The sequence below is a fragment of the Onychomys torridus genome, chromosome 23 (genome assembly GCF_903995425.1).
Source record: "Onychomys torridus chromosome 23, mOncTor1.1, whole genome shotgun sequence".
In the NCBI taxonomy this organism is placed as follows: Eukaryota; Metazoa; Chordata; class Mammalia; order Rodentia; family Cricetidae; genus Onychomys; species Onychomys torridus.
In genome coordinates this window covers 49,209,844-49,354,022 of record NC_050465.1, presented here as the reverse complement: position 1 = coordinate 49,354,022, position 144,179 = coordinate 49,209,844, and the positions used below count along the sequence as shown (strand labels likewise).

Here is a 144,179-nt window from a genome sequence, read left to right as displayed (position 1 = left end):
AGACGTGCTTGTTAATGCTGTGTGTGTGTGTGTGTGTGTGTGTGTGTGTGTGTAGGCATGTGACTCTGCACCTGTGCACATGCATGTGGTGGCCAGAGATGGACATCTGTTTTCTTCTCTGTTGCTTTCCACCTTATTGCCTTGAAGCATTTTTCTCACGGGACCAGAAGCTTACCAAGTAAGCATCAAGTAGCATGGATTACAGCTCAGAAACACAAGCAACTCAAAGATGTCTCCTCACTTTTCTGTGTGCTGGAGATTCATAGCCTAACCAATTTACCTGGGCTTGCACTAATGAAATTTTACCACAGACTAAATTTTCTGGTAACAAAACTAATTTTGACTGTATACTCTGTAAACAGTTTTTAAGCTTCCAATGATGATATATTTTGCTACCCTCAATATGACAAGCTTAGGGGTTAGGAGATGGGGATAGCTTGGTTAGTAAAGCACTAACTTGCCTTACAAGTGTGGGGACCTAAGTTTGATCCCAAGCATCCACGTGAAAACCATTGAAAGCAAGGCATGGTAGTGTACACATGAAATCCCAGTGATGGTGGGGTGGAGGCTGAGAGTATGATCCCTGGAACTCCATGTCCATGGCCTATGAGGAGATGTTCCAAGCCACGAGAGACTCTGTCTCAAACAAAAGGTAGAAAGTGCCTGAGGATTGACACCAGATCTCCACAAGCACACACACGTGGACCTGTGCATACACCTGAGCACACACAGACATACAGACACACATGGTTTAAGTAAAATTACTTTCTTATGGCCCACTACAAAAACTTATCACAGGAATGAGTTTATAATACTTAGCATAGAAAGTAAGCTATGGGCTACGGGTGCAAAGGATACAGTTTACAAAATGACAGCTAAGATTTGCCCAGGTACACCATAGTGCTTGACTTAGGGTTTGATAACAAGGGATTTATTTAAAGTATTCTAAAGTATTTTTAAAGTTCAGATTCTAGAAAACTAAAAACAAACAAAACAAAGTCGTAAGTCAGCATTACCCACTACTGCTGTGAGTTAATAACAGCCAAGTCCAGTGGAGTAAGGAATTGCTGTGGGTAGGTGCTGTGTGGCAACTGACATGTTTTATCCGGTTTGCCCTTACTTTCCAATTCTCCGATGATGTAGATGCTACTGTCATGTTTTACAAATGTGAAAAAGTTGATCTTGAAGATTTAAACCCAGGCACTGGCCCATGCCTGTTTACAGTATAAAATTGCGGAGTTCAAACATATTGTATGAATCTTTTCATCAAATTGTTGTCCTTATTCGTCTGTCTTTGCAGTTTGGGTTGCTGGCTATTTCGTCTCCTGGCCTCCTGGAGAAGAGCTGAAGTCCTAAGCACCCTGTATCAGTTACTTTTCTGCAGCTGTGACAAAGCATCTTATGGGAGAAAGAGATGATTTGGCTTATGGTTCCGGAGGGAGAGTCCACAGTGGGGGAGGGGGCGGGAGTGGGGACAGGACAGCATAGCTGCAGGCAGCCAGAGGAGGACGCTGACAGAGAACATCTCAGTCACAGACAGGAAGCAGAGAAACCAGACTGGAAGCAGGGCGAGTCTGTAGGCTCACAAAGCCAGCCGCCCGTGGCTCAGGTGGCATATTTCCTCCAGCAGGGCTGGACCTCCTAGAGGTTCCAGAAGCTCCCCACACAGCACCGACTGGAGACCAAGTGTTTAAATACCTGAGCCTGCTGGGAACATTTCTTACTCAAACCCCACACACCCTGACCTGTGGATGTGGCAGTCTCTGCAAATACAGATGTTCTGTAATGTATGGGGTTTGCTCCCGATGAATCAATCATAAGTTGGAAATGTTTTCAGTCCAGCATACACTGAAGAGATGACATGGTGTTACAGGCCTAGAATTCTAGCTACATGAGAGGCTGGGGCAGGAGGCTAGCCTGGGCTTAAGGAATCAGTCTAAGGCTAACCCTAGGTAACTTAGGGAAGCCCTGTTTCCAAGTCTCCAGAGTGTAAAAAGAGGGCTGGGATACAGCTCGGCAGAGTGCTTGCCTTGCATGCTTGAAGCCACAGGGTTAATCCCCAGCACCAGGAAACAGGGAGGCGCTGAACAGTACTTAGCCTAAGGAACATCGTAGCTGAGCAGTACAGTACACTGTGGTGCATATACTGCTCCTCCTTAAGATCAAGAGGTTGACTGTGAGACGCTGGCCAGCATCTCAAGTCACTTACCTAACACTGCTAGCCAGGAAAAGGGGGGCAAACAAACTTTGAAGTGCAGTTTCTACTGACCACACACTGCTTTTCCTACTGCTGCACCACACCATTGTAAGCCAGGGACCATCTAGACTCATTTGCAGATATAATAAAATAAAGATGAGGTAGCATGGGGTTAGGGTGGGTAACTGATCTCATAAAAAGAGGGAGCTCACACACAGGGAGAAGATGCCACATGAAGGTGGCAATAGCTTGGACAATAGCTAAAGAACATATCCACGGCCACCAGAGGCAAAGGAGGATCCTTTCCTGGCATCTATGGAGGGTACATGGCCTTGCTGATTTGTGACTTCCAAAATTCTTTGTGTGTACATGTGCATATTTTAAGTTAACTAGCTTGTTGTCATGGCAGCCCTGGGAATTAATATAGTGGCTTGCTGTCCTGGAGCCAGTTGAATGTAAAATCTGGAGAACAGGGTCATGACCGTGTCCTGCTGTGGCAGGCGCAAGTGGCTTCTTCTGGAGAGATGGTCATGGAAAGAGCAGTAACTAGAATGAACTGAACTCACAATGTGACGCTGATGTAAACACTCAGGATAGCGTACTAGCAACAGACTCAAGCATGACTACTGTACCCCTCTAATGTAGTGAAACAGTGAGTTATTGGGGTCACTTACAGGAGCATGGGTGACTCAGAGGCAGCTGCAGCCCTCAAAAGCCCACCCCAGCCTGAGTAGTGACTCATGAAAGCCACATTCTCAGAGCCTGCTGCCCAGCTTAAAGGCAGCTCTGTGATGTGAGGGGAGAGACTCCTCTCCTGAGGAATTCTGACCGCTTTTGTAACCTTGAGAAGGGGCCGTTCCAAACACTGTTTTGTTTACTTTTTGAGTCTTTCCCAGTCCCGAGGGAATGTTCTAATTTGGAGGAAATAGCAGCTCAGCATCCGGTCCTGACTCTGAGCAGATGTTAATGGTCTAGTTATGGAGTGAGGTCATTGAGTGGAGCAATGAGACACTGCCTCAGGTATTTGCTGGTGTAAGGTAAAGAGTGGTATATTAAATTTGACACAATACACTTAAAGGCAACGAGGATTGCTTGAAAACAACATAGCGGTAGGGATGATGTGCAGGCAACAGAGAGGGGTAGGGTTGGGGAATGTGGCGGGGCAGTGGTTGTTCCAAGGAGAGGACCACAGAGGAGGTGACCTGGAGGGAAGACCTAGAGAGGTAGAGCACTGACCAATGGCTGCAACTCCCTGAGATGCCCCAACAGCTGAGGATATGCCCCCTCAGGTCACCACAGGGCAGTGCTAGCCTGGCTACCCCTAGCTGCTGCTGGCACATAGACAGGAAGGTGGCCAGTCTAGAAATAATAGTGTTTGCCTCAGAGGGGAAAGATGGCTTCAGGGAGAAGGAGGAAGATTCCTGCCATGCATGAAGGACCAAGTTCAGATGAAGAGAAGCCAAAGTTGGCAAGGGATTTAAGCCCTTCACAGGACTTCCAGGACGCTGTAGCCAGGGCTGCAGGAGGCGCCAAGGTAAAGGGAGATGGAAACGTGGGCTTCTTGGGGGGCCGGGGGGGCAGCTCTGGCGAGAGTCCCATTGAGGACAGAGGCTGCCTGGGATTACACAAGCTCTCACTAAGCAGCTGTAAAATGTTGACACTGAGAGGCAAGAATGGGTGAAGTGTGGCTCTCTCAGGTTACAAATCCTGTTTTCTGGGGGAAAGCTGGCCCAGCAGCCAAGGGTGGGGGCAGAAGGGACATGGATGCTTATCACATGCTGGGCACTGTCCCAGTCTCCAAGCATGCGTGGATCACCTTCCTCCTCATGTACCATCAGTACCTGTCCCGACTTTGCAGATGAGGACAATGACATACAGAAATGCTAAGTCCCAAAGGTGCACAATGAGAAAGACAGACAGTTGTTTAAACGTGGTTCCTTAATTCTTGTTGCTGGTCTGGATTAAGATTAGTACACGCTGCATTGTCCAGTGGGCTTTTCCATACAGTGCAGGATGGACCTCATCACTAGCCCCCCTCTACAGAACAGGAAACAAGCTCACCGAGTTTTAGTGAACTCCACTAAGGTCACACTGTTAGAGAACAGTACAAGTTCAAGCCCCATCTTAGCAAATTCCCCGTTCTTTCCATGGCATCACTCTGGCTGCTGCAGAGGACTTGGCTTGTTTCTAAGAGGTACCTTTGAACAAATTAGATTTGAGTGAAGTGGCCAAGTCTGCAGGGTTGTAGGGAAAAAATGAAAAGCGAGCTTCCTTGGAAGCAGCAGCCTAGGGAAAGCCTGGAGGCGGTGTTGAGGAAGTAGGACAAAGGCAAGACCAGAGATAGTGGCTCCACACGTCCCAGAAGAAAGCTGTGAGGTCAGAAGGGCCCCTTTAAGTGCCGTAGAAAAGTCTGAGAGTGACGGAGGATGAGGCAGGGCCAGGATCTGGGGGATAGCTGGGTTTGGTCCAGTGGCTCAAGGAAAATATCTTCGCAGTGTTCAGAGAACAGAGGACAGACTGCAGGGCATCAGGCCACAAGAGCTCTGAGGCAAGTCAGGGCCACTTACAATCCTGACCATGTTGGAGAGGAAAGGAGAAGAGCAGAGAGAAGGTTGAGAGGATAGAGAGCCTTAAGGGAACAGGAAACAGTTGGTGTGTGCTTCCTCAGGACCAGGCTGGACCAGGCTGGACCAGCCTCGAGGGCATTTGTGCTAGTGTGATTTTGTCCTAGAATGGATGTGCTTCACAACACAGGCTTTTGTTTGTTTGTTTGAGACAGGGTCTCACTGTATATGTGAGAACTGACAGGTCTGAACTTACTATGTAGACAGAGATCCACCTGCCTCTGCCTCCTGAGTGCTGGGATTAAAGGTGTGAACTATCACACCTGGCCTGCCATGCCATAAATATTTATGGAGCCTGTTCTAACCTGAGCCATTTGCTGACTGTGTGGTAGGAACCGGATGTCTGTTAACACACCTTCATCTATTAGGACAAGGTTGCCTTGACAGATGTGATGACCAGTTAGCATCACTAAGTCATGTATGAGGAACTTACAGAATGTTTGTGTTGTGTCTACATGACTTACTAAAACACAAGAACAAAAACCAAACTACAATTCACCTATTCATTAGGATCCTGGGCTGTATTTTTCAGATATTCAAGCAACATTAAGCATAAAGGACACTTTATCCCATTACTCTGGTACCCATGGGGTCCCAGGAGTCCACATGTATCCAGGAAGGGCTTAGTACTAGAAATACTTGGCAGCCTAGCAGCTCTGCCCCTGCGTTTCTGTAGGCATCTGCTTCTCTATTTCCACAGCACTCTGACAATCATGAGCTTGATTTTTTTTTAGCATGATTTTTTATCTTCTTTGTTCAAAGGATCAGCCAGACTGAATACATTACGATAGTCTTCCTTCTACAGAAAAGTAACACCAAAAAAACATCTCAAAGGGCGTAATCTAATTAAAGAATTTAATGGCTCACATAATGGAAAATTCTAGGCTGACTGGATCCAGGTGGTCAGAGGGCAGTAACAGAAACCACCTCTCCCTCTATCGGGACCATTCCCTACTGGTTCAGTTCTCTTGGGAGCAGAGACTGGACCACTTCAAGTTCCCCTCCTTCACCTGATTATCTGAACGTGCCAATAAGCCTTAGGATGGGCTCTGATCAAGCCTCTTTATCCACACATTCACTTATAATGCATGTGTGTTTCAGACAGAAGAAATGTGCCCAACAGCCAGGCCTGGGACCTGTGCCTAGTCATAGAATTGGGTCCCAGGATAGTACACCCCAAATATAGAGCAGGAACAGCAACTATTATATGTGGTGTCCTGTTTAGGGGAACATTTCTCAGTAGGAACTCAGTACTTTCCTCATTTTTTTAATTCAGTCACCTCATTATTCTTATTTTATATATGGAAAACTGAGACATAAGCCCTCACAGCTGATACAATTCTCAACTTGTAATAATTTGACCTTACATTGCTGTAAAAATGATGTGCATTTAATAGAAACCATACTTGGAGCTTGGCGCTTTTCCCAGGCTGGTGATATATGCAGCACGAACCTCCCTAGGGATGCTGAACAGGGCAGCAAGCTGCAGCTTCCAGTCAGCTGCATGGACACAAGGAGAAACAACGGACTGTCTGCAGCATTCTGCGTTCCTAAGCCGTATGATGTTAGGTCCAGGGTAGTCTGTGCATTTTCAATACCCCATATTTTTGATTGACAATGGGCTAAGCTGAGTGGAACCATTTTGTAAGTAGAGGGGCATTTGTAAAGTGCAGACCGGGAGCTGACTCAGAACTTGGATCCCAGAAGCTGGGGTTCTGACCATTAGCAGGAGAACTGCTCCAGGAAAACAGGAAATAGACGCGGGGCGGGCAACAACAGCAGGTACCCACAGCAACTCTGAAGTCTACATAACCTGGGGTTGGGCTTCCACCTGGTGGGAGGTGAGAAGAGTAACTAACCAAGTTGTTGCAAGGTGGCTGCTGCTCCTGTGACCTCAAACATGGAAGAACTCCGGAAAACAGTTAGACAAAAGAAGTGTCCTCCTCGATTCTTCTTGGAGATGCTGCATGATGGGAGAAGGCAGTTTTTGTTTGGCTGATAAAAATAAAAGGGTGTTGCAGAGCTGGGGGGATGGTTCCGTGGGTAGGGCTTGAATTTGGATCCCCAGGACCACTATGGCTACGTGTCTATAATCTCAGTGTTCCTACAGTGGCTCAGAAAAGCCAGGAGGGCTCCCAGAAGCTTGCAGGCCAGCTAACATGGCATCTGCTGCTGCGGACAATGCCATCCTGTCCCAGATGAGGAAAGGGGAGACTATACACACAAGGCTTTCCTTCTACAAAAGTGCCATGGCACACATGCCATGTGTACACACGTGTAAACACACACACACACACACACACACACACACACACACACACACGTACGCACACAGAGCTACTGCAGCAAGGAGGGATCTTTCCACTTACCTATCTCTGAAGGTTTAATAATCGTGTCTTTGAGTGCACTGACCATAGACGGACTGAGAAGAAAAGGCAATTCTATTATATGCAGGGTGAACCAGAGGAAAGGAAAGTGAATATCTTTAAGCCTCTGAGACCTGGAAACTTAGGAGCCTGGACTACAGAAAGCAACAGGAACGTTGATACAAGCTGTGAGCAGAAGGGGAAAAGCAGAGGGGCATAAATATCTTGTTAGGAACAAAAGCTCTCAAGTAGTGAAAGCTGTCTCAGGGAGGCCCTGTCAGAAGAGGATGTTGTGATGGAGATCATCTGAGCAAGACAATGACCTCCTGGGGTTCTGTCCTCCCTAGCTGAAGCACTTGCCAGGAGAGGGGATCCATGACCAGTGTTTTCTTTTTTGGAAGAGTTATCCAAGGAGAAGATGGAAACTCCCCGCCCCCAGCTTAAGTTCCTCCTCCTCCTCACTCTCCCTGTCTATACTTCCTCCCTCACTATTGGCCGTTCAGCTTTATATTAGACCAATCAAGTGCCTTGGGCAGGCAAGGTAAAACAGCAACATATCTTTACATAATTAAACAAATAATGCGCAACATAACCAAAACCCAATCAAATGAGGCTATCAGTGAAGTGCTTTCTCAGTTCTTAGAAGTGCAGTTTAATTAATGAGGACTCCTCTGATGCTGACACTGAGCGTCAAGTGGACAACCAGGAAGTTTTTATATGCCTGGAGAGTCTCCAAAAGAATTCCTACCTTGCCAAACAGCTCAACACCCACACTCAACATTTACCTCATTTAAACTTTTTTTCTAAGCCATTTTTTTTTTTCTATTGTGTGACTCTTTTGACTGCATATATATATGTGCACCATTTGCGTGCTTGGTGCCTGCAGAGGTCAGAAGAGGGCACTGGGACCCTGGAACTGGAGTCTTGGGTGTTTGTGAGCCATTATGTGGGTGCTGGGTACTGAACCTGCGTCCTCTGCAAGAGCAACAGGTGCCCTCAAAGCTCTAAGTCGTCACTCCAGGTCCCCGTACCTCACTTTTGAAGTCTCCTAGCTTGCCCACACCCCTGTTCTGCTGCCCCTAAGTAACACCGCAACATCCCCAGATGGCCACAATTACAGCAAAGGTTTCTATCTCATTCTGGCTTCAGTTCTGCTCCAACTGGGGACCTTGTGCTAAAGAGCTCCTGAGTGTAAGACCCAAGTCCTTTAAGTATTCACTGAATAAATCGAGTAATTAACATTTCTCCTAGCGAAAAAAACGGAGATTTAAAAATAAGGTAAGGAGCCAGGCGGTGGTGGTGCACGCCTTTAATCCCAGCACTCGGGAGGGAGAGGCAGGCAGATCTCTGTGAGTTCGAGGCCAGCCTGGGCTACCAAGTGAGTTCCAGGAAAGGCTCAAAGCTACACAGAGAAACCTGTCTCGAAAAAAACAAAACAACCACAATAATAATAATAATAATAATAATAGGAAAAGGAGAAGCTGAGAGGCTGAGACAGCACAGACCCATGGAGCAAGTAAGGAGAAGACGTACTAAGAGAAAAATGGAGAGGAAAAAATGACCCAAACAGAAAACTCAGTAACTTGAGGAAAGGGATCTTTCTGGCTTACAGGTTTCCACAGTTCACTCCAAGTCACGTGCCCCTAGTCCTGCGCGGGCTGGTGCTGGAAATGCAGAGGTCAGGCACGCCGCCTGCCGGCTAGGCGAGGCTAGGCACCAGGAGACCCTCGGGTGGCGGGGTCGGGGTCGGGGTCGGGGGTTTGCAGCCGAGGGCAGAATCTAGAAAGGTGGCCGCGTCGGCCGGCCGGGTGTTGGCGGAACGAGGCGAGCGCCCGAGCCGGCTGCACGTGGTCCGGCTCCACACCCGGCCGGGGCGCCGCACGACCACGCCCCACCCGACCCGCGCCGTAGTAGAGACGCTCGGAATGACTTTCCCACTTCACGGCCACAAAACGGACAGTGACTTCGCTTCGTACCCTACTTGGCCACGCGTCCCTGGGAACCAACTTCACCACTACCTGTCCACTTTGAAAAATAAGATCGGCACAAGAGCGCAGCCGGTGCAGGCTACCCCACGCCCGGCGCACTCGCCCTCCCTTCCTGGCGCCCCCAAACCCGTGGGGGCCCTACGAGAAGAGGAACGAAAGAACCGAGGTCAACCCAGTGCAGCGCCATTAAAGCGACGGACCGGAAGCCCGAGCCTACCTTCCCGGAAGCAGCTCCCGCCCGCCTCCCGTCCATCTGCCCTTTTAAGGCGGAGCTTTGCACAGCGAGGGAAAGCCAGTGCGCTTGCGCGGCTCCGGGAAACCTCCCGGAAGAGTGAGTATCAGCCTTGAGTTGCCGCAGGGTGGCTTGCGAGCTCCGTCTCCTCCCTCCCGCCAAGGTCCCAAAGGCCCCAGAGGGCGGGGTGGATCGCCCTGCCGAGGCCTCTTTCCACCCGCGGCGGGTTCTCGGGACCCTGTCGTGGGCGTGAGGACGGCGCCTCTGTGGCCCAGAGGTGGCCGGCGGGACCGGGTGGTGGTGGTGGTGGTGGTGGGGTGCAGATGTGCATCTTTGCTCAGAGCGATTTCCGCCAGTGTGCTCGACTCCAGCCTTCTGGGTGACTCTCCACCGCCTTAGCGAGCCAGCGAGGATCAAAAGTCAGGGCGGACCCTTAAGCTTCAGCCTAAGTATCCATTCGGCTCCCTTGTCCCAGCTAGACGTGGGGATGTAGGCGGGAAGTGTTGTTCTGTCGTGTCGGGACAGGTCAGATGCCCAGGGCTGTCACTGTCATTTCTTGCACCTTTATGCAGCTCCAAACGCAGGCAGAGTAGCAGGAGCCTGTAGGGCGCCGCCCCTCACGGGAGTTGGCCAGAGGTATCAGTTGACACAAACTCAGAGCCGTAAGACTCTGGAAAAGTTGTCCAAGAAATTAGATGTACGGCAACCTGTTCCTTACTTTGAATTTGTAGAATAGCTTCAATAGCTTTTTAAAGTTACTTAAGATACGGCGTCACTCAGGATTCTTTTTGCATGACAGGTCTCAGCAAGTTGCGGAGTTAGACTCAGGAGAAATGGCCCTGGTGCCCTATGAGGAGGGCGCGGGCATAGGACTCCAGAAGTTCCACAAGCCTCTTGCCACATTCTCGTTTGCAAACCACACCATCCAGATCCGTCAGGACTGGAGGCAACTGGGAGTCGCAGCAGTGGTTTGGGATGCGGTAAGTCAGCTCTGGAGGGCCTCTGGAAACGTCCACCACCATAATACTAGACTAGGCCGGGCGGTGGTGGTGCACGCCTGTAATCCCAGCACTCAGGAGGCAGAGGCAGGTGGATCTCTGAGTTGGAGGCCAGCCTGGTCTATAGAGCGAGATCCAGGACAGGCGCAAAGCTACAGAGAAACCCTGTCTTGAAAAAACAAAAACAAACAAACAAACAAACAAAAAGACTAGACTATATTTTAAAAAGAAAATTGATTGCTTGATTGAGATCTAATTCACATATGTTCTCCGCCAATGTAAAGTATGCAGAAATCACTGGGCTCTTCAGTGTGTTCATGGCAGTGCACCCATTACTACCCCAGTTTACAAGCTTTCCATCATCCCTGCGCCCTCTTATACACATCGCATTTTGAAAGCTGAGGGAAGTGAAATGACTGACCAGTGATTGCCCAGCGAATATCAGAAGACTGACAGGAAAGCAGAAGCCTGTTTGCCCTGGTCACTCATTAAGTTAGTTTCTGAAATACCACACACAGAGCCCGACAACATCATGCTTTAAGTTTTCTATAGTTCGAAGAGATTCTTGCTTTTCTGCTTCGGATAGCTCTGTCTTTGGCTGTAAATGATTGGCGGGTTGGGGATTTCGCTCAGTGGTAGAGCACTTGCCTGGCAAGCACAAGGCCCTGGGTTCGATCCTCAGCTCAAAAAATAAACAAACAAACAAACAAACAAACAATTGGCATGAAGACACTTCCATTATACTCCTAGTATATAGCTGTGGGGAAAAAAGAGAAAAAAGTATGAGATTGTAATGCTCACTGAACATGTGGAGTTCTAAAACTTTTGGTGAAAACCTACCTTCTGATGTCCAGCACATGACCCGGGTCTCTGTTGGGCAGTGACCCAGCAGCCGGGCTCAGAGAGTCGTGGGTGTTGTAATGCTTCTTCTTTGTTTGGCTCGGGAACCGGACGTTGCCTTCAGGAGAATCAAAGATCATTCAAGTCATTTCTTCCAGAACAGTTTTTAAACCTCACTAAATGTGCCGTGACACACAAAACATTAAGCTTTTTAGGTGTAGCTGTTCACTGGTTAACATGTACTGTACATACGGAATGCTGGGCACACGGTGCCTGTGTCTGCTCTAATAGCAGCAGGTAAGGTCCTGTTCGTGAGGAATTATACTTTGCAGGCGGGGAGGGAGGGAGAAAGGAGAGAGAAGAGAGGAGGGAGAGAGAGAGAGAGAGAGAGAGAGAGAGAGAGAGAGAGAGAGAGAGAGAATGAATGAATGGATATGGATATGGAAATGTTGGGTCACTGTTCTTCCTGACAGCATTTGGCATTTTGAAGCCATACAGCTCTTTGTGACGGACAGGCTGACCTTAATCATAATCTCCTTGTGTTTTTGACCCAGGCCATTGTTCTTTCCACGTATCTGGAGATGGGTGCTGTGGAGCTCAGAGGCTGCTCTGCTGTGGAGCTAGGTGCTGGCACCGGACTGGTGGGCATAGTGGCTGCCCTGCTGGGTGAGTGCAATGGGCTAGCTCACTCCTTAGTGAGCAGAGCTCATTGAGAGGCACTGATCTTTCCTTACTGTGTTACCCTTTCTCTCCCATGCTTACGAGTTGGGGGCCACCTGCCGGCGCCCTCAGCTCTGGGGGCTGACAGTAATTTCTTCTCCTTCTGTCTTCTTCTTCTTCTTCATACTTCTACTGGGAGATCACCTTGCTCTCTGATTGTATGATGCAAACAGTAGAACTGGACAACAACCCTGTGTACAGATTCTTTGGCTTAAAGTGCTGAGTCCATAGACTATTAGACCTTATCCTGGGAGGTAAGGGAACAATTGTCCTTCATTGGTGAGAAAGTAGCTGGTTTTTCCCTCCTAGGGAAGATGGGTCCATCAAGTGTACCCTGACATCTTATTTTAAGAAATTATGGGGCTGGAGAGATGGCTCAGATGTTAAGAGCACCGACTGCTCTTCCAGAGGTCCTGAGTTCAATTCCCAGCACCCACATGGTGCTCACAACCATCTGTAATGAGATCTGGCGCCCTCTTCTGTATACATAACAAATAAATAAATTAAAAGGAGGTTATAACTAAGAATAAAAAAAAGAAATTATGTTCATAGTCTGTAATTCTTAGTTGATACCAACTTATCTATCACTCATCATCTGATATGGGGATTAGTTTTTTTTTTTGTTTTTTTTTTTGACTTGTTGTGTCTTACAGTGTTGACCAGGCTGGCCTTGAATTTGTAAGCCTCCAAAGTAGCTGGGATTACAGGCATGTTGCACCACTGTGCTTGGCTGCTCAGAACAACATTTTATTCATTCATTCATTCATTTATTGCCTAGAACATTTTAAAGTTTCATTTTTTTTTTTTTTAAACTCGCTGTTGACGTCTTTCTACAACTTCTGACTCATTGTTCAAGTTATTCAGTGATAAAGACACACTAACCTCTAGGGTTTCATCTGTTGTATCCGTCACCTAAGTTTTGTCACTGGGGGCTCTTCTTACAGTGTGGTTTCTGGTTCATGGCTTGGGAGGGGGATTCAAGAGTTTGCATTTGTAAAAGAGCTCCCAGGCTAATAATCCCAACGCTACTGGTTCTCGGCGGAAACTGATGGGAATGGGGGGCTTCTGGAGTTGCAGAGCATTGAATTATTCGTACTCTATGGGTATTTTAGGCCCCTCTTGTCCCACCTTTTCTCTGATGACTCACTATTTTTCAGTATTATTCTCTTTTCTGTTTCCAGTCTGTAACTCTGTATCGTTTTCTTCAGTCTTGATTGGAGAGCAGTGGTGGGGTGAGGCTAGAGCTGGTTCAGAGGTTAAGAACACTGGCTGCTCTTCCAGAGGACCTGGGTTTCATTCCCAGTGCCCACGTGGCTGTCCACAAAAGCCTATGCCCTCAGTGCCAGGGGGTCCAGCACCCTCTTCTGGTTCTGTAGAAACTGTATGCAAGTGGTACACAGATGTCCATGCAGGCAAACCTCCCATACAAAAAATTTTAAGGTACACATTAATTGATTGTTCTGTCTGTCTAGAAGCAAAACCATAATGATGTTTTTCTTTTGGCTTAGCGGCTGCACATGAATCTACTGATATTTTAGGGCACCCCCACCCACAACACCATTAAGTCATTGATGAGACCCTTGTTGGCTCCATGTCTTTTATTATCCTTAGATGATCCTTATTCATTGCCATGTATGTTATATATTTCTTTTAATTTTTGTTCTCAACTGAAACTGGTATTTTGAGACATTCAGCCACATTCAGTGTCCTTATCAGCAGAGATCTGAGACTCCAAGGCCATCTTGTCAGACACAGGAGCTCACATTAAGGTTCTTTGTATGTTACCCCACACGCCATCCCACCCTCCTTTTTCTGCTGTAAACACAGGCAAATTTTGTTGGCTGGTGTAGAGACATGTTAGTGTATACATGTGTAGTTGTAGTTGGAATCAATTTTGATTCCTTGATTATTCCAGCTGTTTGATCTTAGGCACAGTGTTTAACCTCTAACAATGACTTCTCTGTCTGTGAAATGGGGATAGTGACAGTATTGGCTCCACAGTGAGCCTCAAGCTGGGCTAGTCACCATCCACCCATAGTTAGCTAGATTAGCTCATTGGCCGACAAAAGATGTACTGTGGAACGTGCATGTGCGCGTTTCGATTGTTGCTGTTCTTGGTGCTTCTTTTTCTAATGAGAAATCTAGACTGATGGGGTTGAAGAAGTGAGGATAAAGTTCTTCAAACACTATTTCGGAATGAAGTGAAACCATAACTCGTTCTGTGTCCTTGACCCTTGAACAGTACCAGCCACTCAGATACAGGGATAGTTGTGTAGTTTGGGAATAAGTCATGAAGGAACTGGGGGCCAGAGAGATGGCTAGGCAGAGAAGAGCATGTTGTGATGACCTACTTCTTGCCTGGGACCTGAGTTTGGTTCCCAACACCCAGTTCAGATTCACAATTGACTGTAACTCCGGCTCCAAGGGATCCAGCCCCCTCTTCTGGATTCTGTGGGCATTTGCACTCACACATACATACACATAGCTTAAAACTTAAAAACAAGCCGGGTGGTGGTGACGCACGCCTTTAATCCCAGCATGTGAGAGGCAGAGCCAGGAGGATCTTTTATTATTATTATTATTATTATTAAATATGTTTATTTATTAAAATTTTTTCCGTTTTACATACCAACCCCAGTTTCCTCTCCCTCCTCTTCTTCTGCCTCCTCACCTCCCTCCCACTCTGCCCCCATCCACTCCTCAGAGTGGGTAAAGCCTCCCATAGTAGTCAACGAAGTCTGGCATACCAAGTTGAAGGAGAGCCTAGCCCCTTCCCATTGTATCAAGGCTGAGTGAGGTATCCTACCACAGGGAATGGGCTCTAAAAAGTCAGTTCATGCACCTGGGATAAGTCAACAGGAGGATCTTAATGAACTCAAGGCCAGCCTGGTCTACAGAGTGAGGTCCAGGGCAGCTAGGACTATTACACAGAGAAACCTGCCTCAAAAAACCAAGCAAATAAACAAACATACACGAACCAACTAGATTGATGACTTTTTAGAAATCATGAAAAATAATAAGACTGATGTAACTCTATTACAAAAATAATTATCATTGCAGCAGAATTCCCATTTGCATTTTGATGTATTTCCTTTTTTGTTTGTTTGTTTGTTTTTTGCTTTGGTTTTTCGAGACAGGGTTTCTCTGTGTAGCTTTGCCTCTTTCCTGGATCTCGCTTGGTAGACCAGGCTGGCCTCGAACTCACAAAGATCCGCCTGCCTCTGCCTCCCAAGTGCTGGGATTAAAGGCATGTGCTACCACCGCCCGGCTGATGTATTTCCTTTTATTTTCTTTTCTCTGTCTGTATTTTACATAATCATAGTTGTTGTCATTATAGTTTTATATGTCTCTGTGTGTGTGTATGTATGTGTGTGTGTGTTTCTTTCTTCATATGTCTGTCATAAGCATTTGTGTGGCTGCGTGATTTTCATACTTACTATAAAGTATTAGATTAGAGAAATTTTGATGTTAAAACCAGAAAAAAAATTTTTAAACAGTAACAGAAGTAAAACATGTGATTTTGAAACATTTTGGAAAGGGATTGGTTATTCCCTCTTTAAAGGTCATGGTTTGGTACCCAGTCATTTATCCCTGGATCCAGGAATTTTACCAAGCGCCTGCTGGGTCAGTGTGGGGAGCATAGGGTGACCAGGCAGCTAGATCGGCATCTTAGGAAGCAACTTACATTCTAAGTCCAGAGGGAAGGACTAGGTGAAGACAGATTGCATAAAGAGTAGATGACGCTGTGCAGGATGTTAGTGCTGGGCGTGAGGCCTCCTCAGGAAGAAGAGCATTCTTGTGTGCGGTTGGGCTGTCTTCCCAATGTGAGTCTCAGAGTGTACTTGCTCATGGGTTTTCCTCAAGTGTTGACAAAGAGTCAATAGAGAGAAAATAACTTGCCCGAGGTTGCAAAGCTATGGATTATGGCAAGACTTTGAATCTAGTTCTGACTTTCAGACTAGGGTTTTAGTTTGAAAATCTCCTGAATCTTTATGGTACTTGGGAACTATTTATAGATGGGGGTAAAAATCCCATTTTGAAGCTAGGATTCTGTTAGTTGGGTTAGGTTAGAGAATCTGCATTAAAAAAACAAAAAAAAACCCTCCCATGTAATTTGGTGCCCAGTTAGGCCTGGAGACCCCTGTCCTAAACTCCCGTGCTCAGGAAGGTGGCTGATGGCTTGTTGTTGTTCCATACAACTGCTGAGCCATGGACCCGGAAAAGTAGCACTGCTCCCTGGCTATTTCCTAGTACCTCAGGCAGCACGGGATAAACCCAGCATTCCCTCCCTCGTTCTGAGTTAGTATCCTTGTCCAGGTAGTCACCAGAGTTGAGGGATAGACTGTAGAGTCAGCCTCATCCTTTAACAGCCTGTATGACACGTAGAGCTGATCTTTTCTCTTCATGTGCTATAGTGGCTGGACCACAGAGTTCATGGGTTGTGCTCCGAATTCAACAGGCCTGAACTCCACGGAGTCTGTGGTAACTATTTCTCTAATGCTGACTCCAGCCCTCACCATCTGTCCCCTGCATGACTGCGGCCCCTCCCACCTGGTCTCTCTGCTCTCTCACTTCCTGGAGCAGCTGCCAGATACTTATCCAAAAGGTGCAATTAATTGATGGTGTGGTCTGTGTTTAAACATCCTGTGCCTTTTTGTTGTTGCCGACCACATCCCAGGCTTGTTGGCAAGGCTTTGTCTCCTGTTCAGCTCCTCAGCTTCTTTCATGTTTTGAGACGTCCCCAGGACCCGCACTGCTCATGCCCGGTGCCTTTTGCCTTGAAGGACCTTTCTCCTTCCCCAGCTCATGACCTTATCTTAGTGTAAGTTCAGGTTTCCCTTCCTTTGGCCTCTTCCTCTCTTGAGGCATTTCTGACCGTGTGATTCCTGGTGCACAGCACATTCCTGCTCTGCCTCCCACTGCATCACGCTTGTTCTTAGCTCTCTCTCACTCATGAGACTTTGCTCCAGGTCAGCATTTTCTTGCTCAGCTTTTGTGTTTCTAACACATGGTTATGTTTGAATGTTTAATCAAAAGTAAAGCAGTGCTTATAAAACAAAAACTATACTAGGCAGTGGTGGTGCACACCTTTGATCCCCGGCCTGGGAGAGGCAGAGGCAGGCAGATCTCTGAATTTGAGGCCAGCTTGGTCTACAGGGTGAGTTCCAGGGCAGTCAGGGCTACACAGAGAAACCCGGCCTCAAAAAACCAAAAACCAAACAAACCAACAAAAGGACAAAACAAAAACTAAAAGTGATGACAGAGGTGTACAGATTGTTTTTCCCTTCCTGAGGACAGCCCACTGCGTTCCCACTGGGTCCATTTCCATTTCCATTGTCATTTATGAACAATATTAGCTTGCTTTTCTCCTTGCAGTATATCTCTTACAGGAAACCATTTTATATCTTCTTGTTTGGTCCAACATCATGCCCTTCCTTACCTTATCTTATTGACCAGGTTGTTACCAACCTGGGTAAAATGTAGGGTTTCCTACCAGGCCTGTGCTGGCTCAGCTGAGTGTGGCAGGGGTGAGCACTCTGTTGGGGCTCCCTGGCTGGTAGTAGTCACTTAGATATTTGGAGACTTGGTAGATGTTCAGGGTAATGCTCGGTTGGCATTAAGATCCTATGCCAGCTCTGGAATACTTAGTAAGTTGTTAGTTAGTACCTAGTAGGTAGAGATCCCCAGGATAGGTGTTAGGATTCTCAGAGAAAGTACCGAGCTGAAGCCTAGATGATTACATCACTCTGGTTATTGCCAGGAGAGTGCTCTGTATCCTGCCAAGAAATACACATTAAAAGTACTAATTCAAGCCAGGAAGGCTGCGTGTGGTTTTCCTTCTCAGAGAGCAGTCACTGAATTCTGCTTTTTGGGCAACACAGCCTATCAGTGAATCATGGAGTGGTAGGTCCAGGCTTGAAGGCTCAGCTTGAGCGTTTTTATCGGTGTCTCCATCCAGGCCTGTAACCTCAGATTTAATTCCACACTACCTCAGTGTTTTATCAAGATAAGAAACACCTGGTGCAAGCTGCCACAGGAAAGGTGCTGGGATCCTTTGGGGGATTAGAAAACATACACAAAGCAAAGATACTATTATGAAGGAATAAAACACTCAAATTTCAAACTTTCTGATGTCAAAGCTAGACATGATTACACTTTAGAGATGAGCTATAATAAGACTAACCTAGGGCTGGAGAGATGGCTCAGAGGTTAAGAGCACTGACTGCTCTTCCAGAGGTCCTGAGTTCAATCCCCAGCACTCACATGATGGCTCACAACCGTCTGTAATGAGATCTGGCGCCCTCTTCTGGCCTGCAGGCATACATGCAGACAGAACACTGTATACATAATAAATAAATATTTAACATGATACCCAGTACATACCAAGTCTGTACCAATCACATACAGTGATTCGGAGGACAGTTTTTCAGTAGACATGCGTGGATCACACAAGCAGCTTAGCTGCTTCAGAACAGCATGACGGTGCCCTGGAGGTTCTCAGCAGCTGAGCTGTCTCTTATGAAAACCGTTTTGACTTCGGTCTCTCTGAAGCAGACTGTTGGTTTGTATCTTCTCATCTTGATAGCCATATTCTGCTTCTCCATTTTTCGTTCTTGGATTTTATTTTACCCTGAGCCCTACGGATTTGAAGGTTATAACCCACAGATCAAGTTGAATGATGGATACTCCCAAAGGCTGGGTCAGCTCCACTTGGAGAATTCAGGAGCACCAGCTTGTGTCCTTCTTTTTTTTTGTTTTTTTGGTTTTTCGAGACAGGGTTTCTCTGTGTAGCTTTGCGCCTTTCCTGGAACTCGCTTTGTAGCCCAGGCTGGCCTGGAACTCACAGAGATCCTCCTGGCTCTGCCTCCCGAGTGCTGGGATTACAGGCGTGGGCCACCCCCGCCCGGCTATGTGTCCTTCTTACCGCTAGTCTACTAGAACCACCTCGGCAGACAGTAAGTGTGCCACAGAAGCAAGCGGAAGGCTTACTTTCATTTACACAGCATAAAAGGAGTTTTTTCTGGACTGGTGACCTGCCTGTGGAAGGTCGTGGTATTCTGCATAACATCTGGGATGTTTAGATAATGCCTGTTTTAACTGGAGCAGACCCTCTCTGTCCACTATGGTCGGTTAACGTTCACCTTACTTTCTGTTTGTCCCACATTGTAGGTGCTCATGTGACTATCACGGATCGGCAAGTAGCATTAGAATTTCTTAAGTCAAATGTTGAAGCCAACTTACCTCCCCACATCCAACCCAAAGTTGTTGTGAAGGAGTTGACTTGGGGACAAAATTTGGAAAGTTTTTCGCCTGGAGAATTTGACCTCATCCTTGGAGCTGATGTCATATACTTAGAAGATACCTTCACAGATCTTCTTCAAACACTGGTACATCTCTGTGGCAACCGCTCTGTGATTCTTTTAGCTTGCCGAATTCGCTATGAACGAGATAATAACTTCTTAACCATGTTGGAGAGGCAATTTACTGTGAGTAAGGTTCACTACGATCCCGAGAAAGATGTACATATTTACAAAGCACAAAAGAGAAGCCGGCGGAAGGACTTGTAGTGGCATTATTTTCTAAGAATTGAATGTGTCAGTTAAGGTTTTACAGCTAGAACGCCCATGCTAATGTGATGGCAGACGTCAAGTCCGTCCAACCAGAGCTGCTCAAGGAACAAAGCACGTGTGTTCTGTGCAGACAAGTTGTCCCAGTGCCGTAACTGTTACGATCGGCTCACTGCTGAGCAGTAAATGTGCACGAGAGGTTTGGCTGTCGTTCTTTCCTTACCCAGTGTGCCCTCTTGGTAAGCAGTTTCCACTGACAACATGAGAAGAACGGTGTCCAGGTGTCTTTAAACTGGTGAGATTCAGTCATCCGTGGGCTGTATCACGTGTGTCTCAGTTTCTCGTCTACTGAGTGTGAACAGGGTTTCCTGCACATACCCCTGAAAGGGTTGTGCTGTTGAAGCCTCTTACTTTTTTGTGAGTTAAGGCCTTAGTCTGTAGCCCTGGCTGGGTCTGAAACTGTGTAGACCAGGCCGACCTCAGACTTGGAGTGATTCTCTTGCTGCTACCTCTGAGTGCTGGGATTACTTACAGGTGTGCCATGACACCCTGCTTACCATATAGTTTTCAGGCACCATGAGATGAGGAAGAATTTTCTGTTTCTCATATCATAACTTTTGCCAGATTTCAGGGGTAAGTATGTAAGCAAAGGAATAAATAAAAATAAATTTTTACATTTCAAATTACATAAAACTGTGGGCTGAAAGTCTTCCACAGGGATGCTGTTTCAGCTTTGCTGTCTCTCAATGTTGTATCTGGTTCTAGGTGGGTTTTTTCCCTTTTAATATGTCAGTTTGTAAAAGTTAACTCTCATTTCTTCACAAAGATTAGCTTCCAAGGTACAAACCCTGTATTATAACCTATAATCGCTCCTCGGATAGCAGCAGGGTTGTGGGCTGCTGGAGGCCTCTTTCCTTTTCCTTCCCGAGTATCAGTAAAAAGCATATAACCAAGTGAGCAGGGTAGATTCTATTTAGAGGCCACTGATGTTTTGTGCTGCTAGGGACCAAATCTAAGGTTGTACGCATACTAGGCAAAAACTAACCCCAAGTTATGACATTCCTAGCTAGAGGTTACTGGGTTTTCTCTGAGTAGACTTTATGAATAAAGTTATCTGTACAAGCTTTTCTTTTACATTAAAGTCTAACTAAAAACTTAAGCACTTTAGACCATAGCACATTATGATCTCACAATGGCATTTGAATGGTAATAGAAATTTGTTGAATTTGTTGTATAGACTATTGAAGGCCTCATTTTCTTTTAATAAATATTTTGGACATTGTTGTCTTCTACATCTATTTAAAATTGTAGTTGTATTAGTCAGGGTCCCCTCTGGAGGAACAGAATGGGGGGGAGGGGAGGGGGGGGGAAGGATTATTAGAGTGACTTATAGACTATGGTCCACCTAGTCCAACAATGGCTGTTTACCAATGGAAAGTCCAGGAATCCACTAGTTGTTCTGTCCACAGGGCTGGCTGGCTCAGCTTGTCTTCAGGAGATGCCAGAATCCCAAAGTAGGAGGCTCTAATGCCAGTGAAGGAATGAGCTTGCCAGTGAGGGAGGGAGGCAAAGAGGGAGGGCTTCCTTCTTCCATGTCCTTTATATAGGCCCAGATTAGGTGGGTCTTTCCACCTCAAAAAAATCTGTATTTAGAGGGAGTCTTCCCACATCAAACAATTTAAGAAAAATCCTTCACAGGTATACCCAGCCCCTTAGATTTTTAGTTAATTTTAGATGTAGTCAAGTTAAAGTTTTACTTTAATAAAGGTGAGCTAAAAGCTGTCAGCATTTGGTGATGTCCTGTCTCAACAGTTCTGATAAATGACATGAAATGGGGATGAACATAGCTAACTGAAATACTACTGTACCATGACATCGAAGCTCTCTGAAACAAAATGAAAGCCTGACAGTGTCACCCACACTGCAAAGACAACCCAATGCTATTGAGATACTAACTCGACGTGTGACCTGGGGTTCAGTCCCTGTAAGGTTGACTTTGGGAAAAGGTAATGAAGTGTGGTGGGGTGAGCTGGGGAGCTGAGGCACCTGCGGCTTTACCAGAGCTGATGAGCTGTTAGTAGACTTCTTGTTGTGTTCTCATAAGTACTGACCAAGGATCAGGAAAGGTTGAATGTACTGCCACCACACTACATGTGTGCTACAAAGAGAGAAAGAGAGAGAGAGAGAGAGAGAGAGAGAGAGAGAGAGAGAGAGAGAGAGAGAGGTAGGTTCGTTAAGTTCTTTTATTGGTTTGGGGTTTGGAATCTTTTTCCAAGTCAGATTCCCTCAGGGAGCACACACACACACACACACACACACACACACACACACACACACACTTTACATCTCTGTGGTTTGGCCGTTGGTTGTAAGGGACACAACCTTGGGCGGCTGAATACCTGTAGAGGGGTACAATCGTCAGAAAATTTCTTTTACATAGAAATCAGAATTGTAATATTTGTCCAAGTAAATTAATGGAATACTACATTTTAAAAATTGGTTTTAGGGGCTGGAGAGATGCCTTAGAGATCAAGAGCATTGACTGCTCTTCCAGAGAGCCTGAGTTCAATTCCCAGCACCCACATCTGTAATGAGATCTGGCGCCCTCTTCTGTGTACATATAAATAATTAAATCTAAAAAAAAAATTGGTTTTAATTATGTGTGCCTGTGTGCAGTATATGCACGTTAGTGTGTACAGAAGCTGGAGCTGTTGGATCCCCTGGAGCTAGAATTACAGGGAATTGTGAGCTGTCTGGGTGCTGGGAATTGTACTTGGTCCTCTGAAAGAGCAGCAGGTGCTCCTTACCACTGAACTACCTCTTCAGCCTTGATTCTTTTGGGGAATAGAAGCGTAACTGTTACTACATTTTAGAAAGCCTAGCTGTGCTGTCCAGGCTGACCAGAAACAATTATCTTCACCTCCAACAATAGGATTACAGATGTATGCCATCACTCCCACCTTGCCTGCAACAGTCTCCTAACAGATACGATTTGTACTGGGAATACTAAATTTTAGGTGGTCATAAAGGCAGCTCAATAACCCTGATGTAAAAAAAAAAAGGGGGGGGGAGAGCCCATTATGGATGATTTACCTAAATGGATCACTTCATTTCTGTTTTTCTTTCTCTTTCCCCAAGGTCTGTCTCCAAGAAATAGACTCTCAGGCTATTAAAATAACATTCACTCAGTAATGAAGCTGCATGAACATATTTAAGATTTACCAATAACCAATGCCATCTGATTGTTCTACTGTGCCGCCTGAGACCTGGTCTCACTATATAGTCCAGGATGATCTTAAACCAATCGTCCTGTCTCAGTCTCTTACACACTTTTCTATAACCCCAAATAACTGCTATAGTTTATTGGAAGCATCATCTACCAGTTCTTTAGCAGAACAAAACTTTAGGGTACTTTAAGATCCTCAGTATTGGTAACTGTGAGTTGGTAGAAGGCAAACGTTTGTGTTGTAACCTTTCTGCTGCCCATAACCACCCCACAGAAAATAGCACCCGAGTCCTTTAAAGAACACGGGCAGTCACTGTAGTGAGAGTCTGCACTAGCAAGCTAGAGGTGTGTCCTCACACTCGCCCAAGCTGAGCAATCTAGGCAGTCCTGAGTTGTGCTTCTCAATGCTGCCAAACTATAAACGTTTCTCAGTATACCAGGAAAGTCTTACATTTGAAAATTCCGAGGCGGTCTTAGCAAAGGAATACTGTCAACATGGGATGCTAATTATGAGGGTAGAAGGCAAGAACTAAGACTAGAAACGTCTACCCATGTCATAACCTTATGTGGAAGTGGCTCTGCTATTTCAGTTTTTCTTCCCAAACCAACAAAGATGGTGGAGTCAGATATGAAAGAAGGGATGCAGCTCAGTGGTAGATTACTTGCCTAACATGCAGGAACCTAGGGTTCATTGCCCACATACTTGAAGGTACAGGATGTGACGGAGCACTTGACTAGTATTGGGTCGAATTCCAGTGTCACAGAAACGTGTTTAATGAAAAAAGCTAGACACAAGTCACACACATTATGTGAATGATACTTGAAATTACTCAGAATTGGTGAATTCCCCGGATGCAGATTGTGGGTTGCCAGAGCTCTGCAGGAAGGAAAAAGGGAAGCTAAGCATTTAGTGGAGTAGTTTATCCAAGTGCTGGGAATGTTTGTGAACTGTACAGAAATGGCTATTGCACAAGGGTGTGCATGCACCACTACTGCCAAGCGGCTCAGAAACGTAACCTTGCTACTTGTACCAATTAAAAAGCAAAAATAATATTCACTCCTGGAAAGGAGCCTGCCTTCTACTTGATCTTAGTCCCCATCTGATGACGCATCTAACAGGCAAGGTGACATGGGTGGAGACAGGACTTCCCTGGGCTTGACAGTCAATCTAATGGAAAGTGGCAGCATTCAAGACATGGGAAATGCCTGAAGGGGCAGATCTGGAGAAATCGAAGTCCTGTGTTTGCAGTGAGTGTGACACACGAAGTCTAGAATTCATTGCAGAGGAATGGAGTGCCAACTATACAAAGTTATCACAATTATATTCGAGGAATGTTTTAGAATCTGAGAAAAAGGACTCCAGCTTCTAGAGGTGTACCCTCAAACGACTGAAGACAGGTGTTTTAATTATGCCAGAGCTCCATAGCTTACAAGTAGTGTGGTCACAGGATTGAAATGCTTGGCACCTTCGTCCTCATAAAATTGATAGCATCCTTTCATTTTCTTTTTCCTGGTGTTTTAAGGAAGGTTCTCACTATGTAGTTCTGACTGCCCTGGAACTCACTATGTAGATCCGCCTGCCCCTCCCCCCCAAGTGCTGGGATTAAAGGTGTGCACCACCATACCAGGTCCCATCCTTACACTCTGAAGTCTGCAATTCAGTGAAGTGTGGTTGTTATGTAGACGGGAGAAACATAAATCCAAGTGACTCAAGCTACAAGACTGCACTGGATGACCAGGAAACATTACATAGTTTAGGACTACACTGTTAATTTTTTACAAGTTTCAGAACTTACCTCAGAATATTACTGATATCTTTTATTCTTGGTTCTTTGACAATGGTAACCACACCCACCCAGAACCACTCGTTCATACCCTTCCCGCCTTCCCTCACTGGAGATAGCTCAACCTAGCCTCTAGTTCTTCCTCCTGTGGTCCTGAGTCTGGGGTTACAAGAGCATGCTACTGTACCCACCTTCTGTTGCAATTTGCACAATTACTAATTCAGAATAAAGGCGATCTGAGAGGTTATGTTACTGGTCTTTAATACACTAGTACTGTAAGCCGCTATACATGCCTCCATTAGTTACTCACTCAACAGCAGCACTTACGAATCTTTAGGTAACTGCTCAGCTTTACTAAAAAAAAAAAAAAAAAAAAAAAAGCCAGAAATAAGGAGGTTCAGCAAAATTGACTCTAGATGTGTTATGTGAATTAATTTTTCTGTTGCATTAGAAGCTTGTGATATAGTCAATGCAAACTTTGCTCATTTGACCAAATTAATATACTCAAATTCAAGAAAATGGGTAAAAATGTACTAGCTGGGGGGGGGGGGGGAGAAAAAAAAAAAAGGATCCCCGCCCAAGAAAGAGACATTACAGCGTTTTAAAAGCATGTTTATGTGTCTGCACATAAATGTCTGTGTAAAAAGGGTATTGTGACAGTTGATACCACAAAGATTACAGTAAGAAAAGCACTTTATGACAATATTTCACAAGTTCACAAGGATCACTTTAATATACAAAGCTACCATTCTGAACACAAAGCAGCCAGTATGTACACAGTGTTAATAAAATGCATGGTATCTTAGTACCTTTATTCTTTACACATAGAGCACAAAAAGATTTAGGTAAAAAAATTTAAACAGGGATGTTTCTAGATTGTAGGGAATTTTATTAGAAATGTATTTCCCTCCTCATAGTTATTAGTACTCAACTCCAATAGAAACATCAGAGTTAGAAGCTGATACCCTGTTTTGTGCTGACAGTTCTAGGGGAGGTATTCTCTACTCCAGTACTCAAGGAAAAACCAAAAGCCAAACACCATCCTAGGACTTCCCTGGTTATTTATCTTTTCAAAAGTTTCAAGTGACACGTCTAGGTTGGAAATGATTCCTTCTGCTGGGGGCATTATAACCAATGAGCACAGATCAGCTGAAGACAGCTTTACACAGAAAACTGCTAACAACACACTTTGCCATCCTAATAAATCTACACGCACAGAAAAATGGTGACAAATTTCCCACTTTTAATATAAATAATTTTATTACATACATGTTGAAGTGGCACCTGGGTAAAAATACGTCTATAAAGCATTTACCAATTCAATTTTAAAAAACATAAGAAAATAAAACCTCCCAAATATAATAAATCATTTCATGTGGCCAACATAGATCATGATCTGCAGAGACATTTCTTCCCTACTGTTTCTTTCAAAATCTCAGATTTACCCTCATCTCTGAGATGCCCCTCAGACAGAAGCTTAGAAATGCTGTACTTCTATGGGCAAGTAGTGACTCATGCCTGGGAAGGAGGAGTTTCCTACTGTTTGACCCTTCTCCCATACTTCCTATATATTATTCATCTCCCTCTTACTTGCTGGTAATAATTTACACTTACCCACCTGGGACCTGCCCCCACAAGTACCAGAAGGAGGACCAGCCAGCATTTGCTCTGCCTGTTCTTATACCACCAACTTGCTCCCCAAACTTTGCTCTCTTACTTATTTTTTTAATTTTTCTTTTTTTAAAAAATAAATTTCAAGCTAAAACACCTGAAATATAACTCCTCCATTCAACTGTTTCTGGTCCTTGTTAAAGTTTGTCTGCCCCTGAGGACACATACATTCACTCATCAGCAAACATACCAGATGAGTCAGCCGGAACTTCAGCACCCTGTTAATTTGTTTGAAATTCTTCCACACTGACTCAACTTCATGATATGTTCAACCCCTCAAGGACTATATGCCTCTCTTGGCCATTGATTCTAGAAAGTCAAGGAAACCAGTTCCTGGTACATAACAGTGACTGTTAACTTAAAAGTCAACATTATTAACATTGAAAGTAATCAAGACACAGAAGCCACCCACCAGAAACTCTAGTTGTGCTTTGTACAACTCTGTGAACAAGTTTATTCTGTAGTAATTCACCTGTACAGGCCTAACAAAGCATACTTTACCACCCCACCCCCCAATCTGAAATCAGTCAAGTTTAGGCAGCATTTCTTTGAAGTTAACAAAACCGAATTTAAAATGGAAACAATTTAGTAACAATGATTATTACATGGTTTCCCGTGATGACAATAAGTTAACTGTTTAACAAAGTCTGTACTATGCTGGAAAACTTTTTGGCATACTCTACATTGATTAATATTGGGGTGAGGATGAAATTTAAAGTTACAGGTATCTATTTTTCCTTCACTATTTACTCATGATGAAAAAGTCTCAGCTCACTTTTTATTTAACTGGACTAGTCAACTCTAATTCCCAGATATTTCGCTTTTATAACATGCTTTAGACCAGCTATGACACTGTAATCACTGAAGAGCTTCCATTAAGGAGTCATGATTTGAAGAGAGGAGGAAGACAAGGCGTCAGTGGAGAACTAACCCATGAGGGAATTTCCCAAGTTGCTGATTCCCAAACTGGGTCAGTAAAAAAAAGTGCAAGTTACCCCGAACATTTACAAAGAACTAATGTAAATACAACCCCAAGTAAATATACAACCTTTGTATTGGGCCCCGGGAATGACATGCCAATATTTTCAGTGTTACCGAGGCAGAACCAAACCTCTGGAAGGAACCGAACCGAAGCAGCTATTGGTAGAGAAACAAACTCGTGCGTGCTACTAGCTGACTGGAGTCGGCAGAGAATGAACGCTTCTTAACAGGAAGAAGCCTTTGGGTTGAAGTCACTCCAAGTAATTAAAAGCACCCAAGGTAGAGAAAGAACTCCATTTGTTTCCAGGCCCCAATCTTTGTAAGATCCCATGTCACCCTAAATGGTGGTAAACAGCAGGGAGGAGTCCTGAGAGACAGACAAACTTCAGCCAGATGACTTGTGACGGACGGGACAGCCTGTCTGACTGGCTTTGTGCTTTAGACACTTGCTTGCTGACCTGCCTTCAAAACACATTTCCTGACAAAAATCCCTGTTCAAATGAAACACCAGAAGTCTGCCTAATAGGATTCTCAAAAATACAAACAACAACAACAACAAAAATCTTTAAAAAGCTATTTTCAAAACATTCTTGCCAATTCTATAGCTGCCAGAAACAAAGCAGGAAGAGACAGAAACAAAAAAGCTTTGGGTTAGGAGTTTTCAAGTGACTGGTAACATACCAGAAGCCAAGCCAAAGGAAACTAATGAAAAACTAGAAGAAAAATAAAGGATAAAAACCAGTTATGAGTGCCGGAGTAATACAGTCACTGAAACCACCAGAAGAGATGCGGGAGAATGCACAGAAGTGTGGAATTTCATCTGACCTCAATATGCTATAATACTCAGCATTCCTGACATAACAGCTCTCTCAGAGCATTTAGATGATATACTGTATGTATGTATATATGTACACATATATTACAAAATGCCACTTCCCCACCCATTCTATAACATCTAAACAAGCACAGCACCTATGACAATATGACAGTTGCTAATATGGTAGTTGCTTTTGATAAAGAACTTAAATTGTGTCTCATATCAATTTTTTTAAATATGAACATATTGGATCTAGCCCTTTCTAAATTACTTTTCAGTTAAACACTATCAAAGCTTGAAAACTCAGAAGAGTAATATATCAAAAATAAACCCCTTCCCATTTCATTTTTATTAGAGTTAATCTGTCCTATAGATAAAAGTGCCACCTGGCCCTATATATGCAAAGTGAGCAATACCAAACTTGCTAGTTTCTAGGCAAATCAGTAGCATATGTACAGATTCCTATGACAACATTTTCATTCCCTTTTGGCCAATATTGAGAAAATCATCACTGGTAACGTGGCCACATACAATCTTGGATATAAGAGTTTTTAAAAAATTATGTCATTTTCTTAATAAAGATTCTCCAAGTAGCTCAAAAACGAAGTTTTTTTTTCCCTAATTCTTACATTAAAAAAACAGCTTGCATTAAAGATGCTTGATTTCTTTCTGTATAAACTGAAATTTTCAAGTCAAATTTAGCAACACCATGTATTTCTCACCTTTAAATAACCAGCTCCAAACCAGTGCAGCCATGCCAGGCACAATGGCCCAGGCCTCCGGGAATTCAAATCCAACCATCTAGTTAGTAAGTGTGCCTGAGACTGCCTTGGCTTGTAAAGGACTAAGAAGACCATCGATTTCCTTAATTATGTAAAAAGCCTCAACTTTTGCAGACACCTAGAGATTACAACTTCTACATACTGGCAATTTTTTTCACTTGTGACATTTTAAAATGCTCACTCTGACATTTTGACTTAATGTGAAGTAATTCCAGCTCGTCAACAGATTTGTGATTGTTTCATTTCTGTTTAACCAAGTTTAGTAAATGATATATCTACATGCTGGTACACAGACAGTTTTTATGCTATCTCTTTCCAGTAAGCTCAGCAGGTCAAACATCAAACTTTATAGTTGTTTGAAAGCCTTCTTGAGAATCTGGTGAACTGTCCAAACATAAGGATTACATCACTCAAGTCTTAGAATAATGCTCCTTCACAAACTGTTCATCCTTGAAAAAAGACAATGATTTGTTACAAACAAGATAAAACATTTACAGATAGTAATCTAAAGTCTTATTTTAAAAAATAGGCCAAATATCTGGTGCTCATACGTATATATTGCCATTAAAACCAGCATTCTTAATATCCCATGAGCAAAATATAAAACAACCTTCTGAGTTCAAGTTCTTTCTCAAACATGAAGTTATCTAACATGCCAACCTCCACCTTCCTCATATTTGTCTTTTAAAGAGTAACTTTTAGAAGTTTTTATCATCAGAACATCACACGTAAATGCAGACTATTGAGTCAGGATTTAGGTAGGGCGCTTCTTTAGAAACAGCAGACTAGCTACTGGGTAACTAAAGCAGGACCTTTGGGGAGAAAACGAGTGTTCTTCCAAACGCTGTAGCTCAGCAGACACTCCAGTGTCTGAAGGAAACTGCTTTTCTTGTGTGCATTTAATACTACACTTTAGAATCACAACTTGATAAATCTTTCATTTAAAAAATCCCAAGAGATTTTCTGATAAACACCGATTATAGAAAAGGTTATACACTGAGTACTTCTCTAGAGCGACCCCTGCTTGGACATCTTGGAAGCTTTCCTCTTGGTGGCACAATGTAAATGTAACAGTGAACTAATCACAAAGAGCTTTAAATGAGTGACAGTGTAAGGATTCTGAAAGCAAGGACAAAAGCTTTTATTCATTAAAACCTTGTCTGCTCATTAAGATTTAGTACTAACCCAAAGAAGCTTTGCACTTGGATTTTAACTGGCTCACAATTCAAATACCATCTTGTTTTCAATGGCTACTTCTTTTAATGTGTTCCAACTGCTGAACACACAGAACTGAGTTCAGAAGTAACAACTGCCCTATAGAACAGCTGTGCCTAATACAGAAGGCTGCCCAGAACCAAGGATAACTTTTAGTTAGGACTGAAGAAAAGAACATCCGTGGACAGTTTACTCCTCAACACCGAACTAGAGGGTATGTCTTTCAACAGTTCTACATAATTCACAATGAAACTGTAAAAACATGGATTTGGCAATCAACACTTCTTCACTGCACCTTACCTACTTTCCTCATGTGCCCACACATAACTTCAGCTCAAGAGGTTGGGTAATTCTGTCCCTAAGGCAATCATGGAGCTCAGCACAAACCTTAAATCATTAAAAAGAAATGAAACAAAACAAAACAAAACAAACAAACATAACCAAACCTAAAACAAAACAAAACAAAACAAAACAAAAGCCAAGATCTCATTTTCCCCAACAATTTACAAATAAAGACATTATTACTTCTTGAGGAGGGTGGGCGACGGAGAGCAGAAGTCTCTTCATGATTCCTGGTGCTGCACATGTCTTGAGGGAGAAGTGGAAGCAGGTGCTGGAACATTCACAGTTTAATGCAAAAGCAGAAATGAACGAGATTCTGTAGTTGCTTTCAGGCAGTTTTGCGCATAGAAAAAAGAAATGTCTAGAAAATAAATGTTTATTTTGTCTTTCTGTTTGTGGCCAATCCAGTCCATTTTCCACCGTAACAGGTGGAAATTTAAATCCCAAATTAATCTGATTTGTGGCAGTAAAGGTCCTTAAGTGCTTTTAGCTCCTCAATCAATGTCTTGTTTTGGTTTTCAAGCACTGCCACTCTGTTCTCTAAACATTTCACATATTCTTTCTTCTTTCTACGACATTCTCTTGCTGCTTCCCTAAAAATGAAAACAAAAAATTTTGTATTCATGAATTCCATTCCACTAGTTTTAGAATATAATTTTTTCCAGAGAAACAGCTGAAATGAACAAGCGGTCAGTGTTGTACTCAATAAATACTCAATAAATGATGTTGAGGTTGCCTGGTGAGATGTCACGTATGTAATTGCCTTTATTTCCAACCTGAGTTGAAGCCCTGGATCCCACATGGAAGGTGAGAGCTTACTTCTATTTCTCTCCACATGTGCTTGCATACACACACACACACACACACACACACACACACACACACACACACACACACTGTAAAAACATATTCTTTCAACTACTTAAAAAAGTGTTTTAGGGAGCAGAGGAAACAGCTCAGTAGGCAGAGTGCCAGATGTACTAGCACTAGGACTGGAATCCTATCCTAGCACCCTGGTAAAAGCCAACAATGGGGTGGGACAGAAGACAGAAGGATCTGTGGAGTGAACTGGCCATAAAGTCTAGCTCAATCATCGAACTCCAGCTTTAAGACTCTGTCTCAAAAAAGAAGGTTGGTGGGAAGCAGGTGTGCTAACTGCGCATCTCCCCACACCTTTGCTCCCATCTCCACTGATCACATAGCTCTCCCCTTCTAGCCTCCGTTCCCCGACTCATTACTATATCCATATCCCAACTCCAGCAGGCACTCCCTGGGAATCCACAGGCCACTCTGACCAGGGAAACAGGCAGGCTAACTGAAGATCTTTACCCATCTCTCCTCTCCTCCAAATCTAATCCCCCAGTCTCATCCATGGTTCTGCAGCAGATCACCTGCTGAGGCCTAGACCATCCCTATTCCTAAGTATCAGACCCCAATACCTACACATACACATTTTACCCTTAACCCTCAGTGGCCACATCTATCAGAATCCCAGAACAATTTCCTACTAGGTAACACAGAGCAACCACACTCTCCTAAGAACCAGAGGGCAACAGAAATCAAGGAATGAAACTCTCCCAACAAAGCAAGACCATATTAACAGCACCTAAAGTGACATTCTCCTCCAAGCAGACGCCCAGATGGCAGCACAGGCACAGCAACCTTGTACCCGAGCACTGCACCAGAGCTGAAGCACAAGAACTGGCCTTAGAAACGGCCTTCTGGACCGACAAAGGACAGATCCCTCAAAGACATCCCTGACAACACAGTGGAAGGAAAGATTCAACAGCTCAAAACCTCAGAGTGCAAATACACAATAAAGAAAACCCACACTGAGAGAAATCTAGAAAATGAAAAATTTAGCAACTTGAACAAGACATAGACTAATAGAATGGATGAGAAAAGAGGATCCATCCTGCTGCATTCAAGAAACACACCTTGACATCAACTCAGGGTAATGGACGGAAAAAGGAACTCCTAGAAGGAAGCTGGTGTAGCCATTTTAGTACTCGACAAAATAGACTTCAAACCAAATCTAACCAGAAGAGCTAGGGAAGGACATTACATACTCCAAGGAAAAACCCACCAAGAGGACACTGCAATTCTCAACATCTATATACCAAACACAAGGGCACCCAAAGTCATAAAACAAACACTACTACAACAGCTTAAACCACATACTGAATCTCAAATCTGGATAGTGGGAGACTGCAATAATCCACTTCGCCAAGAGACAGGTCATCCAGACAAAAACCATGAGAACTGCTGGCGCTAATGCACATCATAAACCAAATGGACTTAACAGGGATCTACAGAACATTTCACCCAAACACAAAGAATATATCTTCTCAGTAGAGAACATGTAATGTTCTCCAAAACTGATCACATACTTGGGACACACACAATTCTCAACAGATACAAGAAAACTGAAATAATACCCTGTATTCTATCTGACCACCATAGATTAAAGCTAGGAATCAACAGCAATAGAAATAACAGAAAGCTTACACACTCATGAAAACTGAACAACGCACTACTGAATGAAAAATAGATCAAGAGAGAAATTAAAAAAGAAATTAAAGACTTTGTAGAATTGAATGAAAATGAATAAACAACATACCCAAACATATGGGACGTAAGGAAGGTGGTTCAAAGAGGCAAGTTCATAGCACTAAATGCCTATATTAAAAAAAAGAAAGAAAAAAATTTGCAGACATCTACAAGTAACTTGACAGCACACATGAAAGCTCTAGAATAAAAGAAGAAAGGGCAAGAAATAATCAAACTCAGGGCTTAGACCAATAAAACAGAAATAAACAAAGAATCAGTGAAACAAAGATTTCGTTCTTTGAAAAATATCAGTAAGATTGACAAACCCTTATCCAAATTAATTAAAGTGCAGAGAGAGAATATCAAAATTAACAAAATTAAAAATGAAAAGTAGTACACAACAATAGACCCAGAGGAAACCCAGAGACTCATAAGGACATATTTTATTTTTTGTTTTTCAGCCCTGGCTGTTCTGGAACTTGTGCTGTAGACCAAGCTGACCCTGAACTCAGAGATATATTTGCCTTTGCCTCCAGAGTGCTGGGTTTAAAGGTATTCATCACCATCGCCCAGCTAAAGGTTTTTATTTTATTTTATTTTTGGTTTAGGACCGACTTGAAAAATGGTTATTCTACCAAATTGAAAAAAAAAACCTAAAAGAAATGGTTAATTTTCTTTCTTTTCTTTCCTTTTTTTTTTTTTTTTTTGGTTTTTTGAGACAGGGTTTCTCTGTGTAGCTTTGCGCCTTCCCTGGAACTCACAGAGATCCACTTGGCTCTGCCTCCCGAGTGCTGGGATTAAAGGCGTGTACCACCACCTCCAGCAAAATGGCTATTTTTCTTGATAGATACTACTTACTAAGGTTAAATCAAGATCAGATAAGCAATTTCAATAGACCTATAAACCTTAGTGAAATAGAAGCAGTCATTAACTGCCTCCCAACCAAAATAAAAAGCCAAGGACTAGATGATGGTTTTAGCATAGAATTCTAGCAGACTTTCAAAGAAGAGTTAATGCCAACAGTCCTCAAATTTTTCTATAAAACAGAATAAAGGAACACTGCCCAATTTGTTTTGCAAGGCCATAGTTACTCTGATACCCAAACCACATACAGACCCAACAAAGAGAGAGAACTACAGACATAATGAACATAGATGCAAAAATTCTCAATAAAATATTTGCAAACTGAATCCAAGATACAGAAAGGCCTTTGACAAAATCCAATGCCCCTTCACAATCAAAGTCTTGGAGAGAATAAGGATACAAGGAACATACATCTATATAATAAAGGCAGTTTATAGCAAGGCTATGGCCAAAATCAATTTAAATGGAGAGAAACTCAAAGCAATTCCACTAAAATCAGGAACAAGACAAGGTTGTCCACTCTTTCCACATCTATTCAATACAGTACCCAAAGTCTTAGCTAGAGCAATAAGACAACTGAAGATCAAGGGCATACAAATCGGAAAGGAAGAAGTCAAAGTATATTTACTCAAAGATGATATGATAGTATACATAAATGACTCAAACAGTTCCACCAGGAAACTCCTACAGTCAAGAAACACTTTCAGCAAAGTTGTTGGATATAAAATTAACTCATAAAAACCAGTACCCCTCCTATACAAATGACAAATGGACTGAGAAAGAAATCAGGGAAATAACACCTTTCACAACAGCCTCAAATAATATAAAGTATCTTGAGTAACTACCCAAGCAAGTGAAAGACTTGTGTGATAAAAACTTTAAGACACTGAAGGAAGAAATTGAAGAAGATATCAGAAGATGGGAAGATCTCCCATGCTCATGGGTCAGTAGGATGAATTTAGTAAAAGTGACCATCCTACCAAAAGCAATCCACAGATTCACTGCAATCCCCATCAAAGTTGCGACACAATTCTACACAGATCTTCACACACGCACATGCACACGCACACGCACACGCACACGCGCACGCCCCAAACAAAACAGGATAGCTAAAACAATCCTGAGTAATAAAAAAACTGTGGATGGTATCACTATCCCTGGCCTCATCTTGTACTACAAAGCTATGGTATTAACAACAGCATGGTACACACTGGTCAATGAAATTTAATTAAAGATGCAGACATAAATCCACATGTATCTACAGATTTTAGAAGGAAGCCAGAGATGCACGCTGGGATAAGGTCAGCGTCTCTAACAGATGGCCAAGCTGAGTGGCTGCATGGAGAAGAGTCCAGATAGACCCATGCTCATCACCCTGCACGAAACTCAACTCCAAATAGAGCAAAGATCTCAACACAAAATCAGACACACTGAACCTCGTAGAAAACAAAGTGAGAAATAGCCTTGAAACCACTGGCATAGGACTTTCTGAACAGTACACCATTAGCATAGGCACTAAGAGCAACAATTAATAAGGGAGCCCCCCATGAAACCAAAAAGCTTGTACATGGCAAAGGACACCATAATTCAGATGGAGTAGCAGCCTATAGAATAGGAAAAGATTTTTTTTTTTTTTTTTTTAGCAACTGTACATCTGATAATGGGATAATATCCAAAATATATAGAAGAACCAAAAAAAAAAAAAAAAAAAAAAAAAAGATGTCAATTAAAAAATGGAGCCGGGTGGTAGTGCACACCTTTAATCCCAGCACTTGGGAGGTAGAGGCAAGTGGATCTCTGAAGGCTAGCCTGGTCTATACAGCGAATTCTGGGGCAGACAGGGAAACTCTCTTGAAAAACAAAAAACAAACAAAAAAGGGAAGTAGGTGCAGATATAGATCTAAATAGGGAATTTTTAAAAGTGGAAACTCAAAACTCAAATGGCTGAGAAACATACAAACATCCTTAGTCATCAGAGAAATGCAAATCAAAACTACTATGAGATTCCACCTTACACCTGTCAGAACGGCTAAGCTCAACAAAACAGATGACAGCTCATGCTGCTGAGGATGTGGAGTAAGGGGACTCATCCATTGCCGGCCAGAGTGCAAACTTGTACAGTCACTTGGAACTCTGCGTGGTGGCTCCCCAGGAGGATGGGAATAGATCTACCACAAGGTCCAGCTGTATCATTCCTAGGCATACACTCAAAGGACACTTCATCCTACCACAGGGACCCTTGCTCAACCATGTTCACTGCAGCTCTATTCATAATAGGCAGACATTGGAAACAACCTAGATGTTTGTGAACCGGAAATACAAATATAGTATGTATTAGCTGTTAAGTCAATGATAGCCAGGCTACAATCTGTAAAACCACAGAGGTTAGGAACTGGGCAGTGGACAGATAGATCTCATTTGGAAAGCAAACTAGAATATAATTTTTGATGGGTGGAGGTGTGTGTGGCTGGGATAGGAAGATCAAGAGGGAAGAGGGACAGGAGAGGACAAGGGAGAGACTATGGGGAGAGACAGCTAAAATCAAGGGCCATTTGAGAAGTACAGAAATCTGATACAGTAGAAGGGTCCCAAAATACATACATGTATAAAGGCAATCTACATAAAATCACCAAATAATAAAGTAGACAGAGCCCCAACTGGATATCTCTTGTCACTAAATGAAGCTTCCAGTATTGGAATTGGGTTACATCTAACCGAGTTGTTGGCTAAAGTGCTCCCATGGGACCCCCAAACAACTCAGTGTGTTGCCCTGCTCTCTATAAACTGATGGTATTGATCCACTGCTGGAACCAACATTTACTCATTGACCAAACTGAAGTGAGCTGGTGCCTACATGGAGTCTTCGTGTGTATGTTCCAGCATTTTCTGTTTATTTTATTTTATTTTTTATTTTTGTACAGGAAGGTACTCTGGAAGGTACCAAAGGAGAAACATTAACATCAACACAGTCACACTTTCAAATTACAATGGTATTCTGAATGCAAGACATGCTAGGACCATGGTGGTACAAAGTCTGTGGCAGTAACCAAACAATATCTGAACTGACTTTAGGCTCACTCCACAAAATGGAACCCATACCTACACTGCTTTGGTTAACAAGAATCTGAGATCTTTATATATCTGTTTCTATAACACTCTACACAATATTCAAGATACACAAAAGCAATCCAAGTGTCTCTTGACGGATGAAGAAATGTGGTATATACATAAATGAAATGTTCCTTAGCCTTTAAAATGAAGGAAATCTTGATAAATGCTATAGTGTGGACACTGCTATCTGAAACAAGTTAGTCATAAAAGACAAAACTGTAGAAATCTACTTCTAAGTAGCTGAAATAAAAGTTCACAGGACTGAATAGGGCAGCCAAGGGATAGGGGTGGGGGTAGTGGGCAGTTAAGTACAGAGGGGGTTTTAGGGTTCTTGCTTTGAGATGGAATCTCACTCTACAGCTCAGGCTAGCCTGGAATTCACTATACAGGCTAGGTTGGTCTCAAACTCAGAGCAAACCTTCTTCCTCAGACCCTGAGATTACAGGCATGAGCCATTAGGCTGAGTGTTTTGCAAAATAAAAATGTTCTGGAAATCTATTAAACCATGATGACAAATACATAGCATTACTGAACTGAAATTTAAAAATAGTCAAGATATTAAATTTTGCTTTTTTGTTTTTGTTTTTTCGAGACAGGGTTTCTCTGTATAGTTTTGGCGCCTGTCCTGGACCTCACTCTATAGAACAGGCTGGCCTCAAACTCACAGGGATCCACCTGCCTCTGCTCCCGAGTGCTGGGATTACAGGCGTGCGCCACCACCGCCCGGCTTGTGTCATTTTTTATAGTGATTAAAACAAAGGTTAGAAAAATCTTAACAGATAAAGAGAAAATTTATCTATCTATCTATCTATCAATCAATTTATTTTTCTGAGACAGGGTTTCTCTCTGTAGCTTTGGAGCCTGTCCTGGACTAGCTCTGTAGACCAGGCTGGTCTCGAACTCACAGAGATCCACCTGCCTCTGCCTCCTGAGTGCTGGGATTACAGGCGTGCGCCACCACCACCCGGTTAGAAAATTTATTCGTTAGTAAGCTTCAACACAAATTCACAAACTCAAAAGCTACATCTATTGTTCAATGATCCTAGCAACTGGAAGTACAGACTCTAGTTTTGTAAAAGATGGAAAACTGAGCAATTCTACAGCCAACCATTTGTAATGTAAAGCAAATATACATGTCCCTCACGAATTATGCAAGGAAGAGGTAAAGTACTTAGCCTTATTACTGAGTATAAAAAGAGATGACAATATTATGTATCTCAAAAGTTTTACAAGGAATACATAAACCAATATGTAAAACACAAAAAACGCTGCCTGTTATTATTTCTAGATATTTCAAGTGGTGATATGTCTATGACAGATGTGAACATTACATGAACACTGAAGACATTTCTCCAGAAATGAGACTTAGAAAATCCAACATCCCACTAGACAAAAAGGCCGGCCAGTGGAGTGCTTAAGGGCCCAGAGGAAGATGCTGGTCTGAAAAGTGGGAATGAGTCAGGTCAATTCAGTATTGTTTGATTCCTTCTTTAGCATCTTCAATCCTTCCATACTGCCTACAAATTTCTACAAGCTTTACCTGGGTGTGGTGATACACCTAGGAGGCTAAAGCAGAAGAGCGCACATCAGAGTCGTGTACTGTACACCAGGTCAGCCTGTGCTACACAATAACATCCCATCTAAAACACAGTTTACACAGGTCTTTCTGACCTAATCTGCATTAATTACTCAACTAAAAACTATGTGTCCTGGGTACTGAGGAGACGGTTCAGTTGGTAGGGTTTGTCTTACAAGCATGGAGACACAAGTCTGACCCCAAAGCCAAGTAAAAAAACCAGGCATGGCGGCCATGAGTTTGTAATGCCATCACTGGGAAGGCAGAGACAGGGTACATAGAGCTTGCTGGTCAGCCAGTCAAGCTTGCTTGATGAGCTCTAGACCAATGAGAGAAATCTGGGTGACACCAGCAGAGATGTGTTCTGGACTCCACACACCAACAAAAACTGTGTATTGGTTTTTGCCCCAGGATGGAGTGAAAGGATGACGTTACTCCTGCTCTGTTATAAAGAGGGCTACTAAAATTTAAGGAGACAAATCACACCATCACTTGGGATAGAGGCAACTGGATAACAGTGAAGTATCTTATCACTTCACCTAAAAGAGATGAGATTTCCAGGAGGGTAATTTTCACCTCTGAAGAATATAGAAAACGTTTTCTTCTCTAGGCACCCCATCAGGTAGTAAGGCAAGAACTCTATGTGGTGCAGACAGAGTGGAGGAACAACAAACTGTGGTGAGTTATCTGTATGACAGCACACTTCTCCTCTTCCCCATAGTCTAGCTGAGTAGACCAGGCTCGCCTCAACATCTCAGTCCTCTGACCTGAGTGCTGGGATTACAGGAGCCTGCCACGCCCTGCTTGAAAAGGTTTAGAGAATGAAGGGAAGGCAAGATCCCTGCCTTTAGGGAACTGGCAATGAGCACTCATTGTAGGTGAGAGAAATGTGTGCGGTCCAGCTCTTTGAGAAAGAAGTTACGTAATCTTGAGACAGAGGGAGGGAGGGAGGGAGGAAGGGAGAGAGAGAGAGAGAGAGATACACTCCTGCAAAATTACTCTAAATATAAATACCTTATGTAAGCCACAGTACAAAAATCCAAATCAAATAGTTAATGCTCTTTAGACTATTCCTTACCCTGAAAACAAGCTAGTTCTCCACACACCTGAAGCCTGTGGTATAGTGACAGTGACCTTAACCGAATAGTCCAACCCCTCCCCTAGGGCCAACAGTACCCTCCCCTTCCAGAGAGACAAATGTGCCTACTTCCAGGCTTAAAAATGACCCATCCCAGATATTTAAAGTCCTTTGCCTCATGTCTGACTTTCAAGTACTGAACAGATTTGAATAAGCAAGCAAATTCACAAACTATGACCCAGATGTGGAAACACTTAACAGAAAACACAAGGTAACTAGAACTAATAGGCCAATGTCTCAGAAAAGGTGTGTGGCACACATATCAGAGGGCCATATCAGCAGTGAGGTGGACAGCAACAGAGGTCACAAGTCTTTGATCTCGTCATATGAGAGAGCTCAAGAAACCGTCAGTGTGGTTGAAGATAGGCCACTAGAAACTACTCAAAATGAAAACCGAGGGGAAAATAACCAAGGGCTGTGTCATGGTCTCAAACATGTAACACATGTGAATGAAATCTCAGAGCCCAAAGTGTTAGAAATGCAATGGCGCAAGCTTCAGAATTAACGACAATAATGTGGGAGGGGTAAAGGAGTAGAGTTAAAGGAAGAGTTATAACACAGGCATTTCTAGATCACAGGCAAAACTGAAGACAGGGAAAAAACTATCTTAAATGTGATCAAGTATTTTCTCAGTGCTGGGAAGAATTCACTGCCAATAGATTCACATTTCTGAAAAATAGATTTAAAATTAGTTTTTGAGGTAAAAACAATACATTAGCCTAACCATGGGCTAAAAAAACTTGTAAGGTTGAATATATTAAAATTTTTCAATTTTTAAAAATATTCTAAAACAGATGTGTCCAACCCATGACACACAGGTTGCATGTGTCCCAGGGTACTTATCCATGGTAGACTCTACGTGTTACAATACCATTCTGTTGGGCAAGATAGCCCACAGGTGTGTGAAACAGTGGCATGACTGTTCTATAAAGAGGCAGAAAACTTCTGATTGGATTCAAGGCCTGCTCCATAGGAGGAAATTCATGCCTGTTAGGGTAAACATGGTCCAATGCCCATGACCCAGGAGGATACAGTCCCTAGGCATGGACACATGTCCCTAGTATGTGACAATCTCGTACTGCTGTTTGGCTGAATGGGCATACATTGTTAAACTGACTTCCAACTATTTATTTTTACCCATAGATTAGTGCTGTTCTTAACCTTTTTTTGCAGTGGGCAGCAGTCAATACAGAGGCTCCTAACTGAACAAAGTGTTTTGATTGTTGAATGCTCTGCCCTAAATAAAACCTCTATGCTACTTCCTACAAAGCTTAGGGGGTATCCCAGGAGAGCCGGTAGGAAGAGAGAGTGAGCTTGGAGCATGCAGAGGAGCGCTGGGAAGTGCTAACTTCTTGGATATAATGTAACCACCTCACTCCTGAACTCCCAACAGCTATAGACACTTGCCTAAGAGCTTTCTTAAGGTCGAGCCAATGTGTTTCTTAGTTTTGATAAATGTGCTCTGGTTATATAATAGTTCAAATGACAGAAGAGCATTTGGAACTCAATTTGTTTGTTTTGTTTTGTTTTGTTTTGTTTTTTTGAGACAGGATTTCCCAGTGTATCCTTGGCTGTCCTAGAATTCACAGACATCCTCCTACCTCTGCCTCCTAGTGCTGGGATGAAAGACCTGTGGTACCATGCCTGGCTTAGAACTCATTTTTTCTCATTCTATTGTAAATCTAAAAGTATTTCAAATAAAAGGTTAAAAATTGCACACACACACACACACACACACACACACACACACACACGAGACAAGGCAGGATTTTAATACTATAGATGGAACAGTCAGAGGCAGTTAGACTTTTTGCTTCTGCTTAAATTTATAAGAAGCATGTTTTACTTGGTTTTTTTTTTTTTACTTGTAGTGAATTGCAAAAATGATAATTTTTTGGTAACTTGATTTTCTTCTACAAAGAATATTCTTTTTTTTTTTTTAATTTTTTATTCATTTTACACACCAACCTCAGATTCCCCCTCTCGTCCCTCCTCCCATTTCCCCCTCCCACCATGGTCCCTAAAGCCCCTTGATCTTTCATTGACTATGTTGTAGCATCAGACCCCTAGAAGACCCTAACACTCCCAGTGATATCTACCATTAAGTCCTTAGCAAAGACTTGTTCAGGAATGTTGTATACTACTAACAAAAGTAGAAACTCTTATGACACACAGCCGTTTATGCTACTTTACCTGAATCATTTCCTACCTGCTCTTGAATTGATACTCTTTTCTTTTTTTTCTTTCTTTCTTTTTTTTTTGGTTATGATTTTCTCTAAATTATACGTTACAAACTCTAGCTGCTATCATAATGCAGCTGAGGTTCACATTATTTTTCTTTTAATACATGATGTTTAATGTAGTCATGAGGAATTCCTTAACAACCTTTCTCAAGGTTTGTATTTTTTTTTTTTTTTTTTTAAGCTGAGGATTGAACCCAGGGCCTTGCGCTTGCTAGGCAAGCACTCTACCACTGAGCTAAATCCCCAAGCCTATTTTGATTTATTTATTTATTTAATAATTTAATTTTACATATCAGCCATGGGTTCCCCTGTCCTCCCCCCTCCCACCCCTGCCCCACATGTTCCCCCCAGTCCACCCCCCATTCCCATCTCCTCCAGGGTAAAGACTCCCCTGGGGATTCATTTAAACCTGGTAGATTCAGTCCAGGCAGGTCCTGTCCCCCGCTCCCAGGCTGAGCAAAGTGTCCCTGCATAAGCCCCATGTTCCAAACAGCCAGCTCATGCACTAAGGACAGGTCCGGGTCCCACAGCCTGGGTGCCTCCCAAACAGTTTAAGCTATTCAACTGTCTCACTTATCCAGAGGGCCTGATCCAGTTGGGGGCTCCACAGCTTTTGGTTCATAGTTCATGTGTTTCTATTAGTTTGGCTATTCGTCCCTGTGCTTTTTCCAATCTTGGTCTCAACAATTCTCGCTCATACAATCCCTCCTCTTTTTCGCCAACTGGACTCCAGATGTGGAGCAAGGAGAACTCTCCTCCACTACTGGTGGGAATGCAAGCTTATACAGCCACTTTGGAATTCAATATGGTGCTTCCTTAGAAAATTGGGAATCCATCTCCCCCAAGACCCAGCTATACCACTCTTGGGCATATATCCAAGGAATGTTCAATCATACCACAAGGGTATTTGCTCAGCTATGTTCATATAAGCATTGTTTGTAATAGCCAGAACCTGGAAACAATCTAGATGCCCTTCAACTGAAGACTGGATAAAGAAAATATGGTACATATACACAATGGAATACTACTCAGCAGAGAAAAACAATTACATCATGAGGTTTGCAGGCAAATGGATGGATCTAGAAAAAAATCATCCTGAGTGAGGTAACCCAGACTCAGAAAGACAAACATAGTATATACTCACTCATAGGAGGATACTAGATGTAAAACAAAGATGACTAGACTGCTACTCACAACTCCAGGGAGGCCACCTAGGTAAGAGGACACCAAGAAAGACAGAGATCGTCCAATGACAGAGAAATGGATGAGATCTACACAAACAACCTGGATGTGAGTGGGGTAATGAAGTACAAAGACTATTCTAAGATGTATTTTTAACGGCAAGCTGTTACAGTTAACAGTTGGAAGGAGGCACATTAGTATCAAATTCATATTGCTTAGAATTTTTCATAATTTTTTTACCATATTCATTTTCTATAAATATGCATCCATATCTTCAATTCTAACCTGACATTGTTAAAATGCCTAGTTTAATGTTTACTTTGCTATTTTTTCTTTTGTTCTTCACGGAACAAAGGTTTTTAAATTTAATAAGGACAAATCTATTTAAATGTTTATTACCTCCATCTTTGAAAAAAAATCTATTGAAATCCCTGTATACTATAGGTTATGTAATAGTAAACTGTATTACTCTCAGAATCATCCCCTTCTCTGTGGGAAGAATCACTACCTATACCCTAGGGACTCTGGCCTGTCCTTCCCAGTGCTGGATAGTGGAACACAAACGGACCCCGAGCCATGATTTAAAAAGCAATGGTAGGCCGGGAGGCCTGTCGGGGATAAAAGCACTTGTGGAGCAAGCCTACAGTGCACTCCCAATGCAGTGCAATGGGAGAAATCAAAGACTGTGCCTCCTTACCCCATCCTCTCGGGCATCCCCCTCAAATGCACAAATAAAAGCAGCACCGCCCTTTCCTTGTTACCACAGAAAGGCTATGTCCCGGGGTGCTTCCTCCTCAGTGGGGACCCAGGAAGCAGCTGGCAGTGAGGATGAGCTATGAAGACAAGCCATGGCAACCCACTTGTCAAGTTGGAAGTGAGAGGAAGAAGTCATGTTGTTCTTAAACACGGAGATTTTGTGACTGTTGCTGTATAACAGAATGCTTGCAAACACTTTCACTCTGGAATAAATGACAATTTGGACACTGTAGAATTTGGGGCTCCCCAATTTCTTCTTATTAAGTCTAGTGTAAGGCAGGTTGTGCTCGGCGTACACGAGGGTCCTTACTCTGGTGGACGCTGCCCTAACCTGTCTACTGAAGCACCTACAGTGTGACGACACCAGCGTGGGGTCTGGGGTACAGCCTAAAGCGGCCACTACAGTGTGACGACACCAGCGTGGGGCTCTGGGGTACAGCCTAAAGCGGCCACTACAGTGTGACGACACCAGCGCGGGGTCCGGGGTACAGCCTAAAGCGGCCACTACAGTGTGACGACACCAGCGCGGGGTCCGGGGTACAGCCTAAAGCGGCCACTACAGTGTGACGACACCAGCGTGGGGTCTGGAGTACAGCCTAAAGTGGTCACTACAGTGTCAGTTCTTCCTGAACCTCCTATTTCACCTGAGAATCGGAGTCTGTTTCTCTGACTCTTTAAGCAAAATGGGTATGCCAGGAAAGCATTCCACATTTATTTCCTGGTGCTGTGTATCTCCTGACATAGTGCTTTTACTCTGCTTACAGGCACAGCAGGGAAGTAACATGTTCACTGGGTTTATCACCAGACATAAGTTCAAATCTGCCTTAAAATACAGGACCTTTGACTGCATATTTAGCTTTTCTCTGATATTTACCTTCCTTTTCCTCTACAAAGTGGGAATAAGATTTTATCTTGCCATGAAGAGATTGTGTGTTTGTGTGTAGAGGTTGAGTGCCTAATACACACTATAATTTAACATAAACCAAAGAAGAACAGGATAATACGCATTCAAAAATTGGATACTCCACAGAGGTAAAATTAAACAAGAACATACTAGACTTATGAGGTATATGGGGAGCCCATACTTCTCTAGACACATGTAAGTGATTTGATGGTCACAGAAGTCAGATTCTCGTAAAGCTTAAAAAGTAACCTGGGAAAAGAAAGGGAACCACTTCAGAGTGTGGAAAATGTTCCTTTGATGGATAGTAGAACTAAATCTATGCAAAGGCATTTTATTACAGTCCATGTTTTTAATACCAGGCAGCTTTGTAGACTTCATGTAGGCAACTATTTTTTTTTTTTTTTTTTTTTTTGGTTTTTTTAAGACAGGGTTTCTCTGTGTAGCTTTGTGCCTTTCCTGGAACTCATTCTGTAGCCCAGGCTGGCCTCAAACTCAACAGAGATCCACCTGCCTCTGCCTCCCTAGTGCTGGGATTAAAGGCGTGTGCCACCACCGCCTGGCCATAAGAACTGTGGCCCTGCTGGGTGGTGGTGGCATATTCCTTTAATCCCAGCACTCGGGAGGCAGGGGCAGGCAGATCTCTGTGAGTTCGAGGCCAGCCTGGTCTACAGAGTGAGATCCAGGACAGGTTCCAAAGCTACAGAGAGAAACCCTGTCTTGAAAAACCAAAAACCAAAAACCTCCAACCAAACAACCCACCCCACCCTCCCACCCCCACTGTGGCCCTAGTCCTAGCCTGGCATGTACTGGAGGTGGTGACAGTAACACAGTGTGCTACGGTTTCACCTGGAGTACTTCTCAAAAGGCTTGGCTACTGATACAGCAAAGCTCTGAGGAGTCCCTCAGTTATGAGGCTCCTGACTCCTTCAAGGATTAATCCATGGATAGGTTCACACCTGCTTAGCTGAAGGGAAACGAGTCATTATGATATGCTCTTGGGAAACTAGGTTGTAATCTCCAATCACTTACAACAACTTACACTCACTCATTCATATCAGTGCGTGGTATAAGCATGTGTAATGTTCATATGTGCACATGTGTGTACAGGTACATGTGCATGTATGCTTGTGGAAAGCAGGTCAATATGAGTGTCTTCTTCCATCACTTCCTACACTATCACCTTTCAATTTTCACTCACTCACTCACTCACTCGTTTACTTATTTATTTAGTGTGTGGCGGGAGGTAACTGGGGGCCTATGTATGCTGCAGCACACGGAAGGAGAACAGAGGACAGTTTGGGAGAGCCCATTCTCTCTTTTCACGATGTGAGATCCACTACTAGTCCCCAAACACTTCTTTCCTTCTCTGCCTCTGGCCTGCTATGAAGTGGGCCACTCTGTTCCATTTCGGGATCCTGGCTATGATGTTCTGTCTCACCATGGCCCAAAACAGTGGTGCCAAGTGACCACAGACTGCTGAAACCGAGTCAAATAACCCTTTTCTTCTTTAACTTGATTCCTCGGGTATTTTTGTCACAGTGACTTTCAGAACGCTAACACAGAGAAATTACAAATCTGAAGAGGAAATAAATGGAGAGAAAGTGAAATGTAACAGGTATTTATAAACGGGCAATGCTGAGCAGGTAAGAAGCATGCTAATAGGCTTGCCTGGCACAGGCTTATAATCTCAGCTATCAGGAGTCTGAGATAGGAAGACTGAAAGTCGCCTGCTTAGGTTACAAAGGGACTCAGGTCAGTCTGCATAACAGCAAGACCATTTTAACAATCAGAAAAGGGCTGCGGGTGGGGTCCAGGTCAATTGTAGAGTGCTTGTTTAACATGAAAATGACCCCCAGGTCAATCCCCAATATGCAAGCAAGGGGAGGAGAGGAAAGAAGCTGGAGAGCCGCCTCCTCCTGCTCCTGGTCCCAGACTCTCCACCCTTCTCAGTAAGGGACGGCTCAACAGAGAAAATCGAAAGTCCTTTTTAATTCTGACTACTGTCTACTTACAACTGTTTGCTTTAGTAAGTGCGCCGCCTTCAATTTTATAATTAGGTCTGTACTTTTTTTTACTTTAGAAAAGGCCAACCATTTCCTAACAAATACTTTAAAACTGAACTTGGTAAGTAGCAATTTCATCCGTCTTTTCAAATACATTTATATAAAAGTTAGGCATTTACATTTCTATTATGGCTTAACCACTTATAGTTGTTTGGTGCACAAATAAAGGTCACCAGGTGTCTCAGAAGGGCTCTCCGCTTTCTCAGAGCTAGATATAATTGACTAAGACTGTGACAGGATTATTTGAGGAACAAAGAGGCTGACCCACTGAAACATGGAATTACTCAAAGAGAATAAGCATTCCTGGAGCACCACCACAGTTACTGCATGCTGATGGGACTATAATCTTACCTGACCCGAGAACAGTGCTCTTGGTGCAAGGAGGGACCTTACTTTACTCAAGGGCAGAAACTCAACGCTGCGGTTTCAGAACCACAGCTGTAGAAGAGTGAAGTTAGGACTTGAAGTGAGATCTTCTTCTAAGTTCGGTTTGTTTCATTTACTTTATCAGAGTACACAGACAGACTCTTGGGGTAACTACAAGAATTTCACATACTTTCCATCTTTGTATACTCTTGATTTCACCCCACCCTCACCCACCTCACCTCATTATTTTCACTTTGTTGTTGTTGTTGTTGTTCGTGAAGGCCATCTTCCTTGATGTTACTCCCAGCTTTGTCTTTTTGTGACAGGGTTTGTTAAACACCAGAGCTTACAGAAACAGGCAGTTTAACTTAGCCAGCTTGCCCTAGGAACCCCATCTCTGCCATCCAACTGGAATCACAGGCCCCACACCAAGCATTCCCCATGGGTTCTGGGGGTCTGAACTCCAGTGCTCTTGCTAAGGTGGCAAGTACTTTAACAAATGAGCCACTTCCCCGGAGCATGTGTTTTGGTTTGTTTTTTCTTAACCACTTCCACATTAATAACTTCCTTTTGTTTTTAGATGGCAAAACCACTGAAAGCAAGGAAGTTCCTAAGAAAGCCTTATGTATGTTTTACAGATGCTTCTATCGACACTTTAATTCCTGACAACTAAAACTAACTGTACATTAAGGCTCTGTCAGGAATATATTTTAGAATTAATTTATTTTAAAAGATTGCTTGAATGGTAAATTATTATTGTGAGTAAATAAAATGAATGCTCCCTAAAGCCTGGCACAGTAGCACAGGTCTGTAAACCCAGCACTTAGCAGACTGAGGCAGGAGGATCAAGAGTTCCAGGCTACTCTAGCCCACAGAGCAACACTCTAATTCAAGAAAGAATACCAACCAAGGGGCTGGAGAGAGAGCTTAGCAGTTAAGAGGACCTGGGTTCACTCTAGTTCCAAGAGATCTTATGCCTTCTTTTGGCCTGTGTGGGCACCAAGTATTAATATGGTACTTCATACATACATATAGGCATTCACACATATGCATAAAATATACATAAATAAATCTTTTTTGTTGTTGTTTTTTTTTGTTTGTTTTGTTTTTTGAGCTGAGAGTGGAACCCAGGGCCTTCCGCTTGGTAGGCAAGTGCTCTACCACTGAGGTAAATCCCCAACCCACATAAATAAATCTTAAGTGAATAAAAAATGCAAAAGGAAGCATTCATTAAAAGAAAAACGGATACCATACATTTACTATAATGAAACTTAATGCAAATAAACTATGACACTTTGATGAATATTACTTATGAAACAAAGTTTAATTAACCTGCCCAGTTGGTTAGGATAAAGTACAAATTCATTAAAGCTATGTATTAAATCTCTTGTGGAAATACTATTAAAGAAAAAAACAACTTTATGACTGAAGTTTCATTAGCTACCTTATAAATGTAGTTTAATAAATATGGAAGCTTCAGCAAGATCCATTAGTTCTACCAGGAAAAAGAAAAAAATCAGTGTAGAGAACCTGCTGTCAGTAGATGTAAGGCACCCATGGAGGAACGTATAGACAACACTTGACTCACAGCAGCATGTAAGCATCTGGAATATTTATACCTGTTCTTCATTAGACGAACCTCTCTCTTCCGGGCTGCTTCTTCGGCAGGCTGTGTAGGAAGGGCTGGGGAGGACGCCATAACAACTCCAGGGGCAATAGTGCTCGTGGGGGCTGTGCGAATCTGGTATGTCTGTACATCACCAGAGGCAGCTGCAAGAAAGAACGAACAAGGTGTAAGATACCGAAACACTACAATTTAATTCAAGTGTGTGTCAATCAATCTAAACATACTTGGATTAGAAGGGAAACGGAACAGATGATTCTGGCTAAAAAGTAGATGCCGATTTACTGTCCTATTAGTACAGGTACAGGTAAGGATGTCTTAATGTCTCTGCTGGGTCTTACATTTATGTTTTATTGGAATGGAGATCTAGTCTGTGGTTAACATGCTTACCAACCTTAAGTCTAAAAGGAAAGTGAGGCCCAGCATAGATGATCTTCCTAGATATAGTCCTCAGTGTCTTCCTTTGATTTGGATAAATTCATATTAAAAAATTTCAAGCAGACTCTTGCCACGACATAAAAACGACCATGACTTTTCATAAATAGCAAAATGAAAGAGAAAATAAGCATATGGTCAACTATTATAAATTTCTAATTCAAATAAAACTCAAAGCATGAAAAAGTGGACTATTGGGTGCCAATCATGGTATATGTAAACATTATTTTAATGTAAGTGATAATAAATAAACTCATGGATTTTTTTTTCTTCTTCTTCTTCTTTTTGGTTTTCTGGGACAGGGTCGGTCTCACTATGTTGTCCTGGCACTCACTCTGTAGACCAAGCTGGTCGAGAACTAAAGAGATCCACCTGCCTTTGCCTCCCAAGGGCTGGGATTAAGGTGTCCACCACTTTGCCTGGCTTTGGGTTTTTCTAACCATACAATCTACCATATGTGAAAAGAAACATAATCACAGTTTGTCAATTATTTGCTTCTAAAAACAGCTTAATGACATACTGTCCTAATAAGTAACCTAACACTATGTGAGAGATTTTGAAGGTCTTGATAAAATCATCATATCAGTTAAAAATATCAATTGTATCGTTTGAGTGACAAAGATTTATATACTAAACATGTTACCATCTTCAAACTGACGTTGAGAATTCAAATTCACTGACATCCTGCTTTACAATTTTTTGAGTACCTGCATGTAAAGTGAAAAGGTGTTTTACTCCCATTAATAAGCAAAATATTCTTTCAAATATCATTGGTCTAATAACAGGATATATTGTATAAATATATTAGGGATTTCTACTTGGTGTTTTGCTACCATTCAAAAGTAATTATCCATGGTGAAAGGATGTAACTCTCATTAACACAGGCAACATTTATTATTACTAACAAAAATATTTTTAGAAGCAAATGTTATTACTTCTCAGCCTATATATCTTTAATCTGGTATAAACTATGAACTGTTCAAATAATTAATGGAGAATAGTTAACACTTGCCAGACTCCTGAAATGAAAGGAAAAATCCTCAAATTTTCTAGTCCACTGAGGACATAAGAACAATTTCCAAAGAGCAGATTTACATAATGATCTATATTCTTTGGAATGTTTTTATCTGAAATCCAAATTCACGACTTTAGGGGGAAAAAAACTAAGCTTCTTTTAAATAAAAGATAATAAGAGCAGCAGTCCACTAACTCTCGGCAGTGGCTTAGCACACATGAGGAGGAGGCCACAGCAGTTGGGTGTTACCAGAGTCATACAGCCTGGCTGGGACTGCCTCAGTTCTGTTCTCATTTACCCTATCTCCTAGCCCTTAATACTGAAGGAATTAAAGACAGGTATTTCCCCTCTAAAGCTCCAAGATAGTTGTTTTTATGCCATGACATTTTTGTCCAAGTGAAAAAATAGAAAATTTCACGAGAAATATTTTTGTATTAAATGCATATATAGCTAATCTTTAATATCTAAATCTATACTAAAGAAACTACTTTAATAGTGCTTTGCAGGATACTTACTTTTCGTGAGTGCACACATTAAGTTTTAAAAGAATGGCTCATACTGGGTACTCCATTACCTTGGACAACAACTTGGTTGCTGGGCACTAGGATCTGCTGTCCATCAGTGGTCTGTGCGTATTGTAGAATAGTGGTGCCCGGCTGAGTGGCAGCTGCATTGGTCATGGTTAAGGTCTGAAGGCCCTGTACCCCATCGGTACCATTGTTAGCCAGCTGGATTGCTCCTCCCTGGGTAATGGCAACTAAAACCCAATGAATTTGATCGTTACAAGTTTAATTAATATCACGTAAGACTTTTAAAACACACTAAACTCATGCAATTAGCAAAGCATAATGTAGGAGAAATTCTTACAGGCAGTAACATCACTAAGAAAGACTTGTTATATTCAAGTAAATGTGTACTCAGGAAAGTATATCCAGTTTTTATAAGAGAAATATACTCTATGAACTGTACTATAATAAATAATGTGTGATAATAATATAAAAATTAAGTGAAAAATTCAAATTCTTTTTTAATGTATTTAAACTCTCAAAGAAGTCTTCCTTCACAATGACACTTTACAGCACCGTTAATTGCCTCATCTATTTCTTAATATTTGTTGCCTTAGTCATAAATATATTTCTTGTAGGTAGGAAATTAATTAATTAATATAGGAGGCACCCACTAAATGCTCATTAAAATATAATTAATAGAGCCATCTACCAGTGAATTATATTTTCTAACTTTGAGAGCGATTTATAAAATCTGTCGGTACTGCACTTAAACAGCCATGTGAATGGCATGATACTCCTTAAGGGGCTAAGGCAGAGAATTCACTTGAGTTAGAAGTTTTGAGACCAGCCTGGGAAAAAATAGTAATATGTCATCTCAAATAAATAAACTAAATAAGTAATTTTTTAAAAAAAGAAAAAGAAGAATCCAGTAATACACTGCTTTTGCCATGAATGTTTAAGGTCTTGGGCTCAGTCTCTAGCACATGCTTCCAATCATCTCAATCTTTTTTTTTTTTTTCCAAGACAGGGTTTCTCTGTGTAGCTTTGGAGCCTGTCCTGGAACTCACTCTGTGGACCAGACTGGCCTCAAACTCACAGAGATCCACCTGGCTCCACCCCGCCAAGTGCTGGGATTAATGAAGTGCACCACTGGGTTGGGGATTTAGCTCAGTGGTAAAGCACTTGCCTAGCAAGTGCAAGGCCTTGGGTTTGATCCTCAGCTCAGAAAAAAAAAAGTGTGCCACCACAGCCCGGCTGCTACCAATCATCTTCAGCAAAACTTTTATCAACGAAAGAAATGAACTGGCCTGGACCTTCAGTCATTATGAGTGTCTTATAAAGTTTATGATCATCAAGATCACCACTTGGATAAATTATTGTTTGATGAATAAACACATTTGCCACAATCAAGTTTAAAAAAAAAAAAAGACTACCTGAACAACTTCATTGTGTATATGTGTGCACATGCAGGGAATCAAACCCAGGATCTCACACATGGCAGAAATGCACTCTATCAACTGAGTTATGTTGCCAGCTCTCCAAAAGCAAAGTTAAAAAAAAAATGTGGTATCAATGTATCTGACTTAAATATGTTCCCATTTATGAGAGGGGAGTTAATTTGGGGTCAGGAAGCTCTGGGAAACTATATCATCCTGAGCAATGTGCACATAGAAAACTCATAATTCACTTTGCAATCAAGAGATATAAGTTAAAGGTGATTATCTGGCTACTTTATCAAGATGAAAAACTCATGGAAATTAACACACCAGCATATACAATCCTTCTATGTTAGCTAATCCAAGGCTTTACTATCTTGGATGTGAAAAAGAAGTCTGAAGAATTATTCTACAACTAATTTTGTAAGATTCCTGACAGTGGCTGGAGAGATGGCCCAGCAGTTAAGAGTACTGGCTGCTCTTTCAGAGGACCTGGGTTCTATTCCCAGCACCCACGGGGAGGCTCTCGTCCATCTGCAAGCAGTGCTAAAGGGTTGAACACTCTCTTTTGGCCTCTGCAGGCACACACACATATAGTGCACAGGCAAAATATCCACACACATAAACTAAAATACATAAACAAGGTTCACTTGAGCCAGGCGGCGGTGGTGCATGCCTTTAATCCCAGCACTTAGGAAGAGAGGTAGGCGGATCTCTGTGAGGTCGAGGCCAGCCTGGGCTACAGAGTAAGTTCCAGGAAAAGGGGCAAAACTACACAGAGAAATCCTGTCTCAAAAAACCAGGGGGAAAAAAAGTTTACTTGAAAGAATCATAAAGTTAACAGAATCAAATCTTCATTTCTCATATAAAGTTAACTTGCAAATTCAAATGTATTTAACATTCCACTTTTTTCTTAGTTACAGAGCAATGAGCTCAAAGTGAAAGGAAGGAAGGAACATATGAAAAGGTATGGACTCTTGTCTGTAAGCAACAGTTTGATTGTTACTTTTCTTCGAAATCTAAAGCATCTGATCGTAGAGATGTGTAGTTGTTGTTAACATTAAAATACTTGATTATTTTAAGAGTAAGATAGTTTCAACAAAACCAAATTCATTCAAACAAGAATAGAAGACAATCATAACATATCTCTAGGTGTACTTTAATGACTACCAAGAAATACAAACTAAGGAAATAGTATAATTCAACTTAATCTAAATGCAATTAAGTTGTATTAGCTGAGATTCTGTATATGTATAGGGCAGCTTAAGTAAAAACTAGAATGAAAAAAAGGAAGGATATATACAATCCTTTCTATTGGGAAAGGATGAGAGAGGTTTACAGTTTATAGATATCATAAAGCTCTAAACCTTAGATATTGGTAACCATGTTGATTAGGTTAAAAATACAGGGTTGTAGAGAGGACTGAGAGGTTAAGAGCACTGACTATTCTTCCAAAAGACTCTTGTTCAAGCCAGCACCTACATGATGGCTAAACAACCATCTGTAACTACAGTTCCAGAGGATCCAACGCTCTCTTCTGGCCTCCATAGGCATTGCACACATGTGGTGTGGACATACATGTAGACAAACCACTCATACATATAAAATTAAAAATAAACAAGTTACAAAATATAGAGTTTGCTATATATGTGAGTATTCATTATGATGTTTCTTAGGGGAAAAACAGCAAGAACATAATGCTAAGTCAGTTTCATCAAAGGCACACACGTGTGTGCAAAGATGATAGTGGATAAAATGAATAAATCATAAGAAAAACTCAAAGTACTAGTACATGTAAATTATAAATATTCAGTTGTTGAAGGGGTTTGAAAACTGAAGTATCTAAGGGATGGCAGGTAATCCTATACTTTACTTCTTCCTGTCAGTTTCTGTATGGTTCTTCTGAAAATCATCCTTTCTAGCTCAAGTGAGAATCTGCAGTAGTGAATCTACTGCTGAAAGGAATGTGTTACGTCCTTCGGTATGTTCTTGCTGGGGAAGAATGAAGTCTTGTACAATGTCAGACAAGAACCATCTAGAATACTGAAAATTATCTGGATATGAAATGATCTTAAACTAAACACAGGGAAAGGGGTACCCTTTTACAGCTGCCAATAAAGAATTTAAGAAAAAAAAATTCATGTTATGCACATAAATTCATTCAGGCACACACACACATAAATAAAAATAATAAATCTTTTTTAAAAAGCCCTTCTTTCTGAATAACATCAAAAGTTTCAGTGTTGGAAAAGCTAAAGCTATTGCTGTAGGTATCTATTTTTAATATAGCAGGAATGCAAACTGCAGGCAGGCAACCCAACATTATGCTGAAATTGAAAAGCTAGTAGCTTGTGTGTGAAGCATTAGGAGATACACTGGAAGGCAGGGACAGAGTGGGGGAAAGAAAGTGACATTTACACAAATACCTTTATCAACTCAAAAGTACTTTCTAACGATTCAAATGAGAGGTAAGACAGAATGGAAACTAATGGTTGTCGAGTCTCTCCTTCCAGACCAGCAGAGCAGGGCTGGAGAGGCAGCTCAGCAGCTGGAGCACTTCTTGTCCTTTCAAAGAAGGGCCGACCAGTTCCCAGCACTGCATGGCGACTCACAACCACCTGTAACTCCGATTCCAGGGGCTCTGACTCATCTGACCTCAGCAGGCACCAGGCACAACCATGGTGCACAGACTTACACGCAGGCAAAACATTAATATACACGGTAACTTTTTCTTTTCTTTTCCAGACAGGGTCTCTCTATGCAGTCTTAGCTGTCCTGTGACTAACTATGTAGACCAGGCTGACCTTGAACTCACAGAGATCTACCTGCTCCTGCCTCCTGAGTGTTGGGATTAAAGTCGTACAACACAATGCCTGGCACACACAGGACTTTTTTAAACTAAAAAGGTGTCAGGATCTGTCAGTTTCAGCAGTTCTTATGTTCATAGTGTCATAATTCACTACACTGACCACAATGGCAGACCATCACCAAGTCATAGCTACCCGAAACACTAAACACAAAGATTTATAAATGCTATTTTTAGGAGGTAGGATTAAATAAAACGTTAAAATAATGGAACTACTTTCGGTCTTCATCACCGTGCTTTCCTTCTCTGAAGAAAACGTATCTTAACATTATGAGAACTAAATCTAGCTATTTGGTCCTTCAACAACTTTCAGACTGCGTCAGCCATCTGCACTCAACTGAAGAAAATGTACCTGGCTTACATACACACTGGCGTTCTCCTACCACTAGAAAGGAAAGCCTTTTCATTTCAGATCTCTGAGAACACGGCAAACAGCAATGGCAGCACAAGCCCTGGCATTTGCCATCTCTTTAGAGAATGTAACGTTTTCCTTCTCACTTTCCCTAACAGAGAAAGTCATTACTCACTGTACTGCCCACTGCTGGTCTGGTAAATCGGAGTCGGCACCGTTACAGTGGTGATGGCAGGGGCCGATGTCTCCTCTTCCGACTTTTCTTCTTCAATCCTTGGCACTCCTGGTGCATCAGAAGATAAGTCATTCAAAATTTTCCTAGAAAAATAAGGAGCTATTTTAATTAAGAAAAATTTTACTAAGTATAAATCATAAATATTAGAAAACTGCTAATGTATATGACAAAAGTTTAAAAAACATGAATTATATAGGTAAATTCCAAACCAAACAGGGATTTCAAATACAAGAAGTAGGTGTGTGTATGGGGAAGGGGAGGGCTAAAATAAATGAAACTACTCAGGTTTTTTGTTTGTTTCAAATGTTATGCTTTTGGGTGTTCTGTCTGCATATGCCTGGTGCCTACAGAGACCAGAAGACAGTACTGTGACCCTATGGCTAGAGTTAGACGGCGTGTGTTAGCTGTGTGGCTCTTTTGAAGAGGCCCTGCTACTAAACACTTAATGGAGTTTATGAGCAGCATGTGGCATGCTACTCGGTGGCAGTGTGGACCAAAATCCTTCTCAGAGCTGGAGCGGTAAATAAAAAAAAGTGCCTCTGCCATGAAATTAGTTTCTCAAGGAACCTTGGGGTGCAGCAAGCAACCAAAGCCACAGCTTTATTTCTAATCATGACTGCTTAGCAGTTTAAATGCTCATGTGGTCAGAAAAAGATAGAAATATCCAGTAAAGACAGATTCAAACAAACAAACAAACAAACAACTAAACAAACGAAAACCTCTAAGTGGGTTACAGTGTGTTTAAAAATATACATAGGCTTGGGAGAGTAAAGAGAAAGTATAGACAGTCATAAAAAAAGAAATATAGTTTTAAAATAATAAAGTTAAAGACCTTAAAAGGGAGTAAAGTAATATAAAAAAACCCCATGTAAAGATGGAAAATACACGGAAAGAATGGACATTGTATGTTATTGTGTTGTCTTTGAATTGTTTGACAGCTGAGGAAGGAGCAACAGCTGCTAAGAGACATTTGATTATAAATGCTGCTGGATTAATCCAACCTATGTATTTTGAAAATGTCTTGACCTCAAAATTTAAGCCAAAAGATATGTTACTTTGGAAAAGAGGTTCTGGTTTTATTTCCACAGGAAGTGAGAGGCTGTGGATTCATTCTGTGTTTAAAAAAAAAAAAGTCAGATTTGATTGAGGAAGACCCCCCTGAAAAATCTCTAACGTGAGGAGGTGGTCCAGATGATCCAATGTCTCAGAGCACCTCTGTTGCAGTTTCCTCTGAGTTCTGCATCCAGAAAGGCTTCAAGGCTGCTGGCTGAGATGATCCAGCCTCACAGACTACTCCAGTAAGGTTCTGACCATAATCCTAAATTTTCTCAGGGTCCCCATAAAATTAACAGCATCCCCAGTCAGCAGGAAGTAGTCTAGAAAATTATGCCCACATTCCTAAAAAATGGATAATGGATGTTTGTCTTTGTTTAGGGGATTTGGTTACAAATTGTTATTGGTCAGAGTCAATCTCTTTCTAAAAGAAGAAAGGAGGATATAATATAGAAATGATGAGAAAAAAGGATAGATTATTAAATCTACTTTAATCCAAAAAACAACTGTTAATCTTACATATTTTACATCAGTATGGATTTTAGTTTATTGATACAAATTTAAAGTTAAATTTGTTACACTCTATGTATATTTCAAACCCTTAAGAGTATTATGTTTATTCAGCTCATTTAAAAATGAAATATATAATTAGGACTAGTAGTCATCTATAATAGTAAACTTATAGTCATGTTAGTTATGTTTTCAAGGTCATACAGAGATATATTTCAGACAGACAGGCAATCTTCAAACACTTCAAAGACCAAAGACAGTGAGACACATCTGCTTCTGGCAGCACCAATTACTTCAAAGAAGATGGCGGGCATCGAAGAAACTCCATATGGAGTTTGTTTTCTTTATGGCAAAAGCTAGCCATGTTGGCAAATAAAGTGCCCTTGCCCCGACTGCTGACAGTATGCTGTACAAACTGGAAAAGCAGGACACAAAGAAAGCGAACGGACAACTAGATAATCTAGATATAAAGGCTACCTTTCAGGAACTCATAAACTTCATATAAATACTACCCCAGTGTGAAAGTCTTATTATAAGGCAAGGTAATAACCGTTACAATCCTGTCTTTACATGTTTTGTTTCTAGAGTTTTTGTTTAATTATTAAAAGCATAATTTATTTAAATAACACTGGCTAGGATTTTGGCCAGAAAAAAAATTAAGGCAAATTTTGTCTTCACTATAAAGCTGGTATCTTTGTGGGTTTTTGTTGTTGTTTGTTTGTTTGTTTTTTTGAGTGTGAATATGGTAGGAGGCATGTGTGCAGAGGCCACGGGACAACTCTGGACTTGGTTCTTTCCTTCCACCCTTACATGGATGGAACTCAAGTCACTAGGCTTGAGCAAGCATGTTTATCTGCTGGGGCCATCTGGCTGACTGGCAGCTATGATTTGCATAGGGGTCACAGAACTCATGTGACTTGTACCTTCCTTCCTTCCTTCCTTCCTTCCTTCCTTCCTTCCTTCCTTCCTTCCTTCCTTCCTTTCTCTCTCTCTCCCTCCCTCTCTCTCTCCCTCCCTCCCTCCTTCCTTCCTTCCTTCCTTGTCTTTTGAAAGAGATTTATTTATTTAGAAGAGGGCATCAGATCTCATTACAGATGGTTGTGAACCACCATGTGGTTGCTGGGAATTGAACTCAGGATCTCTGGAAGAGCAGCCAGTGTTCTTAACCTCTGAGCCATCTCTCCAGCCACTTGTTTCTCAATACTTTGTTGGATTTGCTTCAGGATCAATGATATTATATATTAACATGAGATATACTTCAATGTCTCAAAATCTAACACCTGCTATATTTTTTAAAAAAGGCTGAAGAAATGGCTCAGCAGTTACTAGTTTCAACTACTCCCAGCAGCAATGGCAGCTCACACTGTTTATAACTCCAGTCACAGAGCATCTGGCATCTTTTTTTAGTCCCTCCAGGTACTTCATGCCCATGGTGCACAGAAATACATTCAAACACTCATATAAACAAAATAAAAAAAATAGATTATACATATTGCCTATAATATATATCCCACAATATAAAATTTTTTAAGATCTCAAAATCAATTGACTAATAATATCGAGAAGTTATAATTTGTGAGAATAGAAAAAGGGTTAGTAGCAACTAGAAGTAAGTACATGAAGGAAAGTGAAGTATCAACTACGCTTAAAAAAAGGAGCAAGGCTAGAGAGAAAGCTCAGGGGTTAAGAGCACTGGCTGCTCTTCTATCGGACCGGGGCTTGATTCTTAACATCCACAGAGCAGCTCATAACCATGTCTAACTCCAGTTCTAGGGGATCCAATACCCTCTTCTGACCTCTGTCGGCACCATGCATACAACTGGTATATAGACATAGGCGGACAAAACATACACATAAAACAAAATAAATCTAAAATAAATAGCAAATAATAGGAGCTTCCATAAATAGGCATAATTTAAACTAACAGGGAAGGTAACTGTAAAGTTCTGAAATTTACTGAATTCTAAAGTAAGCTTAAGAGATTAGTAGCATGTTGTTTCTAGATATACTTAACACGGAGCCAACTGATATACATACTGTTTTTGACCTTCCTTCAAGGAGGCAAGGCATAGACAAGGTTGAACCCAAACTAGAGGATGTGAGCAAAGCACTACCCTGAAAACTATTAAATACAGGTGTTTGCTAAGTACCATGACATAAAAAATATCTGCAAATGTACAGCTACGTCGATCACTGGTGTATACCCAGCACAATGCTATAATTCACGTGTATCCCAAACTTTAAAGAAGAGCAGCAGCGAACACAGCTGAAAACAGAACGAGGGGAACTGTTCTCCCACAACTATCTAGGGCAGCTGTTCTCAGCCTTCCCGACTAAGGTGTGCCCCTAAACTGCGAGGACCACAACCACAACATCTGTTTCAGGGCTACTTCATCACTGTCATTTTGCGACTGTTACGAACTGTAATGTAAATATCTGCGTATTCCGATGGTCATTTGGGGGCTATGATCCCCAGGTTGAGAACCACTGGTTTAGCGTAAGAAGTAGTCTTATTTTGTGCAGTAAATGTCAACTTATATGAGAAGTAACTTGAGAGAAATAATCTACAAGGTACTTGCTCGAGCAGTTTTATTGGTGTTCTGACACCCAATATCTGCCAAGTGCTAAGCCTTTCTGCATGTCTCTGACTCTAACTATTAAATTACATACCTGTAGGAAGGCCTCCTCGAAAGAATTTCCCTTCGTTTTTGGGAATCGGTTACACTATCCACAGACTCCTGTGAATCTTCACTTTCTGCAATAGTTGAAATCTGAAAACAAAGAATAACTTTATCTTGATTATCAAATTTAGTTCCCATAAAATATTTAAGTCCAATACAAAGGATGTATCTATAACTTTTATATACACTTCAGTTTTTAATGGAGACAACTGTACCAGTAAAACTCATTTCCTACAGACTAAAATAACATGGAAACAAAAACATTTGTCCTGAAGATGACTTTGAATTTCTCCCAAGCAACCAATGAATTTATCACTAACAGCAATTATTTCTTGCAGTTGTTAGAACAGAACTGCCAACCAAAATAAGTTTTCTGACATGAGGAAAAGAACAAATAGTTAGCCCTAAGTCTCTAACAATATATTTTCCTATAATTGTTATGCAAACACATATTTACAGATGTACAATCAAGTCAGTGACTCTTTATCACACTGTGGATTGTTTGTCCTGGCTAGTTTTATATCAACTCGACACAAGCTAGAGTCATCAGAGAGGAAGGAGCCTCAACTGAGGAAATGCCTCCAAGACTGGGCTGTAGGCAAGCCTATGGGGCATTTTCTTAATGAATGGCTGATGTAGGAGGGCTCAGCCCACTGTGGGTGGGGCCACCCCTAGGCTAGTGGTCCTGGGTTCTGTAAGAAAGCAGGCTGAGCAAGCCACAGGGAACAAGTCAGTAAGCAGCACCTCTCCATGGCCTCCAGGTTCTTGCCCTGTTTGAGTTCCTGTCCTGACTTCCTTTGATGATGATCTGAGATATGAAAGTGTAAGCCAAATAAATCCTTTCCTCCCCAAGTTGCTTTGGTCATGGTTTTTATCACAGCAATAGCAATTCTAACAAAGACACTGTTTTCCTGCAAGTCAGTAAACATCCTCTGCTATACATAAACATGCTTCAAAGTTGGCATTCTACAATTATTTTTGAGTAAAACTTCAAGGTAATAAGCTATCCATTTCTGTTAAGGGCCTTAGACTAGAAAATAAGGATTAAAGACTATGTGGGGAAGCAGAAACTAGAATTTACTAATAACTTATTATGTGCCAGATATCGTGCTAAGACATCCATACAGTTCATTATTTCATACAGTAAACCAGGTACCAGATGAGTCCTGGTCTCATGCTCATAGAAGATAAAAGAACTGAGACACAAGCAGAGCAGGCAACTCACTGGGGCCACCAAGCTAAGGAGTGTGGCCCCTGCTCACAGTCAACACTTCCACTTTAGACTTTACCAGCATAAAATCCTGGTGGTCCCAGTGTCAGTGTTGTTAGAAGCAACAATATTGGAGCACTTTAGACCACTTTAGATTCAAAGTCCACTCATCTGTGGATGCTTGTTTGTAAAATTTATATTATCAAGTGTTTCTAGCCTAACCATAAGGGCCTCATGTGCTTACTTCCATGAGTTATACATGATTCTGTCACTCTGAGAAGCAGACTTGAACAAGACAAGAGGGCCTGTATGGGATAGTACCACCTCAAAATAGTCAGCAGCAATAAGGAAAACTATATGCAGACAAAAGAGAAATTCCAAAGAACTCCACATGCAGTCCAGGCTCAAGGACTCTAGGGTAGATGCTCACTCCTTTTGACCATGCTACCTGTGTATGCTCACTTCAGAGGGAAATAAGGAACGAGTTAGCTGCTATACCTAGCCCACTCACTGTCTCCACACAAATGTTCTCAAAGATCAGAAACTGGGGGAAAAACCTTAAAAGAACCTGAGAAATCATGAGCAATAAATTCAATGTGGGCAGTACTATGGCAAGTGTACTTATTTTTGCTAATTTTAGTTCCCCTTTGGCTTTCTTTCTACCTCTGACTCTTATAGATGATGGACCCTATCCTTACAACTATTTTTCCCTGGGGGAAAGGGGAGGCAGATGAGTCTTTCATGGTCACCCAGGCTGGCCCCAAATAGACAATTCTCCCAGCCCTGCTTCTACGTGCTGGGGTTATAGGTACCACCACCATGCCTTGCTCTTAACAGCTATCAAGATCTTAAGGACACACACTGAAACAGAAGACCTCATTCACGTTGAAACTCACTAAAACAAGCTCGATGAGCTAGTTACTTACATACTGGGATTGGGGATGTAGCTCAGTTGGTAGTGTTTGCTTAGTATGAACAAAAATCTTGGATTTGATCCCCAGCACCATATGATAGTAGGTACGGTGGCTTATGACTGTAAACCTAGCACTGGGGAGGTGGAGACAGGAGGATCAGTAGGTAGTTCAAGGTTATCCATGCCACATAGTAGGTACAAAGCCAACCTAGGATGTATGATTCAATAACAAAGTCAAAATATATAAATAAGTAACCTAACCACACATGGTTTTGAAGTGAAATACTGCCTTTTCAGTTGTAGCTTTGTCCCTTACACCAGCTCAGTGGATTTGGTTGCCCTTCTCTAATCTAGAAGATTTTGCCAATTTTGACAGAAAAGAATGAACTCAAATGAGAAAACCCAACCACAACCACATGGCTATAAAATGTACCAACACTGAGAGAAGCCTATGTACCATCTTTACACTTGGGAGTTAGATGAGGATGATGCAGCTGGAACACATGGAGCAATCTGGTGTGTGGGGTGTTAGCATGGGGGCCAGGACTACATGGGAAAACTCTAACTCTCAAATTTACTAGGAAACAAGCTGCTCTTGAAAAATAAAATCATAAAAAAAAACACAGGATCCATGATTTTCACACTAATAAAAATATAAAAATCCAATTTAATAAGTATTCATAAACATATAAAAATTAAAATCTGTTGGGTAGTAGTGGCACACGCCTGTAATCCCAGCACTCAGGAGGCAGAGCAGGTGGAGCTCTGTGAGTTCGAGGCCAGCCTGGGCTACAAAGCGAGTTCCAGGACAGGCTCTAAAACTACAGAGAAACCCTGTCTCAGAAAAAATTAAAATTAAAATTAAACCCACATAGACTCCATGATTGTCACACTCCAGGGCAGAACTCCTCCTGCCTGCCCTCACCTCCTGACGTGACCGTTGATGTCTGTCTCCCCAAGTTCCTTCTTTAGCTTTGGCCGTCTAGACATTTTAAAAACCCACACTATTATTTATTTTTATAACTTGACATTTCAAAACAACTACGTAGTGGTTACAGAAATAAAGAAATATTAAAACTATACAATCCTTTTGCAAACTTAAGTGTTTTAATTGGTCACAGTTAAGACTCCTGGTTTAGATCATTTTTCACTCAAAAAAGCTTAGTAAAGCCTACAATGCTGATCTTAAAACTTGCTCTGCTTATCTCCCTTATCAACAAAGAAACTGGTATTTGGAGAATTGGCTCAGGTAAGAGCACCAGCTGCTCTTAAAGGATCTGGTTCAAATCTCTGCACCCACATGGCAACTCACAACCACCTGCAACTCCAGTCCCAAGGACACCCCCTTATGGCATCCACAGGTATCAGGCATGCACATCTTGTACAGGCCTACATGCAGGCAAATAAGAAAATCTCACATAAGGATATATATTTATTTGTAAACTTTAAATGTTATTTATAAAAAAGCTCTTAGGATAGGCATAAATACTAAATAATTTAATTTATTCACTAAAAGAACAATGTCCTTAAATGTGCTTCATTAAAAGATCATTTAACAAGAAAAAAATTAAAACAAAAAAGATCATTAACATCTTTCAAAGTGATTCTGGTCAGGTATGGATGTGCATGCCTTTAATTTCCAGTGTTGAGGCAGAGCCTGGGAGAACTGCCTATACAGCAGTACTTACTTATTTCCTGCCCACCCAGGCTTAAATTTTTGGAAATGTGACTGGATATCTACTAGTTTAAAAGAGAATTCTAAATGGAGGGATTAAGAAAACTAAGTGCCTTTTAGCTGCGCTTAAATTTTTTTTTTTTTATTTCTATCAATGAGATAAGCTGTCGAGATTTATCCAGTGTATTTGATCTCTGGATCTAAACTGGTTATTTTGCTCTGGCAAAAAGGTATGGCTTTTTTCTTTTTTGTAACAGGATAACATTATATACAGCTCTGGCTGGCCTGGACCTTGCCTTGTAGACCAGGCCTGCCTTCAACTCACAGACACCCATCCCCCTTTCTGCCCCCTCCTCCCCAGCCAGGGTTAAAGGTGTGGTCTCCATGCCCAGCTAGTTTCATATTTAACAGGGAAGTTCAGCAGCTACTGGAATTGAGACTTCTGAAAAATCTGAGAAATGTCTAAGGTTTTAAAGTGTATAGAGTTTTGAATTGTTAACCATGAAAAAAGTTAAGAAAGCATCTTCAAATTTCTCTCCACAGCTTAAACTTCTTCTAAAAAGTAATTATTCTTTCATTTGTAGCTAACCCTCCCCTGACCTCCAGGAAATGATAGTACAAATGGATGTCTTTTTCAAAAAAAAAAAAAAAAAAAAATCTACCAGGTAAAATATCCCTTCAAAGACCTGGCCTGCCACCACCAAGATCAGAAACTTTGGAACACTTGTGTTGGGTTAACAAAACAAAAGCCCCCCATACCCCATTCTTCACTTAGATGACAGCGATGCTGTATCCTGAACACAGAACCACTATGTTGTATAAGGTGTTTACTGCTGTCCCTATCAGATCACAAAGCATTAAAGAAGAGTCTATCAACATTGAGTCTCCAGCCGTTTTCTTCCTCCTTACTCTACTTAGGGAACCAGCAGTTCTAATCATGCTATTTTTTCAAATTCCAAACACACCCATTTCCGCATCTTTGGACTGTTTTTATCAATGGCTTGGCTCAGCTGCCTTTACTGCCTTCTGGCGTCTACTCACTGTGTTCCCCAGCCACCTTAAATGAGTTACAACACCTTCCCCTGGCATCTTTCCCTACCCTTTCCCCTGTTTTATTGACCTCTGAGCACTGATCCTCACCTGACATACTTTATTTTTTCATAGTATGTCTCTCTTCACTCAAATGTGATCTTCATGAGAACAGAGATGTATTGTTTGTTCACTGCTGTCTTTGATAGCACCTAGAACAATGACTGGCACATAGTATGTCATCAATAAACATTTGTTGAAGAAATGGATGTAATAATTTAAAGTAATAAAATACATAAATCCTTTCTGGTACATTTAGACAGCACTATACTGAAATGGGGCCCAAACTGGTAACCCTGTACACACTGTGAAAGTGCCATTATGTTTGCAAGGACTCTCACATTATCTGTGAGGTGGGATTTACACATGTAAGAGTAAATTAGGGCAGCAAAGTGGAGCTGTACACGACATATTAGTACAGCTCAGTTTCTGATATCACTATATTAAAATATATCAACCCAAGTCCCCTGTTCTTATTCTTCCATTAAGAGACACATCCCTTGCGTATTTGGGGAACTTTGTTATATAACACTAACATTCCGCCGGCTAGAAGTTTGAGGGACACTTTCACTCTCTTGATTAATAACTTCTTGTAAACCACTACTTCCTAGTTAACACTAACCATTGCTGAATGGCTCAAATAACCATCCAAGTTTAACATATTCTCCTGGTTTAGAGTATTTAACAAAAAAGAAACACACATATATATATATATATGTATACACACATATATATATATGTATACACATCTCCATATAGTTCAGGCTTCAAGGAGTCCAACTTTCCTCTTTTAAAAATATATATTCTTAAAATTATATATGATATGTTATGATGAAAATGTTCTTGAAAAGACAAATACATATTTCTAATGAAGTTAAGGACATTTACTACCCAGGTTTGAGTTATGTTGCCTCAAAATTAGATTAAGAATACAAGCAACGGGGTTGGGGATTTAGCTCAGTGGTAGAGCACTCGCCTAGCAAGCACAAGGCCCTGGGTTTGATCCCCAGCTCAAAAAAAAAAAGAATACAAGCAACAATCAAAACCATATTCTCTCTCTTTTTTTTTTCTGAGACAGGGGACATTTTCTTAATTAAAAACTGTAATGTACATTTTGTGGCCTAGTTTTCTTTTTAATTAGAATGAAACCTTCTGTAAGTGAAAAAGAAAGGGCCAATGTGTTCCATGTCACTTGACTTCTTACAATCCAAAGTAGGTCTGATCTCTAAAACTCTTCCCTAGCAGACCAAGAAGGATTCGGTAAGGAATTAGTAATGAGATGATATGGAGGATGACAAGATAGCATTCAATGAAACAAAAACTAAGTCAAGACTACTTCTAATCATTGTGGTTTCTAGAAATAGGCCTTTATTTGAATAATACTGTCATGAACTTGTGAATAAAGCCCATTCCCAGTATCTTCGGGAAATTGGTAACTTCAGGATTTCACACGACAACAGTTCTCTACCCCTACAGTGTTAAAGCCAACCACAAGCACAAAGGAAAGAAAAAAGGAGAAGAACTAGCAGCGGCTCATTACCACAGCATAAAGCTGACAAAACTCGACATGGGTTTTGATGACAGTGACAGAATGGTTCCAGGACAGAGGAGGACACACACCCCCCCTGCCAATATCAATCAGTTCTGGCTACCATACAAGGAAAAGCAACAGCCCTCATCACAAACATGGCTGAGCAAAAGAAATCAAAGGTACACCATATAATAAATGCAGAAGAAAAGGAGAAGCTTGTTGACTCTGGAAATTTTCTTTAGAGTGGGAAGGGTGTGGGAAAGAAGGGAGACGAAGTAGTTCCACAGGAAAGAATTAGATTGCTTAGTTCTTAGGATCACCAGGTCTCAGTACCAGAAAGGCATATTCTTAACTGTGCAGCCCCCAGGAGGTATAGCTTCCTTTTTTTCAAAGTGTTCATGCAATTCTGGACTACCAGTTGGAGGAGAAATAGTATAGAGAAATTAAGCAATAACCAAGCAATGAGTAAGTACAATACTCAGGCGGAGAGTTTGACTCAATCTTGAAATTCCATGTTCATCGAGAAGGACAAAGACATAAATAATTTCTCACCTTCCTTTCTAAAAATAGTTTTCTTCAAATCTAGGACCTAGGACTCACCTGAGTTCCGGAGAAAAGTCTTTTTAAGTCCTTACAGGAAGACTGTGAAGTAAAAAATATGAAACGGGAGGCTGGGGTTATGGCCTACTTGCATGAATGTTCAGTCTTTGTTGTTTTTTCTTCAACCAGCTCAACTGCAAAGATTACACTGCTACTGCTCTTGGGTCCTAGACCTATGCAGTCACCTTCACAAGTGCCTTAATTCCCTTCTACCCCAAAGGAACACACTCTCCAAAGAATCAGATGTACATGTGATACAATTAACATCTTACGATGTACCTCCTGAATATATTATCTAAAAGTTATATATTCTACCTAAAAGCTTTAAACGGCCAATATTATGTCTGATGTGATCTCTAAGTACAAATTCTATCTCAGGTAAGGTTATCAATTTTTATCAAGTCTTTCCCCATACAAACTTAGGTTCATGTTCCTTAATTGAGGTACACCAGTACAGCAAGTCTTTCCCAAACATTTCCATTTATCACATGTATCTGCTATCTCTCTGAATAAATGCTTTTTCTTCTGTAGATTAAAAATAAGGTAATTTTCTTTAGGTCTGTCCTTACATATAAAACAGATCTATACAGATACAACATACTCCTTTACAATGAAGTAAAATAAATCTAAACTAGATGTGTCCTTATTTTCACAATTAATCAAAGGAGACAGAAATGGCTATAAACGAGTTATGAAAGCATATGTAGAACTTTTCACACACATACCTGAACCGTCTGGACCTGTGGAGACTGAATAACTGATGGCTGGGCTGCCTGAATAACTCCATGAACTTGGACTGTCTGCCCATTGGGCAGCTGCACTAAGGTTACAGTGGGAGCAGATGATGTCGCATGAGCTGCTGGCATGGATACCTATAGAAACACAGAAAGTAATTACCATCACAGAACCTGTGTGAGACTACTCAGGTTCAATATTAAGTAACTTCTAGTTAGCAAAAATATGATTTTCCTGCTTGATAAGTATTTCAACAACGTGAAAGAAATCAGTGAAGAAAATGAAAATCCTATACAAACCCTCCTCCCTCTACTTTTAAGCCTGTCCCAGGTGACCAAAAAAAAAAAAAAAAAAAAAAAAAAAGCCAGTTATCTCATGTAGCATCAACACATGCAACCCAGTCATTCTATTCTCTGAAGGCTACTTCATTCATATGGTGCTATACATTTTCCTGTCTGCTTTTATACCCAAATTTTCTTTCTTTTTTTAAATTAATGGCTGAATAATAAGAATTATCTTTATTTAAAAACAAAAATGCTAAGAGATTAATTCACCCAAGGTCAACAACAGACATGCTAGCCTTAAGCATAAAAGTTTTCAGAATACCCTGGTGTTAAACAAACCATGTTTTAAAACCTTAACTTTTCAAATTTGGGCAAATAGGACTCACTAAGTTTAGAACGACACATTCTAAAAAATATATCTTAAATAGTCTACTTACTTAATTACAAGCATGTCTTTTCATTAACAAGAAAGAATATGAATTGTAATTAATAATTTCAATTCCTCCCATTCAGAAAAAAAACCCCACTAAACTGGTTAACTATTTTAAGATGCGTGCGTGCGTGTGTGTAGTGAGATGCTGTCTCAAAATAAACAAACAAAAATCTTACATTTTAATCAGTCAGAGTGACACCTGCTCATAATATCAATACTAAAGAGGTTGAAACAGGAGGATTGCTGCAAGTTTAAGCAATGCCAGCCTAAGCTACCAATAGAGCCCTGTCTGAAAAACAAAACAACTTTCATCTATTCTGAGAGTATAGGAGGAATGCTGAGGCGGTTGTTTGTTTGTTTGTTTGTTTAAACCAAATAGCATGTTGAAGTTTCCATTCTAGATCAATCACTTTAGTGGCAGAATAACAGACATGCATCTCAGAGAAAGAAGACTGAAGGGGGACCATGGGAAAGCCTACGCAGTGGTCAGGGTAGGGTGACAAAGGCCAGAGAGAGGGTAGTAGGTAGTAAGGAAGGGCTTTCGGAATGACTAGCTGAAGAGAGGAATTCAAGATGATAGAAGTGGCAAACACCCCAACTGGAAAAGAAAGAAAGTGAGAAGGTTTGGGACAGTTGGGGTTCAAGCAAAAGGTGTAGTGCTGAATGTCAATTTGGAGAGATGCACAGCAGGGAGTAGATGTTCTGGTGATGCTGTGGACAGATCTTTGGAAGACAAGTTATTATTATTATTGTTGTTGTTGTTGTTTGTTTGTTTGTTTTTCGAGACAGGGTTTCTCTGTGTAGCTTTGTGCTTTTCCTGGAACTCACTTCCCAGGTTGGCTTTGAACTCACAGAGATCCGCCTGGCTCTGCCTCCCGACCACCACCCACCGGGCAAGACAAGTTATCTTTGGCACACAGATTAAAACTAGAAGTTTTCTTTTCTGAGACGGCTACAACACCTTTCTTTATTAGTCCTATTCTCTCTGGTCACTTTGTTTTGTTTACTTGGTTTTCTAAATGTGGTTAGTGCCAGACTATCTGCAGAGTCACACAGGTTGTCTTGTTTAGAACATCAGAATCTAAGAGGAAACTAAGGAAGGATATTGTCCTCTTAAGTTTGAAAGGTTCAGCCATAAAGTTACTATGAGCTAAATGTCTCATCTTAATTCCATGGAAAGCTGTTTGAATATCTGAAGCAATTACAGAGTCAGGTCTTCTTCCATGTGTCCTTTAAAGGCAAACATAACAAGCTAACCCAGCGATTTCTACCCTAGTTATTCGTAATTTTCCATAGACATGTAAATCTAACATAAAGTACTGTACTGCATGACCTCGTTCTTGTGTCTTTGGGCAGGAAACAGACAAGTAATCTCGCACGAGATGTATCTCCAGCTCTCTTTTTTTCACTTTTAAGACAGGGTCTCACTTCATTACCCAGGCTGACCTTGAACTTGTGGTCTTTCTGCCTTAGACTCCCAAGCAGCAGTTATTATGGACCTGTCCTAAATGCCTGGCCAAAAATCCCATATACTCTTATCACCCCAACTACCATAGCATTTTTGCTGTTTTTCATTTTATTTTTCTAGCTATTTTTATTCAACGCCAAGGATTAAACTCAGGACCTGTGCCTGCTAGGCAAGCACTCTATCCTGAGGCACATTCCTATCACAGGTGTCCTACTCTCTGACATAGTGATGTTGCCATGTACAAAAGTGTTGGGCCACATTCACAACTATCTTGGGAAACATGTGGCCTGGTCCCAAATGAGACATGCTTTAACAGATGTTTCTCAAGACACAAATGCATTCAATTTTTATAACACACTACCATGGAACCTATTTTTCAGTTTTAAAATCTATTACAAATATCTCTGCGTAGTCTTACTAAAAGTATGGCTACACAATAGTATGTATTATAGAATTTGTTTAATAAAGTCCTATCATTACTCTTTAAAGTTTTACATTTTCATCTAGGTGTGGTGGTGAATGTCTGTAATCCTAGGACTGAGGAGGGTGAGGCCAGCCTAGGGACACAGTGTGCACTCTCTAGTAAACTAAAATTGTACATTCTCATCATTAACACCACAGGTTTCTTTCCACTTTATATTCTAAAAGTAAAATAAGTATATTTTATGTTGATTATCTTGCTTCCTCTACTGCTTGGACTGATTTTGTTTTCTTATCCCTCCTATTCATTGACAAAATCGTAATCATCTTGCCTTAGCTTTACAATGTTTTCCTAGTATTCAAAAGTTGTCTGGAGCCAGAATGAAGAGGAAGTTATGTTCAAATCTATGATACACACTTCCCTGGAAGGCTCGAGGAACACAGAGGAAGAGGAAGTAGAGAGAGTGAGCGAGTCGGAGGGTGGGAAGGAACGCTGTGGGACTCTGCTCTGGACATCACACTACTGTCACACTAACAAACTCAGAACAGCTCTGATAACTGCACAGGGTATGTGTACGATGGAGCCTGGAACATTCTAGCACGGAGAGAATTGGGGTAGTGCTTCCTAAGCTCCCTGAGGAACTATTAGCAATTAACTGTTGCTGGGAGAGGGACAGACATTTTCTTTAGCAGCAGGGCCATTTGCAAACTGTCCATACTTCAGTAAGTAATTCCCCACTCAAGTTCATGTCAGCAACCATAATTAGACTCAGTGGGTCACAACAATAACAACAAAAGACACCAGAATAGAAGAGACCTTGGAAAGAAAGGGTTTGGTGGGAGTGAGAGGGTAAAGAGGTCATGAACGTGACCCAAATACATTATATGAATGTATCAAACTGTCAAAAAAAAAAAAAGAATATTTTTTAAAGTGTGGCATATTTGTTAAGGAACTTGGATGATCAAATAAAAAATACAGTTGTAACTAGATAATAAAAAAGGAGAAAAGATACACTTTCTTAAAGTTTGACTACACATTCTAAGTATTCAATGCTGGAGGGCTGCCTAATGATAAACTGAACATGTTCCCTTTTGAATTCTGAATTACATTTCATGAAATTAATTTCACCTTTACATATATAAATGTGGAAACTAGGAAAGGAGGCAACAGAGTTTTGTAGGCTGGAGAGCAGATGGATCAGTAGTAACAAACTAAGAAGACCACAGATGGCCAATTCATGGAGGAAGGGAAAGCCTGATTTTACCGAAAAAATCCAGATGCTTAGGATCTCCAACACTGTACAGGTGGCATGAAGAAGAGGGCTGAAAGTAAATCAAAGGGCGGGTTGGAAGCTCTTTAGGAGCAGGTGAACCCTTTCTCTCTCCCTGTGGAGGAAAAGTCTGGCCCACTATGAGAGAACAGTGGAGAACTACTACACATAATGGGACTTAACCACGTAATACCAGGGTGACTGAAAGTCGCCATTAAACCCCAGCCCTCTTCGCACCCAGGCCCTCTCCATGTAAATTGGATGAGTGACACCTTTGGGTTAAGGCTACCACTGTCCTACAGTTAAGTTCATGGTCTGGAGCTGTGGGACTCCAAACATATCCATGAAGTTTCCAAAGTAGCTTTTTAGTTATTTATCTTTGGGCATAAGCCCAGGGCATTACATGTGCTAAGTGCATGCTTGACCATTAGGCTACAATCCTACCTCCTAGTCTCCTCCCCAATCCAGAGTGTTAAGAATTTGGTGAAAACTTCTGCTAGGAGAGATGGAGATTAAAACAAATGGAAATGGAGATGAAGAGCTATATGGCCTGGGGAAGAACAGGAACTCAGCACCAAAGCAAGGCAAAACATGAAAACAACCCTCAAATAAACAAAACCCTTCCCCTGAGGATAAAAGATACTACCCTATGCAATAGGATACTATGAAAACACCAAAAGACTACCCAGGGAACAAACAGAACTCTCGGAAACATGATAATAGCAAAATAAAAATTCAGCAGGCAGGATGGAGTATGTAACAACAGAGCAAAAAGGATGAAAAACAGCAAAGAAAATATGAGGAAAATGAAGAAACAAACAAAGACAGTCCCAGAAGCAGAACATTTGGATCACAAGGATCCTACATGAAAAACAAAACCACCAACCACTTGAAAGAAATGTCCCCAAACTGAGGATGTGAGTTTTCACTATAAAAGGACCACTGAATGCAGAGACTAGAAATGAACCAATTCATTCGTATTCATTGTAAGTAGGGACCTAAGGTATTTTACAATACACCAGGTATGAGAAATGAATGTAATCTCAAATTGTGTAAACAACACTAAGTGAACCATAGAAAACAGAAAATTTCCAAAGGAAAAGTCTTCTTACCAAGAATTCTTATCCTAGTTAATCTTTTCTTTGCAAAGATTCTGTTAGCTACATGCTCTACCTTATCAAGACTACAAATTCCCCAAGAAAAAGTCATGAGAGCAGAGAGAATTTCCAAGATGACTCTATACAGCCAACTGAGAGAACAACCAGGCCAGAATAACAGTGACCAGGACAGAACACATGCTGAAGGCTGTTGTCATCAAGGGACCTGCTCAGCTAAATGCTCAGATGAGCCCCAATTTCTCTGTGTGTGTTGTACGAAGCCTGTACTGACTAAGTGCTGCCTCATCTGGTATATTAACTTATCTCTGCGTATATCTGGCTTTGTCTTACTCAGGAGATCTACAAGGAAACCCTGTTTTCTTAGGAGAAAACACAGGCAGCCTGCCTACTCTTTCTTGTTCTATTCCTGCTGGAGCTCCAGCATCTGACTCACTCCCACCCTCATCCCAGCTGTGGTGAGCCCTGTATTTTCCCAGGACTTGTGCTGAGCAGCCATCTCCAATCTTAACTCTTATAGACACTGAGCTAGGCAAAGCCAAGCCTCTCAGGACCATTCCTCTTGGGAGCCTTCCAGTTAAAGAGGAACCAGCCAGGTGTGCTGGTGCACACCTTTAATTTTAGCACTGTGGAGGCGAGGAAGGTGGATCTCTGTGAGTGTGAGACCAGCCTGGCCTATACAGAGAAATTCTGTCTCTAAAAATGAGTAAAGAAAACATCAGTCTTATCCTCCAGGTTTCTAAGCATTTGGCTTTTATACTAAGCACCATTTTCACTAACACTGAGGTAAAGATGTGTTAATACAGGAAAACAGATGAGAACAAAACAGTTAAGTGCAGGGATGACGGCCTTAAGGACGGGATGCTGCAAACAAAACCAGACTAAACACACTTCAAATGCACAGGGGAGAAAAACTGCTATCCTTCTTAGGACTGATTCACACACCAATTTACTTGCTTAATCTGCCTTTTAGTATTAGACTGTAGAAACTTAGGCTTTCAAATATATCAGCACCTCCAGGTCCCAAAGTAAGTGTGTGCAGCATTAAAACAAAAACAAAAACACAAGGCAGCTGTTATCAAGGTTTTATCACCTTGAGAGAGCCCATTAATTTATGTCAGTAAAAAAGTAATTATTTCTGGACCATGTCACTACATACTGTATTAATGTTTAATGGTGCAGTTTACTGTTCATTAATCATTACTATCATTTCTAAACATAAGCTAATACTACCGATGAATCGGAATTCTGATAGTCTTAAGAAAATTTCCACCATCTTATGTATATTTTATTAAAAATGAAGTTCTCTTGGAAGAGACACGGCCTGGAGTCTCCGTGGACTTTATACCTGGGCTAATGTGGCAATCTGTGGCTGGGCTTGAGCTGTCATTTGCTGGTTTTCAGCTTCTGTCACAGCAGCATCTCCACTCTGCTGGTTGTCTGCTCCAGACTCCATGGTCATTAGTTACCTACAATAATATGGAAGAGTGTTACGAGCACCACAGCGCCTTGTACTTGCGTGACTTTAAAGGCAAACTTCAAGCTATCAATAGGTCTGTGATGGTTAGGTTAGTAAATGCACTTAGAAATCTAGTTAAAACAGAAGAGAGCTGACCTTTTACTCAACTTGTTCAAATCTGCTAAGCTATAAACCCTAGTACCTTCAAAAAACAAACAATGAAGAAATGCAAAGTCTTCCTTTGGGTGTGTCTTCCTAACAGGAAATAGGAATGGTCCCTCTCGTGACTCTTCCTTTACTAACGAGGAGGGCAGGTGGTAACAAAGCTGATTTTCTCAAGCTGCACCAGCCAGGTTCAGAAAGAGGGTAGGAAGCAGGAGCGAGCGTCAGGTCTGAGATACTGGCTTCAGATCCCTCCTCTAGGCATTTCCTCCTGTCGGAGCAAGAAGCAGAGCAACTGTAAGAACTCCCTAGCAGATAAATGGTAACAAGGCAAATCAGCCCTAAGTGTCAGAAGCCCACGTGGTGGGACATGGAGCTAACAAGGTAGTAAGATTAAGGCCAGAGCCTAATCAGAGACTCCAAATACTGAGAAAGTCCTGGGGCTCCACTCCCCACCCATGGCAGAGCGCAACATAGAAGCAAAACACCTTTTCATATATTTGATTATAAGCTCTGGATAAATCAATACTGGACTCTTGTAGATTTTAGACCCTGTTTTGCTAAGTGTTTTGTGTATCTGTGTAGTGCCCTGGCACTTCACAGCAGCAAAGTCAGTGGAGAAAGCTCCTAGAAGCAGGAGTTACATGCAGATTAGTACAGTTTCAGGTAACTGGGGAAGCAATCCTTTCTAAAGAATTGTTTTGGTGGGGGAAGGGAATACTTCTGATGTATTCCTCTTCTAACTCAATGCCTACATATTACCAGACAAAAATGAATTTATTATGAGCAATATCTATACTCACCCCTCACGTAACAGAGAAATCTCAATGCTTTACCAAACAACTCTAAAACTAAGAATCAAAATTGGCATCCATCCTCATGATCATTATATAATACTATCAAAATATATCCAATATTTAACACATCATTATTTATAAGTAATAGTTTAAATTGAAGATAAAATGTTTCTTCAGAAATTAATATAAAAAGTTAGAAGTACCAGCATCTACAACACATAGACAACAAAGTAAAAAGGTCACCAGACTTGATAACGTGGTTATTTAAAACAGTTATAAAGCTCCCAAGACACCGGGAAAAATAACTGCCATGAACGCCACAGAATCATTCGAAGTGGAAGTATGAGTCAGTATGAAACTCAATGTTTAGTTTACAAAAATGCAGTTCAAGAGTATCTGATGTCGAATTTGGTTTTTAATACCATAAAACCATCTTTAGGGGGGGGCTATGAAAAGAATTACTCCAGTAAAAAGAAACCCGTCTACAACGTAATGACATTAAATGGAAGGGAACTCATTCATGTTAAAGAAGACAGAAAAGAACAGCTGTGGGGGTGCATGCATGGGAAGAAAGAGTGTGGGGTGCTAGCCCTGGTATTCCTTTTACAGACTTGACTACCAGTACTGGTTGATTTTTTTCCTTCTAGGGATTCAAGAGTGTTTGTACAGCTTAAAGAAAAGAAAAGAAAAAAGAAAAGAAAAGAAAACAAAACAAAACAAAACAGGGTTGGGTAGAGCGCTTGCCTAGCAAGCGCAAGGCCCTGGGTGCGATCCTCAGCTCAAAAAAAAAAGAATAAGAAAAAGACAAAAAAGCTCATCAATATCAAAAGTCATGAATAACATTCTGAGCTATGAACCCAAACTATATTTCAATAATGATTTGGAGATACCCACTGACATTTTCTCAAATCTCACTTGTTTTTATATAAAACTACCCATTTTGGCTGACTGACTGCTCTGTATTTACGAAAGGGGGAAAACCCTGAAATAACCTGGTGATTATCACTCATGAAAATTTAAATTATCATAAGTTTTACTCTAAGATTTTTAAGAAAAACATACTGTGTAAAAATAAGACAAATGATCTATGCTTTTGACCTGGAGGAAATGGCATGTGTACAAAGCAGTCCTTTCGGGAGCAATCAATGGGTACTGGAATACCTCCTTTGCAGGTAAAATCGACACAATCGTTTATAACGACTCCATTCAACCCATACATATTCTCCCAGCTATGCTGCCATCTGCCCAGTCTCACTGTACCATTCCATCAAAGGCAGTCTACAGATGCGTCGCCTTTTCTGTTTCTATTTACAACACACTCAGACTACTTACTTTAAATTAAGGTGTAAGGCTTCTTTATGAGATTTTGGTTCAGAAAATAAGATTCATTACTAAATCACAATAAAAGATGAGAAAATTTAATTATAGCCACAGACACTCAAGACAGGGCTATGATTTTCTTTATTCCCCCGCCCCCTCTAACTCGATAATATTCTTTCTCATTGGAAGCTATAGTTTTTTCCAATGGCTACAAGTCCCCAACTAAACTGCCAGTATTTTATTACCCCTTCATTCAGATGGCTACCAACCCTTATTCAGGGTAGGGATCAGCCTTAAACTGTTAACTTTTAGCTTAAACAGACACCAACCAAATGGGCAACAGCACCACTAGTGTCTTTCATAAGCAAACAGTGCTGGTAAGAATTACTATGGCAGATGAGAAGGTTCCTGGACTCAAGCACAACAGACATCTTCTCTTGGTTTTCACCTTGAAGGCACTACAACAGCAATCTGCCAGTTGTACTGCGCTGACATTTGGAGTGTGATCATTTGTGTGTGTCCTCCTCTAGTAGGGGGAGAACAGACTGTGGAGCAACATGTGTAGAGTCTTCAGTTTTTTCACTAACCCAACTGTCGTGTCCAGGCATAGACTAACCTATCAGAAACAATTTGTGGGATCTTGAACAAGTAAGAACATAAAAATTAGCCTCTGGGGCAGAGGCAAAGCAGGTAAAGGTGCTTGCCATGCAAGCCTGGCAACCTGTGTTTGATCCCTGAAAGCCTCAAGGGAGAACAAAACAACAAAACAAACAAGACCGACTCCAAAGTCATCCTCCAAACGCCATCCCTACCACTCCAGCACAAACACAGACATATTTTTAAAACCATAACTCTCAAAGTTACTGGACTTGGAATGTTTAAACTGCAATGGGCTAATTCACAACAAAATAATTCCCTTTACTAATATACTTTGCTAACAAGAGTCTTAAATTTTATCTATGTACACGATACACATCATGCTTATATGAAAACACTGTATCATGACCAATGTTCAAGCTACTAAGAAAAACAAAGAATAGAATGAAACTTAAGACAACTTTTCCTTATGGTGCTTACATTCTGCTGTGCAGGAGCAGGGCAAGAGAGTGGGCCAATAAGATGCCTACCATGTCAGAGGGTGGGAGTGTCTAAGAAAATCGGACTAGTAAAAACAGTGGCAATACTGTGTGTGGCATATAAGTCAATATTATGAAGGCTGACCACTGGATCTGTCCTAACAAGGTAGCACTAAATTCCCTAAGTAGCACCCCCACAGAAGTGTGCCGAGTCAGAAATAAATCTGGCAGCACTACCTCCCTGTCTGTCTACAGCAAGTTAACACAAACTGTCGAACTGCAAATTAACACTCATCAAAACTAGCCAAGCTGCCACTCTGACAAACACTTAGTGAAAAGGAGGTTGTGAACCTTCACTTCTTCCTGATTTTTATTCTTTTCCTAAGAACCTCAGCCTTTAAGATCCTCAACAGTCTACATGTTTTTGAAAAGCAACTCCATCTTCAGGGGGTGGAGATGGTTCAGCAGTGCCCAGTGCACACTGACTGCTCTTGCAGAGCCCTAAGGTTGGTTCCCAGCACCCACATCAGGCAGCTCACAAAAACCTGCAACTCCAACTTCAGGGGATCCAAGGCTGTCTCCTGGCTTCTGCTAGGACCTGCACAAACATGCCTAGTCTCACACGCAGACATATTTAAAATGAAATAAATCTTAAAAAAAAAAAAAAAAGTGAACAGATCCATCCTTCTCATAACCTGGCTATTCAAGCCCCTAAATTCACAAATTTAATTCTTTTAAAGACATGCATTTACAACTAACGGAACACGCATGCTGTTTGTTAAGATGGAAATGACCTCAACTAGAAATGAGAAAACGGTTCCCTGGCACAAGGACAAGCTCACAACTCATCTTCTACTCTTCAAACTCCAGGGTCTAAGGAAACCACATAAACAGAACTCCGAAGTTTCCAGGGCAGCTCTGGCAACAGGCACATTTGGGCACATAATTTAAAAGCTGACTGGGGTTAGAGATGACTCAGCAGTTAAGAGTGTGTGCTGCTCATTCAGAGGGGCGGTGCTTGTTTCCCAGCAGCTCTAATTCCACTCTAGGATCTGACACCTCTGGCCTCAGCAGGGACCTGCACTTATATGCACATCCCTATACACACCCACACCCACACCTTAGCAGGTACCTGCACTTATATGCACATCCCTACACACACACACACACACACACACACCTCAACAGGTACCTGCACTTATATGCACATCCCTACACACACACACACACACACACACACACACACACACACACACACACCCCTCAGCAGGTACCTGCACTTATATGCACATCCCTACAATACACACACATCTCAGCAGGTACCAGCACTCCTTACACACACACACACACACACACACACACACACACACACACCTTAAAGATAAATCTTTAAATAAACCTTACAACTCTGTTGTCATAAACACATCACAAACGTTCTGCAGAAGTACATCCACTCTTACACAGGATACAATCATTTCTAGTTCTTTTGTTCTTGGTCTCAGTTTTCTGAAGCAGCTGAAAGTCTTGCCAGTGCATCCTTCCCCCTCTGCTCACGCACTTCTCTCTGAACCGTTACTGAAGAGCAGGAAAAGCTCAGCTTCTGTGTGGCCCCAGTTATTGCACCGCCAATAACCACACGGCACTGCCTGCACTCCTCCACCTTCACCCCTGCAACCTTCCTTCGGGTTGCTGCCTTGAATTCACATTGCCATTCATCTGTTTTGATGGGTCTAGTCTATCAGAACCGAGATGTATGTAATCAATACTCAAAACCGAGCACTGTTCCAAGTTTCTGAGACTATTAATAGTCTCTTGGTGGTAAATACAGCATCCCGTCATTGAAACCAGGAAAGACAAAGTCATATTCAGTCATCATATGCATACCATTTTAGACACATACCCAACTCAATACTTATTAACCCCAACTGTCTAAACCCAAGATTTGGTCACACTGTTTATATTCTAAAAAAAAAAAAAAAAAAAAATCAAAGCATATGTATTTTGAAAGAATGAGTCAAGACAGGCAATGAGATCAACTGAAATAAATAGCTATCTACACCAAGTTGATTAAATTCTGTTCTAAAATTCCTGAACCCTTACCAAGAACCCTTTCAGAGAATAAATCTATACTTAAGTCTCTTCTCTAGATAACAGAAGACAAGAAAAGTTGCGTGTAACATGAAGGTGACTGTAATGTAATGACTTAAATTAATTCTAGGGACTGCAGAGAGGCTTCATCAGTTAAAAGTGTTTGCTTACTAATCTTCCTCGATCAGAGTTAGGTCCCAGGACACCAGGTGGTTTACAACTCCTTGTCACTCCTCTTCTAGGAGAGGAGACACACTCTTCTTGCTGCTGCACCCCCACCCCCTCATAAATAAATAAATGAATGAATGACTAAATAAATGCTTGAATAAAGCCTTCTAGAAAGGCTTTAGCTTCATACTTTCATAGACAATCTGTACCAACAGTAAACACCAGTATAACCTAATCACCACTCCAAATGGAGACAGCAAATAGCAACACACTGCAATATTACTTAATACAGTCCGATTTAATTCCAGTATTTTATGGTTTACTGCAGCTTTGTAATTACCATGTTATCGGAAAGCCAGTTTTAAAAAGCTGAGCATGCAGCACAGCTTAAGAAAAGACAGTTCCCAAAGGCAGCACTCAGCAAGAGTGAGTTGGGAAAGTGTCATGTGACTTGTGCAAACCACTGTTCGACTTACGGCAGTCGTTTACGAGTATCAAGAATATAGTTCTTTCCAACAAGAAAGCTGAGAAATCCAAATTTCCTATCTTCTTTCTCAACTACAGTCAACATTTTCTTGCCTTGTTTTCTTTCAAGTGAGACTCCACAGGGCTCTGAAAACAAGCTTTCTGCTATCTGGTCACCAAGAGATAGTGCTGCCTGGCAAGCAACTGCAACTGTGCAGCATTTGAAACAGGAACTTTTTTTAATGATGGTGTCAGTGCCTTTAAAAAACAAAAACAAAAAGACCCCCAAACATTTATTTACCATGTGCATGCACAAGTATGGCAGTCAGAGAGCAGCTCTGTGGGGATTCTCACCTTCCATTAGTAGGTTCCAGCTACTGAACTATCAGGCTTGGCAGCAAGCACCTTTACCCAATGAGCCTCACTGGCCTCACATGGCAACATTTTGAGACCTCCTCTTCCCAGTAACTTTCTGTGCAAACACTCACCTCATACAGCTTTTTACACTGAGCCTTTTCAAAAGCTGACACTCTAGACAGTGTCTACATGTAAAGTGCTACAAAATGGACCTGGAAGCTTGTTTCTTAAAAAGGAAAAAAAAAAAAAAAAAGACTATACACCTTTAAAAAGTAGTTACTTTTACAAAAGTAGTTTTCTCGTTGAAGGAGAGTGAAACTGTCTTTAAATTTTAAGTTCTGCTTTATAAACTAGTTCAATTCCCAAACTGTAAGGACGCCAAAGTTATGACCTGAAGTTAAATATTTAGTATTCTATTCGATGTGGTTGGCAAAACCTAAGTGACTGTGTGAGACCACTACAGTCAATGGACACTGACTGTCCACGTGTTTTTTCAGAGAAGGTCTGTAAGTTTAAACAGCATATTGGTTATTTTGAACTAAGTCTTGAAATGCCACTCTTGGTGAAATGTTTACATGTCAGATGTGGGACAGTGGAAACTGAACTCCCTGAGGTGAGACTCCATGCTAGGGCGGGGTCATAAGACATACATCCTGGCTTTAGCTCTGACCTCACAGACAACTACAGATGCTGAGAGGTCTGTAAGGAATTCACAGGCTTCAGGGCTGTCCTCACAGCCGTCAATATTACAAAGGTGGAAAGCTGTATGTATAGTAAACACCGGAACTCTGCAGACTATATTTAAAACAGACATGGATATTCTATAAAGCTGACAAATGGCATGCAGACAGTGGCACAAATTTTTATTTTATTTTATTTACTTTTTTTTTTTTAACATTAGGGTATATTACTGGTGTAACACACTGTGAATCTGGACAAATATATAATGACATGCATTCACCACTATAGTATTATACAGAATATTTTTCTTTATGTATGGTTTCGAGAGAAGACATCGTTCAGGATTTTTAACTTTAGTCTTGAAGTAATCAACATCAAATCTAACCTTCCAAGTAGACATATTTTTTATTACCATGATATTGATTTCTCAAAAAAGTCATTTTGATCAACACAATTTCAATACCATTCTTAGGTTTCAGAGGACGATAACACTATGTAAACCATCAGAATTAATGAAAACTCAAAATACAAAACACCCTTTTAAACCACAAAAAATAAATTTCGTCTTTAGGTTAAAAAAAAAAAATCTGCAATTAAACTGGGCTTGGTACACACCTTTAATCTCAGAACTTGAGTGTGTGCGCACGCGAGCGTGTGTGTGTGTGTGTGTGTGTGTGTGTGTGTGTGTGTGAGTGAGAGAGAGAGAGAGAGAGAGAGAGAGAGAGAGAGAGAGACACACGCACGCAGAAGCAAGTGGATCTCTGAGTTTGTTCCAGGGCCTTCAGGGCTTCACAGAGAAACCCTCCCAGGGCTGTGTGAGGGTGGGGGTGGGTGGGGGGGGGGGGGGGGTGGGAGAGTGTCTACAATTACAGCAGACATGCTATGTCTGCTTCTTTTAATCCATACAACTCTAAAAGACTACTGTTAACCCTTCCATTCAAATTTACGGCCCTCAAAGAGCAAATCACTAAAGAAGTGTTCTGTGCTTCCTGCATGTGGATGTTCTGCTAAAAACCAGAAAGGCAATGGATTAAAATCCACAAGAACATCCTCTCAAATAGCTTACAATTTAGAGATGAAATACTGTATTAAAGGAGACAAGAATAAAGTAAACTTATGCTCTATCTCCCTATGAATATTCCTCTAAACAAATACTACTATTTAATAAGCCATTTAAAAGCACACACTTCTATCTGGAAATGAAGGCTGGGATATAAGAAACTGAGGGGCGGGGTTACATGACCTGGCACTTACTGTAACCTCTCTACTGATACAGATCTAACTAAAAACATACTGAAATTAATTCATTTTTCCATGACCTATGCTAGAATATTTCCTCCAAGTGATCAATTTATAAACCAAAACTGATACTTCTTAGAGACAAACTTTAGCAGTAATTAATAAAACAAGAGCCTTGAAAACTTTTTCAGAGAGAAAATGCTACAAAAAACAAATGCTTTCCTATGACAGTGAGTACACATTTACATTCCAAAGGGCCAGTTCAGTCTTTCTAAAAGCAACCACACTATCACTCACCTCATGTGTAAATTTAAAATTGAATTTCCCAAATAGAATAATTTCTAAGTAATACACGGCACCCACACTAGCACCCTAAATTCACTCAAAAAGTAGCCAATGACTGTTATGCTCAAAACTGTCACTTCTTGGCTCTCCATTTTCACTTTCTTTTTCAGTCACTCCAAAAAAGGTTAATGGAGAAGAGCAGGGGGTAGGATACAGCTCCACATATATTACAGACTCCACTTGTTTTTCATTACAGTGTATTGTTTGCTGGGCTTTCAGACTTATTTGGAAAATGTGACATTTAAAAAAAAAAAAAAAAAAGGAGGCGGGTGGTGGTGGCGCACGCCTGTAATCCCAGCACTTGGGAGGCAGAGGCAGGCGGATCTCTGTGAGTTTGAGGCCAGCCTGGTCTACAGAGCGAGTTCCAGGACAGCCTCCAAAGCTACAGAGAAACCCTGTCTCAAAAAGCTCCCCCCAAAAATAAATAAGTAAACAAACAAACAAATAAATAAATAAAGGAAAAGAAAATAATTCAGCTAGGCAGTGGTGGCGGAAATCTTTAATCCCAGCACTTTGGAGGCAGAGACAGGCAAATCTCTGTAAGTCTGAGGCCAGCCTGGTCTACAAAGTGAGTTCCAGGAGAGCCAGAGCTGTTACACAGAGAAATCCTGTCTCGAAGAAACAACCCCTTCTCCCCCCCCAAAAAAAGATTCTGAAAGCACAAAGAAGAAAAGAACTGATGAACTAGAAATAAAAATGAAACTATTCATGCCTTAAATAATATCAAGAAAGTGATTGACGGGGCTGGAGAGATGGCCCAGTGGTTAAGAGCATTGGCTGCTCATCCAGAGGTCCTGAGTTCAATTCCCAGCAACCACATGGTGGCTCACTACTATAATAGAATATGATGCCCTCTCTTCTGGGTGTACAGGTCTACATGCATGCAGAGCACTCATGCATAAAATATAAATACATAAATTATAAAAGAAGTGATGAAGCAGGGCATAGTGGCACATATCTCTAATCCCAGCACTTGGGAGGCAGAGGCAGGTGGGTATCTGTAAGTCTGAGGCCAGCCTGGTCTACAGAGTGAGTTCCAGGAGAGCCAGAGCTAGATAGTGAGACACTATGTCAAAAAAATGTAATAAAAAGAAAGAAAGTGAAATGACAATTGATAGGAGAGAGAAAAATGTAAATTATATTTATATTTTATACCCAGAATGATAATTCAATTTGAAAACAGGCAAAGGATCTAAATAGATACTTCTCAAAGATCTATAAAGGACTTTAGAAAATGATCTGACAGTTCCTCACCAGCTACAACAGGGTTAACACACAGTTCAACACTTTCCTGAACACCTATGCAAGGTAAGTGAAAAGTCTACATTAGTATCATTTAGTCAAAAAGTGTCCATGAACTAATGAGTAAATAATGAGTATAATATAGACTATTACTTGGTAATAAAAATTAATACTGATATATACTATATGAGTGAATTTTGAAAATATTATGGTAAGAAGCTCACCATGATTAAGGATACATTGCATGATTTTATCCATATGAAATGTCCAAAACAGGTAATTTAAAAAGCACAAAGCAGATTAGCAGTTGTCTAGGGCTGCTATGTAGGGAGCTTAGGGGGTGATGGTTTCTATCTGAAGTAATGAGTATGTTCTAGGGCTGACCGTGACTTTGGTCACAACATTACAAACCACTGAATTGTATCTGCCAAACAGGTGAATTATACATAGCAGTAACACTTCATAAAGCTGATAAAGAAGCAAGATGTCCTTTACAATTCACTGGAGGTCAAGAAATCTACATTTTAAAATAATTCATTGCGTTTTCCAGCTCTGTGTGTGTGTGTGTGTGTGTGTGTGTGTGTGTGTTGCTTCTTTAAAAAAAAAATTAAATTTGTGCTTCATATTCAGAATTCCTTATAATGTCAATCTACGGTTAATCTAACACTCTCTTCACCAATGTGTGCATATTATCAAATTCACTGAACTTCACTGTCCTCATTTTGTAGTGTATTTTGCTGCCTACTTCTACAGATTCTTCAATATCCCATTTGAATGCTGCCTGCCCACCAAGACTTGCCGCATAAATTTTCTTCTCTTCTAAACTCCATAGCTCTTCAGGACAGCAGTGAGGTGTTCTTGCATCAGCACCCCTACAGGGTGTACTGTAAGTTCTTTGTGGGTAGGTGACATATATGGATTTTCTACTTATAGCACCTAAACAATCTTCACTTAATATCTGGGAATTATTTTCTTAACTACTTGAATACATTTTCTTGTGATTATATTCCACCAAATGTTCCATGAACAAATTAGGCTGATAAACAGCAACACATAACAGCAGAATATTACTATTTATATTTGCAGCAAACTATAAGGCTTTTACTGATTCAAGACAATGATACCCCTTTAAGAGCAATCATAGCTGTTGGTGGTGGGGCACGCCTTTCATCCCAGCACTCAGCACAGGAGGCAAAGGTGGGTAGATAGATCCCTAGATCCAAGGCCAACCTGGTCCACAAAATGAGTTCCAGGCCAACCAAGCCACAAGGGAGACTTCTGTCTCAAAACAAACAAACAAATCACAAAAAAAGAAAAACTCTAAGAAGAATATAAATGCTTCCAAATAAGAAATAATTATTACTTTAGTGATGAAAAGAAGATGCCTCCAAGTTTCTTCCTGTCAATTGCTAAAACAAGCAGGGAATTAAATTTCTCAAAAATGTTTTTATTATATCTTGGCTAAATTAAACAGTGCTTGTTATATCTATATCATAATTGCAACCAGAATCTCACATGCAAATAATCAGGATACAACTAAAACTGATTGAACAAACGCTAGTTTCAAAGAAGACCCATTAGCGTTTGGGAAGGAAACCTTCCGTCACCACTGACATCAGTTAACTTTCTGATCCACCCTTTACTCCTGCATCCAGGTCATTACTTAGCTACTTTATCTTCCCACTCAACTTACAATTCTTCAACTAAGGATCAATCTTTTCTCCTGTCAGAAAAAAAATTCTCTGTCAATCTCCTAGATTACCTCCTCACCAAACCTTGCTTCAATTTATTTAGATCAAACCCTTGTTCATGATAGGCAAATGCTCTCAAGGAGTTATATGGCCAGTTCTAACTACTGTTTGGAGATTTATGTAAACAGCCTCAGGAATTAAGTACTTAGTACTTAATGTAGACAATGTTTCATGGCTAGAATGTCCAATGTGCGAATAAATTATAGTATGAATTGGGGGAGTTACAACTTTATATTTATCTGTTAAAAACGAATGATAATATGAAAGACGTTAATTTTTTTTCTTTAGGTAATCCAATAGATAATCAAAAATCTGGACAAAATATAAAAACATATTTTTCAATGAATTTGTCTAGAAGAATTAAGAAAAGAGAACAACATGAGACAAACAAAATCATAACTTGAGACAAGAGTGTGCAAAAATTAAGGGAAGAATTGCATTTTGAATGTTGGGGAAAAAAACCCTAAATGTCTGCCCTTATTCAAAGTTTTATTTCAAAAACCCACATTTATAGATTAATAAGCTTATACTTATTTTAAAACAATGATTCTAAGCCAGTCATGCCTTTAATCGCAACATTTGGGAAGCAGAATTCAAGGCCGGCCTGGTCTACAGTACAAGTTCCAGGACAGCCAGGGCTACCCTGAAGAACCCTGTCTGAAAAAAAAAAACAAAAAAAAAAAAACATAAAAACAAACAAACAAAGAACCCCACAATTCTAACGAAACATTGAACTGAAGAAAGAACTAACAAAATAACATTTTCACATTATCAGTTTGTTGTACATCAGTGAGCTCTGATTCTACACCAGGAAGCAACTCAAACACACTGCGAAAAAACATTTACCTTACTGATAGCTTGCAAATACTCACAAGTCATCTGCCTTCATTCTTACTCACCAAATCTATACAAATGCTTTGTGCACACCTTAATTATGCGGTGGTTAAAAATAGCATGTTAAGATTTTATAATACTAAGAAAACCTCCAAGCAGCAGTAAGTCTTATAAAACTACAGCCTGCATGGCCACAACACGTTCATTCTCAGTTTAAGCCCTTGTACCTACAAACAAGTAAGTCTACCATGACACCTTTACTTAGTAAGTAACAAGAAAAGTGGGATGCACTGTTTAGAAATCTGTCACATGTATACATAAAATGCACTACAGCTTAATGCTACTTTGAAGAGCAAAGAGGGAAACAAGGAGCTACTGAGATCTGTTCTGTGCTGGGGTTGAAAAGCATCTTACTTAGTCCAGCTGACGGACTAGGGGCTTTCAAAAAAATAGTACAGTGTGATTTTAAGGAGACAGACGTGAGTCAAACTATTCATTTCTATTTAAGCAAGAAATACAAAACTTTCTGATTAATTACACTAAATAATAATAATAATTAAAACACAAAAACCCATCAGAGTACTATAATTCCAGTACCCAAAAGGCTACAAGAAGCTAAGGCTGAATGATTTCAAGTTTGAAGCCAACCTGAGCTACATAATGAGTTCTAGAAAAGTCTTAGACTACACAATAAGACCCTCTCTCAAACAACCAAAATGAACAGAAAGAAAAGAACCATCCTCCCTTCCAAACAAAACAAAACACCAGACTAAATGAAACACTCTTACTTTATCAAAAGAGAAAACTGCTGATACTTCTTTGGTCAAAATAATAATTCAAAGTTCAGGATGGTAATGAAGCAAAGTCAAAGTCAGACTAACCTCCCGCTTTGAGTTAACTTCCTACACATCTTGCTTGTCCCCAGAGCCATCTTCGTCTTTTAACTAAAGCAGCTAAAACTAAGGCAGTTTAAATGCCAACTTCCTTTCACAAACTACCCCATTATTTTTCACTCAAATGATTCTTGCTTAAATAAGTTTCTGTTTATTTGTTTGAGACCAAGTTTCATCAGGTAGCCCTGGCTAGAACTTACTTGACTTGTAGACCAGGCTGGCCTTGAATTCAGAGATCCAGCTGCCTTTGCCCCCTGGGTGCTGGATTATGAGCCTGCACTACTACCAAGCTTGGTGGCATTACAATTTAAAAGGTCATGTATGTCCTAGAATCAGTTCACTAAAAGGTTAACAGATTTAAGCACATCCATATAAAAAATGCTGTTTAAAAAAGGCCCATGCTGGAGATGGCCATAGTGGTTAAGAGCACTTACTGCTCTTGAAGAGGATCCAGGTTGGGTTCCAACATCCACATGGTGGCTCACAACTGCCTGTAACTCCAGTTCCAGGGGACTGGCCAATGTTCTCTTCTGACCATCTCAGGCTCCTGCACATGCACAGTGCCCATTCATACAATCAACCATACACATATATAAGTAAAATGTAAGGATCTTTTAAAAAGCCCTTTGTGTGCTTATACAAACCAATTGCTAAGTTTTATAATTAGCCTGGGAAACAAGTGTCAGAGGGACAGACAGGTAAGGGAGAACAGAGATTTTAAGACGGTCTGTATTTTGTGCTATTATTTGTATAAAGTGGGAGATACAAATGCATATTTACTTGTATACGGATAGTGTTTCTGCAGACATGTGGGCAACAGTGGATAAGAGAATAGAGGCAAATATTTTGTTATACTTTATGCTTTGTACTATAACCATCTGAATAATTAATTTAAAAAACAAAACTGAAAATACAAAAAAGGGGGGGGCTCCTTTTTACTTCATCAAGAGTGTTCTCTTTCCTTTGATTGTTTTCTAATGATAAATAACTGCTCCCAACAGTTCCTTGAGAGTAAAGACAGTGAAATTCCTCACTGGATTTGAGGAACTTTTCTGGCCCAGTGTACTAAACACAGAAAGTCTGGAGAGATTAAGACACCTGTAGAAGGCCTCAAATTTGCTGCAGGCCCACATTAGGAGAAAAAAAAGTACTTTCTATTTATCTAAGAAGACCAGAAGTACATGCTGTTCTTCTAATTGTACAAATGAGGAAGCTGAGGCAGAGAAAGTAGACACTTTCCCTTGGTCACAAAATTCCCAGTCGCAGGCACGTGAAGACGGGCAATGCTGGGATTCAGAGCAGACTTGTCATGTTTCCAAACCAGATAGATGCTCTTTCACGACACTGTCTGTCACAGCAAGTGTTGAACATTCAAATCACTGTGGACTGCAGTCAAGTGTTACAACAGTATAGTCAAGTTCACACATGCACAAGGCACTAACTGCTGTAATTATCTATTTTCTGATATTATCTGCTATGCTCTTAAGCTCGGACTTGAGCTCTAACTATTCAAAATACAGAAGCCAGTGATGAAGTAAAGTGGCAAGAAAGATGGTTACATGAATGTGTAACCGGAAATTTTATATGGCTGTATCTGCCAGTCTACCTGTTTACAGAATTAACATTTTACTTTTCAGTGACATAGCCTAAGCATTGTCACAAGTAAACAATGTTCTCAGCTGTTTAAAAATAGGGAATAGAAGGTGAGACTAAAAAAAAAAAAAACACAGGGGGTTGGGGATTTAGCTCACCTAGCAAGCGCAAGGCCCTAGGTTCGATCCTCAGCTCAAAAAAAACAAAAAACAAAAAACAAAAAACAAAACAAAACACACAACTACTCACAACCAACAAAAACAAATGCCTTAGGAGAGACACTGTTACTTTTCTAGAAAACTAAAACTTCTCCTAATTTAGAGCTGATAAATGAGTTTCTGAAAGTGGAAAAAGGAAATTTGTGTATCAGGTTTCTGTTTCTTAGGGCTCTTGATTATCTGAAATTTTGTTCAAAAGTGATTAACACTAGTTATGTTCATTTAGTATCCACTAGATAAAGTCTTTCAAATAATTCATTAGCTTTCTAAATGCACAGGTCCGTCCATAAACAAACAGATAAATAAATAAAAGCGAGCAAGCAGGAAGAAGAAAACAGACACCGCTGTAATTTTTACTGGTCCCTGGGAGAATTACAATTTAGTGCCAGGTTCCAGGTGAATGCTTGAAAATTAATGTAAACAAAAAGTGTTCCAAGTTTTACTTGCAATTGCTGAGAACCAGTTTGATTCTCCATAAAGTTTAAAATATCTTTTGGTCAAGACTGAAGAAAGGACGCATCAGGAAATTTTTTTTTATTCTCAGAAGGGAAAAAAATTCATCTTCATATATCATCTCTACTGGCTTGTAGAAAAATCTCTGGGAAAAACTATTTTATTATTATCACCATGTATAAAATTTCACGGTGTGGAAAACTGTCTTCTCAATCCTATGGCAACATTATCTCTAGTGCATCTTAATTTTCTTGACAATGGCAAATTGCTGAAATGCTAAAGACAAGCAATGCAACAAAGTTTCAGAGTTCTTACTGACACACAGGAAAATCAAACACAATGATTCTATTGTTAATCAGTTTATTCCTAACCAAAACCCTTGTATGCATCAATCACAATTCAATTGTAGAGTAACTTGTTGCTTTAAAAACAAACTGTGAATCTTTCAAAACAACGAAAATAATGATTTGGGGCTTTGCTTTTAAGTTGGAAAATGATCACTGGGTGCACAAGATTTTAACAGATGGCCCCAAAGTATCTTCTGCTAAACCTTTAGAAGGCAGATGTGATACAAACTGAGCCTAGAATCAAACTGTAACTTTTGAGAAAACACGGCAGCTTTAAATAGGTCACACTGCAATGCTCTTTGAAAATATCTTTCAATATTTAATGTGTCGATGACTTTTTGACAGCCCCCTTTGCCAATATTGTAGGTGAAGGAAAGGAACCCCCAACCTCCGCTGGCTTAAACTGTGACCAACCTCAGACTGGGATTACCCACTGCATAATACATAAATAATGGACAGTTTCAATGACTATAGAGTGAGAATTCTATCAATCTTCCATTAAAGTTTAGACAGAAGTGTGTGAGGAACATGGTAGTGAGTGAGCAAGATTAAGGGGACATCCGATGACTCAAAAAACCTTGGCAAGACTGCTTCCCCCCCCCAATGATATAAAACAAAAAGTACCTCGGCTAATATTCGTTTCTAAGAAGGGTTTCAGAATGATTGACTTCAAGTGATTATTATCTTATTGAAAAGAGTTAAAACCGAAACTGTTTTCAAACCCCAGCTTCCCTTTTACAAGATCCCAACAGTTTCTGTAAAAAGTTATTACAAATATGTTTTCTCAGCACCCCTTTTCCTTCCCAAAAGAACGCATTTCCATGACTACTGAGTAGTTGTTTTTGTTGTTGTGTGTTTCTTAATTCTTCATCTTCAAAACCGAGGGGTGAGGGACATAGTCAAAAATCCCCCCTTTCGAGCAGCCAAGGGCAGAAAGCAGCATTTTCTCCAACCGCGTGGGAGCAGGGGAGAGAGAGGGGCACGAATGAAATACAGCACCAGAGAAAACCTTGGGTTTCGAACTTTATTGCACAAAGAGCGGAGAGGAAAAGCAGGTCGGTCGGACGCTGCGGCTCGTCCGCCGCTCGCCGAGCCGGCACCGCCGCGAAGGCGGCAGGGAGAGCACCTTCACCTCCTCTGCCCTCCACTGTCGCCTTCTTCTTCTTCCTCCTCCTCCTCCTCCTCCTCCTCCACCCCCCACGGGCACCCAGGCGGCGGCCCGGGCGGCCAGCCCGGCACAGCCGGGGCGAACGAGCGAGCGAGCGGGCGGGCGGGCGGGCGGCGGCGGGCGGGCGGCCTCCCCCGGGGCGGCTGCACTCCGCTCCGGCTCCGGCTCCGCGCATGGCCCGGCCGGGCGGCGGGAACGCGGGCGCCAGCTTGCCGCGGCCGGCCGGCCGGCCGGCTGCTTGCTTGCTCGCCTGCCCGCCCGCCCGGCCGCCCGCTCGCTCGCACCCCGCCCCGGCCGCCCCCCGCCATGAGCGCCGCCGCTGGCTGCAAGGCAGAGTCGCTGCCGCCCGGCCGCCGCTGGCTCCAGTCCGCCGCCATTATTCTTTGTTCGCTGCGAGCGGCGGCGGTGTTGTGGGGCTCGGGCGGAGGCTCCATCTTTACCGCGGCCCCTCCTGCGAGGGGAAGGCCCCGGGCGCGGGTGTCCGGCGCCTCCCCGGCCCCCCTCCGTCCCCCCGGCTCTCTCCGGCTCCTGCCTCCTCCTCCTGCTCCTCTTACCGGTGGTACAAGCTCCTCCGTCACTGCTTTCGTTCGCGGCCCGGATCTCGCTGGAGTTTTATTCTCTCCCCCACGTAACACACCGCGTCAAACTACACCTCCGCCGCGTCACTCACCAACACTCCGCTTCTCCCAGCCGCCCGGGCCACAGGCAGCAGCAGCCGCCGCCGACTGAGGAGCCGCAGCCAGGGAGCCAGCCAGCGCCGCCCAGTGCCGAGTGCGCAGCGGCCACTCACGGAAACAGCCGAGCTCGGCCCGGAGTCGCTCGACAGGCCCCGCCCCCACGCGCTGGCGGCGGAACCTGACGAAGGCCTTCGGCCTTTTCCGGGAGCCGCGAAGGGACGCATGGTGGAAGGCAGGTGTAGGCGGGCTGAGACCCGCTCTGGAGGAGCGGTCCAAACCTCAGTGCGGCGTGCGGAGGCTTCAAAACGCCGGCTGAGGAGATTTGGAGGAAGCGGGGTTTGTGTGTGGCCAGATGGGGGGGATTCCCGGGGTGGCGGGGACTTGATGGAAACCCCCGCGCGGTCTGATCCTGCGGCGGATGCAGACCGCCCGGGAACTTTGACGTGCCGCGCGAGCCCGGAGCCCGGAGCCCGGAGCCCCTCGGGCGGTGCTGGAAGGGTAAGCAGATACCGGCCACCGGCCAGGGGACTCTGCAGAGAACGGTCTGCAGCGGGCCGAGCTGGTTCTTTGCAGGGATGAAAGCTGCGGAACACGTGGCGCGTGAGATTCAGCTTCGCTGCGGGTACAGCCAAAGCCCTGGGGGACGTTGTCCTCCCTCTGAGGCCGGAGAAGTGATCTGCTCTGGCCGATGCTGCTGTTAACACTCAAAATAGACTCTCACCCTACCTGCCTTTTTTTTTTTTTTTTTCTTTTTTTTCTTTTTCAGGCAACATCCTGTGTTGCCTTTACTCAGCCATTTCTGCAGCGGTGGCGTGCAGCTGCGGCGCGGTGGCGCGGCTTCCATCCTTTGCACCCCTGGAACTTGACAGAGTGTGACTTCCGTAGGCTCAAAGCTGCGGCAACTGCTCTCTGAGGTTACCCCTCAACACCAGCTCTCCACCGCTCTTTGTTGAACCTCTCAGTCTTCACCCTGTAGTTTCTTCCTGCTGGACTCTGGCCCTTATTGACATTTTGCAAACCTGAGTTTGCTTCGGTTCTGTGTCCTATCCTTTCCTGCTTTCCCAGGGACGTTGCCGCTGAAGAGTATCTTGGTTTTCCTTTTGCTTCTAACCAGAACTGTAAACATGCTAATGCCTCTTCCTTTCTTTGAAAATATTCTCCTGGGACCGGTGAGATGGATAAAGGCCCTTGCCACCGAGCCTGTTAATCTGGGATCACTTGCCTGAACCCACCTGGCAGGAGAGAGCCCACGCCCATAAATTGCCGTTTGACCTCAGCACTTACACCATAGTACACAGTAGTAGTAGTATATGTGGCCAATAAGTAAATAAATAATGTAAAAAGGCTTCCTACACCATAATACACAGTAGTAATATATGTGGCCAATAAGTAAATAAATAATGTAAAAAAGCTTCTCCCCTCGGTCCCTCTCGGCGCTCTGCCGGTCCCTTACTATCCCATTTTCAGTGGCTCTAAAGAGTCACATTCTTCCGGTCTATCTAGTTTTCCGTCTTCCTTTTAGAAGGCCATCCCAGCATTTGACCTTGTTGGGCGTCTTCCAGATACACTCCTGGCTCTTCTCCTGCCAGTGTTCCCCTTACCCCTACTTTTCAGCAACCAGCTTCTCCTGGGCTGGAATCATCTGAGCCCTGAGCTCAGAGAGTCCCCCGAAAGTCCCTTTTCCTGGATGGATTCATCCTCTTCTGCCACGCCCTCTCTCGGAGCTCCGGTTCTCATTAAGCCTTGCCCCGGAACTCCAAATTCATTTTTTGCAGCAGCCCCCCTGCTGCGGGTCCACATGGATGGATGACCAGAGTAGTCAGCTGTACTCAACAGTCCTTCCTAACCTCCTTCCCATGGTCCTTAGCTCAGTAAAGGGTCGCGACAACCATTCAGATACTCTAGAAACATAGCACACTCCCGATACGAGTTAGGGTCGCCTGGATTGTCTGCTTCCTGAAGATGAGGGTGTATGACCTCTGTCGCTATGTCTTCCGCCATTTCTTTACCGCCACTCCGCTAAGCTGCCTTCCTGTCTTGCTTGTAGTCCTGCAGTGGCCACTGTCCGCATTCTCCAAAACTGCTCTTGCCTCACTCCAGTCTGTTTACCACTCTGCTGCCAAATGAACTGTAAGGTCACAGATCCAGTCAGGTCACTGTCCTTCCCAAAGCCCTTCCATGCTTTCGTTTTGCTTGGTATACACCGGCTAAAGCTCCGTTATCCGGACTTCTTGTCTCTCCCACCTTCTTCAGCTGCCTCCTTTACTCTCTGTTCTCCAGCCATGTTAACTAGTCTGTTTCTTGGGCTCTTCTTCCCCATTCCCTTCTAGGGCAGGCTCTGACCTCAGGGGGTTTGCACTTGCTGTCCCCTTTTCCCAGAATACTCTTGTCAAGCTGTAATCTGTCACTTTCTTTTCTGATTTGTCATAGCTGTCATTTATTTGTCCATTTTCCTTGTAATGTGTGTACTGCCTGCTTTTCTTCCTTCCCATCCCTAGCAATGTGATATCTAGAATATAGCAGTGCTCATTAAATACTTATTGAACAAACTGGATTTCTGTGTGGTTCCAGACTAATATATATATATATATATATATATATATATATATATATATATATATATATATATATATATATATATATATATATATATATAAAACACCTTTGGTTTCAAATCCTATTCTTAGTGAATTTGGGTTGTAAAAGCATTGAGATTTAGTGGTTTGCAAACAAGTTTCTTCCAATTCTGGAATCTGGAAGTCTGAGAGCAGACGACCAGTATGGCCAGGCTCTGAAACTATCTCTTTTCTGGGGTGCAAATGGCCATTTTCTCCTTGCAGCCTCACAAGGTGAAAAAGCGATCGAGAACTCGTGGGTTCCTTTTTTAAGGGTACCCACTGGGTGGAAAGATGGGCCAGCGATTGAGTGTGCTTGCAAAGGAACTAGGTTTATTGCCAGTACCCACCTGGCAGCCTGCAGCAGCCTGTAACTCCAGTTCTGGGGCATCTGCTGCCATCTTCTACCTAACCCTGCATGGCTTTAGAGTTGACCTGTGTGGAGCAACAGAGAATGAAGAAATGGCAGGCACAAGTAACACTGGGATGGGCTAGGCCTTGCACTTGGATGGAGAGGCACCACCAACAGCTGGGGAACAGCGTGTTTATTATATGTAACACAAAAGAGGAGCCAGCAGGGGAGCAGTCTGAGGCTGCAGGCGTGGGGGATGAGGGCGCTGCAGTAGGTACTTTATGTGTGTTCTGGCCTAAGCTAAAGGACAAGGAATATCCATACTTGGAACAAAGGGAAGGCCTTGCTGTTCCCATGGGTTTGAGGCTTTGGTATCCTTGACATGGCTGTGCTCGCACTCAGGACTTCATCCACTCCTCACTCTCTTCTAGCCTCCATGGGCACCACGTGGTGCACATACATACATATATGCAGCCAAAGATACACTAAATAAATCTTTAAGGATATATCCTGGTTAGTTTTTTACCAACAACACAAACCTAGACATACCCAGGAAGAAAGAATCTCAGTTGAGGAATTGCCTCCATCAGACAGATCTGTGGGCATGCTCTTGGGGCATATTTTTATTTAATGATTGGTGTGGGAGCGCCAGCCCACTGTGGTTGGTGCCACCCCTGGGCAGATGGTCCTAGGTTGTAGAAGAAGGCAAGCTGAGCAAGTCATGCAGAGCAAGCCAGTATGCAGCAGCATTCCTGCATTGTCTCTGCTTCCGCCTCCCCCTCCAGCTTCCTGCCTTAGCTCCCTTTGATTATGATGGGCTGGAAGCTGTAAAATGAAATAAACCCAGCTGGGTGGTGGTGGCACACGCCTTTAATCCCAGCACTTGGGAGGCAGAAGCAGGTGGGTCTTTGTAAGTTCAAGGCCAGCCTAGTCTACAGAGCGAGATCCAGGAAAGGTGCAAAGCTACACAGAGAAACCCTGTCTCAGGAAAAAACATAAAAAATAAAAATAAAAAATAAAACCTTCCCTGCCCAAATTGCTTTAGCTCAGCACTTTAGCACAACCACAGAGAAGCAAAGTAGGTACCACATTCTTATAGGCTCTGCTATCATCACCCATTTACCTCCAAAAGCCCCACCAACATGTTGATGGGTGGGATTTCAGCAGAAGCACAAACATTTCATTCATTGTACTAGCTCAGCCACTTAGCTAATGACTCTAGGCAAATGGCTTACTCTTGTGACTCAGTATCCCCCTCTGTAAAACAAGGAAAACAGCACCTACCTGATAATGCTGTTGTGATGAAATGGCGAAATAAATGTGAAGTGTACGAAGAGCAGTGTTTCACACGTCTTGAAGTCATAAAAATGTTGGCTACTACTAGTTTTAGATCACTGTCCTTATGTCAAATACCGTTTTTTAAAACTGGGTTTGTGGGGTTGGGGATTTAGCTCAGTGGTAGAGCGCTTGCCTAGCAAGCGCAGGGCCCTGGTGTTCGGTCCTCAGCTCCGGCAAAAAACAAAGAAAAACTAGGTTTGTTATCGTCCTGCTGTTTTTCTTACTCTGGCTTTATATATGATACTAACATCTTAGAATTGTCTATCCATGTCATATATTACCCTCTGTACTCATCATCATCATCGTCATCATTATTATTATTGTCAACTTGGCACAAGCTAGGATCATCTGGAAAGAGGGAACTTCAACTTAGAAAACGGTTCTATAGACTGGCATACAGGCAAGTCTAGGGAGCATTTTCTTGAGTAATGATTGAATAGGGGGAGGGAGGCACTGTAGACAGTTCCAACCCTGGTCAAGTGGCCCTGGAGTGTATAAAAAAGGAACCTGAACAAGCCATGGAGAGCAAGCCATTAAGCAACATTCCTCTGTGGCCTCTGCTTCAGTCCCTGCCTTGAAGTCCTACCCTGCCTTCTCTTTGTTGAGCTGTGACCTAGGAATTGTAAGCTGAATAAACCCTTCCGCTCCAAGTTGGTTTGGGGCAATGTTTAGAGCATCAATGGAAAGTGTGCTAAAACGTTTAAACTTGTTTTTGTGTTCTCTTTTCCCTTTCATTCACACTGACCTTCTTTAGACCTTATTTGCTCCCCACATTTGCCAATTCTAAAGTGCATTCTAACAGCAGGCCTGTTTTGTCGTTTGCGCCCAAACCATAATACCAGACAGTGGGACTCAAGTCCTGTTTTCTATCCAGTGGCCTCTTCACCCACATAACTTTGCTCATTCGTATCTATTTATTCAACACAAGTTATTTGGCTGTACTCGGGCCTAATCTTAGTTTGAAACCCAGCCTTCTAATGTACACCTCGCTTTAGCTTCAGTCTCTACACCGTAGCTATAAACCAGGAGTGCCAAACTCTCAAACACACGGTTGGTGTTTCTGGGACTTGAAGTCACCTCCATTTCTTCAAATTCAGTCTCTATTGGAAGGTAGGGTCCATACTGGGGATGCAGAAAGAGATGGAAGTAGGCCACGTGGATATAACTTGACACAGTATAAAAGATGCAGTATCTTCAAGGAGGCACAGGTGGGGGCCATCCCATGAAACAAGTGTAAAAGGCTTCAAGCAGAAAGGGTGCTTGAGAACTGTTCTCTGACCACAGCTTCCTTTTTCTGTTATTTCCTCTTTGGTTGCTACTGTTAGACTACTTTTCACCTTCACAGGGTTCAAGTTCCTTGAACCTGCTTGTGGAGGTTCGTTACTTCTTATGACCTGATTTCCTTTCCTAGCTAACCCCAAGGCTCCGATGATCTACTTCATTCAACCTAAGATTTTCTGGTGAGCACCAGCTTTGTGCCATGTGCTTTTCTAGACATCGGAGTGACAGCAGTGAATAGATCTGATTGTCTCTGCTCTCCCGGGGACCAAAATCTTCTGTCTGTTTTTGTTCATTCCTTTGTGGCTTTCAACCAGTATCGTGATGGTCTGATCTCCACTGACCGTAATGTCTCCTAGTATCTAATTCACAATACACAAATTTTCATGGTCCTAAATCACTCTTCCAAACTGAGACTCATTTAAACAGCTTCCTCCCCACATATCCACTTAGATGTTGCCTTAGCTCATGTTCTCCCAGAAGGCAGACCTGAGGCAAAAGTGCCTGTACTATTTTCTTAGAGAGCAGAATCTCAGGAAACAGGAGAAAAGGAGAGGTCAAGATTCAGTCAAAGGCATGCTGACACCACTCTCCCTGCATCTCAGTAACGCACACATACTTCCATATCGTGTGCATGTTCAACTCTTCAAAGATGTGTCGCCTGGTCACGAGGCAGAGTGCTGTTGGGTCTACAGCCTGGGGTCAGTTGTCCAGGAGCAGTGGGACAGTAAGTAGTCAAAGGCCCTAGAGAGCCACAAGCAAGGCTGTGACATTGTAAGGTGGAACAAATGACTACCAGACTTCAAACTCAATCCATCCAAAATAGATGGCTTTGTTCCCACCAGACAGCTACAGTCTTCCCCATGTTAATTAGGGAAGTTAAAACGTTGGCCTGATTCATAGAGTCCTTCTTTATCCCACATCCATTCCAGCAGGGAACCTCATTGGTACCTGAAAAATCTATCTCCAGTCTGACTCTCCAGTACAAGTGAGCCTGGTCCATACTAACCATTCTTTGCTGGATTGTTACAAAGCATCTTAGGAAACCGGTCATGCCATCCCTCCCTTCCTGCTTTTGATGCCTTGTGCTGTTCCTTTACTCAAAGAGCCAACACTGTTCTAGCCTTCACATCTTTCCACTGAGCAGGTCTGAGGTTCTTACTTTCTCATACAAATTAAAATTGCAACTTGACACCCCATGTACCCTCACATCAGTTTTCTGGAATCCCTTTGCCTTGTTCTCTCTCTCTCTCTCTCTCTCTCTCTCTCTCTCTCTCTCTCTCTCTTTTTCTCTCTCTAATGGGATGTGACATCAAACACACTTTTAACTTACTATGTTTTATGTTTAATGATGAGTAGTCCCCTGCTAAAATTCTAAAAGCCAATATTTGGAACCATTCCTTGACATAACAAATACTCTATATGTTGTCAAACAAATTTGCAACTTGCCTGTTACAAGTCTAGCATTATTTCCTTGGTTAGTCCACAATCAAAATGAAGTGAAATATGTAATTTAAGGGATATTTATTTAGTAAGATTTCCTTAAGTCTTAATATGACAATTGAATCTTAAATATTTTTCTTTAAGAGCCTCAACACCATGAATGGCCCAAATGTCTTCACTACTGAATAGTAAATCACATAATTCACTGTTGCCTCTTATATGTACAATGCCTTAGTTACCTTTTTATTGAGTTTAAGAGACACCATGACAAAGGCAACTTATAAGAGAAAGTATTTAATTTGGGCTCATAGTTCCAGAGACCAGTAGAGTCCATGACCATCATGGTGAAGAATATGGCAGCAGGCAGGCAGGCAGGCATGGTATTGGAGCAGTAGCTGAGAGTCTTAGTTACTGTTCCATTGCTGTGAAGTGACACCATGACCACAGCAACTCTTATCAAACAAAGGGTTTAACTGGGGCTTGCTTACAGTTTCAGAGGTTTGGTCTATTATCATGATGGGAAACATGATGACATGCAGGCAGGCATGGCGCTAGAGAGGAAGCTGAAAGTTCTTCATTAAGATCTGCAAGCAGAAGGAAGAAAGACACTGGGCCTGGTTTGGGCTTTTAAATCTCAAAGCCCACCCCCCAGTGACACACTTCCTCCAACAAGGCCACACCTCCTAGTTCTTTTCAAATAGTGCCACTCCCTTATAATTAAGCATTTAAATATAGGAGCCTATGAGGTCTATTCTTATATAAACAACCACAGAGAACATACATGTTGAGACAACAACCATGAGGCAGAGAGATAGAAAGAGAGAGAGGAGAGAAAACAAGCTAACTGGGAATTGTATGGGCTTTTCAAAGCCTACCCAGTGAGACACCTCCTCCAATAAGGCCACCCTCTAATCCTCCCTAAACAGTTCCACCAACTAGGAACGAAGCAGCCAAACATATGGGGCTCTGGGAGTCATTCTCATTCAAACTACCACATACATGTTCACTTTTATCTATTAAAGCATTCTAATTACACGTTCACTCACTTGTTCTTATTGCCCATGAGCTCTTTGAAGGCAAAGTGTTGCCTGAATCCTAATTGGTCTTAATAAAAACCTAGAGTCAGATATTGGGTTAAATGCTAAAAGATCAAAGGAAACAAGCCACAGCCACTTCTCACCACACCAGCTCTTCAGCTGAGAGGGGAAGACACTGTCTCCACGAATCCTCAGACTGAACGCCCTTGAGTCCTCAGCCCAAAGGGCGACGAACTCCTGTCTCCTCCTCCCTTATATTCCTTTCTCTGCCCACCCATGTCACTTCCTGTCTCAATCTTCCTAGTGCTGAGATTAAAGACATATAACTCCCAAGAACTGGGATTAAAGGTGTGTGCCACCACTGCCTGGCCTCTATGGCTAACTCTGTGGCTGGCTCTGCCCTCTGATCTTCAGGCAAGCTTTATTTGTTGGAGCATATACAAAATGTCACTACAGCAAAGTTTATTTCATTGAACTTGCCTCACTAGTCACTGGTGCATAATAGATGTTAAGTATTTTTTTCCACCTGCACTGGGGGTTGAACTTAACATCCCCACATCAACAGTGTTTCGTGAATGAAAGAATGAATGGATGGTTAGGGTTTCTCTGGGAGGTGTGCCCTACCCAGCCATTTCAAACATCTGGTCCATTCATTACTTTTTTCCCCAGCAGTGTAGATGGATGCTTGAGACTATTCATAGTTGAAATCAGCACAAGAAGGCACTGTTGTAAGTGCTGACTAAGTCATCTGTGATTTTGACTTTCTAAAAACAGAAATCACTGATGTACTCACAACTGTCTCTGATCTATTTACCAGTTCCACTTTCCCATGTTAACTCATATGTTGTCTTAACATCAGTTTATGAGAGAGAGAGATGGGGGGAGGGAGGGAGAAAGAGGGAGAGAGAGACAGACAGAGACAGAGAGAGGATTGGAGATGATGAATGAGAATTAGAGGTAAAAACCCCAAGAGAATCAAAAGCCCTTGACATCTACCTCCCCTTACAGCTCCAGTACCATTTTTATTTTTTTTTTTCCTTTTTTTTTTTTTTTTTTTTTTTTTGGTTTTTCGAGACAGGGTTTCTCTGTGTAGCTTTGCACCTTTCCTGGAACTCACTCTGTAGCCCAGGCTGGCCTCGAACTCATAGAGTTCCTGCCTCTGCCTCCCGAGTGCTGGGATTAAAGGCATGTGCCACTGCTGCCCAGCTCATTTTTCTATTCTTTATAGTGAATTTGTTGTTCCAATTCCTTTTTCTGGAGTTAAATCCTCAAGCAGCTTAGTGCCCAGTGTTCTACTGAAACTGCTCTCCATGGTACAGAACCCCACGGCCAGTTCCCATATGTCTTGATTTATCAGTCATAATTGTCACAGTTTCTTAATTAACCCCTCCTTGAATATTTTCTTTACATAGCTCACAAAGACACTTCACTCTCCTGGTTCATTCCTGTGCTACTGTTCTTAATCTTCCTTGCATCTTGACCAATTCATATTGGAGGTTAGGGTTAGGGTTAGGGTTAGGGTTAGGGTTAGGGTTAGGGTTAGGGTTTTGTCCCAAGACTCTGCCCTTGAACGGCTCCCCATCTGTTTCTACATTCCCTGAGTGCTCTCAATCGATTGTATGACTTCAATTCATGAGCTCCCTCATCTGAAGTCCAGACTTAATTCCACCTCTTTAATACCTCTACCAGGATGTTGAACAGTCCTATCTGTTTTGTTGTATCTTAAGCTAAATTCCTGGCTGACACTTTCCCTCAATATCTTTTCTACTTGTAACCTTCACTATCTCAGTTAACAGCGAGTCCCACAGTTGATGGCTGGGGTGAATTCAGTAGCTGTTTTGGTTTTCAGGGGGGCTTCACACATGCCAGGCAAATGCTCTACCACTGAGTCTCATCTCTACCCACCTCAACTACTCTTCTATATCCTCATACAGTTCATAATCAAATCCCATTCTCTCTTCAGAATAGATGACCATCTCTTCCGAAAGCCTGTTGCTCCAGGCCACAGTTACATGGGACACAGATTTACTAGCCAGCCTGAACCTACATTCTATCCTCAGCGTAGCAGCCAGAATGGTTGTGTTAAAACAAAAGCATGTGCTGGCAAGATAACTCCTAAAGGTAAATTGCTTTTGAAGCCTGGCTGCCTGGGTTTGATCCTCAGAGACCATGTGAATGTGCTGGAGCAAAACAACTCTCCAGGGTTGTGCTCTGACTTTTGCCTGGGTACCTGACATTCCCCTGTTATTAATAATAAATAAATGTAAAGCATTTACACATTATACCGTAACTTTTGAAAAGTTTCTAGCCGCTCCCCTCTACACCCAGATTAAGAGCCAACAGTCTTACATTTGATCCTTTAAGGCCTTATTATCGGTTCGGGACTTAGGTCTCTCCTATAGACTTTGCACATGCCCTTGTTTCTGCTCTGACGGCTTTGCTCGGTCAGTTCCTTGCTTCTTAAATGCTCCCCATCCACATGACACCTATACCAGCCACTCAGATTCACCATTTGTCTTAGTTAGGGATTCTATTGCGGTGAGGAGACACCATGACCACAGCAAGTCTTATAAAGGAAAACATTGAATTGGGGCTGGCTTACAGGCTCAGAGGTTTGGTCCCTTATTGTCATGGTGGGTAGCATGGCAGCATGCAGGCAGACAAGGTGCTGGAGAAGAAGCAGGAAACAGGCAGGGCCTGGCTTAGGCTTCTGAAACCTCCAAGTCCACCCTCAAATGACACGCTTCCTCCAACAAAGCCACACCCACTTCAACCCAGCCGCTTCCTGGTGACCACGAGTCTTACGGAAGCCTTTTTTGTTTGCTTTGCTTTTTCAAGGCAGGGTTTCTCTCTGTAGCTTTGGAGCCTGTCCTGGAGCCTGTCTGCAGACCAGGCTGACCTGGAACTCACAGAGAAACGCCTGCCTCTCTGCTTCCCGAGTGCTGGGATTACAGGCGTGCGCCACCACCACTCATCACCATTCTTATTCAAATCACCACACCGTTCATTCTTAGGTAGGCAGCTCTTTGAGGATGACGCGGACCTTTCTGAATGCTGGTGGCCATAACCCCCGAGAACTAAGGAACCAGATGGTCAAGGGTCAACAGATTCACCCTGAGCCAGTGGCTCTTGAGTCTGTTGTCTCACATTGGCGGGAGACGTAACAAAGCGAAACTAGGTTTATTAAGGAAAAGCAAGAAAGACTCCTGAGAGTGGAAGCGATCCCTAGAGAGAGATACTGCTCAGTGTGTGTGGTCTTTTCTGAGAACTATGGCAGAATAAGAAGTCTCTTTAGTGGCTGGTTCCTTTACTGCTCTTTCAGCGTTTACCCCAATATCTGGCTCTGGGTTTTTTATTACCAAGACCAACTAGGATTCGTGCTACAGATTTCCTCTCAAGTCTAGCCTGGTGGCTTTCAGGAGCATCTGTCAGTGACTCGAAGGCCACTGCCTCACCAAAAGCCCTCCCCAGTGTGGCTGACAGCTCAGGAAAGTCCAGTCCCTGGAGCTACTTCAGGCACCTCCCCCATTCCTATTGGCTGCTTATATAACCTTGGGGAGCAGCCTTGCGAATCCCAGGATTTTTTGAGTTTCTCAAGCCTTGTCTGTTTCCGTAGCCTCTTGAGTCTCTCCTGCCCTGGGAGGCTACGTTTCAGTAGCTACGCAACACCTGCTTTCCTTTCTTTCATAGCTGCATTGCTTTCTGGGATTCTGTGTGTTGATTCAATTACAATTTATTGTTTGTATTCTCCAGGACAGGCACAACCCTACAATCCCTACTTTATCTTTCCTAACTAAAAGAGTGGTGGAGACATAGCTGATGATCAAATCTTTGTTGAATGAATGCAATCGAGATTCTAGTTTTAACCTTCTGGCCATTTGGTGCACACAGCAAGTATCCCTCAGATGGACCATGCCTGGGCGCATCTCTATGTTCTGCATTGCAGCCAGAATCCTGTTGGCTCCACTAAGGTGTCACTTTCTTGAGGACCTGGTTTCGACACAGCTGGTTGTATTTAGCAGCTTTGTTTCTGTTCCATAAAATGTGGAAGATGGGGCCTCACTGAAGCCTTTTGGATTTTCCAGGTCTCATAGTCAGAATTGCCGAAGCGATCAGCAAGATTCTGGTTGCTTTGCATTATTATTTCAGGTACCAGATGGTAATGTGCTGTTGCTGTTCTCCACTGTTTCTGCAGCTGAAAACAATGCCTTAGGTAAATTCAAATGGTCCGTTATCCTTCTTGAAAAATGTTTGAAAGGCCAGTCATCCGCAGTTAAAGCAATAATAGTAACAGAGTTACTGAATGTTTCCTTTGTGGCAGCTTCTGCTCCAGACACTTTTAAATGCCTTGTCTAATTTGTTTGTCATAACAACGCAGTGAAAGAAAATATTGATATTGGGAATACTTTACAGATGAGGGACCAGAAGTCACAGGGAAAATATGTCTGGATCCTGAGAGCTGGCGAGTGGCAGTTCGTCCAGGGTCTATGCACCTCATTCTGTGTTCCAAGTCCTGCCTGTTAGCTGCAGCAGGGATGGGGGAAGGGGAGCTGGCTTTGAAAAGCAAGCAAAGTAATCCCAAGACTTGGAGGAACCATAGCAACAGAAACATTGTCTTCTCGAGAGAGCCCCATGGCTGTTTCCCTGCTTGACACCAGAATCAGATGAAAGACCAAGAGACCCTTTCCCTCTTCAGAGCAAAGAAACAGAATGCTTGAAACGCTTGTCCCAAGTTCTTCCTCTATCTTGCCTGGAGGAGCCCCTGCACTTCAGTTGAGTTCTGAGAGGTGCTGGTGACAGTGAGGCCCCTACCTAAAATCCTTTCCCTGGCCCCATGCCAACATGCAGTTTACTTTGGCTTAGGTGCCTGAACTCTATTCCCACCAAAGCCCCTGCCCCAGTTGCTTTTTACTGGTTCTTAAATATCTAGTAACTCTAACCTCTGTGTGGGCAGACAGTGTATCTTATTCACGCTTTATTCATCATATCCTTCATGCCTAGCATGGTGTTAACATGCAGGAAGAGTGCAGCAAATTCTTCTGAATGATTTGAAGGGGTATTTCTGTAGAGTATCTGCAATCATAACCCATATGTTACACATTTTCTGTGGCTAGACTAGTCCATCCTTTTAGAAATAGTGAAGATGTGCTATGGATATTGATCTGCATAAATATAATGCTGATTGGCCAGTAGCCAGGCAGGAAGTATAGGTGGGACAAGGAGAGAGGAGTATTATGGGAAGTGGAAGGCGAAGGCAGAGAGACACCGCCAGCCACTGGCATGGCAAGAAGGATGTAAGGTAACTGGTAAGCCACGAGTCACGTGGCAAAGTATAGATTTACAGAAATGGGTTAATTTAAGATAGAAGAAATAGATAACAAGAAGCCTGCCACGGCCATACAGTTTGTAAACAATGTAAGTTTCTGTATGTTTACTTGGTTGGGTCTGAAAGACTGTGGGCCTGGCGGGTGAGAGACATTTGTCCTGACTGTGGGCCAGGCAGGAAAACTCTTAACTACAAAGATGCTTTTTTCTTTAGGCTGCCTTCTAGCTATTGGATTTTCGTGTTGTGATCTCATTCCCAATGTCTTTGGGCTTCAGTTTCCCCTGCTATATAATGAAAATACCTAATGGGCTTGTGTGTGATCAAACTGTGAGTTTGAGAATTAAGATCTGAGTTTATAACTTGCAGCTATAAATTATCCTCTTAAAAAAGATTTTAAAAATAATTTTTATGGCCAGTGGTGGCACATGCCTTTAAGCTCAGCACTTGGTAGGCAAAGGCAGGAGGATCTCTTAAGTTTAAGGCCAGCCTGGTCCTTAGAGTGAGTTCCAGGATAGCCAGGGCTACACAGAGCAACCCTGTCTTGAAAAAACAAACAAACAAACAAATAATATAGTAATTTATGCATATGGGTATTTTTCCTGCATGTATGTGTATGTACTTGTATGTATGCCTGGTGCCTGTGGAGGCCAAGAGAGGGCACAGGATTTCTTAGAACTGGAATTACAGATGGTTATGAACCACCATGTGGGTGCTGGGAACAGAACCAGGGCCCTCTGCAAGAACAGAAAGTGCTTTTAACCATTGAGCCGTCTCTCTAGCTTTCTAGATCACCTTTTTTAAAAAAAATGTATTGCCTCACGCTTTCCGTCTTTCCTCATCCTTGTCTACTGCTTCATAGCTAGCACTCAATTTATTAAGTAAGTGACATATTTTTCATAATATTTATATGCACATCTTTTAAAAACACACTTCGTCTCCCTTTATTTCTTTTTCTGCTTTTACTCATGTTCTGGTCCTTTTCACTGTCAGCTTCTTTCTCAAGCACTAGTGGGATTTACAGGAACCTTCCTAAGACCAGTCATAACCTCGTGAATGCCTGGCAGGCTTTCTTGAGGTTGGGTTATTTCTATTATGATGTTTATGCTCTTGGTATGTTTATATCAGAAATAGATGTGAGAAGAGTCTCAGTGACTGGAATCAGGACATAAACTATTCGGGCTCCTGGTCAATCAAAGTGATGGAGCATATGCTTTTGCTCTGCTTTTTCCTGACCCTCCACAGTAAAGGAATAAAAGACCTTGTGTGAGACAGGGCAATGGTCTCCCCAAAGATACTCTCATACACAAACACAAGGCTTCAAAAGCCCCAGAGTCCATGAAGACACCAAAGAAAGAAGTTGGAGAGTTCTGAGGGGAGTTTGAGAATCTTTAATCACTTAGGCAGTCTTCAAGGCAGCTGGGAGACAAAGACTCCTGTGACCCTACAAGCAGCAGCAGCATGACACAAATGCAGACCCAAGAGAACAGGGTCCCAGGGTCAGCGTGTAGCTGACTATTAAAGGATGTGCGCTGTGCGCTGGACCTTATCTCTCTATTTGCTCCACCTTCTTCAAAGGAGAGAAATAGCCAGTCACCACCCTCCCCTCATCCCCCCCCCCCCCACCCCGCCACCCCCGCCCTGCACCAGCTTTCTCTTTCAGTCTGCAGAACTCTGTTCAAGGAACAAGGTGACTGTGGCTGCCTCAGACACTGACACTGGAAGGTTCCCCACAGATGACTGTGTCCTAATTGTCAACAACTTCTAAATATTCATATCATCCGGTAGAAAGGATTTTTGTATATATGATTACGTAAGGGATTTGAGATGGGGAGATTCTCCTGGGATGTGTGGCTTGGTGATCACACTGATCCTTATAGAGAAAAAGAGAACAGGGGCATTAGTTAAGTCAGAATTTGCTCTCCTGCTGGCATTGAAGATGGAGGATGAGGCCATGAACGGGAGGAATTCAGACAGCTTGCAAGGGCTAGAAAAGCCAAAAGAAACAGTGTCTGGTAGAGTTTCCAGTGTCTGCCACTTACTATCTTGATTTTTGCATAATGAGATGGCTTGAACTCCAAACCTCTAGGACTATAAGTAATAAACATATTTTGTTTTAAGTCATCAAGTTTGTGTTACTTAGTAACAGTGTCCATTAGAAAATAATGCAGCGCCCACCTCCACCAACATGGGGGCAGGAAAGGAAATCATAGAAGCTGAGGTCATTTACCACCTTTGGAAAATAGGATGTGGATGGAGGTCATACACCTGACCTGGCAGAGTAGGAAGCCAGGACCTGAGCTTGTGGATGGAACTGGAGGCCACACTTTCTCCAAACTATTCCCAGATTCAGGAAAAGAGGATACAGGAGTGTAGAGAGCATTTAGCTAGATATTTGAAAGTTATGAATCCAGCTAGCAAAGTGCCGATGAGCGGACACACCCTCTCCTCCTGTCCTGAGAGAGACAGAAGGATGGTCTTCTGCTCACTCAGAGGTTTCCATTTGCCAAGTCCTGGTCATGTACACAGACCTTCACTTGGTCATTTTAGTGCCTTACTCTTTTTTTTTTTTTTTAATTATATTAGTTTTTATTTTATGTGCATGAGTGTTTTATCTGTGTAACAGGTTCAGAAAGGGCTTTGCATGGAGTGGGAAAGAGAGCTCAGAACTCTTGTCTACAGCTCTGCCAACAAGCATGGCTGCCTTCCTGATGGGTGCTGGAAAGACAAGGGAAGGGTGAGGTAGGAGACTGCCATTTTCCAATCAGCTTTCCTTTTTATTAAATGAATTTCCATCTCATCAGCTGCATAATACAGTCATTCATAACATGCTTCTCTTCCTCCACCCTTTGCTAAGGCATCTGGAAAGAAACCAAAGAAAGCAGTACTGTTTCCTAAGAAGCCAGGAGCAGTGTGGGTGACTCTGAGATGTTGAATCGGGTAATGATAACAAGTTTTCTGTTTTATAATCAATTCAAATTCTGCTTCTGACCATACTATTCTCATTCTGATACTGGTAGTCAAATCACCCGAGTCTGCTAGTAATCACACAAAGCGAGAGAGGGTCTTGCCCTCCTCAATGGCTCTCCAGGGTTTTGCTCCTTTCTCTCAGGCTTTATCTATGCCACACAATGTTTACTGAAATAAAGCAGAGAGGTAAGTCCACACTGATGACCAATTTATCATAGCCTGAATCTCAAAAACACCAGAGAATATTTAAGAATACTTGAGATTTCTTTCAATATATAAATAAAACGGATCAAATGGTCAGTAACTCGGTCTTAACATAGCAGTTCGTGTGCATCCAGACAAAACTGTTCTGTGTTAGGTTTCGTTTGTCATGGGAGATGTCTTGGTAACACTGGAAAACATATCATAGTGGATTCATGCCTTAATAGGAATCCTGATGACCCAAACCCAGGTATGGGATATCATGTAAGAAGCTGCAGCCAGTCTCTGCGCTTGAAAGGGTAACAGAATGCCTAGCCTGTAATATAGAGTTCCTATGTGTCCCCACAACTAATTATATTGAAGTATCTAACTTACATGTTCAGACACATAAGAAGACCTTCTCAGGTTTTCTTTTTTAGATATATTTCCACCAATAACATCTACAGATAGAGCAAAGGATCGCTGTATTTAAAACTCCTCCCACCTAGACTCGGTCTCTCCACACATTCACCTTGGTGGGGATTTCAAAGACGTTTCTTATTTGTATGTAATGATAAGAGGAAAGGGGAAATACATTGTTATTTGTTACTGTTTTGAAACTGAATTTCCCTTGATAATAAGACTAAAGCATTACATCTCTATTTGAGATATATCCCCTTCCCATCTTTGTGAAGATATAATTGACAAATAAAAATTGTGTTTATTTACAAAGCACAGAGTGATGTTTGGATGTATGTGAATTGATTCAATAAGTTGTTAGCATTTTGATCATCAAACATTATTTAAAAAAATTTGTGGTGAGAACAGTTAAGATTCACTCTGCCATGTATGATACATTGTTAATAATTCTAATTACACATTCTCTAGAACTGAAGTGTTTTTAAAAATAATTTATTCATTTTTATTTCGTGTGCATTTATTTTTTGCCTGCAGGTATGTCTGTGTAAAGGTGTCAGATCTTCTGAAACTGGAGTTAGAGACAGTTATGAGTTGCCATGTGGGTGGTGGGACTTGAACCTGGTTCCTCTGGTTCTCTCCAGCCCCAGAAATAAAAGTGTTTTTAATCTGTCCACTTTCTTACAAGTGAGTAAGTGTTGGTGGTTTGTTTTTTTTTTATCAGCACTATTGGCTTCCCAACAATGACATGGAGACTTATTATTAATTATGAAAGCTTGGCTAATAGCTTAGGCTTTTTTCTAACTAGCTCTTATAACTTTAATTAATCAATTTAATTAACCCATTTCTATTAATTTACTTTCTGCCTCATGGCTTTATTACCTCATCTCCCCATAGTGCCCATCCTGCTTGCTCTATGTCCCTGGCATCTCCCCCTTCTTCTTCCCAGCATTCTCTCTGCCCCGAAAATCCTGCCTAGCTAATGGCCATTCAGCTTTTTATTAAACCAATCTGAGTGACACATCTTCACAGTGTACAAAAATATTATTCTACATTTCTCCCTTTTTGACTAAATAAAAAGAGAAAGGTTTAACTCCAACATAGCATAGTAAAATTATATACAACAAGAACAATTCTCAGGGGTTGGGGATTTAACTCAGTGGCAGAGCACTTACCTAGCAAGCATAAGGCCCTGGGTTTGATCCTCTGCTCCAAAAAAAATGACACAGAGAAGCCGTGTCTTGAAAAACAAAACAAACAAACAAACAAACAAACAAAAACCCAAAAAACAAACAAAACAAAAAAACCCAAAACCAAAAACCCCCACAAAAAAACCAAAAAAACAAAAACAAACAAACAAAAAAACCCAAAATAAAAAAACAAAAAATCCCACCACCACCACCACCACCACCAACAACAAACCCACCCTTTAATCCTATCATTTCTATATGCCCCTTTGTTCTTTTTCAGATCCCTGAATCTAACTCCTTTGCTCAGCTTTTTTCCTGACCATGACCAATAACAACTTGTAACCAACCCCCCTAAACAACGACAAACATCCACAATCCACCAAATGCCCAAAACCACCCACTCTACCTCTTGGGAATGTGGACATTTTGTTCTCTAAACTGATTTCTGTCACCTTGGGGCACTGGCATCTTTGGGGGAACCTTGAGAAAATTAGGATAATGGACAAGTCCTGGTTAGAAGTTTGTGAGTCTGGATCATCTCAGCCAGCAGCTTTGAAGTTGTTCTGGATGCAGGATTCTGAGGAAAATGCATCAGAGGCGTTCTGAGAGGCTGGATCACCTGGGCTACTTATTTTTATTGGTGTCTGGTCCTTTTGTTCTGAAAACACATAAACTTTTAAAGGTAACATATATAGCTGCTTTAACACAAGTACGGAATGTGTGTTGTATACAAGTCAGCTAAAGATGATTTTTGCTTGTTTGTTTTATTTTTGAGCAGGTAAAAGGCATCTGTCAACTTTGTAAGTTTATTTGGACTGCATAACCAAACCTCTATCCATGTCATATGAAAAAATAGCTTGTCATAATAAGTCCTGAGGACTCTATAGCCAACAAGATTTATCATGTTTATCTCATCCCTGAGATGTTTCCATGTAGAGGGATCAGCTCACATGTCCCCTGTTCTACAGTTGTTCTTGGCTTCCTCCTGCATATCTGTAGCCAAGATACTCAGGAGGTCTCCCCCTATCAAATTTGATCTCTATTACCTGGAAGGAATCCATAGCATTTTATTTCCTGTGGAAACAAAAGCATAGCCTCTTCCTTCCCCAATGTAATACATTTCTGACTTCCATTTTAATATTAAGGCATTTAAAAAATATATAGGATGGTTTAATTTAGAAGTTTTTACAATTCAATGTCTCTCAGCAGCTATTGTCTGTTCATTAATATTAAAAAAATTCAAAATTAACAAAGCACCATATAAGGTACAAACTTCCTGTGTTATAATATTTACCATTGTATGTAGCTTTTTTTATTACTTTACTTCTCTCTTTAAAGACTTTATTATTTTTAAACTTTTTTTTAATGACTGTCTATATTCTTTTTCCTTTTTTTCCCCTTAAGCCTGTGGATATTGTACAACATGGTGTTGCTGTGGAATGGTTTTTCTGTAGGCTGTGAATATGTGTTGCTACCATTGGCTAATAAAGAAGCTGCTTTGGCCTATAGGAAGGCAGGATAGTGCCAGGTGGGAAAGCCAAACTAAATAGAGAGAGAAAGAAGGGCAGAGTTGAGGCAGATGCCATCCAGCTGCCCAAGGAACAAGTTACCAGCAAGACCAGTAGTACCACAGACACGTGGCAAAATGTAGATTGATAGAAATGGGTTAACTTAAGACATAAGAGCGAGCAATAAGCCTGAGCCACAGACCAAACAGTTTGTAATTAATATTATGCCTCCAAGTGATTATTTTATAAGCAGTTGTGGGACTGGGGGACTAAGAGGGACAGAGAAAAGGCTCTGGTTACACTGTAACTTGTTAAGAGTTTTTTTTTGTTTTTTTGTTTTTTTTCCAGTCTGAACCTGCCTTACTGCATATCTATAACCTTTTCTGTCTGCATGAGAAAATCTTAAACCACTGCACAGCTTAGCTTGTGGCACAGGGGCAGCTCAAGCCCCACAGATAGTGTCCAGGAGATGCAACTTTGTACCACAGCCCATGTGAGAGACTGCAGGACTAGGAAGCCACGTTTGGCTCCATTTTTGTGTGTTTGGAACCTTTTCGTTCAAGCTTTCTCAGGTCTCATGTGGCAATACATGTCCCCATGTTGGACAGAATTTGTAGGCAGACTTTTCATAAGAACTCTTAGCTCCCCAATAATGACATGAAGACTTATTACTAATTTTGAAAGCTCTGCTGATAGATTAGTCTTGTTTCTAACTAGCTGTTATAACTTAAATGAACACATTTTTGTTAACTTACTTTCTGCCTCACGGCTTTATTACTACATCTCCATATTGCCCATCCTGCTTGCTTTGCATCCCTGGTGTCTCCTCTCTTCTTCCCAGCATCCTCTCTGCCTTGAAAATCCTACCTAGCTATTGGCCATTCAGCTTTTATTAAACCAATCAGAGTGACACATCTTTACAGTGTACAAAAAGATTATTCCATAACAAGTAAGACTCTTTACTAACAGAGTCTTGAGTATGAATGTCCCTTTCTGTGCAGATTTTTCTTAGCAAGACATCTGCTTAACAGATTTCTGGTTTCTGCTATTTGCTGTGTTTTTTAAAAGGAGGCTTGCCCAAAATGACAGTAATTTGGTGTATGTATTTGTATATGTTGTGTAAACTACAGTGTCGTCTTCTAGGAAATGTCTTCTTAACAACCAGACATAGAAGAAAGCATACATGTCTATTCCTCCTCAGTTCAAGGGGCTTCTATCTGTGAATCAGATAAAAACAATTCTGATGAGATGGCCAGCTAGTAATAGCACCTGCTATCAAGCCTGAACTTAAGTTCAAGTTCCAGGATCCAAGTGATGGAAGGAGACAGTTGACTCTACAAACTTGTCCTCTGACTGTCTGCCACATGTTCACTGTGGCACATGACCTCATCCCTAGATACATAGATGATAGATAGATAGATAGATAGATAGATAGATAGATAGATAGATAGACAGATAGATGGATAATAGAAGATAGATACATAGCTAGATAAATAGATGATACACAGACAGATAGATAAATAGGTAGATAGATAGATAGACAGAAAAATAGATGATAGATAGATAGATAGATAGATAGATAATGCACAGATAGATGATAGACACATGTTTTTTCAAGTCTGTTCCATCACAAGCCATTGGTTGGAGCAGATACATCCTCAGTTCTGAGGTCCTTTTAAGATAAGAGACCCCTTGACATACATATTCTCAAATATGAATGAAGGTGATAAGCTGTCTTAACAGAACTGTGATCTTTCAATGTGTGCTATTCATAGATCAAACCTACAAATATGTTACTGTCTAATGCGCTGTAAAAGTTAACTTTCTCCTACTTAGTCTATGGCACTGTGCTAAGCATTTTTTTTGTTTTGTTTTGTTTTTCTTTTAACTAAGGTTTTTGAGCTAGACCAGTAGAATGCTTTTGTAATTGTGTGTCAGAATTTCTTGTGCTTTTCACAGGAAGCTGGAACTGAATCATCTTCAGAACTTTTATATAACCTGGTCTACCATCTTTAGTTCAAGATTAAACAAATACCATATGCTCTCGTGGCCTACATCATATGAGATGTGAAAAGCTGTAACTGAAACACTCCCTAAGTGGGTCGCTACAGCCAGCGCGATTCTTGCTTGAAAGATCCATAATACAAGGTGAAGCCACAAGAGTATGAAACACATTCTTCTCTTTCCCCCAGGGCTTGCCTTGAGTTGTCCCTTTAGTGCCAGAGCTTACTGTATGAGAGGCAAGGCACCCGTCATGGGTTATGCACTCTGTTACCCATTCATGCAATTGTCTAGCCTATAATCTTAAAGTACCTCAAAACCAGGAACAAAGTTTTATTCATTCTTCTAGCCTCAATACCCTCTTTGGCTCTGATGAAGCCTCTCTTGCTTATTGGCCTGGGTACAGGGGAGGAAATCCGCAGGACACAGAAGAGGCTGATTTGGAGCAGAGAGAGCATCCAGATGTGGGATGACAGATGGAATTAGCACGGAAGGTCCTCACTAAGGATTTTGTTCTAGGGTTCTTAAAGGCGAGGAATTACAAGGATGTCTAAGTTTAGTGTGCAGCACCTACTTTAACTGTGTTTTACGGATCCCTCAACCCCTCAAGTTGAAGGTCTGTGGCAATTTTGTGTTGAGCAAACGTATCAGCTTACTTCTTGACTCTGGGTCACATTTTGGTAATTCTCACAGCCCTTCAAACTTTTTCATTATTATGTTTAATCTGTTGTGATGAACTACAGCCAGTGATCCTTGAGGTCAACATCACAGTTGTTTCGGGGTGTCATGACCTTACTCATCCTGGTCATCTGAATCCATCGTGTTCAGACTGTTCCAAAGACCAGCTTTTCCCCATATCCTCCTCTACTCCAGCCTCTCTAGTTCCTGAGACACAACAACAGTGAAATGTTGCACGAATCCTAAATGGTCTTATAATCAAAACCCGGAGCCAGATATTGGGGTAAATGCTGAAAGATCAGAGAGACACAGGAACAGCCGCTTCTCACCTCACCAGCTCCATGAATCCTCTGACTGAAAGCCCCCAAGTCCTCAGTCAAAAGGTCCTCTAGTTCCTGTCTCCTCACGCCCTATAAGTCTTTCTCTGCCCAGCCACTCCACTTCCTATCTCAGCCTTCCTAGTGTTGGGATTAATGGCATGTGTGCTTCCCAAATACTGGGGTTAAAGGTGTGTGCCACCACTGCCATAACTCTATTTCTCTTTTGAACTGGATTAATCTCATGTAGTCCAGGGTGGCTTTGAACTCACAGAGACCCAAACGGATCTCTGCCTCTGAGTCCTAGGGTTAAATGTGTGTACCACCACTACCTGACCTCTGTGGCTAAATCTGTGGCTGGCTCTGTCCTCTGATCTTCAGGCAAACTTTATTAGAGTACAACAAAATATCACCCCACTGAAATGACACCAGTTAGTAGCCCCGCACTGCCCTGTATGTGTCCTAGGGAAAGGAAGAGTCACACATCTCTCGCTTTAAATCAAAACCTAGAAATTGTTAAGCTGAGGGAGGATGGCTTGTAGAAAAGCCAGGTGAGGCTGAAAGCTAGGCCCCTTGAATCAAACAGCTAAGTAGTGGATATAATGGAAAAGGTCATTGAAAGGCTACAGAAGTGAAATGTCTTATTGATGATATAAAGACTGAATGGTCTAGGTGGACCAAAACAGTCCGACATTCCCCTAGCCAATGCCTATCCTCAGTAAGACCCCTCCTCCCTTCGATTCTACAAAGGCAGAGAGAAGAGATGAAGCTGCAGAAGAAAAGTCTGAAGTCACTGGGGGTTGGTTTGTTTCGGGCCAGACAGATGGTCTAGCAGCAGGAATGGATGCTCAAGTTGGGTTCCCAGCACCCGCACTGGATGCCTCACAGCTACCTGTAACTCCAGCTCCAGACGGAGATGTACACAGAGGCTCATGTTCATGTCTGCTAACACAACAGCTATTCTGTAGCCATAGATCAAGGAATAATTTTGATCTCAACTCTTACTATTTAAGAGACATATTTCAAATGAGATCTATAGACAGTAATTCCTCTGATGATGTTGGACAATAACAATGAAAATTTGTATGCTTATTAATAACAATTGTAACATTTATAAAACAATGAGTAAAGCAGGGTTGCTGTATTTTGCTACTCTTGGTTGGTACACAAATACGAAAATAAAAGGCCATGTGTCTGCTATTGAGCACATATTACTCTTATGAAGGAATAGAAAAACCATTGGTATTTCATTTGAATTTATTCATGGAGTATGTATGTCCATGTATACTGTGTCTTCTAATATTTTGTAGTCAAATCCAACCAGTAGTTTAACAGACACAAACTGTACTTCTTATCAGTATTTTGTTTGTTTGTTTGTTTGTTTGTTTTCGAGACGGGGTTTCTCCAGGTTGTTTTGGTGCTTGTCCTGGATCTCCTTCTGTAGACCAGGTTGGCCTTGAACTCACAGAGATCTGCCTGGCTCTGCCTCCCCAGTGCTGGGATTAAAGGCGTGCGCCACCACCACCCGGCTTCTTATCAGTTTTGATGACTTCAGTGTCAACAAGATGAATCAGTAAGATGTGAGGTGTGAAATAAAAAACCAAAAGAAAGAAAAACCATCAGTATTAAGGTGAATTTTATTCTTCTAACATGAGGAAAATCACCACAGATGTCTGTGAAGTAGTGGAAGTTTCAGGGGAGTAGCCACTACAGAGACAGTGGGAGTTAGCAGCAGAAGTAAAGGGCCTGAAACCGGAACTGGATTGTTGCAATCCCATGAGAAAACCTTAGTGGATGGGTTGTTTCTTATGGATGAGCAAAGAAAATAGTCTGAGCTTTATCTCAAGAAGTTTATTCCTGGTGGAGATGTGGAGATGACAATAGATTTGAATATTACATAAGCTCAGTTGGTAAAGCAGTGATAGACAGGATTTGGCAATATTGGATTTTATTTTGAAAAAAATTATAAAAATCTAAATATCTATATACATCTATCTATCTATCTATCTATCTATCTATCTATCTATCTATCTATCTGTCTGTCTGTCTGTCCATCCATCCATCTATATCTATAAATGTCTGGTGTGGCGGCACTCTCCCATAATTCCAGCACTTGGAAGATGGATAGCACAATCAGGGATTTAGCGTTGTCCTTAGCTTTGACTCAGTTCAAGGCCAGCTTTGGTTATTTGAAAACTTGTGTCAACAAGCCAACACAGGCTCTCAAACAACCTCACAGGGTACAGAGAAATACTTTGTGAAGGGAAGATATAATATTGTGCAGACTTTTCTTATGTCTTTCTTATTTGAAGAAGCTGCTGCATCCACCCAACTTTCAGCAACCAACATAACCAGTCAGCAGCCTTCAACCACCCAGGCAAAACCTTCTATGAGCAAAATGATTACCACCCACTAAAGACTCTTGACGGTGATCAGCGATTTTGAGCAATGAACTACTTTAAAATTATTAAGGTGTCATACTAGTAACTTGATACTCTGTGAACAAAATACCTGGCCAATGCAATTTAAGTGGGGAGATTTGTTTCGGTTCAGGCTAGAGGGTACGTACAGTCCACAATGTCAGAGAAGATGGCATGGATGGGAGCAGGAGCAGAGGGTGGCAGGTCACAGTGCAGTCATAGCCAGGAAGCAGAGAGGGATGAATGCTGTTGCTCAGCCCACATTCTCCTTTTTTTTTTTTTTTTTTTAAATTCACGCCAGGACCCTTAGCAGGGAATGGAACAGCTCATGTTAAGGGTAGTCTTTTCAGCTCGGCTACCCTAATCTGGAGAACACCTCATGGACATGTCTTGTGTTCATTTTAAATCTCTTCAATCAAGATTAACCATTACAGGCAAGTCCATTTCTTATTTGCAGACAGGACAAACTGATAACACTTGTGTAAACATGACTCCTACTTGCACTTAGAAACAGAAAACAGTGTGGAACTTGCTTTAAGCAATTTTAACTTTAAAAGCTTTAATGAGGGCCAGAGAGATGGCTCAGAGATTAAGAGCACTGACTGCTCTTCCAGGGGTCCTGAGTTCAATTCCCAGCAACCACATGGTGGCTCACAACCATCTGTAATGAGATCTGGTGCCCTCTTCTGTATACATAATAAATAAATAAATCTTCAAAAAATCATTTAAAAAAAAGCTTTAATGAGGTGGTTTGAAACTAAACCTGCAATATCTGATGTGTTCGTCTATTAAATAACAACTGATATATTTTTTGAAGTACAAAGATCACATAGGACATGCAGATGATTTTCTCCACGTCTAAATTTTCTCAAGGGGGAAAATGATGACAATGGCGTCACAGTGGTACAGCCATATCTGAGTGGAATAGAATTAGTCATAAAGCCAGCACAGCTGCTTGACAAAGATCCAGCAAAGCTGAGCCAAATGGTGGCCACCGTGTCACCTTTGGTTTTCATCTCCATCTGTTGCATACTTGAGGGACTTTTAATATTTGTACAATTTGGGGATATTGGATTGATGGAAAATTCCTTATGAATCATTTATAAACCTCCCAGGAATGCTGCTTCTAAGTTTACCCAGGAAAGTCCTGAACATGTGATTTCCCCACACACTTTGAGGGAAATATCTTTATCTACTTGAAGGTCTTCCTTACACCTTGGAGGTTGTGACAAATAAAGAAGTCACAGGTCTCTTCAGGAGGCTATGAGACATTCTTGAAACATCTGTCCCTGTACTTAACACTGGAACAAGATATTTAAAACAAAGTAAATTCAAAAAGGTCAACAAGATCTGGTGGGCTAGAGAAGTTGGCCGTAGTTGAGATTACAAGGCTCTTCCCACTGTACACTCAGATAATTACGTGGCATACAAACTCTGCCCTACATAGAGACATATAGATGAGCAAAGTATGGGGTGAAAAGATGATAAAAGTATAAGGTGTTAGGACCTCCCTCTCTGAGAAGTTAACCCATGTAGAGCCAGTATAATGTCATATGGCCAAGGCACAACAGAATGCCAGGATTAGATATATAGACCAATTCTATAAAGATATAAATGTGAACATTGATTCTATTATGCCAGAATTTGAATAGTAACTACAGCAGCTTTAGCCTGAGGATTTTTCTTGGGCACTCTGACCACTAAGAGTTAATAATACACTGCTTGAGACATGGCAAAATGCCCAGGGTGGTTGAAGATTTTGTTGTGGTCTAGTGTCCTTGAAGCAACCTAAGCAACCAGCCCGAGCACAGGCTATCATATGCCTCTAGATTCTCAAAAATTGGGTTATGGGGTTAATGAGTAAGAATGATAACTCTGTTTATTTATAATGTCAAAACTTGAGGGAAAATGATTGGAAATGATAACTGTTCAGTCATGGTTTATTAATGATGACTAAAAGATGAGCAAAAGAAAGTGAAACACATGTCTAAAACCAAAAAACGATATGATCTATGGTTTGGAACATTATGGATGTATCCTTGCTTACTAAATTCTGTATAAATAAACATTCTGGCTGCTAGTCAGTCAGGCTGCAAGATTCTCCTGACGACCATGGCCTGGCTCATTTCCTTCTCCAGCTGATTCCTTACACCCTCTGCAGGACCCATCCACCACTGGGAATGGCTCAAATGGAAAGACCCATATACATCACACAACACTGACCCACTGGAAGGGACAAGGGAGAGTGGGCATTGCCATTCCTGCTGTAGCCAGTTAAATGGATATTTTTGTATCAAGAAAAAGTGTGGGGTTGGGGATTTCGCTCAGTGGTAGAGCGCTTGCCTAGCAAGCACAAGGTCCTGGGGTTCAATCCTCAGCTTAAAAAAAAAAAAAAAAAAAAGTGAATTGTCTTTTCTACTATGACCTGAGGTTTTCTTTTTTTGTTTTTTAAGCAAAGTTATATTTATTGGAGCCGGAAAGATGGCTCAGAGGTTAAGAGCACTGACTGCTCTTCCAGAGGTCCTGAGTTCAATTCCCAGCAACCACATGGTAGCTCACAACCATCTGTAATGAGATCTGGTGACCTCTTCTGGCCTTCAGGGACACATGCAGGCTGAACACTGTATACATAATAAATAAATAAATCTTTAAAAAAGTTATATTTATTGACAAACTTCTAGAATTTTTTGTGTAGAATTTGAAACTCATAAATTTTATTCTTGTATAATATATAGAAAGACAAGTACAGGCAAATCATTTTAAGCAATTTTGGGAGTTTTTCATCTTCAGAGTTTGTCTTTTTGTTGTTATTTTGGTTTTTTGAGACAGAGTTTCTCTGTGTAACAACCCCAGCTATCCTGGAACTCACTCTGTAGACCAAGCTGGCCTCGAACTCACAGAGATCCGCTTGAGTGCTGGGATTAAAGGTGTGTCCCCATGTCTTCTTCTTTTTTTTTTTTTTTTTTTTGAGTTTACGTTTTTAAAAATCACTTTTAGCCTCAGAGACGCTGGTTTGGGTGCACTTTTTTCTTCTTGCAATGTTGCTGTTCCATCAGGAGTGTTGGAAAGAAGGAATGAGCATGTCTGAACTCAGACTTTCTTTCAATTCGCAGACACCTACTCTCCTTGTGCTAGCTCTGTCTTACCAGAAAGTGCCAATGGAAGGTTGCCAAGCAACCACATTTGTATTCTTTCCTCAAGTCCTGCTATTTGCATTCTTAAGATTTTTTGAAATTATAATATAGTTACATCATCTCCACCTTCTTTTTCTTCCCTTCAAATCCTCCATGCGTGTAGCCCCATCTTGCTTACTTGCAAACTCGTGGCCTCTTTTCCCTTAAATTTTATTGTGTGTGTGTGTTCCTAAATATATAAATACAGCATGCTAAATCCGAATAATGTTCCTTGTATGTATATGTTTTCAGGGCTGACTACTCTTTACGTTCTTATGCCATCATCCTCTCCCCTCAGCTCATGGTAACTCCTGTGTCGTAGCCTCTCAGAATGAAATCTCCGGCATCACTCTTGGCTCCTCTCTGTCACTTACACCCCATATCCCAGCCATCAAGGTTCCGAATCCAGGATCCGCCTTCCACTGTCCACACTATTCTGCCCAGCAGCTACATCATCCCTCCCCTATCACCACCCTTAACAGGCCTTTCTGCCTTTGTCTCAGCCGTACAACAATCTGGTTCTCAGAATTGGCTAGCACAGACCTCGGGACAGTCAGATCATGGCTTTCCTCTCCTTAAACTCCCACTTCCTGTTTCACTCAGAGGAGAAGGCCATCATGGCCCACGGGCCTTGTACAATCCACGCTCCCTGCTTCCCCGTTCTTCCCCACACCTGCTGGCCCCTTGGCCATTTCTCAGTCCTGCAGAGCACACTTCCAGCAGAGCGTCTTTGCTCTAGTTCTTCTGACTTCTTGGACTTGTTTCCTTCCGGCACCTGTACCATGAACTCCTGTCCTAGTTTGCTGCTCGATGCTGTGATAAGCACTGTGGGCACCATCAGCCCGGGGAGGAAAGGGTTTATTTCGGTTTGTAGGTTAGAGTTGGTTACTAAGTTGTTTACAATGCAGGAGCTTGAAGCAGAAACCGCGGAGGACACGCTGACTCAAGGGCTATGGAGCTCTTGTTCGGCTACCTCTCGCATTGCCCGGGCCCACCTGCCTAGGGATGGCACTGTCCACAGTGTGCTGGGCCCGCCAACAGTAATTAGCAATTAAGCAAATGTCTTAGGAGTACCTGCCATCTGATCTAGGCAATTCTTTAGCTGAGAGTCCTAGGTGACTCTAGGTTTGTGTCAGGCCGACAGCTGAAGCTATGATAGTCTACCCTTTGTCAGTTTTTTTTTTTTTTTTTTTGGAGCTGAGGATCGAACCCCGGGCCTTGCCTAGCAAGCGCTCCACCACTGAGCTAAATCCCCAATCCCTTAATAATTTGTTTTGTTTTGTTTTTCGAGACAAGGTTTCCCTGTAGCTTTGGGGCCTGTCCTGGACTAGCTCTGTAGACCAGGCTGGCCTCGAACTCACAGAGATCCATTTGCCTCTGCCTCCCGAGCGCTGGGATTAAAGACGGGCGCCACCACCGCCAGGCATCCTTTGTCAGTTTTGACATATGAACACAGCACTTTTCCTTTCTTGTTTGTCTACAAGATGTCATACTAATAACGCAATATAAAACACAATTCAACTTTAAAAGTCCCTTCAAAACTTAAAGGTCAGTGGGCGGTGGTTGCACACGCCTTTAAGCCCAGCACTCGGGAGGCAGAGGCAGGCGGATCTCTGTGAGTTCCAGGCCAGCCTGGTCTACAGAGCGATATTCAGGAAAGGCCCAAAGCTACACAGAGAAACCCTGTTTTGAAAAACCAAAAAAAAAAAAAAAAAAAACAAAAACAAAAACAAAAAAAACACACCAAAAAAACAAAACTTCAAGGTCTCTTTAAAAATTCGAAGTCTCTTAACCGGATTCCTGTAAAATCCAAAATAAGTGACATAAGTGACATACGTTTAGGGGAGAAAGTGGTATATTTTAGCTTATTATCAGGAAGCCCATCATCAAGGGAAGCCAAGGCAGAGAGTCAAGGCTGGGACTTGAACAAAATGACCACAAGGAATGCTGCTTACTGGCTTGCTACCAAGCTTATTCAACTACCTTTCTCATATAGCCCCTCACCAGCTGCCTAGAGAAGGCACTGCCCACAGTGGGATGGACCCTCCTCCATCAATTAGCAATTAAGTAAATGCCTCACAGACCACATGACCACAGGCCAATCTGATCTAGGCAATTCCTCAGTTGAGGTCCCCTCTTCCTGGGTTACTCTAATTTGTGTCAAATTGACAGCTGCAGGTAACTATGACAACTCCCCCACTTTCTTCTACAATTTGCTTCTATCTCACGTCTTTCCTGAAATATACGTTAGCCGTCTTATTAAAGACTGCAGCCTGGGCGCTAGGGGGATTGCCCAGTGGATAAAGCACTTACCTATGCAACCACAAGGACCATCAGTGCAAAAGCCAGGTGCTATAGCACACACAGGTAGCTGCAGAATGGTGGAAATAGGCAGCTATCTGCCATTCATGGGAGAGTATGAAAATGGTCCACACAGAGCAGGTGAGGAAGATTGAGTGTGCTTGGGTCTCAGTTGAATTTTTAAGAATAAAGTGAAGCAGGTGAAAGACACATGCAATGCAATGAAATGATAGATGTAAATACTTTCCTGTGCCTTGGTTAGTTTGGGCTATTACTACAAAATATTATGAAGTGATTGACTTAAGACTGTAATTCTCACAGTTATAGAGGCTTCAGGCAGCTCAAGGCCATGAGATCCAGATCTGGCACCTGAGAGTGGATGCCCTTTTCATTGTGTTTCCCGACAAGCAAAGAGAGATCTCTGGGGTCTCTTATAAGACCGCTTACCCATTTACAAGGACCCCACCTTTATGGGGGAGAGGGGCACAGTAGGACTTCAGCATATGATTTTGGTAGCAGGATACATTCAGTCTATTACACTTGGGTCTTTTTCCAGGGGATTATTTAGCTTGAATACTGCTTAATGATATTAATTCAGACTTTGGAAGTCAAACTCAAAGAAAATACCTTTTGCAGAATGTGTCTTCGAAGTACAATGCATAGAAAAATTGCGGGAATTTCAGCTTGACCAGTAACCGTGCTGCATGTTTGTTTAGGGTGGTGGCTGGTAATGAAAATGCTATGTCCGTCCTGCCAAAATCTAAGTTACAGGAGGCTGGAGAACTGGCTCAACAGTTAAAATACAGATTATGAAAATTGACATTGGGCTGGAGAGATGGCTCAGCGGTTAAGAGCACTGGCTGTTCTTCCAGAGGTCCTGAGTTCAATTCCCAGCAACTACATGGTGGCTCACAACCATTTGTAATGCCATCTGGCTCTCTCTTCTGGCCTGCAAGGATGCATGCAGACGTTACACTGTATATATATATATATACTCTTAAAGAAAGAAAATTTACATTGGGTATCGTTAGAGGGGAGTTCTATGGCATATTTTCCTAACTGAAAGTATTCTCTAAACATAGAAAAAGGATGTTTTTGGCTTTTGTTATATTGACACATGGGATAAGACAAACCCTTTCTTGAATCAGCCTTTTAGTTTATAATGTATAAGTTCTCTGTTCTTAACAATAGGTACTATCTGTTAGTTTCATTGTAAATAATTATCCAAGCCCAGTTGTTTTTAGTTGTTGAAGGATTGCATGTACTTTCAACAGGCAAATATGATGTTTTAGAATTGTACATGCTTGGGGTTGGGGATTTAGCTCAGTGGTAGAGCACTTGCCTAGCAAGTTGTCAGAAAATGGAAAGACCTCCCATGCTCATGGATAGGCAGGATTAACATAGTAAAAATGGCGATCTCACCAAAAGCAATCTACAGATTCAACGCAATCCCCATCAAATTACCAACACAATTCTTCACAGATCTGGAAAGAATAATACTCAACTTCATATGGAAAAACAAAAAACCCAGGATAGCCAAAAGAATCCTGTACAATAAAACAACCTCTAGAGGCATCACGATCCCCGACCTCAAGCTCTACTATAGAGCTACTGTAACAAAAACAGCTTGGTACTGGCATAAAAACCGACATATGGACCAATGGAATCGAATTGAAGACCCTGACATTAACCCGCACACCTATGAACATATAATTTTTGACAAAGAAGCCAAAAATGTACAATGGAAAAAAGAAAGCATCTTCAACAAATGGTGCTGGCATAACTGGATGTCAACGTGTAGAAGGCTGCAAATAGATCCATATCTGTCACCGTGCACAAAACTTAAGTCCAAGTGGATCAAAGACCTCAACATAAATGCAGTTACTCTGAACCTGATAGAAGAGAAAGTAGGAAGTACTCTTGAACACATTGGCACCGGAGATCACTTTCTAAATATAACACCAGTAGCACAGACACTGAGAGAAACAATCAATCAATGGGGCCTGTTGAAACTGAGAAGCTTTTGTAGAGCAAAGAACACAGTCAACAAAACAAAGCAACAGCCTACAGAATGGGAAAAGGTCTTCACCAACCCCACATCTGACAGAGGGCTGATATCCAGAATATATAAAGAACTCAAGAAATTAGACATCAAAATACCCAACAGTCCAATTAAGAAATGGGCTATAGAACTAAACAGAGAATTCTCCACAGAGGAAGTTCAAATGGCTGAAAGACATTTAAGGAATTGCTCAACATCCCTAATTATCCGGGAAATGCAAATTAAAATGACTCTGAGATACCACTTTACACCTGTCAGAATGGCTAAGATCAAAAACACAGAAGACAGCTTATGCTGGAGAGGATGTGGAGCAAGGGGAACTCTCCTCCATTGCTGGTGGGAACGCAAGCTTGTACAGCCACTTTGGAAATCAATATGGCGCTTCCTTAGAAAACTGGGAATCCATCTCCCCCAAGACCCAGCTGTAGCACTCTTGGGCATATACCCAAGGAATGCTCAATCATACCACAAGGGCATTTGCTCAGCTATGTTCATATCAGCATTGTTTGTAATAGCCAGAACCTGGAAACAACCTAGATGCCCTTCAATTGAAGAATGGATAAAGAAAATATGGTACATATACACAATGGAGTACTACTCAGCAGAGAAAAACAATGACATCATGAGGTTTGCAGGCAAATGGATGGGTCTAGAAAAAAATCATCCTGAGTGAGGTAACCCAGACTCAGAAGGACAAACATAGTATGTACTCACTCATAGGAGGATACTAGATGTAAAACAAAGATGACTAGACTGCTACACAACTGCAGGGAGGCTACCTAGAAAATGGGATCCTAGGAAAGACCCAGGGATCACCCAATGACAGAAGAATGGATGAGATCTACATGAACAACCTGGATGAGAGTGGGAGAAATGAAGGGCAAGGTTTGAGGGAAGGGAGGCTTGGGGTAGCAGGAGATCCCAGCTGGATCAGGAACAGAAGGGAGAACAAGGAATGGTAGACCATGATGCATGAGGACCACATGAGAACAGGAGTGGGCAGAGTGCTGGAGAGGTCCCCTGAGGTCCACAGTGATGCATCCTCTGTAGACTGATGGCAGTGGTCGAGAGAAAGCCTGATCTGACCTAGTCTGGTGATCAGATGACTAAACATCCTGACAGTCGGGCTGGAACTCTCATCCAGTGACTGATGGAAGTGGATGCAGAGATCCGAAGCCAGGCCCCAGGTGGAGCTCCGTGTGTTCAGTTGTCAAGAAGGAGGAGGGACTGTGGGAGCGTGAATTGTTGAGTCCAGGATTGGAAAAAGCACGGGGACGAAAGGCCAGATGAACGGAAGCACATGAATTGTGAACCAAAGGCTGTGGAGCCCCCAGCTGGATCAGGCCCTCTGGATAAGTGAGACAGTTGAGTGGCTTGGACTGTTTGGGAGGCATCCAGGCTGTGGGACGTGGACCTGTCCTTAGTGCATGAGCTGGCTGTTTGGAACCTTGGGCTTACACAGGGACACTTTGCTCAGCCTGGAAGGAGGGGACTGGACCTGCCTGTACTGAATCCACCAGGTTTAAATGAATCCCCAGGGGAGTCTTGGCCCTGGAGGAGAGGGGTGAGGATGGGGGGAAGGTGGGGGTGGGGGCGGGAGGGGGAAGGACAGGGGAACCCATGGCTGATATGTAAAATTAAAACACAAATATATTTTAAAAAAAAAGCGGGGGGGAAGAATTGTACATGCTTGGGGTTGGGGATTTAGCTCAGTGGTAGAGCACTTGCCTAGCAAGTGCAAGGCTCTGGGTTCCATCCTTAGCTCCAGCAAAAAAAAAAAAAAAAAAAAAAAAAAAGAAGAAGAAGAAGAAGAAGAAGAAGAAGAAGAAGAAGAAGAAGAAGAAGAAGATTTGTACATGCTTGAAAAAGTTTTCCTGTGACTCTTAAGCTTCAGTGGACAAGCGCATTTTGACTCTGGGAATTTTGCTCATAGAGTCACTGAAATCCAGTCCCATCCTGGCACATAAGAATTGATTTATGTTATTTAAATGACTGGACCAAATAAATTTCATTCAGAAGAAATGTTTAGGCACGTGCCTCCAGGACTTAGATGAAGGTATCTGTGAAGTAGGATTCGTTATATATTGGTCTTTATGAGACTATACATTTACACAAGTTAATTATGTAATAGTCTCTGGCACATTTCTGTTATCAGCACACCAATTTTTTACAGTTACTTGTTCACTGGTATGTGCAAGCACACATTCATGATACAGAATGAGTGTGGAGGTTAAAGAACACATTGTGGAAGTCGGCTTTCTCCTTCTACAGTGTGGGTTCTGGGGAATCAGACTCAGGTGGTCAGGCTTCCTGGCAAGTGTCTTTACCTGCTGAGCCATCTTGTCTGCCCCAGTAAACTATTTTCTAAGAAGTTTCAAACTTGCTGCTATTGATATTCATAGGTCCCCTCTCTGCCCCATCATACCCACAGTTTCCCTAATAACAGATTTCATTAATAATAAATACTTGCAGCCAGGCAGTGGTGGTGCATGCCTGTAATCCCAGCACTCGGGAGGCAGAGGCAGGTGGATCTCTGTGAGTTTGAGGCCAGCCTGGTCCACAAAGTGAGTTCCAGGACAGCCAGAGCTTTTACACAGAGAAACCGTATCTCAAAAAAAGTCCACCCCCATTTAAAAAATATATTATTTAATAAATATGTGTCATGATGAACCAGTTCGGGTTACATGAGAATGATTGCCTAAAGTCTATAGTTTCTGCAGAAGTTCCTGGGATTTGCCTCTTATTTACTAAGCCAGGATCCCATCTTGTTATTTTTCATGGTCTTGACTCTTTAGGCTCTACTGGCTCTGACAGTTTCTCAGACTTTTCTCCTTCAAGGAACCCGAGAGTTTAAAGAAAGCTGGCATTGTGGAAGGCCTTTCCTTCCTTCCTAATGTCCAAGGCATCCAAACTTGTTGGTTACTGTTATTGTTGTCCCATGTTCAAATTAAAATGTGGAATGGAAGTGTGATGTGGATAGTGCAGAGTATTAGGATGAAAGGCTTATTGTTGAAGCTTCTTTAGTTTATTGGGGTTGAAAGCCTGGAGGACATTTGGCTTGCCTGTATTCACCCTTCCATCTGTCCAGTCAGCCTGGCAGGTTCACTGAGCCTCTGTTGGGAGAACAGAAGTGTGTTGGATGTTGGGTTGTTCAATGATAAGGGAAACAAACTGCCCCAATGAAACTACAGGCCAAGAAGAGGGCAGTTAATAAACAGCTGGAGAAACAGATAACTTGTGACAAGTACAGATAATAAAACATTCTTATATTAAAGACTATCTCAGGAGGTAAGGGGAGCAGAGACTAACCTGATTAAAATGATACATTCGTTATACTCTCACTGTAACTGTATGAGACATCACTTGAATTAACAGGCAGAAGTATCCTTTGTTTGGAACGTTTAGAGTCATTCAGTTTAGAGCTGATGTCATAGTTCCCCACAGTGCCAGTGTCCCAGACACCTTCCATTTTGACATACATGGCTTTATTTCCCAGCATCATCTCATACCCAAGACAGTTTCCAGGGATCTAGCCATCACATTTGGATTCTTGCTGATGAAGTCAAAATGGACAAAGAACTCCATTTAGTTCTTTTTTTTTTTTTTTTTTGAGACAGGGTTTCTCTGTGTATCTTTGCGCCTTTCCTGGAACTTACTCAGTAGCCCAGGCTGGCCTGGAACTCACAGAGATCCACCTGCCTCTGCCTCCCGAGTGCTGGGATTAAAGACATGTGCCAACTAAATTCTGGCCAGTAAAAATTTCTATTTAGTTCTTTCTGGCCAGAATTTAGTTAGTTGTGTATGCCTACTAAATATCAGTAGTTTCTTGCTATAGAACAGAGACTCACAAACTATAACATGCTCCAGAATTACCAATAAGATGTGCTGACATGTGGAATACTGGACTGCATCTGTAGTTTCTCATTTAGTAGGAGATTAAGAACTTGTTTTCCCAAAAGGTTTGGACACATGGCTGATAATGCTAGTCTAGGACCATATTTTGAATCACTGCCAACAAAAAAGAAAGCCTGAGTCTTTTTATTGAAGAACTGAGCCCATTGATGTTGAGGAATGTCAATGAGCAGTGTTTATGGATCCCTATTACTTGGTTGTTGTTGTGGTGTGTGTGTGTGTGTGTGTGTGTGTGTGTGTGTGTGTGTGTGTGTGTGTGTCTGCCTGCCTGTCTGTCTGTTTATCTCTTTGTCGGTTGGTCTGTGTTTCCCTTCTTTTGATTTGCTGGTCTGGGATTATTATTTATTCCCTATGTTTTCTTGAGTGTGGATAACTTCTTTAGGTTGAAGTTTTCTTCCTTACATCTGGGCTGGATTTGTAAACAGATATTGCTAAAATTTGGCTTTTAACATAGAATGTCTATTTTCTCCATCTGTGTGACAGAAAATTTTTCTTCTGGGTATAGCAGTCTGTGGTCTCTTAGAGTCTCTAGAACATCTCTTCAGGCCCTTCTGGTTTTGTACTTCTGTTTGTTTGTTTTTTTGAGACAGGGTTTCTCTGTGTAACAGTCCTGGCTGTTCAGGAACTCACTTTGTAGACTAGGCTGGCCTTGAACTGTAGATGAGTTTATCAATGGTCCTATTAATAAAAAACACGGAGCCAGATATAGGGGTGAAAACCTGAGAGAGACCAGAGGAATAGGATGCCACCTCACCTCACCAACTCCGCAGCTTCTTCTAAAATCAAGATATTTCCTGTCTACTCAAGCCTATATGCCTTGCTGTTCTGCCAAAGATTTGCTCTCTCTGTCCAGCTACATCACTTCCTCTTCCTGCCCAGCTCTGTCACTTCCTGTTTGTCTGTACAGACCTCCAGACCTCCATGGTTAACTAGTGTTGGTTGAATTTTAAGGCATGTGCCACCACACCTGGCTCTGTTCCCAGTGTGGCCTTGAACTCACAGAGATCCAGACAGATCCCTGCCTCCCAAGTGATAGGATTAAAGGTGTGTGCTAACATTGCATGACTTCTGTGTTTACTTATAATGCCTGGCTTTTTCCTCTGATCTCAAGGCAAGCTTTATTTATTAAAGCACAAATAAAATATCACCACATTTCAGCACAAATAAGATATCACCACATCAAGCTCACAGAGATCTGCCTCCTGAGTGCTGGGATTAAAGGCTTTCCTCATTAAGAACCCGTCATAGCCCGGCAGTGGTGGTGCACACCTTTAATTCCAGCACTCAGGAGGCAGAGCCAGGCAGATATCTGTGAGTTCAAGGCCAACCTGGTCTACAGAGTGAGATCCAGGACAGGCACCAAAACTACACAGAGAAACCCTGTCTCAAAAGAAAAAAAAAAAGAAGAAGATCCTCTGTCATGTCTACAAAGGCTATTTAAAGTCTTTTTCTTGTGTTTTGGTTATGTTGCAATACTCAGGGCATGCTTCGGTTCGGTTGCTGGGCTCTAATAGAGTTCTGGCTGTCACTGATGTGTTTCTATGGTGGTATTTAGGCATCTGGGTTTGGGAAGATTGTAATTCTAGGTGCTGATATCTGTAGACTTTCACCTCTCCCTTCACTCACCCAAATCCAATCTTCCGGGATCATCCCCAGTTCTACCACAAGCAGGCCTCCCTTGCCTCCCTGCCCACATCTCCAATGAATCACACAGATCTTCCCCTCCTTCCCTCCCTTCCCTCCACTCCTTGCTGTATCCCAAGCCCATCTTGGGCTAGCCAAGCCTGACAGAGAGACAAATAGGCCAGCAAAGGAGGTAGGTGAGCTTCAGATGCTCATTCTCCCTCCAAGTTCAACCCACCATTTTTATCCCCAGATCTCTAGCAGACCACCAGCTGTGGCCTCTCCTCACTCTCTGGACCCATTTCCAGGAGACTTAAAGAGATCCTGGTGGAACACCCTGCCTCCCTCCCTCCTATGGAACACCTCAACCCCTCCCCATGCCAATGTTAGCTCTGAGAAATATGTTTTACATGGAACTCCCAGTGGCCACACCTATCAGGATCCCAGAAGAATTTCTTACCAGGCAACACAGAGCCACCACACTCTCCTAAAAACTAGAGAAGGGAACAGAAACCAAGGAACAAAACACCCGCCCAACAAAGACAACACCAGGTATCAGCACCTAGAATTACAATCTTCCCAAACCCAGATGCCTAAATGCCACCATAGAAACACATCAGTGACAGCCAGGATAATATAGCTCTTTCCTGTACTACCTACCCATTCGGTATTTCCTCCACCCTCAGCAAGCACTTCAGCAGGTCTTGGCTCTTTTCCTGGAGGAGTGGCCCATCATTCCTGATGGGTCTGTGCCCGTTGACATCCTGCCTGGATTAAGTTGTTGTAGTTGTCCATTGACTTTAAACACAGGGTACGGTAGCACCAAGAGACACCTTAAAGATGTAATCTTCCTTACCTCCACTGTGGAGAAAGCAATCCAATTTCCCCTTGATAATCTACCTGGATCAATGCCCCTCCTAACACTGTTATTTCTTCCTCCACTTGTTGGTTTATGGACATTAGAAGCCCAAAGGGACCAGGGGGGGAGTCTGATCTTCCAGCTCAATGGAATGTTTGTCGTGCCTCCTGGCAGGAGCGCTCCCTACTCCGGAACCCAAACTTCTATGTCAACAGAATTTAAGACAGCAGGAGCAACCGGGTGGTGGTGGTGGTGGTGGTGGTGGTGGTGGTGGTGGTGGTGCATGCCTTTAATCCCAGCACTCAGGAGGCAGAGGTGGCTGGATCTCTGTGAGTTCAAGGCCAGCCTGGTCTACAGAGTGAGTTCCAGGACAACCAGAGCTACACAGAGAAACTCTATCTCAACAAAACAAAACAAAAACCAAACAATAAAAGATTGGAGGAGCAGGAAACCATTTTTTTTTTCCCTAATGGGGCATTATAGTCACTAGGAACCATTCCATTTTCCATCTTGATTCCTGGGCCTATAGATCTTGGCTATGGAAGAAACTATAGCATATATTGGATGCTGATTCAAAGAATATACCACCTTCTGGAGAACCATGTCCCAGCTCTCCAGGCTGCTGCCACCTAATTAGCACTATACTGTGTCTTCAAAAGACCTTTCACCTTTTTATCGGGTCAGCTGCTTCAGTACGGTAAGGAACATGGTAAGACCAGTGAGTTCCATGATTGTGCGCACCCTTGTGGCACTTCCTTGGCTGTGAAATGAGTTCCTTGGTCAGAAGCAATACTGTGTGGAATACCATGTTGATGTACAAGGCATTCTGTAAGTCCACAGATGGTGGTTTGGACTTATCATATGCAGGAAAGGTAAATCCATAACCAGAATGAATATCTTCTCCAATAAGGATGAAGTGTTATCCTTTCCATGAAGAAGTGATCCCATTTAGCCAATCTGCTACCAGGTCACTAGTGGGTCACCCCAGGAAATGGTGCCATAGCTGGAGCTCAATGTTGGTCTTTGCTGTTGGCAGATATGGCACTCAACAACAGCTCTAGCCTGGTTAGCTGTGATGAGTGGTGTCCATGTTGTGGAGCCCATGTATAACCTTCATCTCTGCTATCATGGCCCCTTTGTTCATGGACCCATTGGGCAATGGCAGGGATAGCCAGTATAAGAGGCTGATTGTCCACAGTGTAAGCATTACAGCTCAGATGGAAAGGTATCTGGCAGTCAGGAGCCAAGGAATACTGCAAAGTTACCGCACAACAAACCTCACATAAGAGATTTATTGGAAGGGAAAAAACAGGATGGTGGCTGCCTCTGCTTGAGATAGAAAATGCTGCAAACTGAACAGGATACAGGGCTTATATAGAGTTTCTTGGGAAGTGGGTGGAGCTTTCCAGGGTGGAGATTAGTGGGATTTCATGTCCAGAGATTGTGCTTTTTGTTCTGTAGGATGAGGGCAGGGTCCAGCAGTTAGAGGTCTTTGGGGGAGGGGTCTGGCCACCCATGTGACTCAAGGGGCCTACATTCCCCCCTTTTTTATTATTGATAAACAGTCAGGTCAAGGGAAAGGAGGTGATGTTATCATTAGACTACTTCCTGCTGAATCAGGGCATCAAGGTTCTTGGGGCAACCTTGATTTGCATCATCAAGATGTAAACAGGTACTGGTTCTCTGGCTCCATAGCTAGGGGCTGGTAATCCTGTAATAGTAACTGGCTAAAAGTCTGTTAGAAATCTTTTGGATCTGTTGTTGAAGAAATCTAGACAAGAAGTTTATTTTTATTTATTTATGTTTAAAATGTAATACTGTTTATTTAACTTCAAAAACATTTCAGCATTCTAAACATACAAAAAATAACAGAATGTTGCAAATTGCATTAAGGTACAGAGGGTTCTTGATGCAGTAGTTTCTTGCTTTGCTGACAATGATGAGTCCTACAGTTTGTTTAAAAACAGTTTAAAATCTATGGCACTTAACTAAAGAAAAAATCCAAACACTTCTCATGCCAGCTGGCCCCTCCCCCCTTTCCACAACTAAGAATGTCAGCAGAATGCTATGCCACTATATACAAAAACAAGACAACCTAAAGCTAAATATATGCCCACCACAGCCTCACAGTGCACGCCCTGAGCTATGGCCCCCTCCAAAAGGCATCTTCCCCTCATAGCCTTCACGCCAAACAAGGAAGGAGCGTCAAGAATCTGCTTGGGTCTAGAGAAGGGGGAGCCAATACCCTAACTCCAGGACTAGATTTTAACTCAAGTGGGACAGCATCAAACAACAGTCTAATGGCACTCTTTCCTAAAAGACACCGGAGTCCCTGTAAAACTGACTCCAGTAAGCTGAGAACAAAGAAGGCCCAGAGAGAGGAAAAGTTTGGAGTCCTGGCTATAGACAGCGGACACTGCAGGAGGGAGCCGAGATGCACCAGCCAGTGAAGAGTGTGTGCAGGGTGTGTGCACAGTGCAACTGGCCTCCTTCTCTGTTTTCTCCCCCTCCTGCTAGGTCTGGCTCCTGGCTCCCACTTTGCAACAAACTTATCATCAATGGTAACTTAAAAGACAGGACATTTACACAGTGTGTGTGTGGGGTGGGGTGGGGGGGGGAGTTGGGAGACTAGACAAAAACAAACAGGGCTTGGGACCGAGAAATAGGGAATGGGCAAATTGCTTTCCATTTCCCGGATTGTTCAGAGTATTTGTAAAAGTCTCAAATAAATTTAGGATCTAAGATGCCATTAGGTGACCCTTTGGATTGATTTTCTAAGGGTACTGAAGCCTGCCTCTTGCCTCCCTACTGCAAGGATGAGGAGGCCTGGAGGCCTGATTTATATAAACAGCTCAAGATGATAACCAAATAAGGACAAAGTTTGGGACTTGTCCAGACCTGCTCCCAGATGGAAAACCTAGCCCTGACCAGCCCCTGACCAGCCCTGGCCAATTAAAATGTACTAATATGAGCCCACACATCCCTCTTGGGGTCATCACCAAATTGCTTTTATGTGGGATGGCAGGTCCCAGCATGCTGGAATAAAAATACTCTTGCTGATTGCATATGTGGATGGTGGTCTTTTGTGAGACTTCTCCTTCATGTAGCTAGAGTTTTCCTGGTCCTGCCTGGCCCATGGTCAGGACAAATCTCTCTCACCCGCCAGTCCCATAGCCGCTCAGACCCAACCAAGTAAGCACACAGAGACTTATATTATTTACAAACTGTATGGCCATGGCAGGCTTCTTGCTAACTGTTCTTATATCTTAAATTAACCTAGTTCTATTACTCTATAAGTTGCCATGTGGCTTGTGGTTTACCGGTATCTTAATATCTGCTTCTCATCGTGGCAGCTGGCAGTGTCTCCTGAATCTCCTGTTCCCAGAATTCTCTTCTCTGCTTGTCCTGCCTATACTTCCTGCCTGGCTACTGGCCAATCAGCATTTTATTTATACAGAGCGATATCCACAGCACCTCCACCTCCAAGAGTACCAAAGGGGTGCCAGACTCTCAAAGGTCACTTCCTAAGACTCAGGGAAACATTTCTACTGACCAAAAAGGAAACTTACCTAATTGCTACTGGTAGATGGAATGGTGGTGGTGATGAGTGAGCCAGATGGTGAGTCCATTGTAGATAAACTGGAAATGAGGTGTAGGGTCCCAGTGCATCTTAGACCATGGGAGGAAATGCAGACACTAGAAGAGCCTATCTGAATCTCAGCAGCAAATGTAAGTATTGCAGCTCAGATGGAAAGGTATCCTGGCAGCCAGAACCTGAGGAATATCACAAAGTCACACCACACAACAAACCTCACACAAGAGATTTATTGGGAAGGAAAAAAACTAGGAGTTTCGCTGCCTCTGCTAAAAAAATAAACAGCAGCAAACTGATCAGGATAGAGAGCTTATATAGAGCTTCTTGGGAAGAGGATGGAACTTTTCAGGGTGGAGCTTTCAAGGATGGAGTTTGGTCAGATTTAAAACCCAGAAACTGGGCTTTTTACTCTGTAGGTTGAGGGCAGGGTACAGCAGGTAGGGCAGTTAGAGTATTCTGTGGGTGGAACCTGGCAGTTAGAGGTCCTCGGGGGAGGGGTCTGGCCACTCATATGGCTTGAGGGGCTTACATATAGAATGAGTCATCTTATCTACTTGGTTATTAAATTCTTCCTCAGCTGAAGTCACCTTTTCGATGAACATTTATATGGGACACAAATATCTTCACATCCTTCACCCATTTGGAGATATTCAGCCACATACTTCTCCAGATGTCTTTCTCACCAATTTTCCAATTATGTTCTTTCCAAGTCCCTGACCATCCAGCCAATCCATTGGCTACAGTCCATGAATCAGTTAACAATTGCACATCTGGCTATTTCTCTTTCCCAACAAAATGTATGACTATGTATACTGTCCAAAGTTCTGCCCACTGTGAAAGTTTTCCTTCTGGTGTCTTTCAGGGTTGTCCCAGAATGGGGTTGTAATGCTGCAACTGTCCACTTCTGGGTGGCTTCTGCATAACATACAGAAACAGCTGTAAACTAGGCCCTAGTCTTCTCTTCCTCAATCAACCAATCACAGGGCTCCTCCACAAAGCTATAGAGGCATACTTGGCAGAAAATAGCATTATAACTGGAGTAGAAACCATAGGCATCTGGGCAACTTCTTCATGTAACTTGCTTGTGCCTTCGGGACCTGCTCAAGCCCAATCACATATATACCACTTCCGTTTGATAGTGGATTGCTGCTGTGCACTCCCTATTTTGTGATTTTTGTGGGTCAGATAACACCCAGCACATGATGGGAACCTCCAGTTCCTTGTTAAATGTTTAGTTTCCACTAAAGTCCAATAGCAGGCCAATTGCTGTCCATTAAAGGGAGAATAGCTGTCTGCAGATGATGGTAGAACCTTGCTCCAATATCCCAAAAGTCTCTTCTGTGATTCACCTATGGGGCCTGCCAGCGACTCCAAACAGCATCCCTATTGGGTCTGCTAGATTATATGGTCCAAGTGGTAGAGTAGCCTGCATAGCAGCCTGCTGTTGAAGAACCTTCTCCTGTTCCAGGCCCTACTCAAAGCTATCAGCTTTCCAAGTCAGTTGGTATATTGGCTGGAGTAACACACCCAAGCAAGGAATGTGCTATCTCCATGTCTTAGGGTTTCTATTGCTGTGAAGAGACACCATGACCAAGGCAACTCTTATAAAAGGAAAATATTTAATTGGGGCTAACTCACAGTTCAGAAGTTTAGTCATTATATATATATATATATATATATATATATATATATAGAGAGAGAGAGAGAGAGAGAGAGAGAGAGAGAGAGAGAGGGGGGGGGGAAAGTGGAGGTGTGCACACCTTATGGTGAGAAAGGGAAGAAGAGGAAGAGGAAGAAGAAGGGAGGGGCTTTTCCTTAAAGAAGGCTCTGTGTCAGGATGCAGGTTGGGTCCCCACTGGGTGGGCCAGAATGCCAACATTCCTCCATTTTTATTATTATAAAAAGGTAAGTTATGGAAGCAAGTGGGGGAATAAGGGTGCTGAATTCTAGAGACTGCTTCCTGCTCATTTGGGGGTGAAGTGGGAGGGGGAAGTTGGAGTCAGGGTCATTCATAGTGGGAGGTGTGTGTGAAGAAGCAAGCATTCAGTTTGCTGTCATCATGGAGACCTCAGTCATGGAGATTCAGGCATCTGTTTCTTAAGGAGCTGAGAAGGCAGGTTCCTAGGAGAAAAAAAATAGATTGTTATCATTGGCCTCATGAGCGGGGCTAGCCATGGGGAGAGTGATAACTGCCAAAAAGAATGGGATGGAGAAGTGTCCTAGTTGTACAGAAGAGGCAAGGATGAATGAGTGAGACATGAGAGCGGGTATGACCTTTATTCGATCATCTTGGAAAACCAGGTTCTGGCTGCTGGGTAGGTGTCCGCTTGATCCTGGTAGGGTGGTACCAGCAGTGAGTTGAGGGATGATGTGTTCTTTAGGAGTACATGAGCCATCCCATCTGCTGTTTCTCTGGAGGTGGGAGTGCATCCATTCCAGTTGGCATCCTCGGTTGGTGGTTGGCATCCTTGGAGCTGGTGCAGGGGCTAGCATATCTGGAGGACCCTCTGTGGGTTGGCCTTGGCCCAGGCAGGAGGAATGGAACTGGAAAATATGCTTGAAAATGGGTGGGGTCAAAACAGACTCTGGAGACTAATAGTTTTTATCAGATCAGATTTCTTGATACAGAAGCAGAACTTTCCTCAGGAGCCTGCAGGTATCTGTAAGACAGCTAAAACAGATTTACATCTTGGTGTCATAGCAAAGGGTTGGAAGTCCATAGAAATTAAAGGACTCTTTTGTTTGTTTTTGGTTTTTTGAGACAGGGTTCCTCTGCGTAGCTTTGTGCCTTTCCTGGAACTCACTTGGTAGACCAGGCTGGTCTCGAACTCACAGAGATCCACCTGTCTCTGCCTCCTGAGTGCTGGGATTAAAGGTGTGCACCACCACTGCCCGGCTGTTTGTTTTTTTGAGACAGGGTTTCTCTGTGTAATTTTTGTGCCTGTCCTGAAACTCACTTTGTAGACCAGGCTGGTCTCAAACTCACAGAGATCCGCCTGTCTCTGTCTCCTGAGTGCTGAGATTAAAGGCATGCGCCACCACTACCCAGCTGAAATTTAGGGACTCTTAAGAACTGTTTGTAGTCAATGCTGTATCAGTTTATCAATATTAAAACTTTGCCCCTCTGGAGTTATATCGGAAACCAGTCTATCCTATACCATGAAGTCTGTGAATGAGACATACCTGTCTGTATTTTTAACAGTCTGTCAAGGTGCTTGTAGTCTTAAGATTGGGGCTGTTAAGCTTGTACCCTAGTCATCAAACACTATCAGATCTGAGAAGGATAAATTTAAGAAGTGAGACAGCTTTCCACTAAGCTAGCCAGGGCAACTATCCCAGGTTTCTCCGTGGTTGTGGCGAACGGAAGCCCCAAGGGCAGCACTTGCTCAGCTGCTAAGCCCAGAAGATCAGACAGATTTTTTTCTTTTTCTCTTTCTCTTTCTTTCTTTCTTTCTTTCTTTCTTTCTTTCTTTCTTTCTTTCTTTCTTTCTTTCTTTCTTTCTTTTTTTTGTCGAGTAGGAATTTGGGGAGACTGACCCACCTTGACTTTGCAGTTTGGGGCAATCGATCCTCCATTGCCCCACTTATTCACAGTCTGGACAGGATCTCAGCTTCTTGCTGCATGGCCAGCCTTGCCATAAGCTTCTGGGTGGAAATTCTTCTGCAGCCATCCGTCTTCTTGGAGGAGATACAGGATGCAGCCAGGAGCTGACATGTCTCTCTATCATAAAAAGCTTTTTATATGAAATGCCACATTCTTAGATCCCTAAAGGTTTTTGAGGACTGGGGGAACAAAATCTATTAGGTATATCTAAATTAACTTTGAGACTATATATAAGTTAAATCTGGATATACAGTTTTTCCAATTAGTTACAGCTGGTGAACACAAGGAGGCTAGACATACATTTTTTTTTTTTTAAGATTTATTTATGTATACAATGTTCTGTCTGCACACATCCCTGCAGGCCAGAAGAGGGCGCCAGATCTCATTACAGATGGTTGTGAGCCACCATGTGGTTGCTGGGACTTGAACTCAGTACCTTTGGAAGAGTAAGCACTGCTCTTAACCACTGAGCCATTTCTCCAGCACTAGACATACATTCTTATACTATTAGTTTTTAAGGCCCTGTAGATTTGATCTTTGAGTACAGCCAGATTATAATCCTGAATGATTTATATAGAAATAATAATAATTATTATTTTTTTTGAGACAGGGTTTCTCTGTAGCTTTGGAGCCTGTCCTGGACTAGCTCTGTAGACCAGGCTGGCCTCGAACTCACAGAGATTCACCTGCCTCTTCCTCCCGAGTGCTGGGATTACAGATGTGCGCCACCACCGCCTGGCAGAAATAATAATTTTTATGGTCATATAATACTTCTTTGGTTTTGCATAAAAAGGTAAAATGTCTTATCATAGTAGAACCATTTTAGTTAATAAGTCTATCAATTGACAAATTTGGGTCCAGTTTCCTGATGTATCAATGGACATTATAAACAGACATTTCATCCCCTATGCCAGGGAGTTTCTCTTTGACTTAGCCCTTTAGCCTGTTTTGTGGGGGGCAGGGATGATGTTCTCTCTTCTATACTGCTTCAAGCTGAAATGGGGCTCAGGTGGTCAGAAGCCCAGGGAGGCTGAAAGGCCAGTCCAAGGTAAGGAGGGAATTTAGGTCATGGGTTATTGATCAGAGACATCTGATTTGATCCATCTGGAAACAAGGAGCATTCCTATCGGATGATGACCAAGTCCATGTCTCACAGGCTGAAGTCGGTAGCTGATGCCTGGATATGTCAGTCAGCCAAGTGGAAGCCCACTGACACAGATAGACTAGAGACAAAAGTTACAGTTCATGAACTTATTTGGATCCTTAGTAATCGGGAAGGGGAGGAGTTTGAAAACTCAAGCTGTGCTGTTGTACTTATCTGGAGTCCTTTTGACCTCTGTGAAGTGGATCCAATGGCTTCTTTTGATCCTCTGAGGCTTATATGAATACTTATTTTATAAAATGACATAAAAGTTTTAGATATATTAGTATTATCAATCAGTATTGAAATCTAAATTGTAGAAAAGCAGGTAATGGGCACCTATACCTTTGAGTCCTAGCAAAATTACAGATTTGGGTTAAAAGTTATGTACATTTTTGGTTGTTGTTGTTTAGAGAGAGCCAGGTACAGATTGGACAGATATGTCTTTGGTCTGATGAGGAGTTTAATTTTATATTTAGAAGACAACCAAGGAAAATTTAAAATCCTGAGCTTGTAACCCAAATAGTATCAGAATTCCATTAATGTTAAAATCTGAAATTTTAAAATCTTAATATAACAATATCATAGAAAGGGAAAGCAATCTGAAGCATTTAAATCCTTTATTTATGTGAAGGGACCTAGTAGCTTTGGGAAAAGTAAGGCTTGATTTTTTTTTTTTAATTTATGAAATGAGCTGGCAAGTTGACCACATCACCAGCATGTGGCACCTCTGACGCCCAGAGCCCTGGAGGGAAGAAGATAGGTCTCCGGTCCCTACCCACATGGGCTTGCCAGCAGCAGTGGAGGAATGCCAGGCCTTGACTGGAGAGTCCTCAGCCCCACATGTGCAGCAGGAGATAGAGCTTTCCTGACCCCTGCCCCAACAGATGGTCCCAATGCCAGGCATCTCCCCCATGCTTTAGCCACTGACAGGAAGTGACTTTTTGCTGCCCTTAGTAAAGATGGCCCCAACCACATGCTTGCCCTTATCAAATATGGCCATGGAGCCATATGACCGATGTGTCTTTGATCAAGATGGTGCCTGCCTGACCATATGATGGCCCAATGGTGCCTGACCATGTGTTCACATGGGGTTTTCTTTCTTTCTTTTTTTTTCAAGACATACTGAACACATATGGGACACATAAACTCAAGCATTCAAAAGTCAGTCAGAAACACCTTCATGTGGCTACCTCAATCACACATTTCCATCCGCACATATGAAATAAACTTTTTAACAGAGTGATGGACCAAACTTCCCAGGAAACTTAAGAAGCAAGAGATAAGAATTTACAGGACCTCAGGTGTGGACTGAGAGACAGCATGGAGGGAGGAAGCCAGGAAGGAGGAGAAAATAAGGGAGGCACCCTGGGTCTCCTGAGCCGGGGTAGCAGTGGCAGAGGGAGGGTGGGGTGTGTGTGTGGGGGAGGGCTCAGCTACTTGTGGCTCGCCCTTCCAGTGGCTGTGGCGGCAGCAGAAGGAGGGAGAAGAGCAGGGAAACAGGGAGCAGACAGACAGAACAGTAGGAGACAGTTTGAGTGAAGGCATGAGGGAGCAGGCCGTAGGAAGGAATCTAAGGGATAGGAGAGCGAACAGGACAGGGATCGCCGGCAGAAGGTATAAAGATAGAGGTTTGGCGGGAGGCTCATTTTCCATGAGTGAAGTAGACTGACCTCCAGTCTCCCAGAGGGTCATCGAGGACCAGGGACAGCTCAAGACAGCCAGTGGATTGTCATCCAAAGGCTATGGGCCTTGGAGTGAGTGGGCACAAGCTGTGCCATATGCCGTCTTATAGGAACAGGGGCCAGACAGCTGAAAGCCTGAGACACGTGGTGCCCGGTAGTGGTGTTGTGCCCAGATCGCGACCCCTAGAGAGACCACCAAAGACGAGCATGCCGGAATGCAAAAGCAAGGTTTAATTCTGGATATCCAAAAGCAATACAAGCCTAGGCAGGGGCTTTGTTCAACAGATCCAGCGCAGTAGAGACTGGAGGAAGTGCCCATCTCTCTGCAAGCTCAGTTTTTAAAGGCAAAAACCACAAAGTTACATCCTTTAGGGGTGCTAGTACGGGTACAGTTCTGATTGGCTTGCTTCTAGGGACTTTCTAGAAATCATAACTTAATCTTATTTCTAAGGGGGTGGTTGTCTGCCACTATTTCTCATTGGCTGCCCTCAGGTGGGGACATGTTTATGGTCAGTTACCCTGGAAACCAGGGTTGGGACAATCTTTGGTCGAACAGTTACCTAGGGAACCAGGGAGAGGACATTCCATAGTCGTGACTACCTTTTGACTCTGTACTTTTACACTTCCTGGTTTCTGGAATCTGGACTGACTGGTTTCAGTAACTCATGGCCTGTACCTAAAGGGAGAAATCTTAGGCCTTAGTTTTAGGGTGAAAGCACTTTGCTCTTATTTCTAAGATGGCTCATTTTAGTCTCACACTGGGTCTTTTGGGTGAGGCGAGAAACCACGGTCAAGAAGATACAAATCCTCACTCATGGTTAATGGCCAGAAGGGAAGGGAGGAAATCTTATCGATAGGGTGAAGAGTCCCAGTGGTCCTTCCATGGTCCTCTAGTGGTCCTCCAGTCAGCAAAGTGATGGTACAGGGTCCTAGTGTTTCTTGAACTGCCCGCCAGTAGGAGAAAATGCCAGGGGAAGCCTGTTGAGTCACAGAGCACCAATGCCATGATATGGCATGTGGATTGGACCAAGGTACACCCCTGGTGGGTGAGGGAGACATGCTATGCAGACTCCTGGGCATCAGTGCATGATGGAAAGTCACTCATACCATGTAGACTCAGTATCTATGTGGAGGAGAGGTGAAGAGGGAGAGAGGAAGAAAGAGAAAGGGAGGGAAAGAGGGAGAGCAGAGGTGTGCACACCTCATATTGAGAAAGGGAGGAAGAGGAAGAGGAAGGAGAAGGGAGGGCTTTTCCTTAAAGAAGGCTTTATGTCAGGATACAGGGTGGGCCCCACGTGGATGGGCCAGAATGCCAACACTAAATATATCTATCTCAAGTATACTAGGGGAATAACCACAGGATGAGTTTGGGAACCTACTGGATCTACTGTGTGGCGGATTTCAGCCAAAACTCCATCAATCACCTGATCTCCATAAATCCCCTCTTTAACTGGAGGGCCATAATGTTTCTTGGTATCAATTCAAAACCAGAATCCAATAGACCCTGAAAATTCTGCTTATTTCTTTTCCCCTGGTGTACAGTTACCCTTGCAAAGGCTATATGTCCCTCTGGGGAAAGGCTAATAATAAAACTATTAGGTATTTGATCAAGGTCCTTCCTCAGAAGAACCTAGCCACCCCTTCATTCAAAGGGTACTGGCTGAAGTCTGGAAATTGGTTCATGAGCTGAGATTCCCTTTTGCCATGATCCAATGTGGCCTTTCTTTCATTTGTTTGAGAATTTTCCCACTTATATATATCAAGCAAAAATGCAGTAAGCTTTTTATCTATTTCATGCCTGGAAACACCAGGGTTGATTAGCCAGTCCATATGAGTCCTGCTGTCATAAAATTCACTTTGCCTGTGCTGACCATTACGGGTCATGCCATTACGGACATTGCTTTGCCTAAGCTGCCCATTGCGATAACTATGGTCACCTTGGGCAATTCAGTGCTGCCACCTGGCCCGTGGTTACTCTGGGGCCCAATTAAACCCATTGCATTTAATTCATACAACTGAGCCGCAGCGTCTCAACCCTAAGGTCTGGCACAAGGAAAGGGCTAAAACAAAACTCTTCAAATGTGCTGGTGCCATCTGTGGGAGGCCAGCTCCCACCTTTTCAAGGGTTCCTATGAGGAGGAGAGAGGGATAAGAAAATATTAGATAGAAAGATAGCGAAGAGGAGAAAGACAGAAACACAGGATAGCTCCAAGAGGACCTGAGTCAATACCCAAAATGTCCCTTTCCATTTATTTAAAATGGCTTTTTATAACAATGCCAAGGGACGGGGCAAAAGACCTTCCCCTTGCTAGATCAAAGCATACTGCACAGCCAAGTGTAGACCCTTCCAAACACCTGGTAACCACGCCCATGGTCAAATTATCTCCTAATACAGCCCTGCTGGGCAAAGCAAGCTCAGATTCAGGACCCTGAGTAATTTGAGCCTCCACAACTTTCTCACCATTTTGTGTCTTACAGGATTAAGGGAGAGCATGTCTTCTGGGCCTTCCCATTGTGGAGGATTAGGTTTTACAAAGTGTATCCACTCTAGCATTGCAATTGCCCTGAGCCTTAAAATCCCTTCATCAATGTTAAGCCAAGGGCTATCAGGCATCTCTGACTCCTTTTCAGTAGGCCATCTTTTGACAAATGTTTAGGCCAACCACTCAAACAGACATTTGACACCCTTTCTTTTTTTCCTGCGTGAGCTTTCATATTAAATCTAGAATCTCCACTCAGTGTGTCCATATCAATAGACTCAGCCTGATCCAGCTTCAAGTTCCTTCTGCCATTACCCCATACCCTTAAAACCCACTTTAACTGCTGACACCCTCTGTGATGGGGACTTGAATTTTCTCTGTAATTCAGCCAACCTTATAATGAGGGCTTCGGTTGATTTTCCACAACTTGAGCTCCGTAGCTGCTGGAGAGGACATTGTTTTCCAGGGCACACTGAGAAAACTTTAGTCTGTTTTTGTGCATCTGGAGCTGGTCAATTTTATCCTCCATTGTATTCCGAAATGCTAGAAGTTGGTTAATTTTATCACGGAGCTCGTTTTTCTTTTGTCAATTTATCCAGAGATGCTAGAAGCAATCGAGTGTCATCATCATTTTTCTTATTTTTCTACAAACTGTCAAAAGTTTTATACACAGAGTCAGCAAATCCTTTGCCTCTTACAATTGGTGAATCAGGATAATCAAATACATTTGTAAGTATTTGTAAAATAGTTCATACCATGGACTTTCAGTATGCTCCAAGC

The 144,179-nt window shown here is 42.2% G+C and overlaps 2 protein-coding genes across 10 annotated transcripts; one reads left to right on the top strand and one right to left on the bottom strand.

The window, feature by feature from the left end:
• Window positions 1–9,437: 9,437 nt before the first annotated feature.
• On the top strand, window positions 9,438–20,831 carry Mettl21a (methyltransferase like 21A). Of its 4 annotated transcripts, none has more exons than XM_036173821.1 (4): window positions 9,438–9,506; window positions 10,207–10,387; window positions 11,800–11,911; window positions 19,136–20,831. In XM_036173821.1, the coding sequence occupies exons 2-4, from the start codon at window positions 10,241–10,243 to the stop codon at window positions 19,531–19,533; spliced, it is 657 nt and encodes a 218-aa protein (XP_036029714.1). In that variant the 5' UTR covers window positions 9,438–9,506; window positions 10,207–10,240; the 3' UTR covers window positions 19,534–20,831. The 4 variants fall into 4 exon arrangements, with proteins under 4 accessions (XP_036029714.1, XP_036029716.1, XP_036029715.1 ...); XM_036173823.1 differs by lacking the exon at window positions 9,438–9,506 and adding an exon at window positions 9,514–9,570; XM_036173822.1 differs by lacking the exon at window positions 9,438–9,506 and adding an exon at window positions 9,577–9,684.
• A 9,617-nt stretch (window positions 20,832–30,448) lies between these two features.
• Window positions 30,449–92,004, bottom strand: Creb1 (cAMP responsive element binding protein 1). 6 transcript variants are annotated; one of them, XM_036173125.1, is made up of 10 exons: window positions 91,775–92,004; window positions 74,226–74,456; window positions 73,913–74,033; window positions 67,564–67,710; window positions 66,839–66,880; window positions 59,810–59,910; window positions 55,517–55,659; window positions 50,753–50,935; window positions 48,724–48,874; window positions 30,449–30,944 (listed from the first exon to the last, which is right to left on the bottom strand). In XM_036173125.1, exons 3-10 carry the CDS (start codon window positions 74,024–74,026, stop codon window positions 30,800–30,802), a joined length of 1,026 nt encoding a protein of 341 aa, XP_036029018.1. In that variant the 5' UTR covers window positions 74,027–74,033; window positions 74,226–74,456; window positions 91,775–92,004; the 3' UTR covers window positions 30,449–30,799. The 6 variants fall into 6 exon arrangements, with proteins under 6 accessions (XP_036029018.1, XP_036029017.1, XP_036029019.1 ...); XM_036173124.1 differs by lacking the exon at window positions 74,226–74,456; XM_036173126.1 differs by lacking the exon at window positions 74,226–74,456 and having other exon boundaries at window positions 91,891–92,004.
• Between the last annotated feature and the right edge of the window lie 52,175 nt (window positions 92,005–144,179).

Bases quoted from the DNA above. Each gene is read 5' to 3' on its own strand.
- Mettl21a (XM_036173820.1), top strand. The intron at 10,388-11,799 runs GTAAGTCAGCTC...TTTTTGACCCAG, and splicing joins CAGCAGTGGTTTGGGATGCG to GCCATTGTTCTTTCCACGTA. The intron at 11,912-19,135 runs GTGAGTGCAATG...CCCACATTGTAG, and splicing joins CATAGTGGCTGCCCTGCTGG to GTGCTCATGTGACTATCACG.
- Creb1 (XM_036173125.1), bottom strand. From the start codon at position 74,026: ATGACCATGGAGTCTGGAGCAGACAACCAGCAGAGTGGAGATGCTGCT. The intron at 66,881-67,563 runs GTATGTGTGTGA...TTTACTTCACAG, and splicing joins CACAGGTCCAGACGGTTCAG to TCTTCCTGTAAGGACTTAAA. The intron at 48,875-50,752 runs GTAATGGAGTAC...TCTTTCTTGCAG, and splicing joins CAACCAAGTTGTTGTCCAAG to CTGCCTCTGGTGATGTACAG.